Source organism: Triticum urartu, chromosome 1A (assembly GCF_056163025.1).
Source record: "Triticum urartu cultivar PI428250 chromosome 1A, HENAU_Tu73, whole genome shotgun sequence".
NCBI lineage: Eukaryota > Viridiplantae > Streptophyta > Magnoliopsida > Poales > Poaceae > Triticum > Triticum urartu.
This window is the reverse complement of record NC_141873.1, coordinates 22,115,158-22,236,003: the sequence shown is the minus strand read 5'-3', so window position 1 is coordinate 22,236,003 and position 120,846 is coordinate 22,115,158. Positions and strand designations below refer to the sequence as shown.

General features: G+C 42.6%; 15 protein-coding genes, 6 long non-coding RNA genes and 3 pseudogenes across 26 annotated transcripts in view; 14 read left to right on the top strand and 10 right to left on the bottom strand.

Moving 5' to 3' along the window:
• Window positions 1-9,486: 9,486 nt before the first annotated feature.
• On the bottom strand, window positions 9,487-11,776 carry LOC125541921 (uncharacterized). Its single transcript, XM_087535266.1, has 6 exons — window positions 10,912-11,776; window positions 10,586-10,838; window positions 10,390-10,497; window positions 9,990-10,296; window positions 9,722-9,914; window positions 9,487-9,615 (listed from the first exon to the last, which is right to left on the bottom strand). The coding sequence occupies exons 2-6, from the start codon at window positions 10,647-10,649 to the stop codon at window positions 9,487-9,489; spliced, it is 801 nt and encodes a 266-aa protein (XP_087391392.1). The 5' UTR covers window positions 10,650-10,838; window positions 10,912-11,776.
• Window positions 11,777-16,312: 4,536 nt separating this feature from the next.
• On the top strand, window positions 16,313-17,032 carry LOC147988610 (uncharacterized). Its single transcript, XM_087535264.1, has 2 exons — window positions 16,313-16,579; window positions 16,733-17,032. The coding sequence occupies exons 1-2, from the start codon at window positions 16,313-16,315 to the stop codon at window positions 17,030-17,032; spliced, it is 567 nt and encodes a 188-aa protein (XP_087391390.1).
• A 2,178-nt stretch (window positions 17,033-19,210) lies between these two features.
• Window positions 19,211-22,307, bottom strand: LOC125543556 (PGR5-like A protein). Of its 2 annotated transcripts, XM_048706940.2 has the most exons (8): window positions 21,590-22,307; window positions 20,863-20,925; window positions 20,643-20,729; window positions 20,294-20,528; window positions 20,100-20,173; window positions 19,884-19,982; window positions 19,627-19,690; window positions 19,211-19,540 (listed from the first exon to the last, which is right to left on the bottom strand). In XM_048706940.2, exons 1-8 carry the CDS (start codon window positions 21,773-21,775, stop codon window positions 19,521-19,523), a joined length of 828 nt encoding a protein of 275 aa, XP_048562897.1. In that variant the 5' UTR covers window positions 21,776-22,307; the 3' UTR covers window positions 19,211-19,520. The 2 variants fall into 2 exon arrangements, with proteins under 2 accessions (XP_048562897.1, XP_048562891.1); XM_048706934.2 differs by lacking the exon at window positions 19,627-19,690 and having other exon boundaries at window positions 21,590-22,301.
• A 15,281-nt stretch (window positions 22,308-37,588) lies between these two features.
• LOC125543530 (kinetochore protein SPC25 homolog) lies at window positions 37,589-40,906 on the top strand. Of its 3 annotated transcripts, none has more exons than XM_048706908.2 (8): window positions 37,589-37,921; window positions 38,098-38,163; window positions 38,277-38,423; window positions 38,586-38,702; window positions 38,792-38,881; window positions 38,978-39,103; window positions 39,541-39,755; window positions 40,477-40,906. In XM_048706908.2, exons 1-8 carry the CDS (start codon window positions 37,756-37,758, stop codon window positions 40,498-40,500), a joined length of 951 nt encoding a protein of 316 aa, XP_048562865.2. In that variant the 5' UTR covers window positions 37,589-37,755; the 3' UTR covers window positions 40,501-40,906. The 3 variants fall into 3 exon arrangements, with proteins under 3 accessions (XP_048562865.2, XP_087401004.1, XP_087401009.1); XM_087544878.1 differs by having other exon boundaries at window positions 37,590-37,921; window positions 38,981-39,103; XM_087544883.1 differs by lacking the exon at window positions 38,792-38,881 and having other exon boundaries at window positions 37,590-37,921; window positions 38,981-39,103.
• Window positions 40,907-41,504: 598 nt separating this feature from the next.
• On the top strand, window positions 41,505-43,863 carry LOC125543541 (uncharacterized). Its single transcript, XM_048706918.2, has 3 exons — window positions 41,505-41,848; window positions 43,138-43,267; window positions 43,561-43,863. The coding sequence occupies exons 1-3, from the start codon at window positions 41,607-41,609 to the stop codon at window positions 43,597-43,599; spliced, it is 411 nt and encodes a 136-aa protein (XP_048562875.2). The 5' UTR covers window positions 41,505-41,606; the 3' UTR covers window positions 43,600-43,863.
• A 78-nt stretch (window positions 43,864-43,941) lies between these two features.
• Window positions 43,942-47,751, bottom strand: LOC125543523 (P-loop containing nucleoside triphosphate hydrolases superfamily protein). Its single transcript, XM_048706897.2, has 10 exons — window positions 47,545-47,751; window positions 47,091-47,163; window positions 46,883-46,992; window positions 46,360-46,503; window positions 46,155-46,263; window positions 45,696-46,057; window positions 45,537-45,610; window positions 45,094-45,398; window positions 44,542-44,788; window positions 43,942-44,398 (listed from the first exon to the last, which is right to left on the bottom strand). Exons 1-10 carry the CDS (start codon window positions 47,702-47,704, stop codon window positions 44,144-44,146), a joined length of 1,839 nt encoding a protein of 612 aa, XP_048562854.1. The 5' UTR covers window positions 47,705-47,751; the 3' UTR covers window positions 43,942-44,143.
• A 1,398-nt stretch (window positions 47,752-49,149) lies between these two features.
• On the bottom strand, window positions 49,150-53,256 carry LOC125543551 (uncharacterized). Its single transcript, XR_007298560.2, has 2 exons — window positions 53,080-53,256; window positions 49,150-49,642 (listed from the first exon to the last, which is right to left on the bottom strand). It is a non-coding gene; the product is annotated as an uncharacterized LOC125543551 (long non-coding RNA).
• On the top strand, window positions 49,655-53,065 carry LOC125543506 (scarecrow-like protein 33). The gene has a single exon (XM_048706879.2). It carries the CDS (start codon window positions 50,039-50,041, stop codon window positions 52,226-52,228), a length of 2,190 nt encoding a protein of 729 aa, XP_048562836.2. The 5' UTR covers window positions 49,655-50,038; the 3' UTR covers window positions 52,229-53,065.
• Window positions 53,257-53,262: 6 nt separating the features above from the next.
• Window positions 53,263-58,056, top strand: LOC125543513 (scarecrow-like protein 34). The gene has a single exon (XM_048706886.2). The coding sequence runs from the start codon at window positions 55,056-55,058 to the stop codon at window positions 57,222-57,224; it is 2,169 nt and encodes a 722-aa protein (XP_048562843.2). The 5' UTR covers window positions 53,263-55,055; the 3' UTR covers window positions 57,225-58,056.
• A 1,281-nt stretch (window positions 58,057-59,337) lies between these two features.
• On the top strand, window positions 59,338-62,418 carry LOC125541778 (S-adenosyl-methionine 4-1-methyl-2-pyrrolidinyl-3-oxobutanic acid methyltransferase-like; annotated as a pseudogene). The gene is made up of 4 exons (XR_015617362.1): window positions 59,338-59,548; window positions 60,470-60,862; window positions 60,932-61,198; window positions 61,281-62,418. The product of XR_015617362.1 is annotated as an S-adenosyl-methionine 4-1-methyl-2-pyrrolidinyl-3-oxobutanic acid methyltransferase-like (transcript).
• A 7,083-nt stretch (window positions 62,419-69,501) lies between these two features.
• On the top strand, window positions 69,502-71,923 carry LOC125543497 (S-adenosyl-methionine 4-1-methyl-2-pyrrolidinyl-3-oxobutanic acid methyltransferase-like). Its single transcript, XM_048706870.2, has 4 exons — window positions 69,502-69,660; window positions 70,587-70,979; window positions 71,051-71,317; window positions 71,400-71,923. The coding sequence occupies exons 1-4, from the start codon at window positions 69,586-69,588 to the stop codon at window positions 71,739-71,741; spliced, it is 1,077 nt and encodes a 358-aa protein (XP_048562827.2). The 5' UTR covers window positions 69,502-69,585; the 3' UTR covers window positions 71,742-71,923.
• Window positions 71,924-73,125: 1,202 nt separating this feature from the next.
• On the top strand, window positions 73,126-74,220 carry LOC125532577 (scarecrow-like protein 9; annotated as a pseudogene).
• An 8,068-nt stretch (window positions 74,221-82,288) lies between these two features.
• LOC147988609 (uncharacterized) lies at window positions 82,289-86,262 on the bottom strand. Of its 2 annotated transcripts, none has more exons than XM_087544859.1 (3): window positions 86,056-86,262; window positions 85,611-85,720; window positions 82,289-82,808 (listed from the first exon to the last, which is right to left on the bottom strand). In XM_087544859.1, exons 1-3 carry the CDS (start codon window positions 86,177-86,179, stop codon window positions 82,788-82,790), a joined length of 255 nt encoding a protein of 84 aa, XP_087400985.1. In that variant the 5' UTR covers window positions 86,180-86,262; the 3' UTR covers window positions 82,289-82,787. The 2 variants fall into 2 exon arrangements, with proteins under 2 accessions (XP_087400985.1, XP_087400974.1); XM_087544848.1 differs by having other exon boundaries at window positions 82,319-82,808; window positions 85,611-85,760; window positions 86,056-86,252.
• Window positions 82,815-85,425, top strand: LOC125532576 (scarecrow-like protein 9). The gene has a single exon (XM_048696587.2). The coding sequence runs from the start codon at window positions 83,245-83,247 to the stop codon at window positions 85,423-85,425; it is 2,181 nt and encodes a 726-aa protein (XP_048552544.2). The 5' UTR covers window positions 82,815-83,244.
• Window positions 86,263-90,489: 4,227 nt separating the features above from the next.
• On the bottom strand, window positions 90,490-94,358 carry LOC125543496 (uncharacterized). Its single transcript, XR_007298520.2, has 2 exons — window positions 94,124-94,358; window positions 90,490-90,881 (listed from the first exon to the last, which is right to left on the bottom strand). It is a non-coding gene; the product is annotated as an uncharacterized LOC125543496 (long non-coding RNA).
• LOC125543462 (scarecrow-like protein 34 pseudogene) lies at window positions 90,890-94,067 on the top strand (annotated as a pseudogene).
• Window positions 94,359-96,713: 2,355 nt separating the features above from the next.
• Window positions 96,714-100,506, bottom strand: LOC147988608 (uncharacterized). The gene is made up of 2 exons (XR_015617330.1): window positions 100,249-100,506; window positions 96,714-97,108 (listed from the first exon to the last, which is right to left on the bottom strand). It is a non-coding gene; the product is annotated as an uncharacterized LOC147988608 (long non-coding RNA).
• On the top strand, window positions 97,119-100,240 carry LOC125543474 (scarecrow-like protein 9). Its single transcript, XM_048706840.2, has one exon. It carries the CDS (start codon window positions 97,480-97,482, stop codon window positions 99,547-99,549), a length of 2,070 nt encoding a protein of 689 aa, XP_048562797.2. The 5' UTR covers window positions 97,119-97,479; the 3' UTR covers window positions 99,550-100,240.
• Window positions 100,507-100,838: 332 nt separating the features above from the next.
• Window positions 100,839-106,786, bottom strand: LOC147988607 (uncharacterized). Its single transcript, XR_015617331.1, has 2 exons — window positions 106,587-106,786; window positions 100,839-101,090 (listed from the first exon to the last, which is right to left on the bottom strand). It is a non-coding gene; the product is annotated as an uncharacterized LOC147988607 (long non-coding RNA).
• Window positions 103,579-105,826, top strand: LOC125532575 (scarecrow-like protein 9). Its single transcript, XM_087544826.1, has one exon. The coding sequence runs from the start codon at window positions 103,579-103,581 to the stop codon at window positions 105,754-105,756; it is 2,178 nt and encodes a 725-aa protein (XP_087400952.1). The 3' UTR covers window positions 105,757-105,826.
• Window positions 106,787-110,176: 3,390 nt separating the features above from the next.
• On the bottom strand, window positions 110,177-114,576 carry LOC147988606 (uncharacterized). The gene is made up of 2 exons (XR_015617305.1): window positions 114,259-114,576; window positions 110,177-110,348 (listed from the first exon to the last, which is right to left on the bottom strand). It is a non-coding gene; the product is annotated as an uncharacterized LOC147988606 (long non-coding RNA).
• Window positions 110,562-114,249, top strand: LOC125543458 (scarecrow-like protein 30). Its single transcript, XM_048706823.2, has one exon. It carries the CDS (start codon window positions 110,729-110,731, stop codon window positions 112,892-112,894), a length of 2,166 nt encoding a protein of 721 aa, XP_048562780.2. The 5' UTR covers window positions 110,562-110,728; the 3' UTR covers window positions 112,895-114,249.
• A 3,717-nt stretch (window positions 114,577-118,293) lies between the features above and the next one.
• Window positions 118,294-120,846, bottom strand: part of LOC147988605 (uncharacterized) — a 3,717-nt gene continuing 1,164 nt past the window's right edge. Inside the window, exon 2 of the long non-coding RNA XR_015616380.1 lies at window positions 118,294-118,495. This is a non-coding gene — a long non-coding RNA (uncharacterized LOC147988605). The remainder of the gene's footprint in view (window positions 118,496-120,846) is intronic.
• LOC125543483 (scarecrow-like protein 34) overlaps window positions 118,528-120,846 on the top strand; it is a 2,711-nt gene continuing 392 nt past the window's right edge. Inside the window, exon 1 of the mRNA XM_048706849.2 lies at window positions 118,528-120,846. This exon is cut by the window's right edge and continues 392 nt beyond it. Coding sequence (XP_048562806.2) covers window positions 118,925-120,846 — 1,922 coding nt within the window. The 5' untranslated portion in view covers window positions 118,528-118,924.

The window sequence follows — 120,846 nt, the reverse complement described above, 5'->3', positions numbered from 1 at the left end:
ATGTATCTTGCAAATCTCTATGTCTCCCACCTGGACTAGATCCCGGATGGAATTGAAGCGTCTCTTGATGTGCTTGGTTCTCTTGTGAAATCTGGATTCCTTTGCCAAGGCAATTGCACCAGTATTGTCACAAAAGATTTTCATTGGACCCGATGCACTAGGTATGACACCTAGATCGGATATGAACTCCTTCATCTAGACTCCTTCGTTTGCTGCTTCCGAAGCAGCTATGTACTCTGCTTCACATGTAGATCCCGCCACAACGCTTTGTTTAGAACTGCACCAACTGACAGCTCCACTGTTTAATGTAACACGTATCCGGTTTGCGATTTAGAATCGTCCGGATCAGTGTCAAAGCTTGCATCAATGTAACCATTTGCGATGAGCTCTTTGTCACCTCCATATACGAGAAACATATCCTTAGTCCTTTTCAGGTATTTCAGGATGTTCTTGACCGTTGTCCAGTGATCCACTCCTGGATTACTTTGGTACCTCCCTGCTATACTTATAGCAAGACATACATCAGGTCCGGTACACAGCATTGCATACATGATAGAGCCTATGGCTGAAGCATAGGGAACATCTTTCATTTTCTCTCTATCTTTTGCAGTGGTCGGGCATTGAGTCTTACTCAATTTCACACCTTGTAACACAGGCAAGAATCCTTTATTTGCTTGATCCATTTTGAACTTCTTCAAAACTTTGTCAAGATATGTGCCTTGTGAAAGTCCAATTAAGCGTCTTGATCTATCTCTATAGATCTTAATGCCCAATATGTAAGCAGCTTCAGCAAGGTCTTTCATTGAAAAACTCTTATTCAAGTATCCCTTTATGCTATCCAGAAATTCTATATCATTTCCGATTAGTAATATGTCATCTACATATAATATCAGAAATGCTACAGAGCTCCCACTCACTTTCTTGTAAATACAGGCCTCTCCAAAAGTCTGTACAAAACCAAATGCTGTGATCACATTATCAAAGCGTTTATTCCAACTCCGAGAGGCTTGCACCAGTCCATAAATGGATCGCTGGAGCTTGCACACTTTGTTAGCTCCCTTTGGATCGACAAAACCTTCTGGTTGCATCATATACAACTCTTCTTCCAGAAATCCATTCAGGAATGCAGTTTTGACATCCATCTGCCAAATTTCATAATCATAAAATGCGGCAATTGCTAACATGATTCGGACAGACTTAAGCATCGCTACAGGTGAGAAGGTCTCATCGTATTCAATCCCTTGAACTTGTCGAAAACCTTTTGCGACAAGTCGAGCTTTGTAGACAGTAACATTACCGTCAGCGTCAGTCTTCTTCTTGAAGATCCATTTATTCTCAATTGCTTGCCGATCATTGGGCAAGTCAACCAAAGTCCACACTTTGTTCTCATACATGGATCCCATCTCAGATTTCATGGTTTCAAGCCATTTTGTGGAATCTGGGCTCACCATCGCTTCTCCATAGTTCGTAGGTTCATCATGATCTAGTAGCATGACTTCCAGAACAGGATTACCGTACCCACTCTGGTGCGGATCTTACTCTGGTTGATCTACGAGGTTCAGTAGTATCTTGTTCTGAAGTTTCACGATCATCATCATTAGTTTCCTCACTGACTGGTGTAGGTGTCGCAGAAACAGTTTTCTGTGATGTACTACTTTCCAATAAGGGAGTAGGTACAGTTACCTCGTCAAGTTCTACTTTCCTCCCACTCACTTCTTTCGAGAGAAACTCCTTCTCCAGAAAGTTTCCGAATTTAGCAACAAAAGTCTTGCCTTCGAATCTGTGATAGTAGGTGTATCCAATAGTTTCCTTTGGATATCCTATGAAGACACATTTCTCCGATTTGGGTTCGAGCTTATCAGGTTGAAGCTTTTTCACATAAGCATCGCAGCCCCAAACTTTTAGAAACGACAACTTTGGTTTCTTGCCAAACCATAGTTCATAAGGCGTCGTCTCAACGGATTTTGATGGTGCCCTATTTAACGTGAATGCGGCCGTCTCTAAATCATAACCCCAAAATGATAGCGGTAAATTAGTAAGAGACATCATAGATCGCACCATATCTAGTAAAGTACGATTACGACGTTCGAACACACCATTACGCTGTGGTGTTCCGGGTGGCGTGAGTTGCGAAACTATCCCGCATTGTTTCAAATGTACACCAAACTCGTAACTCAAATATTCTCCTCCACGATCAGATCGTAGGAATTTTATTTTCTTGTTACGATGATTTTCAACTTCACTCTGAAATTCTTTGAACTTTTCAAATGTTTCAGATTTATGTTTCATTAAGTAGATATACCCATATCTGCTTAAGTCATCTGTGAAGGTGAGAAAATAACGATATCTGCCACGAGCCTCAACATTCATCAGGCCACATACATCTGTATGTATGATTTCCAACAAATCTATTGCTCTCTCCATAGTACTGGAGAACGGTGTTTTGGTCATCTTGCCCATAAGGCACGGTTCGCAAGTACCAAGTGATTCATAATCAAGTGGTTCCAAAAGTCCATCAGTATGGAGTTTCTTCATGCGCTTTACACCGATATGACCTAAATGGCAGTGCCACAAATAAGTTGCACTATCATTATCAACTCTGCATATTTTGGCTTCAACATTATGAATATGTGTGTCACTACTATCGAGATTTAATAAGAATAGACCACTCTTCAAGGGTGCATGACCATAAAAGATATTACTCATATAAATAGAACAACCATTATTCTCTGATTTAAATGAATAACCATCTCGCATCAAATAAGATCCAGATATAATGTTCATGCTTAACGCTGGCACCAAATAACAATTATTTAGGTCTAATACTAATCCCGAAGGTAGATGTAGAGGTAGTGTGCCGACCGCGATCACATCGACTTTGGAACCATTTCCCACGTGCATCGTCACCTCGTCCTTAGCCAATCTTCGCTTAATCCGTAGTCCATGTTTCGAGTTGCAAATATTAGCAACAGAACCAGTATCAAATACTCAGGTGCTACTGCGAGCATTAGTAAGGTACACATTAATAACATGTATATCACATATACCTTTGTTCACCTTGCCATCCTTCTTATCCGCCAAATACTTGGGGCAGTTCCGCTTCCAGTGACCAGTCTGCTTGCAGTAGAAGCACTCAGTTTCAGGCTTAGGTCCAGATTTGGCTTTCTTCTCCTGAGCAGCAACTTGCTTGTTGCTCTTTTTGAAGTTCCCCTTCTTCTTCCCTTTGCCCTTTTTCTTGAAACTAGTGGTCGTTGACCATCAACACTTGATGCTCCTTTTTGATTTCTATCTCCGCAGCTTTCAGCATTGCGAAGAGCTCGGGAATTGTCTTATGCATCCCTTGCATATTATAGTTCATCACGAAGCTCTTGTAGCTAGGTGGAAGTGATTGGAGAATTCTATCAATGATGCAATCATGTGGAAGATTAACTCCCAATTGAATCAAGTGATTATTATACCCAGACATTTTGAGTATATGCTCACTTACAAAACTGTTCTCCTCCATCTTGCAGCTATAGAACTTATTGGAGACTTCATATCTCTCAATCCGGGCATTTGCTTGAAATATTAACTTCAACTCCTGGAACATCTCATATGCTCCATGACGTTCAAAATGTCGTTGAAGTCCCGATTCTAAGCCGTAAAGCATGGCACACTGAACTATCGAGTAGTCATCAGCTTTGCTCTGCCAGACGTTCATAACATCTGGTGTTGCTCCAGCAGCAGGCCTGGCACCCAGCGGTGCTTCCAGGACGTAATTCTTCTGTGCAGCAATGAGGATAATCCGCAAGTTACGGACCCACTCCGTGTAATTGCTACCATCATCTTTCAACTTTGCTTTCTCAAGGAACGCATTAAAATTCAACGGAACAACAGCACGGGCCATCTATCTACAATCAAACATAAATAAGCAAGATACTATCAGGTACTAAGTTCATGATAAATTTAAGTTCAATTATTCATATTACTAAAGAACTCCCACTTAGATAGAAATCCCTCTAATCCTCTAAGTAATCACGTGATCCAAATCAACTAAACCATGTCCGATCATCACGTGAGATGGAGTAGTTTCATTGGTGAACATCACTATGTTGATCATATCTACTATATGATTCACGCTCGACCTTTCGGTCTCCGTGTTTCGAGGCCATATCTGTATATGTTTGGCTTGTCAAGTATAACCTGAGTATTCCGCGTGTGCAACTGTTTTGCACCCGTTGTATTTGAACGTAGAGCCTATCACACTCGATCATCACGTGGTGTCTCAGCACGAAGAACTTTCGCAACGGTGCATACTCAGGGAGAACACTTCTTGATAATTAGTGAGAGATCATCTTAAAATGCTACCGTCAATCAAAGCAAGATAAGATGCATAAAAGATAAACATCACATGCAATCAATATAAGTGATATGATATGGCCATCATCATCTTGTGCTTGTGATCTCCATCTTCGAAGCACCGTCATGATCACCATCGTCACCGGCGCGACACTTTGATCACCATCGTAGCATCGTTGTCGTCTCGCCAATCTTATGCTTCCACGACTATCACTACCGCTTAGTGATAAAGTAAAGCATTACGATGCAATTGCATTGCATACAATAAAGCGACAACCATATGGCTCCTGTCAGTTGCCGATAACTCGGTTACAAAACATGATCATCTCATACAATAAAATTTAGCATCATGTCTTGACCATATCACATCACAACATGCCCTGCAAAAACAAGTTAGACGTCCTCTACTTTGTTGTTGCAAGTTTTACGTGGCTGCTACGGGCTTAAGCAAGAACCAGTCTTACCTACGCATCAAAACCACAATGATATTTTGTCAAGTTGGTGCTGTTTTAACCTTCGCAAGGACTGGGCGTAGCCACACTTGGTTCAACTAAAGTTGGAGAAACTGACACCCGCCAGCCACCTGTGTGCAAAGCACGTCGGTAGAACCAGTCTCGCGTAAGCGTACGCGTAATGTCAGTCCGGGCCGCTTCATCCAACAATACCGCCGAACCAAAGTATGACATGCTGGTAAGCAGTATGACTTATATCACCCACAACTCACTTGTGTTCTACTCGTGCATATAACGTCAACACATAAAACCTAGGCACGGATGCCACTGTTTGGAACGTAGTAATTTCAAAAAAATTCCTACGCACACGCAAGATCATGGTGATGTATAGCAACGGGAGGGGAGAGTGTTGTCTATGTACCCTCGTAGACCGACAGCGGAAGTGTTATGACAACGCGGTTGATGTAGTTGTACGTTTTCACGGGCCGACCGATCAAGCATCGAAACTACAGCACCTCCGAGTTCTAGCACACGTTCAGCTCGATGATGATCCCCGAACTCCGACCCAGCAAAGTGTCGGGGAAGAGTTCCGTCAGCACGACGGCGTGGTGACGATCTTGATGTTCTATTGGCGTAGGGCTTCGCCTAAGCACCACTACAATATTATCGAGGACTATGGTGGAGGGGGGCACCGCACATGGCTAAGAGAACGATCTTGAAGATCAACTTGTGTGTCTAGAGGTGCCCCCTGCCCCCGTATATAAAGGAGCAAGGGGGGTGCGGCTGGCCCTAGGAGGAGGGGCGCAGGAGGAGTCCTACTCCCACCGGGAGTAGGACTCCCCCCTTTCCCTAGTTGGATTAGGACTTGGGGGGAAGGAGGAGAGGGAAGAAAGGAAAGGGGGGCGCCGCCCCCCCCCCCCTCCTTGTCCAATTCGGACTTGGGGGGGAAGGGGCACGTGGCAGCCCCTAGGCCTCCTCTCCTCTTTCTCCACTAGGCCCATTAAGGCCCATTAGGTTACCGGGGGGTTCCGATAACCTCCCGGTACTCCGGTAAAATGCCGATTTCACCCGGAACACTTCCGATGTCCAAACATAGGCTTCCAATATATCAATCTTTATGTCTCGACCATTTCGAGACTCCTCGTCATGTCCGTGATCACATCCGGGACTCCGAACAAACTTCGGTACATCAAAATATATAAACTCATAATGAAACTATCATCGTAACGTTAAGCGTGCGGACCCTACGGGTTCGAGAACAATGTAGACATGACCGAGACATGTCTCCGGTCAATAACCACTAGCGGAACCTGGATGCTCATATTGGCTCCTACATATTCTACGAAGATCTTTATCGGTCAGACCGCATAACAACATACGTTGTTCCCTTTGTCATCGGTATGTTACTTGCCCGAGATTCGATCGTCGGTATCTCAATACCTAGTTCAATCTCGTTACCGGCAAGTCTCTTTACTCGTTTCGTAATACATCATCTCGCAACTAACTCATTAGTTGCAATGCTTGCAAGGCTTATGTGATGTGCATTACCGAGAGGGCCCAGAGATACCTCTCCGACAATCGAAGTGACAAATCCTAATCTCGAAATACGCCAACCCAACATGTACCTTTGAAGACACCTGTAGAGCTCCTTTATAATCACCCATTACGTTGTGACGTTTGGTAGCACACAAAGTGTTCCTCCGGCAAGCGGGAGTTGCATAATCTCATAGTCATAGGAACATGTATAAGTCATGAAGAAAGCAATAGCAACATACTAAACGATCGGGTGCTAAGCTAATGGAATGGGTCATGTCAATCACATCATTCTCCCAATGATGTGATCCCGTTAATCAAATGACAACACATGTCTATGGTTAGGAAACATAACCATCTTTGATTAACGAGCTAGTCAATTAGAGGCACACTAGTGACGTTTAGTTTGTCTATGTATTCACACAAGTATTATGTTTCCGGATAATACAATTCTAGCATGAATAATAAACATTTATCATGATATAAGGAAATAAATAATAACTTTATTATTGCCTCTAGGGCATATTTCCTTCATGTATATAGTAATTTTGATATTTGTAGCAACTATTTTAGGATCATTTTTTTGAAATAATTAAATTTGTTTTCTATATATACTTAGAAAATTTAATTAAGAATGATGTACTGCTTGAAGGAAAATATAATATTGAAATGGGTGGTGTTTCAGTAGTAAGATACATTCCTGGTACACATGTGGTGCTTGGTTTGCGGTGTATAGATTTATTAACAATTAAAGTATTAAAAAATTACTATGTTATTATGATGCAGGTGTGGAATATGCTTAAGTGGCAGAATCAAAATCAATTATAGTATCATAATGTGTGTAGTCCATATTTTTTTTGTACTAAAGTAAAACAATTAAATATGTTATTGCAGATGAGTAAGCTGTCAGGTGTAGTTGAAAAAGATATCTATAGAATGTGTGTACTTGTAAAAAAAAGTGTATGAGCAGCAGTATGGTGGATTAGTAGCATTCAGGAATTGTGTGTTTAATTTTGTTATATGAGTGCAATACTTGGTCATGTTTTATACAATAAAATGTTAGGGAATTTCAGGACTTATTTGAATTACTAATATGATTTGAATATAAGGTGGCGTAGCACCCAAATGATCGTATGCATTTTCTGTTCAATCCCCTTAAATTCAATAATAATTTAATAATTGAAAAAATCAAGAAAAATGTGTATATATTTTTTTAATATAATATGACTAGGTATCGTACTCATATAAATATTTTGGAAAATGAAAAAATCACGTAAACTTCAGGGTTAGGAAAACCTGGATATATTGTTGAACGAAAATTAAGGTATGAAATATGACGACATATTAGCATGAATAGTACTTGAATCTAGCCTTTTTGGGGAACATCATTTACCCCTAATACAATAAATTCCCGTAGTAATGTTTGGTTCATTTAAAAATTACGTGATTTTTTGAAAAAAAATTGAATTACTAAATTATTTGTGAATAGGGGTGGGGTAGCAACCGAGAGCTCCAATGCATTTTCTGTTAATTTACTATAAAAAATTATTAAGTATATATAAATAATTTAGGAATGTGGATGTGTGTGTGCGTAAGTCTCCTACGTATGTCAATAATAATAAAGTTGTGTCATTTTGTTACGTTCCATAAAGAGACCTACATTACTGAACATGCCATAAAATGCATAAATATATTAACTAATACATCTGTTTTATAGATTTTGGATGAAGGGACATGAAGTAAACAAAGCTTAATAATAATACAATTTTGTGGAAATGGAATGTATGTAGTTTTTACACTGTATAACATGAAAATATTTACAAAGTTGACGATATGTATAAATTAAAGATTGTAAAGCTGTGTAGTAGTAAAACTGTCGGGATATAATTATTCAAAATAAATTACATAATAGCTTACCTTATGTGAAAAGTAAATATTGAAAAAAGTTGATGTTGAATTATAATTTATTCTTTTTTGAAATTAATTATAAGAAAATGGATGAAAAGGGCATTGTGTTTTTCATCATGTACAGAAGATAAACAACTATTGCATCGTAAGGATGAAGAAATCACATTCGGTACATTGGTTTGGACGTCAAATTGCAATGAACGATAAATATAGTTGAAATGGTAAACATCCATTCTAGTAAGGTTGGTAATGTAAAAAATAGAAGTTTCTAAAAGGATTGTTCACACACTAATAAACAAAGTAAGTAAATATAAAAATGTATCAAATGTGCGGAATAAGAGTGACTTATGAATTGAAGAGGGACATTAAGTACGTCGAATTCAGAACATTAATGTTTCAATATAACTTGGCAAACAGAGTAAGTAAATATTACATTCCAAAGACATGACTTATTGAATGCAATATAAAATAAATAGTATATGATGAGAACACATGGAACAATCCATATGACAAATGTTCTAGCTGACTATGGCGTGAAGCTCGACAGGCGGTTCTCCGGCGTTGTGAATGAGTTTGGCAACGTCTGCAACCAAATTAATTTTCTGGATCCTCACATTTACCTGAAAGTAAAAACAAGTAGATTTAATGCTGGATATTGCTGCTAAAGATAATAATTAAAATCCGGTGGAATTAAATAGTATTTTGGAAAAATAGTTAAAAATGCTTTATAGGAATCTAACAATCATATTATAAAAAAGAAGACTGAATTATATATTCTATTACCTTGTTAAGCACTTCAGACACACCAACGCCGTTGAAAGAACAGGGCATTTGAATCATAGCCAAGCCAGATTCATCCCTGTGATGCAAAGTAGAAAAATTAAAAAGATCATGTTTGTTTGATTCGGGGTTGAAGTAGTAGGAAAACATGGCATGGTTTAGAAATACTCACTTGGTGAAAACTTCGGAGGCAAGTATATCATATACTTTCTTCCAATTCAAACAGTCGACGTGCCAGGTATTAAAAAATTTGAATAGACAGGAGTAAAGGCCAACATGAAGTTTGCCGGCGATGCAATCGTGTGTGGTCTTTAGAGAGCTATATTGGGTTGAGTCGGCACAAGGGTTTAGTATGTGTATAAGTTTGCGTTCCATGTCCCATGCGTAAGCACACCAGCCAGTCTGAAGCGTTGCCGGCATGATGAACTGTGTAGGTGGGCAACCTAATGTTAAATTTATATTTAAATATAATATGTTATAAATTGAAATGGTAAATGTTGATTACCATTTTACAATTCAATAGATGAGTTGACGCTCGTTGGCTAAGGAATTGGTTTTGTATGGAGCGTACTTCCCATGGATTCTCGCCAGCAAGAATACATGTCTGCATAGAAGGTAATTAAATAAATACGTAAAGTGTATAGGGAACCGTAGTGTCGGTAATAAAATAACAATAAGTTAACAGGAAATTAATGGTTAATTGAACTGACCGGTAAATCTGGTTCAAAGAAAATACGCCAAAAGCCGTCTGAGGGATATAGGAAAATGTTGTCATTAATAAGAATAGTCCGGACAATTAAAGAGCATACTTCATGGTCTAGTGGTGTATCACCAACTAACTGGTCTCTAATGGAAGATCCATTGATTGAAATGAATCTTGGATAATCATGTCTGACCCAAGGCCTACAAATTTAATGGTGTTAGAGTTGTGTATTATGTAGTGCAAAAAGTTTAAACAGTATGTAATGAGTGGCATACCTCCTAGCAACATCTTCAGATAGTTTGTTCATGAATTGTTCAACAGAAGCAAGGCTGTCAATACTCAGTTTAGGCTGATAAGCACGTGCAGTCCAATGGTCAGTAGCGTACTTTAGATGGCGAGACGCTGATTTAGTAGGCAGCTGATCAGATAATTGGGCAAAAGTAACGGCTCCATCAGGTATGTTTTGGTCATCATTGAACATCAAAACACCACAAGCGATTGTGTCGGCCCATGTCTTAGCTAGCTGTAGTGTTGAAGGCTTATTTGAAGTGGTGGCAAATGACGGAGGTGTCGCAGAATTTGCTGGTGATATACATGCGAAATGAATAGGTTAGTGAATTGAAGGTAAGAAAGAATGAAATTAATCGAACTCTTGCCGAGGATAAAACACCAAACCTTGAAGAGAGTTAATCCTAGGTCGTTTCTTGGAGTGTGTGGTTGGGACACTATCTTGTGTAGTGCGGTTGAAAAAAGGAACCTTGCTTGTGGACGAGGAAGTCTCACCTGAACAATGAATGAATTACACGTTAGGAATGGAACGTGTAGAAGAAAGGAGTTATTTGTACGACATAACAATGAATGTAATAATAACCTTCATAATCTGACATGTCCAATTTACGACCACTTAAAGCTAAATTTTGATGAGTTGTGCTCATAGGAGGCGAACTCTACATTATACATGGAAGAGACCGAATGCTACAACAAATACAACTTGAAGATAGAAGGGACATTAGTTTGTCAAGAAATGTTGTGTTCTCGCGTAGAATGGAACTCCGCAATGATGTGGCTTCTCTAGTTACAATGGCATTGTTGCGTCTTAGAAGTATACCAATATCAGATGACACCTATAGTAAGAATAAAGTTTAATAAGTGGTTCAATAATAGAATGATCGTTAATATTAGACATATTGCACTAACCATATGAGGATAATTGGACTTCATGTAGTTAGCAAAGTCGTGGACGGTGGTATGTGGAACGGCTGGTGTGGTTGGAGTTCGTGGTGTCTTCAAAGATAATGATGTAGATGTAGGTATGGTAGGACGTAAAGTAGGAGTAGGTGATTGATTACGTTGCAGCATTGTCCGAGAAAGATTTTCAGCGGCTAAGTCAAATGTACTCCTTGTGTAACAATTATCGTGGGGTGATCGTATCTGCAGACAGTCAGATAAACAATTATCGTGGGTTAGCGCCCGAGAAGTACTATGAATTTTTCGGAAATAAAACCATCTTTTTGTGGGAAATCTATAATATTGAATACAATAAAGGTCAAAAGCTATTTAAATGTTGTATATTAGTGCAATAAGTCGTCATGTTTGGTTAGGTAAATATTTCTGAGTATTACTGACAGATTTCAAATTAGTAATTTGTTTGGACTAAGACGGTGACGTCGGACGCGATAGCTGTTTAGCATTAGTAACATAATTGAAATTTAAAACTTGTGAAGGGTTTGTCAGTTTGTCATGACGTTATTGTAAAATGTAAAAAAAATGGTAATGTGTGATTATTGATAAAGGTTAGGTTAGGAAGTGATAAATGTTAGGAATGCAAATATTGATGTACATGAAAGTGCTTCAAAAAACAGGTTGTAGAAAATGTGAGGAAATGTTGATTATTGGGTTAGTCAATGTGTAATGTATGCATGCTTTAAAAATAATATTTAAGTAATGTGAGGAAAGAAGGAATTGTTTTAATAAAGTATAAACGGTGCACTTAGATAATTAAGTATAGATTATGAAAATTAATACGGTTATTGTTGCATCTAAAAAAAGTTTTATTTGTTTCTTTGGGAAAATTATTTATTATAATTGAATCTAAAAAAATAAACATGGAAAAATAATTATGTTATTTGTGTATCGAAAATGACTTAGGTTGTTTTGCAATGGAAAATAATAATCATTGGAAAATGATCGTGTTAATGTGCCTAAAAAATGTACAGGTTTTATATTCGATTGAAAGGATAATATATTAAATATTGAAGGAAAAGAAACATTTTATTTTGCATTGAAAAGGGATCAAATTGTATTTTGAGGGAAAAATATGTAAATGAAAATGTGATGAAGTATAATAATTTTACCGGTGGAATAAAAAAACATGAGCACTATTGGCAGTTGATGCCCATTAGTAATTCATGTTGAAAAGCATAGAAATCATATGTAGGGAACATTAATAAATGATATGAAGTAATGATTTACTCCCTCCATTCCGAATTACTTGTCTTGGATTTGTCTAGATACGGAGGTATCTAGCACTAAAATGAGTCTACATCCATATCTAGACAAATCCAAGACAACTAATTCGGAACGGAGGGAGTACATGAAAGTGGAGATGAAAAAAGGGATGTATAAAATGAATGTGATAAAATGTTGATTATTGACTAATTCAATGTGAAATGTGTGAATGGTTTTAAAATATGGTTGAAGAAACTCTTATTGTTCAATTGATAAGTACATTAGTTTTTTTGCATGTGAAAAGTTTTTATGTTAGTGTGCAATGAAAAAAAACATTAATGGGCAAAGTTTTTTGTCATTTGTGGTTAGAAAAATACTTTTTTTATTTTGCATTGGAAAAGGACAACATGTGAAAGAAAGCATGTTATTTTTTGATGAGAAATGTACAGGTTAATTATTGGATTAAAAGTGCAATATACTAAAATTCATTGGAAAAGACGTATGTTATTTGGCATTGGAAAATGATTACATTGTGTAAAAATTGGAAAATGTGTACAAATATATGTATATAAGTAAGATAATTAGAACGCGTGAATAAAAAAACATGAGCATGATTGGCGGTTGATGGCCATGTTGCATTATAAATTGAATTGAACGATGCCCCAGTTCTGAAAGGGAATAAAATATAGTAGAATATATTAAGTGAATTTGCATGAATAACAATTTGTATATAGTAATAATAAACCGGAGGTTTGGTGGATATATATAATTCAATGGCATTGTTGTGAGATTGAAAAAAAGGACGCGAATTGTTGTACCAGAGCACAAGAGTAGTCCCACGTCAATTTGTCGGTACTTGTGGTAGCCAATATCATGCGTCGTAATTTGTTATCGTCGAAGGAGGCAACTCTTGGATAAGTATCGTGAGGGATGTTGTTAATTCCGAGGTTTAGGTTGTCAAGAACAAATACCTGGATAGTGTGAAGTATAATTATAATTGTAGCGCATGGAATCGGTTAAAAACAACAAGTAATAATAACATATGTAGATCTACGGGTCGTAGCTGGAGGAATACGTGACATCCTTGAAGATGGGTCTTTAACTTGTTATTGCGCATGTCTGATTGAACTTGTTGTGATGCAGAAATCAAACCGGATAGAATGTAGTTGCACCAATCAAAGTCAGCTATCCTATCAGTGTTTGCTATTGCTCCCCAATAGTCAATTATTGATGTGTCGTGCTTGTTAGAAGGAGCAAGAAGGTGGCCGATAACGAAAATAACGAATGCCATCTTGAAACAATCTTTCTCTAAATTACTAGAACAATGCTCAGACAAAGGACGAGTGAGGTTGGATTCAGCAGCTTTTAGAACTTGATTTCCCTTCTCTAGCATTCCAAGAACAAAACGTAGGAACTGTATAGTCGTTTCTGAGCATTGGTCATCCGGCCCAAGAATATTTTTGGGCCCACATGGCACACCAAATACTTTGTGAACATCTCCAGGCTAGAAACGAAGCCTTTTAGTGGCATTTAGGTGTACAGACATGGAAGGCCCATCAAGACGACTCATGCACCACTTGCTAAAACGTAGATTAAGTCGGGCGAGTGCTGGGAGTTTAAGAATCCCTCCCCAACCAATTTCATTAACAAGAAATCTTTTGTACTCGTCGAAAGACGAAACAATAGAAACAACCTTTGTTATGGACGTGCGTGAAGTTGGTGCTAAACCTCCCGGATGAGAATCTGAGCTGTCATCGAGTTGGTCAGCTGCATCTAGCACCTCTTCGATCAAGCGTGATGAACTAGGGCGTGAATATGACATCCTGGAACATGGAAAAATTGATAAAGTAGTTAGTTTTCTCCTTTTAGGGATGAAATAAGATGCAACCGATGGGAAAGCATGTACGCTTGTTTGAGACATACCTTGGTTAAATGATGAAGATATGAAATCTTTAGATAAAAGCAGGTCTTGCTATGCGTGGTGAAGCCTATGGCGTGGGTGGACGGATTGGGTGTCTGGTTGGGATGGAATACATTTGTGCAGATATGTGTAGGGGGGTTTATAATTGGAGGAAGCAAGCGTGTTGGGACAGCTGGTGGACGATATTGATGGTTGCATAGGAGCATTTATGCCTGTTGAAGCAGCCTTTTGGGTAAGGAATGTTGACTTTGGGGGGAGAGGCTATTTATTGAGATATGGTACAATGTGGTGTGGGATGGACGTAAATAATGAACAATAATGACAGAGGTAATGGAGAAGGTGGATAATTAAAAATTCATACATCATACATCTGATTACGAATGCGTGAAAGGGGTACTAGTTCTGATACATGATTACAACATCTAATCATAAGGTGGATTAAAATAAAAAATAGAATTTTCAAGTGGATGGCAACTGGTTACAGACAATACAGATAAACAAATTTATTCAATAAAGAGCGGCTTGAACTTGATGGACATGCATTAGTCGGGAGAGCTCCCGGCGGCTTCATGCGACCTTGCAGCATACAAAGAGCAGAGCAAGCAGATTGACCAGAAGGAGAACGATGATGATGCAGTGGAATTTCCTGTCTTCGCGGGAAGGGGCGGTGAATAGCCTCGGCCACTTGGCTCGTATGATGTTGATGTAGTTCTCTTCCCATTTCCAAAAGTTGCATTTGTGAGTTTGGCAAAATCGGAAGAAAAAAGGAAGATGGTTACAGGATAGAACAGGATAGTACAGAGATAGTGGAAAAAGAATTAGGACATACCCACTCGTGCTCGCACTTGTAAAAGTGCTTGCCTGGATTGTTTGACGTGCGAGAGACCCACCACTGAACCATACCATTGTTGCAGAAAGGGCAGATGATGAGTGGAAGTGGTGGCTGCTCCTCAAGAGAAACAAGGGGGGAGCTGGAGCTTGACATGGGATGGGTTGAGCTAGACATGGCAATGAGAACCATGTACAAGGGAGGAAGCTGTTCTGAATGGGTGGTATGAAATGTTCTTGACGGTATGATATGGAGTAGTGAGGAAGCTGCTAGCTGCAAGCATTTTATATCTGACGAGAGGAGGAAGATGACCGTTGTAGCTTTGGATTGAGCCGATGACCGTTGTAGCTTTGGATTGAGCCATTGCAGGAGATTGTGAAGCGTGAGCATTAAATCCAGATGGGTGGTTGGGAGTTGGCGGGCGAGTGGGGAGAAGGACAGGATGATGTGAAATTGCCTGGACGAAGGAGAAAGCGTGTTGCACTGTTCAGTTTATATACCGTACTGTAGAAATGAATACTACACGTTAAATGTTGTGAATACGGCGGAGCTAATATAGTGAGTGCGAATCCCAATGCTGGTGGATGGGATGGATTACAGTGGGGCGAGTCGTCGAGAGCTCCTAGGCATTTTCGTCGTTCACATGGCCTTTTGCGGACCCATTCGTTGAGTTTTGCAAACAAAACTTCTTTACAAGTACCGGCGACTTCATCCTAAGGGCATCTTCAAGATGGACCTGCAACCGTCTGCACTGCGCTGTTTGGACTGCGGGAGTCATTCAACGCGGGCTTGTATCGACCCGCGGGACGTTCCGGACTCAATTTCTCCGTCAAAACAAAGACAAAAATGGAGAAGGTTTGTGGGAATCCGGATGTGGAACATAGAAATCCGACACCCCGGGCTCACCCAAAACCCTTTCCAGACCTCACGAGTCCATCCTCCTTATTTTCTCTCTTCCTTCACCGCCGCTCCACCATCTCGGCCACCACGCCACACCCCTACCGAAACTCTGTGTGTCCGTCACCTCCGGCGCTCCAGCAGGCCTCCACCCTTCTTCTCCTCCGTCTCCAATCAACCCCTGTCGTCCGACCACCCCGCCAGGTACCATTCGCTACTGCTATTCTCATCATGCCAGGCAACTGTTCGATGAATCGCTGGAGCTAAAAACAGTTGTCCCTTGTTCTTTCTAGCAATGGATTTCGATTTGGAGTACATATATGAACATCATATTGAGCCGTCCAACGGCTCGTTGGACGAGTACTCCGATGAGACGGCGATGATGCACACGGTCCTTAAAGACACGGAGCGTGCGGAAGAGCATGTTCTCAATTTCAAGGGCTCGATCAAGGGTCATCGATTTCCCAACCGCAACAGCTAGCATGCGGGGGCATTTGACACCGATGACCGACTACTTTGCCCCCAATGAACCCTTCGCTGACCATTTTCGCCGGCATTTTTGGATGGGCAATACTATCTTCGATCATTTGTACCATGTCGTCCGGTCCTACGATGACTACTTCATTCTGAAGAAGGACGCCATGAGAACGATCGGCTTCTCTGGTTACCAGAAGTACATGGCCGCTCTTCGGATGGTTGCATATGGAACGACCGCTGATTCGTGGGATGAGTACCTACAGATGTCTGAGAGCACATGCGGAGATGCCATGGTCAGGTTTGCAACTGTCGTGGTCAAGTTGTTCGGACCTTAGTACTTGAGAGAACCAACTGTGGCAGACACCGAGAGGCTCCTGGCAATCTCAGAAGCAAGAGGGTTGCCAGGCTTGCTTAGATCTCTTGACTACATGCATTGGAAATGGAAGAACTTCCCGAAGGCTTTACAAGGGCAATATCAGGGTCATGTTAAGAAGTCCACCATCATTCTTGAAGCAGTTGCATCACACGATTTTTGGATTTGGCACATTTTCTTTGGCATGCCCGGGTTTCATAATGACATCAATGTGCTGCAACGATCCTCGTTGTTTGTGAGGCTGACTGAAGGAAAAGCTTCTCCTTGCCACTATACTGTCAATGGACATGAGTACAACATGAGCTACTATCTGGTTGATGGTATCCAGTGGCGGAGCTACACACGCTTCATTGAGCGGGCCATAACCAGCTAGCTTAGGAAATATGTCTGAAATTTTGCTCCGAGAGCCTCAATTCAGCACCACTCGACACTGTAATCTTATCTGACTGGGCGGGCCATGGCATGGTTTTGCCCAGCCGTAGCTCCGCCAGTGATGGTATCTATCCTCCTTGGGCTACCTTTGTCAGCACCATCTCAAACCCAGTTGGCCAGAAAAAAGGCTCACTTTACTCAAAGACAAGAAGCAGGTAGAAAGGATGTCGAGAGAGCATTTGGAGTTCTGCAGGCCCGTTTTGCAGTTGTTCATGGACCTGCTAAACAATGGGATCCAGAAACCTTATGAGGGTGATGACATGTTGCGTGATCATGCACAACATGACTATCGAGGATGAGAGTGACGATGCTGCCGCAGCTCTGAAATTTGAGAACATGGTGATCCTATCCAACTTCCAGACCAGAATCTGGCCACATTTGAGGAATTTATTCAAATGCATCAACAAATTCGGCATCGACCAACTCACAAGCAGCTGAAGAAAGATCTGATTGAGCATCAGTGGACGGTGAAAAGGGGACAACATGTTAGAATGTAATATTTAAACATTTTTAAATTTAAAATAGTGTTGCGTGCGGCTATTTGATCGTGCGAACTTGGAAAAAATGAGGAAGGCCAAATATATCCGACTACGGTTGGATGGCATCCTTCCGCATTCGTGTTCACCGATCGGTCCTCATGTCCGCAAATGAATGCGGGAGGATTTTTACGCGTTGAGTTGGAGATGCCTAATGAGATAACGCCAAATAGCGGCAAGACTAGGCCGGAACCTCCTACAGCTCAAATGCTTAAAAAAACTCAAACGTACAATGTAGCACGCCATCAAAATTTGTTATTTTGACATAGTACAAAAACAATAAAGCCCGTCGAGGCCATCGGACAACATCTTTGGCCATCCGCCACGAGTGATTTGGTTACATTTGCCACAAGCACGGACCGTCCCTCTTGTGATCCGTGTCTAGTACACATATCATTTTATACAATAGGTCTGATTTGCGCATATTTCACTCAAACACATAACCCTCTTCAATTACATGGTCAATAATAGTTTAACACGTAAACATACTTTGACAAACCCAATAAGCTCCACCTTGGAGAATATGTTTTTGTCATCTTGAAGCCATTATGCACATCTCTAGGTGCATTGGACTTGAGCCATTAATTATGAGCAACGGATATTTCTTTGATTTCACATTACTCACTACTGCAAAATGATCTTTCCAGACCGGCAATCAATGACAAACGAGCAATCATTGATAAGCTCTCTTGATAAGTGAGTGGAATTAGTGAGCACAAAATAGCTGGGAATATCCCGAAAACTGTTGATAATGTGACGGTGGTGTGTTTCGTGACTAATAACATAATAATAAAGTTAATTAAATTTAAAAGTGGACCAGTTCTTAATTGTGACAAACTGTTGGTGATTCTTACAAAGACTAGATTGTTCTCGGGGACGGAGTGTAACAAACGGAGACGGAGGGGTAGCTAGTACTCCCTCCGTTCCGAATTACTTGTCTTAGGTTTGTCTAGATACGGAGGTATCTAGCACTAAAATGAGTCTAGAAACATCCGTATCTAGACAAATCCAAGACAAGTAATTCGGAACAGAGAGAGTAGTTGTCAAGTTAAATAATTGTGCTTTTTGCTGTTCGATCGTTGTCAGTATATAGAGCCTAAGCTAACATACTACTCCCTTCGTTCCTAAATGTAAGTCCTTTTAGACATTTCAAATCGAATATAACATAAGGATGTATGTAGACATATTTTAAAGTGTAGATTCACTCATTTTGCTTCGTATGTAGTCATTTGGTGGAATTTCTAGAAAGACTTATATTTGTTATTTCGTATGTTTTCACGATTATATGTCCCCAACAGGCAGTCCGTCTATTTATCAGAAGTATAATTAAAACAAATGCTAACCATATCTTTAAGTTCTAGGTCCTATTAATTCCTTGTACTATAAATCCAAGACTTAGGGGAGCCGTTTTTTGTCATTCCGGTCTCTCCTAATAAATTCATAATAACATAATGCTTTCCTTTAGGCCCATAAATGACGAAACAATATGCACTTGACAACATTCCCAGCGATTGCATAGCATAATTAAGCATCTTTCAAGCACTTACATCAATTAGGCAAATCAAATTTTAGTTGAGCAAATATTTGACAAGCAAACCACTATAATATTCGCCAATAATTTTATCATCTGTTCATGTGCAGAGTTTGGATATCTCGGGAAAGAATGGACTGCTTTACAAAATGCTTGGTTTGATCAATGGACAATGGAAATATGCACTACAGAGCAACAAGACTACTATCTTCAAAAAGTAGTTTCCGGCTTTCAGCCAATAAGAACGCACTAGATGTGGATCTCTTCAACAGCTATCACTGGATTTCTAGTCTTTGATCCATCTCCTTTTCCTAAGATGTCCTTGCTTCACCATATAAACCCGGCCATAAACCCAACTTCTTCTAGGTCCAGAAAGAGATCTCTGCAGAGCAATGTCAAAAAGTGAAGCCATGGTAGGTGTTGTTTTACACTGTCACGATATCTACATGTAGAACTGCAAATTCTCACCAAGACTTCCAAATCTGAATTTTGTCTCAGTTATAAATTTGAAATTTTCATTCAAGTATGTGTCCTGCAACAGTGTGTTGATCTTGTGTGTCAAATGTGGTATAGGGGCCTGAACGTGCTTATCTATCATCTTATCAGTGAAGGGATTGCAGAGTATGTCACTGTGCAAGAACTTGATGTAGATTTAGCAAGATCATAATCTGACAAAAAACACAACAGCTGTAAAGGCTGTAAAAAACTACAGGTATTCCACATACCTCGACTTTAGTACGGTACTCCAATGGACACTCGCAGACATGGCATTCTGCCTTGTGGGGTGCTTTAATGGATTTATCCGTCTTCACAAATGCAAACACCTAGCAAGAACATGCTTTGCTTACTCAGATGACCAAAATGTTGTACTCAAAGAAATATGGATCAATTTTCAACACTAAAAGGAGCCATGATGGGCAACTACTAGAAGCAAAACTAACCTGCTCACCGCAATTGGGGCAAGAGCCTTTTAGTGCAACCACATTGTTTGTCAACAGGCCTTGCAATGCACCAACTTAAAAAACAAAAAGATGATTTAAGATGCGTGGAGAACACAATTTCGCAAACTGAACACGAAAATCATGATACTACTGATATAACATAGAAACAATATCTACTGAAGAACTTTCCTTACCTGACGCGGATGCAACCGGATAGCCAATCAGATAGCCTAGTCCGATCAAAACCATGTGGTTCACCCTTGTTATCCCGTCAAGCGACTTAGCAGCAGAGAAGAGAGACCTTGCTCCGAATGCGTCCCCGAACGCCAGGCTCAGAGTGTAGAAGCTTGGAACCAGGAACGCCGAGGTACCAAGCAGGAGCAGCAGTGTCCAGATGCTCGACAGTGCCATAAACATCGAGTGGTCCTCCTGCCCTATACCCAAATGTCAACCAAAACACTGAATTGTGAGTCTGTAAGTAAATGGAACACTGGGTAGATTTGGCTAGAAGAAACAGGGGTGAATTTTCACAGAAAGGTTTACCTCGGCGTCCGCGTACGCCGACTGTCGCTTGAGGCTGCAGCGGGGGTATTTTATGACCGACGGGGAGCCGTAGACCCGGAGCTTCAACTAGCAAGGTCAAGGACACATGTACTGTTAGGATGCGGATGCAAATACGCGACAGCGAATGGGGTTTGGATCAGGTGGTGTGTGCTAATGTGGATATACGTAAGTTAGCTGATTGTAGGCCTGTTTTGTTCACCTCAACTTTGTCGAACATGTCGTCGACAATCAGAGGCTGGCCACTGTAGTAGGAATCCCTGGCCTGCCATGAAAGATGGTACTAGATTATATACAAGTAGACATGGTGATGAGCTTGGCTCGCCTAATAATGTACAGCAGGCAACATGAATTGTACAACATCAAAAGGTACAGTATGAAACACAAAAAGATTGCAACTTTCAGTTAGTTATACTGGTATTAAGGTTAATCTTTAAAAAGAAAAGAAAACTGCAACTTTTAGTTAATTTCAGGTTCATGATGAACTGTAGCTGAAGCTGCTAACAAGCCGGTGTGTAATCTGATGGAATGGGACATGGGCAATAGCGAACTCGATCGAACCTGCAGGCGGCAGTATAAAAAAGACCGTGCAGCAGGCAACATTGTTTACAGGTTACAGCATCAAAAGGTGCAGTATGGAATAGTACAAAGAGATTGCAGGCTTTCAGTTAATTTCAGGTTCATGTTGAACTGTGGCTGAGGCTACTAATAACAAGCCGGTGTGTAATCTGATGGGATGGCGAACTCGATCGAACCTGCAGGCGGTAGTATCAAAAAGATTGCGCGGCAGACAACATTGCTTACAGCACCAAAGGGCACAGTATGAGATACAGAAAGATTGCAGACTTTGAGTTAATTTCTTCAGGTTCATGATTAACTGTGTGCAATCTGATGGCATGGAAGGTGAGCAAGAGTGGGACTGGAATTACCTGGCGGTAGAGCGCCTCGAGCATCTCCTGGCTGGCGGTCTCGATGGGCCCGACGTAGAGGCACGACGGCCCCTCCCCCGCCCCCGCCGCCGCCGCCGCACAGATGCGCAGCCCCACCCGGGGCGCCCGCGGCCGGCCGAGGCGCCCGTTCCCGGGGGCCACCGGGGCCGCGGCGGCGGCGGCCATGGACGGTGCACACTGTCTGCGCGTATCCAGCCGGCGCGTGCTCTCCCCCTCGTCCTCCTCCCGTACGGACCTCTGCTGGTGGTGGTGGTGGTAGATAGCGCGAGGTGGGGAGGGAGGCTGGGCGTGCAAGGAAAAGAATCCGGCGAGGGGGGAGCGGGGGATTCGTGGAGGCCTCACGCACGGCGGGAAGCGGACAAAAATGGGAAGAGATTTCCGGTGGTGGTTGCTTGGGGGCAAGAAACGCCGGAGGAGGAAGAGTGTGTGGCTGCGGTGACCGGAGACTGGTGGATGCTAGCTGCTCATTTGCCGGTCAGCCATCTCATCTCATCTCATCTCATTCTCTGTCCGTATCTGGATGGGCTTTGGCACAAAATATCAGCATTTTTTCCCCAAAGAGAGCAAGATCAGATCCAAGTAACCCAAATAAAAAAGCAACCAACAGAGAGCATTGACAAACTCTTGAAAAATCAACCCCAACAAATGGAGTCTTGCAATTTCCTGGTCGCGACCTGATCTTCTTCCATGCACCTGGTAAATAATCCGCATAGAAATCAAACTTGTATTCTTTTTTTTCTTCGGGTGAAATCAAACTTGTACAGCTTGGCTAACCGCGAAGGTCATGAATAGCCGCCCGAGTCACCCGCCACAATCAGGGCAAGGAGCCTTTTGACCGCACACGTGGAGGGGGGCACGACCCTTGCAACTGGGCTATGATATTGTGGCTTCATTACCGTACCACGAAAGAGAATATCATGATGAAGATGTGACCAAATAGAAACCAACATCATAAGACACCAAAGCTAAGCAGAGATTGAGCCGGGTGACAACACGCCACTAGCTCCACCGGCGAGACTCCGCCATAAATGACACATAAACCTAATACAAAAGACCATTCCCTCATCTCGGAGCGGCTAGAGTGTCGCCGCAAATGAGGGGAACCCGTGTATATGAAGTTTTACGGAATCGATTCTATGGAATAAGAAATGGTTAAGTCCAAAACAACTACGAAGAATTTACATAACCCTTTTGGCTATAAAACAAAGTATCTACCCACTTAAATTTAGAAAGCAAGAGAAATAACCCCTAAAATGGTTTTTTTGGGGTGGGGGGGTGGTTTTGCCACTATGGCTCATGGCATGGTCGATACCTCAGCAAATAAAAGAAGGATAACCACTCAGTAGCCATTACTTCCATGGTCCCGTTCTCCTGTCCCTCGAGTCCCGTTGAGACTCACCTTGGCGAAGCCATTCCTCTTTTCCCTTCTCATCCACCAGTGAGGCAAACCGAAGTGGGGATGGTGCTACAGATGGCAACCGTAGGTTTAGTTTAGGATGCATTTGATCAGTTTTTGGCTTTATGTTGGTTTTGAACTTACTTTTGGTGCCTTCAAGCAGTGCCTAGATATGTCTCCTTTGTCTCCAAGCTGTTTTGATGGCAGAGGAAGGCTTTCCGATATGGACATGGCTAAAGCTCAACAAATAAGCTCGACAAAGAAACGCCGGAGGAGGAAGAGTGTGTGGCTGAAACGACCAGTGGATGCTAGCTGCTGATTTCCGGTCAGCCGCAGAGAGGAGAGATCCAAGAGCAGAGATTTCATTTGCTTCCCTGTCTGTACCCATGCGTTGGGCTAGGCCTAACAAAGCCTGAAGTAGAAACCCCAGGCCTGGGCCCAACTTGGCCTGGTCATCGGGCCTAGATTCCAGACCCAGCCTCAGCCCATCAGAGGAAAAGTCCGCCGGGTCGGGCTTTTGACGGCTAGGCCGGGCCGGGTATCCCATGGCCAGGTTTATCTGTGATCCTATCCAGTGCAGGGAAATTCCGCCCAAAATTCCCACATGTTTGCATGTTTTTCACCTACTTTTAGGGAGCTGCTACGCGTCGGCCGGTGGCTCTTTTAAAAAGATCCGCCGCCTCGCGAACCATTCGATTGCGTGACACGCGCCATTCAATCCTCCTCTCTAATTTCCTGCAGTAATGTTCTTATTGCAAGATCTGGTCTTCTTTGATTTCCTGCAACAAGACCTTTGTTGCGAAACCTCATCTTCTACAATTTTCTGCAACAAGACCCATGTTGCAAAACCTCTTCTTCTTTAGTTTTCTACAACAAGACCCTTAGAAAAATTGCAATAACATCTCCCACCGCATCTAATTTTCTGCAACAACATTTTCACGCGTCTAATTTTTTGCAAAAATATCTTTCATGCGTATAATTTTCCGCAACATCTTTCACGCGTCTAATTTTCTGCAACAAGATCCTTGTTGCAAAAATTAAAACAACATCTTCGCCGCATCTAATTTTCTGCAACAGGGCCCATGTTGCAAAATTTGCAACAGCATCCCCGGCCGCTCGCGTACTTGCGCGGTCTGCCACTATTCTGCAACAACGCTGTTGTTGCGGAGATAACATGGCGCCACAAACACCAGGAGGGCTCGCGCCTGAAGCTTCTGCGCTGCCTAGCGACCCCGCTGCCCGCCGGCGAGCCCTTTCTCCGGCGCCGCGCCTTTCCCCTCCCATGACTTCCCCTCTCTCTCACCTCCATCTCCTTCTCTTCACAGGAACCATGCTAGCGGCAGTCGAGTCCTTCGCCTCCGACTGCTTTCTCGGCGAGCTCGAGCCAAATTCACGCCCGGGGAAGGAAAGATGTGAGTGGCACGGGGAACCGCTTCGCTTGGCAGCGCTGATTCATGAGGAAGGAGATTCGGGAGAAGAGGATAAGGTACGAGGCGAGGCGTGGCTGTTGCAAATAATGTGGTGGTGGGGTCCAGAATGGACGCATGGCATGCAACCGAGACGACGGATGCGAGCGTGATTATCTTTACCGGAAAAAATCCCCACCAGCCGGCTGATTACACGGCCGCCGCTCCGTGCGCTTGACACGTGGCCCACTAGACCACTCATGTTTTCTCCCTCGTCTTATCTCTTCGTCTCTCTCCCTCATCTTATCTCTTCGTCTCTCTCCCTCATCTGATCTCTTTCCCAACCTCTCTGTCCCGTATAAAAGTGCATGACAATGGCGTACATCTCGCCGATGAGTAGGATGGTGAGTGGTCAGAGCTCTAGCGCTCGCCGATGGCATCGCGATGGCGGGAATTGGTGGTGCCACTCGCCCTCATCATCGTCCGGTGGGAGCTCGTGACGAACGACAATGGTCTTTTTTTTTGCAGCGCCCGGTCTGTTGCAAGGAAGATTTCTGCAACATAAGTCATATTGTAAATATTTCTTCTATAACATCGTGTATAAAGGAGAAGACAAAGAAAACAAATCTCATCACCTCAGTTGCACAGTTTTTCTGCAACAATACCTCTGTTACAAAAAAAGTGAAGACAGAAAAATAAATTTCGCAACATGACCAATGTTGCGAAAAAATCTGCAACACAAGACAATCTTTATTACAAGTGTTTCCGCAACAAAATCTCTGTTGCGAAGTAGTGGAAGACGTTTAGCCACTTGATTTTCCCAGATTCTCTAGCTCGCGAGGCGGTGGATCAATTAAAAAGATCCGCCAACCGACGCTTAGCAGCCTGATACGTCTCCAACGTATCTATAATTTTTAATTGTTCCATGCTATATTATATCCTGTTTTGGACATTATTGGGCTTTATTATACACTTTTATATTATTTTTGGGACTAACCTACTAACCGGGGGGCCAGCCCAAAATTGCTGTTTTTTGCCTATTTCAGAGTTTCGCAGAAAAAGAATATCAAACAGAGTCCAAACAGAATGAAACCTTCGGGACGTGATTTTCGGAACAAACGTGATCCAGAGGACTTGGACCCTACGTCAAGAAAGCAACCAGGAAGGCACGAGGTAGGGGGAGCGCCTACCCCCCTCCCCCCAGGCGCGCCCTCCACCCTCGTGGGGCCCACGTTGCTCCACCGACGTACTCCTTCCTCCTATATATACCTACGTACCCCCAAACTACCAGATACGGAGCCAAAAACCTAATTCCACCGCCGCAACCTTTTGTACCCGTGAGATCCCATCTTGGGGCCTTTTCCGGTGCTCTGCTGGAGGGGCATCGATCACGGAGGGCTTCTACATCAACACCATAGCCTCTCCGATGATGTGTGAGTAGTTTACTTCAGACCTTCGGGTCCATAGTTATTAGCTAGATGGCTTCTTCTCTCTTTTTGGATCTCAATACAATGTTCTCCCCCTCTCTTGTGGAGATCTATTCGATGTAATCTTCTTTTGTGGTGTGTTTGTTGAGACCGATGAATTGTGGGTTTATGATCAAGTTTATCTATGAACAATATTTGAATCTTCTCTGAATTCTTTTATGTATGATTGGTTATCTTTGCAAGTCTCTTCGAGTTATCAGTTTGGTTTGGCCTACTAGATTGATCTTTCTTGCAATGGGAGAAGTGCTTAGCTTTGGGTTCAATCTTGCGGTGTCCTTTCCCAGTGACAGTAGAGGCAGCAAGGCACGTATTGTATTGTTGCCATCGAGGATAACAAGATGGGGTTTATATCATATTGCATGAGTTTATTCCTCTACATCACGTAATCTTATTTAAGGCGTTACTCTGTTCTTTTGAACTTAATACTTTAGATGCATGCTGGATAGCGGTCGATGTGTGGAGTAATAGTAGTAGATGCAGGCAGGAGTCGGTCTACTTGTCTCGGATGTGATTCCTATATACATGATCATACCTAGATATTCTCATAACTATGCTCAATTCTGTCAATTGCTCAACAGTAATTTGTTTACCCACCGTAATACTTATGCTCTCGGGAGAAGCCACTAGTGAAACCTATGGCCCCCGGGTCTATTTTCCATCATATTAATCTTCCGTCAACAAGCTATTTCTTTTGCCGTTTTATTTTGCTTTATTTACTTTGCATCTTTATCATAAAAATACCAAAAATATTATCTTATCATATCTATCAGATCTCACTTTCGTAAGTGACCGTGAAGGGATTGACAACCCCTTTATTGCGTTGGTTGCGAGGATTTTATTTGTTTGTGTAGGTGCGAGGGACTCGCGTGTGGCCTCCTACTGGATTGATACCTTGGTTCTCAAAAACTGAGGGAAATACTTACGCTACTTTGCTACATCATCCTTTTTTCTTCAAGGGAAAACCAACGCAGTGCTCAAGAGGTAGCAAGAAGGATTTCTGGCGCCGTTGCCGGGGAGTGTACGCAAAAGTCAACATACCAAGTACCCATCACAAACCCTTATCTCCCGCATTACATTATTTGCCATTTGTCTCTCGTTTTCCTCTCCCCCACTTCACCCTTGCCGTTTTATTTGCCCTCTCTCTCTCCGTCCTCCTTCTCTTTCCCTATTTGCCTCGTTTTGCCCATTTCTTGTTTGCTTGTGTGTTGGATTGCTTGCCTGTCACGATGGCTCAAGATAATACTAAATTGTGTGACTTTACCAATACCAACAACAATGATTTTATTAGCACTCCGATTGCTCCTCTTACCGATGCTGAATCTTGTGAAATTAATGCTGCTTTGTTGAATCTTGTCATGAAAGATCCGTTTTCCGGCCTTCCTAGTGAAGATGTTGCTACCCATCTAAACAACTTTGTTGATTTGTGTGATATGCAAAAGAAGAAAGATGTGGATAATTATATTGTTAAATTGAGGCTATTTCCGTTTTCGCTTAGAGATCGTGCTAAAGCTTGGTTTTCGTCTTTGCCTAAAAATAGTATTGATTCATGGAATAAGTGCAAAGATGCTTTTATCTCTAAGTATTTTCCTCCCGCTAAGATCATCTCTCTTAGAAACGATATTATGAATTTTAAGCAACTTGATCATGAACATGTTGCACAATCTTGGGAGAGGATGAAATTAATGATACGTAATTGCCCTACACATGGTTTGAATCTTTGGATGATTATACAAAACTTTTATGCTGGATTGAATTTTGCTTCTAGAAATCTTTTAGATTCGGCCGCGGGAGGAACTTTTATGGAAATCACTTTAGGAGAAGCTACAAAACTCCTAGATAATATTATGGTTAATTATTCTCAATGGCACACCGAAAGATCTACTCATAAAAAAGTGCATGCAATTGAAGAGATTAATGTTTTGAGTGGAAAGATGGATGAACTTATGAAATTGTTTGCTAACAAGAGTGCTCCTACTGATCCTAATGATATGCCTTTGTCTACCTTGATTGAGAATAATAATGAATCTATGGATGTGAATTTTGTTGGTAGGAACAATTTTGGTAATAACGCGCATGGAAGTAATTTTAGTTCTAGGCCGTTCCCTAGTAATTCCTCTAATAATTATGGTAATTCCTACAACAATTCCTATGGAAATTATAATAAGATTCCCTCTGATTTTGAATCTAATATTAAAGAATTTATTACCTCGCAAAAGAGTTTCAATGCTTTGGTTGAAGAAAAATTGCTTAAGATTGCTGAGTTGCCTAGGAACGTTGATAGAATTTCTCTTGATGTTGATTCTTTGAAACTTAGATCTATTCCACCTAAGCATGATATCAATGAGTCTCTCAAAGCCATGAGAATTTCCATTGATGAGTGCAAAGAAAGAACTGCTAGGATGCCTGCTAAGAAAGATTGCTTTATAAAAGCGTGTTCTTCTAGTTTCCATGAAAATAAAGATGAAGATCTAAAAGTTATTGATGTGTCCCCTATTAAATCTTTGTTTTGCAATATGAATCTTGATAATGATGGGACTGAATATGATCCACCTTTACCTAGAAGGCGTTCCAAAAATTCGGAGTCTTTAGATCTTGATGCTAAAATTGTTAAAAGTGGGATTGAAGAGGTCAAAACTTTAAATATCAATGAACCCACTATTTTGGATTCCAAGGAATTTAATTATGATAATTGCTCTTTGATAGATTGTATTTCCTTATTGCAATCCGTGTTAAATTCTCCTCATGCTTATAGTCAAAATAAAGCTTTTACTAAACATATCGTTGATGCTTTGATGCAATCTTATGAAGAAAAACTTGAGTTGGAAGTTTCTATCCCTAGAAAACTTTATGATGAGTGGGAACCTACAATAAAAATTAAAATTAAAGATCATGAGTGCTATCCTTTGTGTGATTTGGGTGCTAGTGTTTCCACGATTCCAAAGACTTTGTGTGATTTGCTAGGTTTCCGTGAATTTTGATGATTGCTCTTTAAATTTGCACTTTGCTGATTCCACTATTAAGAAACCTATGGGAAGAATTAATGATGTTCTTATTGTTGCAAATAGGAATTATGTACCCGTAGATTTTATTGTTCTTGATATAGATTGCAACCCTTCATGTCCTATTATTGTTGGTATACCTTTCCTTAGAACGATTGGTGCAATTATTGATATGAATGAAGGGAATATTAGATTCCAATTTCCGTTAAGGAAAGGCATGGAACACTTCCCTAGAAAGAAAATAAAATTCGGAAATGTTAACGCCCACACGTGTGGGCGTTTGCATCTCGCCCACACGCGTGGATCCGTGTCCGTTCGTGAGCGCACGAATCTTGGCATGTTTCTAGTGCCACGTAGGACTGGCCTGGTGTGTGGGCGTTCAGCCGGTCGCCCACACGGCCGTTTCACCACACAGGAGGGGCTGGTGTGTGTGGGCGTTCAGCAGTTCGCCCACACGCCACTTTGCACGCACACACAAGGGCTAGTGTGTGGGCATTTGGCATCTTGCCTGCACGCCCTTCTCCTCTCCCACACCCAAGCTGCTAGTTGCCATGTGTTTTTGCACTGCACATGGCAACTGCCCCTAGTGTGCTTTTATAAGCAGGTGGCAACTCTCTTTTTTTACCCAAATTTGCCATGTGTTTTGCAGGGTACATGGCAACTGCCTAGTGTGCACGTAAGCAGATGGCAACTCTCTTTTACCGGGTTGCCATATGTTTTTGCATGGTACATGGCAACTGCCCTAACGTGCATGTACATGGCAACTGCCCTAACGTGCACGTAAGCAGATGGCAACTCTTCCTTTTTACATGGCAACTGCCCTAGCATGCTTGTGAGCACATGGCAACTCTCTCAACTGCCTAGTGTTAGTATGTGGCAACTCCTAAAGTTATGAAATCATGACAACTACATTAGATCAGACCATACATGGCAACTGCAGTTGAGCAACCATGGCAACTGCAGTTGTCCGACATGGCAACCATAGTTCAGCGACATGGCAACTGCAATTAAACGAACATGGACGAGGGTCTGGACCATGGCAACTGCGGGCGCGCGGTGACCGTGACGCGTGGCGTGCGGGACCAGGAGGTACGAGGCCTGACATATGGGCGCGTGGGCGTTATCAACTTCGCCCACACGCACGCGTGTGAGAGGGATCGGGAGGGAAAAAAGAGACGTGTGGGCGCTAATTGTTTTGCCCACACGTAGGTGTGTGGGCTGTTCCTCTTATACACGACACAAAATGTGTGGGCGGACTCCCTAACACCCACACGTGTGGCACTTATCGGCGTCCATAAAATTACCTTATGAATCTATTATGAGAGCCACTTATGGATTGCCTACCAAAGATGGCAATACCTAGATCTATCTTCGCTTTTATGCCTAGCTAGGGGCGTTAAACGATAGCGCTTGTTGGGAGGCAACCCAATTTTATTTTTATTCCTTGCTTTTTGCTCCTGTTTAGTAATAAATAATTTATCTATCCTCTGTTCTGGTTGTGTTTTTTGTGTTTAATTAGTGTTTGTGCCAAGTAGAACCGTTGGGAAGACTTGGGGAAAGTCTTTTTGATCTTGCTGTAAAAAACAGAAACTTTAGCGCTTACGAGAACTGCTGCCATTTTTATTTAGAAGGTGCTATTTAGTTAATTATTTTTGAATATGATTAATAGATAAATTCCTCACATCCAGCAATTTATTTTATAATTTTATGAGTTCCATAAGTATACTTCTGATCCACATTACTACAGACTGTTCTATTTTTGACAGATTCTGTTTTCTATGTGTTGTTTGCTTATTTTGATGAATCTATGAGTAGTATCGGAGGGTATGAACCATAGATAAGTTATAATACAGTAGATATTACACAAATATGAATTTAGAATGAGTTCATTACAGTACCTTGAAGTGATGTTTCATTTTCTTTCGCTAACGGAGCTCACGAAATTTTCTACTTTAAGTTTTGCATTGTGAAGTTTTCAAGTTTTGGGTAAAAGATTTGATGGATTATGGAACAAGGAGTGGCAAGAGCCTAAGCTTGGGGATGCCCATGGCACCCCAAGATAATCTATGGACACGTAAAAGCCAAAGCTTGGGGATGCCCCGGAAGGCATCCCCTCTTTCGTCTACTTCCATTGGTAACTTTACTTGGAGCTATATTTTTATTCACCACATGATATGTGTTTTGCTTGGAGCATCTTGTATTATTTGAGTCTTTATTTGTTAGTTTACCACAATCATCCTTGCTGTACACATCTTTTGAGAGAGACTCACATGATTTGAAAATTATTAGAATACTCTATGTGCTTCACTTATATCTTTCGAGCTATATAGTTTTTGCTCTAGTGCTTCACTTATATCTTTTAGAGCACGGTGGTGGATTTGTTTTATAGAAACAATTGTTCTCTCATGCTTCACTTAGATTATTTTGAGAGTCCTACAAAACAGCGTGGTAATTTGCTTTAATCATGATAGGCATTCAAGATTAGTAATTTTTTTCTTATGAGTGTGTTGAATACTATGAGAAGTTTGATACTTGATAATTATTTTGAGATATGGAGATGGTGATATTAGAGTCATGCTAGTTGAGTAGTTGTGAATTTGAGGAATACTTGTGTTGAAGTTTGTGATTCCCGTGGCATGCACGTATGGTGAACCGTTATGTGATGCAGTCAGAGCATGATTTATTTATTGATTGTCTTCCTTATGAGTGGCGGTCGGGGACGAGCTATGGTCTTTTCCTACCAATCTACCCCCCTAGGAGCATGCGCATAATACTTTGCTTCGATATCTTGTAGATTTTTTCAATAAGTATATGAGTTCTTTAGGACTAATGTTGAGTTCATGTATTATATGCACTTTCTTCCTTCCACCATTGCTAGCCTCTCTAATACCGCGCACTTTTTTTCGCCGGTATCATAAACCCACCAAATACCTTCCTCAAAAGAGCCACCATACCTACCTATCATGGCATTTTCATAGCCATTCCGAGATATATTGCCATGCAACTTATCACTGTTCCGTTTATTATGACACGCTCCATCATTGTCATATTGCTTTGCATGATCATGTAGTTGACATTGTATTTGTGGCAAAGCCACCGTTCATAATTCTTTCATACATGTCACTCTTGATTCATTGCATATCCCGGTACACCTCCAGAGGCATTCACATAGAGTCATATTTTGTTCTAAGTATCGAGTTGTAATTGTTGAGTTGTAAGTAAATAAAAGTGTGATGATCATCATTTTTAGAGCATTGTCCCAAGTGAGGAAAGGATGATGGAGACTATGATTCCCGCACAAGTCGGGATGAGACTCCAGACTAAAAAAAGAGGCCATAAAAAAGGCCCAAATAAAAAAATGAGAGAAAAAGAGAGAAGGGACAATGCTACTATCCTTTTACCACACTTGTGCTTCAAAGTAGCACCATGATCTTCATGATAGAGAGTCTCCTATGATATCACTTTCATATACTAGTGGGAATTTTTCATTATAGAACTTGGCTTGTATATTCCAATGATGGGCTTCCTCAAAATGCCCCAGGTCTTTGTGAGCAAGCGAGTTGGATGCACACCCACTTAGTTGTTGAGCTTTCATATACTTATAGCTCTAGTGCATCCGTTGCATGGCAATCCCTACTCACTCACATTGATATCTATTAATGGGTATCTTCATAACCCATTGATACGCCTAGTTGATGTGAGACTATCTTCTCCTCTTTTGTCTTCTCCACAACCACCATTCTATTCCACATATAGTGCTATATCTATGGCTCACACTCATGTATTGCGTGAAGATTGAAAAAGTTTGAGAACACCAAAAGTATGAAACAATTGCTTGGCTTGTCATCGGGGTTGTGCATGATTTAAATACTTTGTGTGATGAATATAGAGCATAGCCAGACTATATGTTTTGTAGCGATAACTTTCTTTGGCCATGTTATTTTGAGAAGACATAATTGCTTAGTTAGTATGCTTGAAGTATTATTATTTTTATGTCAATATTAAACTTTAGTCTTGAAACTTTCGGATCTGAATATTCATACCACAATTAAGAGAATTACATTGAAATTATGCCAAGTAACATTCCACATTAAAAATTCTGTTTTTATCATTTACCTACTCGAGGACGAGCAGGAATTAAAGCTTGGGGATGCTTGATACGTCTCCAACGTATCTATAATTTTTTATTGTTCCATGCTATATTATATTCTGTTTTGGACATTATTGGGCTTTATTATAAACTTTTATATTATTTTTGGGACTAACCTACTAACCGGGGGCCCAACCCAGAATTGCTGTTTTTTTTGCCTATTTCAGAGTTTCGCAGAAAAAGAATATCAAACAGAGTCCAAACGGAATGAAACCTTCGGGAACGTGATTTTCGGAACGAACGTGATCCAGAGGACTTGGACCCTATGTCAAGAAAGCAACCAGGAAGGCACGAGGTAGGGAGGCGCGCCCTCCACCCTCGTGGGGCCCAAGTTGCTTCACCGACGTACTCCTTCCTCCTATATATACCTACGTACCCCCAAACTATCAGATACAGAGCCAAAAACCTAATTCCACCGCCACAACCTTCTGTACCTGTGAGATCCCATCTTGGGGCCTTTTCCGGAGCTCCACCAGAGGGGGCATCGATCACGGAGGGCTTCTACATCAACACCATAGCCTCTCCGATGATGTGTGAGTAGTTTACTTCAGACCTTCGGGTCCATAGTTATTAGCTAGATGGCTTCTTCTCTCTTTTTGGATCTCAATACAATGTTCTCCCCCTCTCTTGTGGAGATCTATTCGATGTAATCTTCTTTTGTGGTGTGTTTGTTGAGACCGATGAATTGTGGGTTTATGATCAAGTTTATCTATGAACAATATTTGAATCTTCTCTGAATTCTTTTATGTATGATTGGTTATCTTTGCAAGTCTCTTCGAGTTATCAGTTTGGTTTGGCCTACTAGATTGATCTTTCTTGCAATGGGAGAAGTGCTTAGCTTTGGGTTCAATCTTGCGGTGTCCTTTCCCAGTGACAGTAGAGGCAGCAAGGCACGTATTGTATTGTTGCCATCGAGGATAACAAGATGGGGTTTATATCATATTGCATGAGTTTATTCCTCTACATCACGTAATCTTACTTAAGGCGTTACTCTGTTCTTTTGAACTTAATACTTTAGATGCATGCTGGATAGCGGTCGATGTGTGGAGTAATAGTAGTAGATGCAGGCAGGAGTCGGTCTACTTGTCTCGGACGTGATGTCTATATACATGATCATACCTAGATATTCTCATAACTATGCTCAATTCTGTCAATTGCTCAACAGTAATTTGTTTACCCACCGTAACACTTATGCTCTCGGGAGAAGCCACTAGTGAAACCTATGGCCCCCGGGTCTATTTTCCATCATATTAATCTTCCGTCAACAAGCTATTTCTTTTGTTGTTTTATTTTGCTTTATTTACTTTGCATCTTTATCATAAAAATACCAAAAATATTATCTTATCATATCTATCAGATCTCACTTTCATAAGTGACCGTGAAGGGATTGACAACCCCTTTATTACGTTGGTTGCGAGGATTTTATTTGTTTGTGTAGGTGCGAGGGACTCGTGCGTGGCCTCCTACTGGATTGATAACTTAGTTCTCAAAAACTGAGGGGAATACTTGCGCTACTTTGCTACATCACCCTTTTTTCTTCAAGGGAAAACCAACGCAGTGCTCAAGAGGTAGCACAACCTTTATTTACTCATCTATCAACGAATAGTACTCTCCATTTTTATTTACTCTGCGTATTAGGTTTAACCGAAGTCAAATTTCGTAAAGTTTGACCAGGTTTATAAAAAAAAATTAAACATTTACCATAACAAATCTATATGATCTGAATCTAAAAGTACATTCAATAATGAATCGAATGGTATTGATTTATTATTGTATATGTCGATATTTTTGTTTATAAACTTTGTCAAAGTTTAGAAATCTTGACTTTGACCAAAGCGGAGGGAGTATAAAATATAAGATGCCTTAGAGACTTGAGTAGATCATATCAAATTCAAGTAGCCCAAATATAAGAGTTAATTACATAAACTTGCTTTGCGGGTATATTTTCATACACAAACTTTCAGATAACCGAACACTTTCCGAAAAAATTATTTTAGATAAGCATAACACTTTCAGATAATCAAAACCGAAACTGCCGACGGTGCCCATAACACATATAGCTTAACTGAAGCTTTTAAACTACCATTGATTAACTCACAATAAGAGAAGCAGACCATAAACACTTTAGGAACAGAACATGGATGAGCATAACAGAGCACGACGACCCACTCGTCGTCTTTTGGAGTCTGATCAACGACATCTCGTGCATCGCTCCCGCTTGCCTCAATGTCATGCGCACTCGACGACCACGACAACGGAGACGATATGCTGACTGTGTCACCCTCTTTTCTTCCTCTGCTGCCACAAATAGGTACATGGTTCGACCTGAGTGCGCAATTGGTCTGCCATGAAGACGCACCCTAGTTTCTACACTCGGGAGCGGCGTTGTTGTTTTTTTGGCCACATGACGTCATGCTTCTGTGGTCGCGCGCATTGTTTTCTCGCAAGCGGTGTCGTCAAAGACCATTTGTATCGCATTAGATAGGACACATGCCGATCTCGCGGCCCATTTGGCTTGTTATGACGGTGTGAAATGATGTCTACATCATTGTGGCATACTGCAGCTCACCCTGTCGATACATCAGCAGCTCGGCGGTGGCTCCTCCATGTCATCATAGTCGGCATTTCTACCACCCATCACCACACACATCATCGTGCACGAACAACTGAACCTGCTCATCGTGGGTGAGCTTGGGAGCCGTCGGCATAAGTGCAACTGGTGTATCTGGCGCTCTATCGCCAGCGTAAGTGTGGTTGGCGCACTTGCTCCTTCAGGTGATCAATGTCCCATAAACGCTGCCATAACTGGTAGCTTCTAGCAAATCATGCAGGTGTGGATAGGAAAAATTTATGAATTAGGGCAAAATCAAATAAATTTTTTTATACCAAACTTTTATACTTATTTTTTTATCATACAACAATATTAAAGAGTATACATTTTATTATTTAGTTGGTAATAACCAATGTTTTTCTTATCGGTTGTAACATATGTCACAGATCACTTTATTTATGCTAAATTTAAATTAGTGATATAACATAAGTTATATTTTAAAAAAATTGTGTGACAATTCCACAAATTATATATTGCATATTTACATATTTGTATGCATGTGCATATGTTCATTTATAATTTAGTTTAATTAAATATTATGTTATAAGTTTTAAAATAATAATATCCAACTAATATCTTATAGTGGTTTGTAGTGTATTATTAGATGTTCATATTTCTAGAACCTTATAGAGTATAAATTGCACCATTTGTAAATGTATTGCAAGTTAGATTCGATAATATGTTCAACATATGTGATGCCGTTAAGGCTTGTGCGGGAACCTAGGCGCACATTCACCCTTGATGGGACGTGACATAAGTGGGTCTCTAGCCTACCCCCTCACAACACTTTTACCATAATATCAGAGGCGACACATGGTCTTGTGAGGCCATCTAATGAGACTGGTTTGACTTGTCAGAGCTAGCCGGACGACCTTTTACTACACGACGTGGAAACTTAGCCTGCTAAGCAGTTGGCTGAACGGAAAGCCCTTCTTGTGCGTAGGTTGGCAAATACCTTCAACATTTCCAAGACTAAGGTGATTTACGTCACCTCAGAGGTGGCCCGGCTGTGAGATGACTCGAGGGAAGTTTTGTTGAACCAACTTCAAGGATGCGATCAAAGACAGCGTGCAACTGATATGACCTAGGTGCGACCAAGCTTGAAGATTAGTTCAGGGGCTACTGTTGATTTCCCGGTTGAGGGGGTCTGTGCCACGTCAGTCCCCGGCCTGATGGGCCAGGCTGTGGACCCCTAAGTCTTCAGTCCCGGGCCATATCAGGCGGCCCATGATGAATTCTATAGAGACGTTGGCGGACTTGACATACAAGACTATAAGACGGGGCCATGAAGAAATCTACCGCCACCTACATAGCCGACTAGAATATGTAACCCTACAACCATCAGTGCACTATATAAGCTAAGGGTTGGCTAGTAGATAGACAAAGTACAATCTCTTGGTATTTTACATGTATTTTGTGCACACTCCCACACAAATAAGTACACGCAGGATGCTAGGTATTATCTCCTCCGGAGAGTCCGAACCTAGGTAAAACCATGCTTCTGTTACCAACGTGCCAAACCGCCTAGTTAAGGTACCCTGTCGAAGGATCTGCTAGATTTAGCTCAGAGGCACGAGAAGAAGAAATCATGACATGATACTCACCTCAACAAATAAAAGAACAACCACTCGGTAGCCAATACTTTAATGGTCCTTTCTCTCACTCGAGTCCCCTTGAGACTCGCCTCAATAAAGTCCTTCCGCTTTCATTCTCATCCACCAGCCGAGGCAAAATGGAGTGGGGAGTGGTTTCATCCTCAGCGACAGTGAGACGGTATAAAGGATACTCCTGGGCCTGAACTCATGTTAAAAAACAAATATGAAAGAAAAGTGAATTTTGCAATTAGGTTCTCTCTCACTGCATGGCGGGCCCACGAAGAGATTGGCAAAGAGAACTGCTTAAACCCTGGGAGGGGCAAAACCGGGAATACCCCCAAAACAGAGAGAAGCGAGGCGGGGTTGGTTGGTGTGTCCCACTTCAACAACCTTCAGCAGAGAGCAGCGGGCGGGGTTGGTTGGTGTGTCTCACCGTCGGCGCCTTGCTCTCCTCGCCGGCGGCCCAAGGCCCTCTGCCGCCGCGAGGATACGGCGGCAGGTATGGACCAGCCGCGGTCGAGGATGGCGGAGGACCTGGCGGCGCAGCGGGCGGCGTGCGAGCGGCGGATCTCCGCCGGCCGAGACCGCTTCGCCTCCGCCTCGGCGGCCGTCCGCACCGCCGCCCTCTCCGCCCGATCCGGCGCCCGCCAGTTCCACTCCCGCCGAGGCACGCCCCCCTCCCTCCCCCCTCGTCTCAGTCCAAACTGAAAACCCCAATCTTTCTCCAAGGGGCCCTCTTTCCAGCCGGCGAAACGAAATGCGCCAAATGCGGGCGAAATCCTTCAGATTTCGGACTCGATTAGGCGGTTTTCCCTCCGATTGATGAGATTCTCCGTGTTGCAGAGGACCTCGATGGATTCAAGAAGCGGCTGCGGGACCTGGGAGCTGACCTAGGGCAAGCCCTGTCCGGTAAGTGCAGACTGCAGGCCCTGGAATCTGCACCTTTGCTTTAATGTTGCAATCTGTGCAGTTCTTTGATTGGTTCGTGCTGTGCCTGAAATCTGCGTGTCAAACTTTTGCAGACAAACTACGCGCTGAGTCGAAATGCGAGCGCGTCAGGGAGTCGATTTCAGCCTCGGCTGGTACGAGTGAGCAGCTCAGTAGCCTGATTACCGAGCAAAGGAACAGGAGAGAGTGGCTTGCCACGGTCATATCGAATGTGCTCGAGGGTAACTAAAAAGACTGTTAGTTTGGCATTTGGGGGAGTTATGGTGTTGCCGTATCTTGTCGATACAGCGTGGCTTTATATCTCTTGTCACGCTTGTTTCCTTCATTGAACTGCGCCGACGTAGTTTATATGACACTGATGTAATTCTCACATGCCATGGCAGCTGTCGAGGCTCTTGAAGCAACGAGCGATGAAGATGATACATGGAGGAAAGACATAGAAAAATCTCTATGCTGGTATCAAAACTTGCTTGGCTTCCAGGCTGTCGATGGAGGAGAAGGTAATTGATAATTTGCTGCTATGCTTAAGTGAATTACGTTAACATCATGATTCCTCCTGATTTCCCTACTTTTTTCTTTTCTTCTTAAGGCGTGAAATTTGTATTTGACAAGGTTGACTTGCAAAGTCCTGAGAAGGAGTTTTCATTTTCGTTAAAGTTTGACAGTGATAGATATACCTGTGAGTTGGAATTTCACATGGATTTCGTCTTAAATTTATACCTTATATATTTCGTTTCACATGGTTGGTCGTAAAACACACTCTTTTTATTCGTAGCAGTACTTCGATGTAGTCCACCCGTGGAAGATTCTGAGGAACTGATGAAGGATTTGAACCTCACTAACGATCTAGTCAAGTTTGTAAGAGTAATCCGACAGAGGTTCCAGGCTGCTGCTTTGAATGGTACCAAATATATTTTTCTTTTTTTTTTGTACGAACAAGCATCAAGTTTATAAGCATCTTATATTAGTACAATAAACAATCTGTATTTCCTTACTTTACTTCTGCGTGCTAGTAAGGCGCAATAAGCCTATAAGCTTCATCAGGTCTGTTTTCCCCCAGTAACCATATGAGGCTTATTTCCTGGAACTCCAAACTGTATCTGATGTCAACATTACAGAGATTCTATAAGTTGATGACTTTTTGGTTCTGGCGTTTGAGAATTGCCCAAACCATATGTCAAATGTTCCAAATAATCCAGTGTATGATCTTCACATACAAGACTGGGTCTTCTATTTTCTTTTCATGGAACTGAACCTTCCTTTGCTTGTTTATTCACATAAGCTTTTGTCCTTTGTCATGTAATCTTTAATTTTTTTTTATTTCTTTTTCTTTCACAGGGGATCTTCCTGTAAGCCCATCTGTTTGTTCAGATGCTTCCGCTATACCCATCTCAACTCCGGTGATAAAGTCAGTTGACTCCAGAAGCAAAAATGATAGAGATAGAAGTAATTCTCAAAGTAAGAACAGGAAGCCGGCTCTTCCTGCTAAGAGAAAAGCTTCTGTCCTATCGGCAGCATCTCCTGGTTCTGTGCGTCGCTCCACGCGTTTTGTGGTAACCGTCTGAACACCCCTATTTTCAGTTTAGCATTATCTAGAGGAACATGAAACCTGGAATTCTTAAACTGCCACCCCGTACTTATGATAGCTTTCTATAAATCGGGACCGTCTGGCCTTTGGTCTAGAAAATACTCTGGAGGAAAACAGCTTGTACACCAAAATATCAATTCTGATTATTATTCCCATGTTGCAGATAATACACTAGCAAGTCGGATGTACCTACTTTTTGTTCGATATTGCTTCTTTGCGCATGTGGTTTCCGTGGAGCAAGTAATAAATGTTTCAGAGGGCTAGATCAGTTTCTGCGTATAATGAATCACTGCCAGACTACTCCCTTCATAGGCCTTCCGGAACTTAGAGATTTACCACTAATTGATCTAGCAATGATTTCTCGCTAAATTTTAGAACACCACAAAATTTGGTATGACATAGGGCTAGTATCCTGTCAGTAAGAACGACAAATCTGTGGCCTTCCAGTTTTTGTTGCACTGTTGGATAGCCAGTGTCAGGCAACCAATATTTTCTTTGCAGTGTGCACATTTACTTGGTATTAAGAATAAGGCAATGAAAACTGAGGTGTGGTTTTTCTTGAGAGAAAAAGTGCCATGAAAAACTGGGCTTTATGTACTAATTTCTGTCCAGTTTTGCGCTCTGCTTATGCAAACCTCATACGCAGTTATGCAAATAACACGATTTGCCCCCATTGTTTTGCGCAGGGGAACGAGGGAGTCACCAGCTGATGCGTACCCTGACCTGGCCAAACTAATTCTTAACCGATGATTTGGCCTTGGCCATCCCGCTCTTCCCCCTGTAAACGTCGTTGCGCAGCAGACTCGGCTATTGTTCAATCCCCATTAACTCCCCAAATGCTATTCTTCAGTCCCCTTTAACTAGCACCGATGGCTTGGCTCGCAGAAAGCCTGCGGAATCGTTTGTCGATCGTTTAGAACAGAGTTTGGTGTGGCCTCCGAAGCGTTGGTGTGATTTTGGACATGGTTTTTGTTGCGGGGAGGCTTGGTGCCGAAGGTGGATGTAATTTTGGGTGTGGTTTGCTCTGTCTGCAATGTAGGATCTATTGTTGAGCCTATGTAGTGCCGTGCAATGTTGTTCCCTACCGGTCGAGATCTTCGGCGTATGTTCAGTTCATAGCCATTTCGCCCGCTTGCATCTGTTTATGGCTAATGCCACCATACTTGTGTCGTGCCACACTTTTGTAGTAGCATATAAATTTGTGTTATGCTTTGCCAAAATGGTGACCAGCCTTTTGTTGTTCATATATGTTGATCGTTTGATCTGCAAGAACGGAATCTCTAGGGAAATCGTTCTGCCACTCTGTTTGGAGGGAAAATTTCATCGGCACGGACATCTTGGTAAAAATTAATTTTTGTTTTTGTTCTTGTGTTGTCAAGCACTCTCTGGTTCAAAATTCATGTGGTTTTCTAAATCGTATTGAGATCCACTTGGATCATGTGTTCTTTATATTCACGCGTGTTAAAAATCCCGCGAAACAAAATGGCCATTATCGAAAAACAAGATTTCCTTTTTTTCCATTTTTTTTGTCGTTGTTGCAAAATCCGGCTCTGAACCGAACAATGCCAATCAAGGCCACTAATGATTTCTCTAAAAAAAAGTTCACTCATGATGGGTCAATGATTTGCCTTTCGCTTTTCTAGGGGCATACACGCGATATTTGACATCATTCGAGGGGCTGCGCGCAAAACTCCCAACCACCAACTATACACGCACGAGATCTTCTTTTCAGTCCAAAGGAGGGAAAGACGACTATTTTCCTCCGCCTCGATCCCATCGCTGCCCCCTCCTCCCTCGATCTCGCCGCCGTCGCGCCATGGCGAAGGCGAAGCCGTCGTCGGCGGCGAAGAAGCAGGCGGCGAAGAGCCAGGGGGCTCAGCAGGGCGGCGGGGCCGGGCACGCGGCGCCGTCCGGGCTCGCGCGGTACCTCGACCCGGAGGCGCCGTGGGACAAGGACCAGCTGCTGGACACCGTGCACTGGATCCGCCAGGCCGTGGCGCTCGCCTGCGGCCTCCTCTGGGGCGCCGTCCCGCTCGTCGGCGCCCCCTGGATCGTCCTGTAAGCGCCCCGAATCTCCAGCCCCCCTTTTTCTTTCTTTGTCTGGCTTTCTCTCTTGCCCGTGGAGTCGTGCCCGGCTGCGGCTCCCCTCTCGCCTCACCGGCTATCCGCTCTCCTCGAGCTCCTCCTCCGACCCCTTCCCGGTCCGTGCAACGAATTCGGCCGGAGGGAGGCGTGGTGGAGCGGGAGAGGTGGTCACCGCCGTCCGCGCAGGTGATCCGTGGCGCGGCCGCGGCGCTGACCGGGGAGTAGAGGCCGGGCAGCGGGCGCGGCGGATGCTGGAGGTCGCAGTGGATGTGGTGGATGCGATGGGCTGGCGGACGCGGGAGGTTGTAGCGGATGCGGCGGCGACAGAGGAGCAGAGACTTGCCGGCACAGAACTGTCATGGAGTGGTGGGGCATCCAGCCGCTCTTGCTCTTCTTGCGCTATGATTGCGGCCATGTAGAGTAGCTCCTCTTCGTCGGACGAGGAATCCAGGAAGTATTGCCAGGCCAAGCTGCGACGGCGGCGGCTCATCTCGTTGCGGGGAGACAACGGAGAGATGGGGAATGGGATGTGGAATAGAGACAGAGCCAGGGGTGTGTGAGTGTGTGTGTGAGAGAGAGAGACATAAGGGAGATGAACTTGTGTATATGGACGCAAAAACTAGCCGTTGGAGCACTATAAAAAAAGGACAGACCGGTGCACATAGCTCCCGCTCACGCAGGGTCCGGGGAAGGGCCCGACCACTTTGGGTGGTCTTTGGTACGGAGGTGGCTCCCGTGACGTGCTCACATGTCAGTGGCCCAACTGCAGGGTGCAGTACAAGTGGCTGTTTCTAGGACTCGAACCCGTGACCTCATGGTCAACAGTTTTACCGCTGCCCCAAGGCGCCCCTTCATTGGAGAACTAGCTGTTACAAATGTTGTTTAGGGGGTGCCATTTGGGGGTGCTGCTGGAGTTGAACAAAGTTTAGGGGGAATATGTTTGTTCAGGGAGTTGCTGGATTTGCAAGGCCTGAGCACAGCACACATGTTCTTGTAGTACCTCAATTGGGATCTCCTTTTTTTTGGGCCTCGATGGAGTGTATGGCTCTTGCCGTTTCAGTTATTTTTGGTATTGTAAGTAATAATAGCTGTTTTCAAATTTGGAATGCGGGCAACGTTTTCGTACAAAATTGAGACCCAGTGTTGCTGCCATGAGCCCATTGAGATGTATTTTTTGTTGGAATATGTTTTCGGTTATTAGGACCCTGTTTTGGCTACCTGTATGCGAGCTCTTGATGGTTATAATGCCTGATTTCTCACAGGTTCGTGGCCATTTCTTCTGGCATAATTTACTGGTACTATGCGCACCTATTGAAGGTCGACGAGGAAGAATTCGGAGGCCATGGCGCGCTGCTTCAGGAGGGGATGTTCGCATCTTTCACCCTTTTCCTGGTAAGTGATTCATTCAACAGTTTTTGTTTCATCAGTTCCAATCTAGTTGCATCCCAAGCAAATCTGAAATCATTCTTAAACCCAGACTGTGTCTATTGGTTCTTTCTACCATGCTGATGTTGCTGATCTCTGTAACCATTCTGAAATCCAGACTGCCATGTGCATCTGCAGTAGCAAGTACATAAAAGCTTTAAGTAGTGGTAGCACGTAGCAATCACATTACTTATTTGGCAATGCATATTCAATCAGCAGATGATGGTTACTGACAAGATGATTGTTGTTGCTTGTTGCAGCTTTCATGGATCCTTGTGTACAGTTTGGTTCACTTTTGATGAGAAGCTCCTTTGTTGAACATACCGTGATTTGGGATCGGATTGGCGGAAAAAAATTCACCAGAACTCTGTAGATTATCAAAGAGCCCTAGAACAGCATTGTATCAAATCGGTTCAGGCAGTAATGTTGTTTCTGAATCCCAGTGTAATTTTGATAGAACATCTTAGCATATCAGTTGTTGGCAGAACATGTTCAGTATGCTTGACATGGAACTATTGGATATCATTCTCTTGCATCGATTCAATAAAACGTTTTAACATGTAGATCATCGTGAGATTTTGTTATTTTGTGATTTCGAGCGAGCACTTGCTTCCAAACGTATGAACAGACAAGCATGAGGATTTGACAAACAAGAGTTATGATCAAAGATAATCAAACATTTTACATCCAAGGAAACGTAACAAAATCCTGTGGTTGCACAGTAAATTAGTTGTCTAGCTCTGGTGAGTTTCTTGCAAAATCGCTGCTGCTGTTAGTTTCATGATCCACCATCCATCAGGTCCTGTCTCACTGTGTGACGATCTTCTATTGCCATATGGGGATTCACTTCTTGGTGGGGAATTTTCTCCGTTTGGTTGGTCCTTGCCCTTCGCGTTTCTGTTCTTTCTTCCTCTTCTTGAGTTGCACCTGGTGCGACCTCCCGACCAGCGAGGGCTGCTCCTTCAGCCCAAAGCTTCTCGCCACATGCCCCAGGTGGAGCTTCTTCACCATGAAGATCTTCTTCAGCTCGCCTCGGTGGGCGGTGTAAGCGCGAAGCCAGGAACAGAAGGCATCCCTGGCAAGCTTATTTGTTGTGGCCTGGATAAGAAAGAGTATATGATAGCGCATTTGTTGAGATGGGCAAAAGCACAATATTTACAATAAACAAGCAATCGGAGCTGTTCTTCTAGCTACTCAAGACGGCAAGAGTCCACCGAAGGAAGAAAAAAAAAGTGTGTTACCTCGGATGCGACGTAATTTTCCAGCGTTCTCTGTACAGAGAGTATCCATGGGTGCATATCTAAAGATATTGGCTTCCTCTTGAGAGGCTTCTCCCCATTCACAGGGAAACCGTCTAAAACCTTTTGGAAGGGGTATTCTGTCAGAGATACACCATGTAGCTCTAGGTCTTTCAAGTAGTCAAGTTCAACAGGTTGGAGAAACAGGAGGGCCTCCCCCTTTTCACCAATCCTTGCAGTTCTTCCAACCCTATAACAAACAACTAATGTTATTGAAACTGAAGCATGCCCAGAAGAAGATGCTAGTGCAGACGAAGTACGAGGTAAACTGTCTTTATTAGCTTATAATATCAAATCTTCCTAAAAGAAAAACTACAAAAGGCATAGCATTCACAAGAAAGAGCTAAACAGTGTACAAAATTGACAGTAATGAAGAGAAAGAACTATGCGTGTTTGCTTCATTCAGTTGCATATGAACAAAGAATCTGGCAACAGTTATGGAGAAAGTATGAGACCAGTAACCTAAAAATGCATGACATGAGATGTTTAAGGTACCTGTGAACATATTCAGAAGCTTCCCCAGGTGAATCATACTGTATGATGCACCTAACTTTCGGAATGTCTAAGCCTCTGGCAGCAACATCAGTACACACAAGAATTGCAGATTTATCAGAACTGAATCCCAAGTATGACTTTTTGCGGTCTTCCTGGTCCATGTTACCATGTAAACGGAACACTTTGCAGCCAAGAAATTTTTGCTTCTTATCTGTATCTAATGCGAGGCCACGGCTCCACTCAAGCTGGCTGAGTACAGTGTGGTGGAAATCTACAGCGTCACATGTTGACATGAAAACAACAACCTGCAGAAGGAAGATGAAAACTAACTCAAAATAGTTCAATTCTCAGGACGAACAGAGCATACAGGATGACAAGCAAAATTTGCAGTGGAAAAAATTAGTGTAGTGAAAGTTAAGCAGCTTCATGGTGTATCAAGTTACCTTCTGGGACACTTGTCTTTCGAATTGAGATTTCAGAATGGTCAGAAGAACTGCAAGCCTCGAACCACATGAAACTGCATAAAACAGAAAACATTGCAGTAACTACCAAAGCAACACATGGCAAGCATGCAAAGTTCCAAGCGAGCAGATTTCCGCTACCTTTAACATATCTTTGAACCAATTGTGCAGGAAGCTTAAAATCATCAACCGCGGGTTCCGCTATATTGTTGTGCTTGTCAGGTATTTCCTCCTCATCGTCGGATAATAAGGAAGTGTGCTTCTTCCCTAGGGCACTGGACCTCTCAGAAGGCTTCTTTTGTTCATCAAGTCCAATCATCACTGGGTTCTTCAAACTAATGTTGGCTAAGCGGTTCACCTTTTCGTTGAGAGTTGCTGATAAGAGAAGGTTTTGCCTTTGCATAGGGTCGGTTTTGCTTTTATTCTCATCAGAAGCATCGGTCCTGGAACCCAAGAGCCCTAGTATATCCTCGACTGCTTTTCCAAAACCAAGCTCAAGAATGCTGCATGAATACAAGTAAACACCATTGCAGTAAGAGCTGTGTCCATAGGATAAGATATCTTGTATGGAAGAAAATGATGAGTTTATGACTAGCAGACCTGTCAGCTTCATCGAAAACTATCCAGCGCAAATTTGAATAAACAAATGATGAAGTATGCTGTAAGTGGTCCAGAAGGCGCCCAGGAGTGGCAATTAGGATCGATATTCCTATATAGAAAATATGTGGAGTCAAAATACAAGATTGTATAAAGGCAAGATTCTATATGAGAAGTTGCATCAACATCTTGATGGGACAAGATATACCTTTCCGCAGTCTTGCTTTCTCTTTTGATCTACTCTCACCACCCATTACATACCCAGGGACAAGCCAGTGAAAACGATGCACCAACTGCTGTGCAATCCCATAAACCTGCAAGCACAGCTCTCGCGTCGGAACAATTACCAACGCTGCAGTCAAATAATTAGCAACATCATTCAGAATATTGAGGGTTCTTCACAAGATAACTAGAGTGATTTACAATTTCGCAGTTCCATAGAAATTTGATAGACGAGTTTAATCGGGGACCCTTCATATAGCAACTGATAAGAGTTCAGTTATATAGTTATATGATATGGTTTCTTTTGGACCTTTCGGTTATGTTTCAGCCGACATATCAATCAGCTTATCCGCAATTTTCCTTATGAAAACTGGTAACATAGCTGAATCCCATCAGATATAACCACCAACCAGATTTAATGACAAAAAAAAACCCATGATAAATAGAGCATATCCACCACGTATATGCAGCAAAAAAAGGAACAAGAGCAGAGCGCAACGAGTCATTACCAAAAGTTCCATGAGTTCTCTCGACACGAGGCTCCCTCATCTGGAGAAGGTGGACGATCGGCGCGAGATACGCGAGTGTCTTTCCAGTGCCGGTCGCCGCCTTCACAAGCCTGCAGTTGGCGGACGCAAAAACAACGAAACTTTTGAACACAGAAGCAGCACTGTAGTTTCTGCAGTTGAGCAAAATAAGATTCTGATGGGTGCATACAGGTGCTGTCCTGACATGGCGACGGGAATCGCCTGGGCCTGGATCCGCGTCGGCCCCTGGAAACCCATCTTATCTGCACCAGAGAAACGAAACCACAGAACTATCAGCAAGCAAGCTGAAGGGAGTAAGAAGTAGTACATTAGTTTCTTGCAGAATGTATTGGCAGCCCATCCCTATGCTTGCAGGCTGTGCTCGGCAGGATACAGAGACATACATCCTACCGCGGCATCCCATACACAAAATCTCACCGAAATATCTGAGTTCTTCTGCTAGATTTGACCCGGCAACCAAGAATCTACGCCCCACTCGTCCCAGCTTAGGACAGAAAGGCATGAAATTTTGTTCTTTCCACACTAATTTGATGGGTTACAGACTAAGAGTCTCAATTAGTCACTAGATGGAGGCGGCTGCCGAACCAATAGGGCCACAGAGACATGGGGAGGGAGGGAGGGACCTTGGAGGTGGGCGCAGAGGGTGGGGTGGAGCCCGAGGTCGGCGAAGGAGCGCGAGGAGAAGAGCCCCTCCGCGTCGTCTTCATTTGCCTTCGCCTTGGCCTTCGGCGCCGCTGGAGCCGCCGCCGCCGGCGGCTTGCCGAGCCTCCTCTTGGCGGCCATGGAGAGAGGTCGCGGAGGGGTTTAGGGCGAACCGAAGAGGAAACAGGGGAGACCTTTTTCCGCCTTCCGAGAGCGTTTACGTACTCGATTAGTCGTGGTTTAGCTGGGCCTGGGCTGTGTCACGATGGGCCCGCCTTGTCAAGCCCAGAATTCACCCAAGAAAAATAAAACCCTCCCCCCATCACCAAAAAATAAAATCAACCCCTAAGAAAAACCGGACCAACTTTTCGAGAATGACCAACATGTGAGTTATATAGTAGCCTTAAAAAAAGATGTGAGCTATATATTGGGTGAACAAGTTACAATGACATAGGCATCAATGACAGGGCGCTGTGTCGCGGCCCTTAGTCGGGAACCAAAGCATAACCGAGGTGGTTGCCGAAGGTGGTGACACTGTGCTCCCAACTCACAAAAACGATTTCAAATGTGATTTACACGCATATCGATTTGTCTTTTTTTTGCCCCTATGTGTAGATCGATTTCTGATTTGGAGCTTTTAGAGATTGTACAAACATGTGTTGCAAACATCCACAAATGTTCTTGGATTTTGTTTTAACTTTTGAATTTGGCTTTCATGAGTTGGGAACACGGTATCACCTAACCGTTGGGAGCACCGGATCCCATCAGGGATCAAATTTAAGGTTCAGTGACCCGCGTATCTCATCAACCTAGATTCATTTTCACAGTATAACAAAAGATCATATTTTTCTCCCTTATTCATACAAGCACACATGGTGCTTTTCTCTATGGAGATCAAAGAAAATACACCATTGCCTGCCCTTTTCTGTCATTTTCGTCAGGGTAACACAGTATTTATCTTCTATATCTAAATAGCTAGCCTCCACTAACTATTTCTCTCAACATGCAAGCATGCCACATCATCACACAACATACATGAGAAATGGCCCACCTCCACTACCATATGCCTCTCAACATGCAAGCAAGCCATTTCATCATGAAACATGTGTGAAAAAAATGACTCATCTCAATATGCAAACATACATGGGAATTTTCATTCTATTATCTTATTTATATTTAATAAATATTTTACAACTATATAATAATCTAACATAATAAAATATATGTATTTTCAATTTTAGTTTTTTATATTATTACTTCGAATATTCATGTTTCATACACCGAATCACATTAAAATATATTGCAAAATATTCCTGCAACAACGTGCGGGGTATCATCTAGTTTTGTTAAGAGCACAAACTCAGATTACTTTATCATATACGGCGCCGAGAGAATATCTATACACTATAGTGATACCACACTTTACATGATACCATGAAACCAATATCAAAATATAGTAAAAAAAATCATAGAAAAGGGATTTTATTTTAATGGGATAAAGTACAAGAAACAACCCTAAAACAAATTCAACCAAAAGCGTTATATATACTATATCAACTATCAAGTGTAAGGAAAAAAGAAAAAAAAAACTTTGAATAGTGCGTCCCCTTTATTTTTTTAGTGACCTCAGAATTTTTATAGATTTTGTCTCTTTCCTTTCTAGCAGTATTACAGTAGTGTTAACCATCATGTCATGAAAATGCACATCCAGATGCAATCTATACACTACTGTCGATGTTGTAAACAAAATTCAGAGGTGTTTACACTCCTTAAAACATTGGTACAACTGTATCGCTCAATTAGGAACCTTGATAATGACTAAAACCTTGATGCGCAGCCGGGCCTAGGGCTAATCGACAGGATAACGGCTGTAATCTGGACCATCCTCTGTCACAATCACCATGGCTGTGTTTGGTGAACAAAACACTTTGTTTACATCGACACCACAGCTCAGTACTCAGTTAAATAACAACACCCCTTCCTCTCCCTCCTTCTCCAAGCTTCTGATCTGATCCTGCTGCTGCTGCTGCTTAATAACCAAAAGCTTTTGCTACTTGCTCAGATCAGATGACGAGCCTCCTGCACATAAAAAAGGAACAATGCTATTAGGGGCGTCGTAATTTCAGAATTGCCTTAACAAGTACCACAGGTGAGTCCTTTTTCTGTTATATTGATGCTAAACATTCTAGGTTTATAACCAGGTAAACTAGTCATGCTCGTTTCCGCATGCCCTCGAAAATTCCTTTTTCATCAGTATGGCATGCCAAAAAAATCATAAGCTGAAGATGATGGAAAATAATAAGTGCTCGCCGAGCAGAATTCCGTTTTGGAGTCTGGGTCACTCCAGACTAGCAGATGAGCAATGTGAAGTAAAAAAATTGTCTCACATAAATAAGCTTAAATTTCCCTCTCTTTTTTTTTGTGTGTGTGCAGGCAACAACCTGATTCATTTACTGTGGTGCAAAGAATAATCGCATGCGTCTTGCTCAGTTCTGCCAGGAAAATCCTCCATTTGAAGTGGAAATAGGAGGAGGTTTTCCAGAATGGAAATTGAACCTCTCCTTGACGATCTATGGCCTGAGTAGTCCGCTGTTCCTGGCCCAGCCAACAACCACTGGAGCAAGCACATATCTGCATGCTGCAGCCACCAGCCCCGGGTTGTGCAATTTTAATAGCAGCCTTGGACAAAACCAATTTCAGATTGCCGCAGGGGGTAGTAGCCCTGAGCACCGCCAGATCAGATCAAACGATGCTCTTCACTACATAAGCCAGATGCTAATGGAGGACGTTGATGAGACCCCGGTCGGCGTGTGCCAAGAGGAGGCTGCTCTCCAGGCTGCCGAGAAACCATTCCGTGACATCCTTGGGCCTGTATGCCCGCCGGCTACTAACTGGCCGCCATTGCATAGCAACAACGAAACAGGTGACTTTCATAATAGTTGGACCAGCCGTTACAAGAGGCTCTGGAGCGCTAGCTTCAGTAATGACAACTACAGTTACAGCATGTTACAGCCCTTAACAAACCCGTTGAGTCCATATACTGGCTCTGTACAAAAACGTCCATTTATAAGTGTTGGACTGACTTCTAGATCTGGTTTCCCTGCCTTGCATCGTCAGAGAGGTGTCAAGGAGGCAACAATGGCTGCTCCAAGTATTGATAAGCTGGTGATATATTTAGAGAATGGCATACTTTCTATTACCAAACTGACTACAAATGCGAAAGTAGGAGAGAGGAGCGAAAATGCAATCTTTGAGGTGGCAGACCCAAGTGACCCAAGCGAAAACTGGGATACCTTGGAAGGAAGGAGCAATAAACATCTTGCCTTCACTACTTGTGCAATAATCCGGAATGAAAATTTCGACCGAATTCTGCTATGCTATGGTCGGAAGAGTTTCGAACAAATAACAAGATCACGAAGAGGGATGGCAGAGGAAGGCAACAAGAGCTCGATGAAAGGCCGGAGCAAAGGACATCAGAAGTTATGGCAGAGGAAGCAACCGAGGAGAGAGTTGGTTGATCTCAGGACTCTCCTCGTCAATTGCGCACAAGCTGTGGCAGAACACGACCACCTGGTGGCCAGTGAACTCCTAAAGAAGATAAGACAGCACTCCTCAGCAGATGGTGGTTGTACTCAGAGACTGGCATTTTACTTGGCGGATGGCCTCGAGGCACGCTTGGCTGGGATTGGGAGTCAGGTTTATCGCAACCTCATGGAGAGGCGAACAAGTACCACAGATTGGTTAGACGCTTGCAGCCATTTTCATGCATCCTGCCCTTTCGACAGGACGTCACACTACTTTGCCAGCCAAGCAATTCTTGGTGTTTCACAAGGGCAACCAAGGGTGCACATCGTTGATTTCGGTATCGGCTTCGGCCTTCAGTGGCCATTAATGATTCAGAGGTTTTCACAGCAAGAAGAGGGAGCCCCTAAGCTTCGGATCACAGGTATAGACATTCCCCAGCCAGGTTTACACCCCTGCGAAATGATTGAGGAGACAGGGAAGCGGTTGGCTGATTATGCAAACATGTTCAAGGTACCTTTTCAGTATCAGGGCATTGCAGCTTCAAGATGGGAGACCATCAAAATTGAGGATCTTAACATTGATGAGGATGAGGTTCTGATAATCAACTGCATGTTCCGGATGAAGAATCTCGGTCATGAAACCGAAGCCGTAAATAGTAGGGATAAGGTGCTCAAAACTATGAGGAGGATGAAGCCAAAGATTTTTATTTTGGGCACCGTGAATGGGTTAAGCTGTTCACCCTTCTTCATACAACGCTTCAAAGAGGTTATGTTCCATTACTCTTCACTGTTTGACATGCTAGATGCAAATTTTCCTCCATGGGATAACAAAGCAAGAAAGATGATTGAGAAGATCCTATTTGGGCAGGATGCACTTAACATCATAGCATGTGAAGGTGCAGAAAGAACTGAGAGGCCAGAAAGTTACAGGCAGTGGCAGGCAAGGTGCCTCAAGGCTGGGTTCCAGCAGCTTCCTGTCGATCAAGCCATCTTAAAGAACATAGTACACAGGAAGAACTTACATTATCATGAAGAATTCTTTGCTGTTGAAGATTGTGGCTGGCTGCTACAAGGATGGAAAGGGAGGGTACTTTATGCTATATCTAAATGGAAACCTAATGAAACATATGATGATAAGTAAGATTCAAACAGTTTTACCTTTCCAGAGATTATATATGATGATAAGTACTTTATGCTGTTGAAGACATCTTCAACTTTCCGGCAAAGGCTACAGTGGCTAACCACTCTGTTTTACCTTATCTTTCGTTCTTACCCCGTTTGTAAGGCTATAAACCCAAGGTTCGAGAGACTTCCAGACTATTCTGCTTGTATTGGGGTAAACCCTAGCCGCCAGTGTTCCTGATTGGTCCTGAAGGTGTTATCTGAGCTTCGCCCAAGTTCCTCGCAATCAAGCCCCGAATTCGCCATGTTCCACTGTCGTGGGTGAGTGCTTCCGAATTAGTTCTTCAGCCCCTAGCTGGGTCTGCTGGTCATTGTTTTGTATAGTGAACAAAAAGGTGACTGTAAAATACTTTGCTTCTGTCGTTCTTTTTAATTCCTGGTGAACAAACTGTATTGGGTCCACCAGACATGAGATTAGTGGAAACACTGGATTTGCTGCAAAGTGCAGATTATTGCACTGCCTACCGCTCAAAACTGGTGACAAGGACTGTCATTTCTAGGTTCTGATTTGAAGACGGCAATTGGACTTAATCTAAACTGGAATCCAATATATAGAATGCACCAATGTTCACGTACTCATTACTCTCTCCATATCACAACTAGGTAGGTGGGTGACGTTTTGAACATGTCTTGTGTCAAACTTCTACTAGTACTTCTTAAACTAAGAATGAAAATCAGAAAACCATATTTACAGATTTTTTTCAAAAAATACGTTGGGGAGAATCATATGTACTCTTCCTTGGCCTACGCCTTTGGAGGGGACTACCAAATCACTAAGGAAACATAGACAGGGAGCCGAGGGGGGACGACCTTGGAGGCGGGCGAAGGAGCGCGCAGAGAAGAGCCCCACCGTGTCTTCTTCCTTCGCCTATGCCTTCGCATTCGCCGGCGGCGGCGGTGACCTGCGGAGCTTCCTCTTGGCGGCCATGGAGAGGAGGGAGAATCCAAGAGGAGAGAGGGGGCGCTTTCCGCCTTCCCAGAGCATTTACGCACCTGCCGAACTGCTGGGTCGTGCTTTAACTGGGCCTGGGCCCTGGGCTGTGTCAGGTTAGGCCCACCTGATCATGCCAGCTCATCACCCTATATACCTGAGAGTGATCTTATTCCTCAAAAAAAAAAAAACTGAGAGTGATCTTCTCGGTGTGCTTCCTTGTCATCAATATTGTTATAACCGTTAAATTTACTAGCTTGATCCACTAGCATCTGTTCGACCAAAGGCATGAGAACCCTTTATCATATACTCCTACATTTAATTGTGACATACACAACTTTTTATGTTAAGAATTTTTGCTGATGTAGAAATTTCTCACATAGTTCAAATCCGAAGGACTAAATTAATATTCTACACATCTTTTACAAATTATTAGGACAATGCTCATGCGTTGCTACAAGCAACACTTAGCAATTTCACCGACGAATCGGTGAAGGATTACTTAATATCATAGTCGAATGTCAGTGCATTGCGACAAAATATATATTACCGTGATGACCAAAGGCATAAACAAGGATGTGAATGATGTGTATGTGTGTAAAATTTTAGGATGAAATACCTTGAACTACGATCTGTGCCAAGAAAAAGAAATAAATTCATGGACTTTGAGGATGAATAGTGCATCTACTAAAAAGCCTCAGATTTGTTTTTTAGTATCACTCATTTTCACCTATTTCATTCTGAAAATTTACATACTTGTGCATTATGTCTTTAAGTATATCTGTATTTTAAAAAAACTGAAACATGCAAATTTGAATTTTGATCATTTCAAATTTGGCCTCCATGGAGGCCGAGCTCCATTGAGCATTTTCATCACCCAGAGTGCAGAATAAATTATTCTTCACCTGAGGTAATCTTACGATCTTTCAAAAATAAATTACATTTGGAATACAAATATTTATATTCATATTGATTCACTACGTAAAATTTGACATATGAAAACAAAAATATAGGTCATAAGACTAGAAAAATTGCATTTTATGTATATTTTACACTATGTTTTTACGTTTGTAATTTTACTTAACATAAAATATTTTTTACAACAATTATATATTTTCTTACATTCTCTTTTTACATATGAAATAAGACAAAATTTACAGAATATAAAATTACGGTGCATTAATGTTAAAATAGAGGGGGTGGAGAATAACTATTTCTCGCCCAGGGTGACGAATAGTCAATCCCTTCTTTGGATTACCTCGGATTTTTCAACAATTCAATTAGGGAACCTTAATAATGTTGAAACCCATGCAAGCGCTCCTAATAAACCCTTTTTTATAGGTCTGGTGGCGGCCAGGCCTAGAACTAATCGACAGGATAACTGCTGTATTCTGGACTCATTCTCTGTCACAATAACCATGCCTGACGTTGGGAACGAAGCAACAAAGGTAGAGGAACAACAAAAATACAGTATAAATCTACACCACAGTCACACTAGTCTTCTTTCATAGCCCACATCCTCACTACTCCTCTCAAAGCATTGGATCTGGTGCTGCTGTTCAATAACCAAGGTTTGTGCTTCCCTGCTTTTGCTAACCTTGTCAAGCTCCGCCACTGATGGCATGGCAAAACAATCATAAGCTGAATATCTAGTAAACAGCAAGAAGCAGAGGGCGAGGGAAGCAGGATTCCGTCTTACGGACATTCTAGATTGTAGCACATAAGCAAGGTGGACTGTTGTCTCATATAATTTACTAATTTAGCTTCCATCTTCCAGGAAACAAGCTGATGCATTTGCTGCGGGCCAAAGAAGAATCATATATCTCATATTGAGGTGGAAAACAGACTTTCCAGAATGGCGATTGAACCTCTCCGTGACAATCTGGACGGTATCGCAGCAACCGACCAACCAAACGATAGTGATTCCTCTTCCCAGCAGCAACTCACCGTGTACAACTACGACCCGAGTGGTCCACACTCCACAGTTCTTAACCCAGCCAACCAACCAAGCACATATCTGCTTGGTGGAGTCACTAGCCCTGGGTTCTGCAGCGTCAACAGCAGCCTTGGACAAAACCAAGTTCAGATTGCTGCAGGGGGTAGCCCGGAGCACCGCCAGATCAGATCAAACGATGCTCTTCACTACATAAGCCAGATGATCATGGAAGACGTCGACGAGAGGGTCGACATATGCCAAGGGGAGGCTGCTCTCCAGGCTGCTGAGAAGCCATTTCGTGACATTCTTGGGGAGGTATACGTGCCGGCTACTAACTGGTCGCCATTGCATGGCAACAACAAACCAGAAAACTCTGATAAGAGTGGGACCACTGGCTTCAGTAATGACTATTCCAGTTACAATGTGTTACAGCCCTTAGCAACCCCATTGAGTCCATATACCTGCAACAGGAGTCTTTTTCTACCAGACCATCCATTGGTAAGTGTTGGACCGACTTCTAGATCTGGTTTTTTCCCTGCCTTGCATTGTCAGAGAGATGTCGAGGAGGAAAAGATGTTTGCTCCAAGTATTGATAAGCTGGTGATATATTTAAAGAATGGCGTACTTTATATTTCCCAACTGACTACGAAGGTAAAAGTAGTAGAGAGGAGCGAAAATGCAATCTTTGAGGTGGCAGACCAAAGGGGCTGGGATATCTTTCAAGGAAGGAGCAACAAACATCATGCCATCACAACTTGTGCTATAATTCGAAACGAAAATTTCGACCAAGTTCTGCTATGCTATGGTCGGAAGAGTTTCGACCGAAGAACAAGACTGCGAGAAAAGATGGCGGGGGAAGGAACCAATAACTCACTGAAAGGCCGGAGCAAAGGGCGTCTGAAGCTATGGCAGAGGAAGCAACCGAGGAGAGAGTTGGTTGATCTCAAGAATCTCCTCATCAATTGCGCAAAAGCTGTGGCAGAAGACAACCACCTGTTGACCAGTGAAATCCTAAAGAAGATAAGGCAACACTCCTCACCAGATGGTAATTGTACCCAGAGACTGGCATTTTACTTGGTGGATGGCCTCGAGGCACGCTTGGCTGGGACCGGGAGTCAGGTTTATCAAAATCTCATGGAAAGGCGAACAAGTACCACAGACTGGTTAGAGGCTTACAGCCTTTTTATTGCATCTTGCCCTTTCGACAGGGCGTCATACCACTTTGCCAACCAAGCTATTCTTGATGTCTCACAAGGGCGTCCAAGAGTGCACATCATTGATTTCGGCATCGGCTTCGGCTTTCAGTGGCCATTAATGATTCAGAGGTTTGCAAAGCAAGAAGAGGGAGCCCCTAAGCTTCGGATCACAGGTATAGACATTCCTCAGCCAGGTTTACGCCCCTGTGAAATGATCGAGGAGACAGGGAAGCGGTTGGCTGATTATGCAAACATGTTCAAGGTACCTTTTCAGTATCAGGGCATTGCCGCTTCAAGATGGGAGACCATTAAAATTGAGGATCTTAACATTGAGGAGGGTGAAGTCCTCATCATCAACTGCATGTTCCGGATGAAGAATCTTGGTCATGAAACCATAGCCATAAATAGCACAAGGGACGAGGTAATCAAAACTATGAGGAGGATGAACCCAAAGATTTTTATTTCTGGCACCGTGAATGGGTTACGCAGTTCTCCCTTCTTCATACAACGTTTCAAAGAGGTTATGTTCCATTACTCTTCAATGTTTGACATGCTTGATGCAAATATTCCACGGGATAATGAAGCAAGAAAGACAATTGAGAGGGTCCTATTTGGGCGGGATGCACTTAAGAGCATAGCATGTGAGGATGCAGAATGGACCAAGAGGCGGGAAAGTTACAGGCAGTGGCAAGCAAGGTTCCTCAAGGCTGGGTTCCAGCAGCTTCCTGTTGATCCAGCCATTTTAAAGAAAATAGTACAAAAGAAGAACTCACTTTATCATGAGGAATTCTTTGCTGTTGAAGATTGCGGTTGGCTACTGCAAGGATGGAAAGGGAGAGTAATTTATGCAATATCTAAATGGAAACCTGATGAAACATACGATGGTCAGTAAGATTCAAACAGTTTTTCAAGTGAATCTGGTGTTGTTTCAAACGAATATTAATTATGTGTACCTGGTCATTGTTTTGTATAGTGAACAAAAAGGCGACTGAAACACTTTGCTTGTATCGTTCTTTTTTTTATTTCGGATGAATAAACTGCATTGGGCCTTCAAGACATGAGTATAAGTGGAAACACCATACCTTGAGACTGATTTGCTGTAAAGTAGATCATTGCGCTGAATCTCTCTCAAAACTGGCGATGTGGAAGAACAGAGGATTGTAATTTCTGATTTGAAGACGGCGATTGTACTTAATCCAAACAAGGTTCCTATGCAGGAATCCAACAGGATGCGCCAATGTTCACATATCACAACTTGGTGGGTGACGTTTTGGACATGTCTTCTGTAAAACCTGTACTACTTCTTAAACTACGAACGCGATTTTGGACATTCAGATTGGAAATTTGGAAATCATATGTACAGATTGTTTCTCAAAAAAAAAAAAAAAAACGTGGACGACATTAGGGGGTGAGCTCCTGGATTTTGAGTAGATTATTATTGCACTGCCTATCTCTCAAATTCATCTGTATAGATTTTTTTCTCAAAACTTACGTGGATGAGATTATGGGGCGAGCTCCTAGTTCCCCCAGGGGGCTACCAAATCATCAGAGAGGGAGAGTGGGGTGGAGGCGGGCGCGCGGAGGCCGATGTCGGCGAAGGATGGCAAGGAGAAGAGGCCCTACGCGTCGTCTTCCTTCGCATTCGACCTGCCGGGCTTCCTCTTGGCGGCCATGGAGAGGTCACGGAAAAGAGAAGAGAGAGGGACGAACTCCGCCTTCGTAAAGCGCTTACGGACTCGCTGATTTTTTTAGGGACTCGGCACTGCTTTTTTTTTTTAGCAACAAACTAGGCTTTATTCATAAGTTGATGTCATGTTTTAACTGGACCTGGGCCCTAAGCTGTGTCAGCCTAGGCCCACCTTATCAGGCCTCCCCTCGCAGAAAACAAAAGAATCGTCTAAAAAAAACCTCACTTCCGTCCTACTATGTCCATTTTAAAATATAGTGCGTATTCAAGTAAAATAAATAAAATATATAGACCATATTAATTTGTAAGGTTACTCCGCATAAGCACTGAAGAAAACTTAACGGCTGTCACCGTAAATAAATAAATAAATACGATACCTCTCTGAAAGAAAAGATTATATACATGGATATGCAACTCTTAAATTTTTTGAAAAGTCATTGCCAGATGTAGGTGCAACAACGTTGTTGTCAGCGCCGTACCAGCAGCTATCATGAATGGTCCCAGAAAAACGAAAATTTTAAATGCTATACTTCCAAAACTGAACATCAACGGTTGCTAGCCACGTTGCCTAACAAGGCATTGTCGGGCGACCGAGACACACGGGGTCTCATGTTCGAACCTCAGCCATGTCTTTCTTTTTTTCCGTTTGTATTTCTCTCTTCCCTACTGACAGGTGGGACCCATCATCTGCCGAGCTGAGAGCAACCAGAAGAAACCAAACCGTAAGTGTGCTTAAATGGGGGTATAAACTGAGAATTTTCATCTGTTGTAAACCAAAAACTTAAGGGTAAAAAGTGGAATTAAATCTAGATTTTATCACATGGCAGATGTGGTTAGCAATCTTCGGATTATTCAAAAAGTAGATTTAATTGAGTTAAAAAAAGTAGATTTAATCTTCGGATTATCTTTCCTTGGAAGGTGAAGTTGTCATTGTGCGTCTTTGCACAATAGCAATTCTTAAGGTTGCTCTGCATAAGCACTAAAGAAAACTTAATGACTGTCACTGTAAATAAATAAATAAAAACAATACCCCTCTGAAAGAAAAGGATTGTATCTATGGATATGCTACTCTAGAATTTCTGAAAAGTCATTGCCACATTTAGGTGCAACGACGTTGTCAGCACCATACCAATGGCTACAGTGAATGGTCCAGAGAAAAACAAAAATATTTAAGTGCTACTTCATTGTTAGTGTTGACGTATAATGTACTGCCTAGAGGTCTTGAGTTCAAGACCCGGCTGGCACAATTAAATTGCAGCCCACTTTCGGTCCATGTTTAGGCCTGAGGGAGCCACACGTGAGGGGGAGTGTTGACGTATAATGTGTTGCCTAGTCTCTTACATAAGATCGGTCTTTTGGTTGCATTGGCTAGAGCATGCACTTCTATAGTTAGTACCTACGTGTTTGCAGATTCCATCAAACTTGTATCAGCCTAGCTTCCTCCAAGCAAAGCCATGGCCTTCATACATGCTATTCATATGAATCCAGGGCACGACGAAACAAGCTATGCACGCAACTCCAGTTTTCAGGTGGTATCTTATCTTTTCTCTCGATTAATTGGGTGATCCTGAATTTCCGATGACATTTTCTTTGACATTTCGCTTCCAAATTTGAACTTGTTCTTGAGATATACAGCTTATATCACTTAGAATTCAAAGGAGAAGAGCAACCCTAGATAAGAAATCCATGCAAAGAAGAAGAAGAAAAAAAACCTAGATAAGAAATCGGGATGGATATGATTGGGTAAACTATTTGTTGTATGTGGTACGTGGATCTTTGGGTCTCGGGTGCCAATGCAACCGAATTGTTTTTTCTTTTCCCGCAAAATTAGTCAAAAATTGCTGAAACTTCAATGCTATAGTGTTATACTTGTGTGAAAAGTTTTGCGAACAAATGACTTTCATGGTATTCTAGGTGAATTATTTTTGACACTGTATAAAGATTACTATTCACACTTTTTTGAACTCGGGATTTGTTTGTTTTTTTGTCCCAGAGTCCATGGAAGTCACTCCTTTACGGAACGTTTATATGAGTATAACACTAGATAAAGTTTGTTTCCAAAATGATTCAGGATGTTTTGACATTTATTACAATTTCTAAATGATTATTTTCAAATCAGGTGCAATGGGACCCGAGCCGGGTATTTCCGCTGTATGTGTCATTTTGCAGCTCATTGCATTTGTTACTGGATACTAGACTCTTTCCCTCTCTGCATCGTGAGTGAATTAAACAACATGAAAGGAGAAAAGAAATGTCTTCAAGACGAAACAAATTCGTTTCTTGATAGTACTTATGTGCTGATGAAGAGTAAGTCATTAGAAACTACTATGGAGAATTTGGAAATTGCAGATAAAAGGAATATGCAACCTACTGAGCGAAGGAGCTAATTAGCACACCATTTAACAGAAATGTTAGACTAGGTTTTCTAAAGGACCACAGCCTGATTGCAGAATGCTGAGAAGAAGAGGATGAAGCCTCTGATAGACGCGGCCATCACTGACTTATGCAACAACACCAACACCTTGTTGCATGGAAAGATGATGATGGTGGATGTGGGCTACTCCTCTGGCCCCAATGCAGTTGCACTGAGATCAACTGCCATTGACGCCATCCACAGCCACTGCCTTCAGATAAACCAACCACCACCGGAAGTGTGTGTGCTACTAAACGACTTGCCTGACAACGACTTCAACACGGTGGTGAAGAGCTTGGTCACGCTCCGTCAAAGCAAGAAGGCTATTGTTGTGACTGGTGTCGCACCGGGGTTGTTTTACGAGCGGCTGCTCACTAGTAACTCCTTGCATCTTGTCTGCTCGTCCAACAGGTTGTTTTGGCTCTCAAAGGTGTGGGCTCGATAAACTGATCCAATTGAATTAGTTGTGGGTATAGTAAGCAAAATCTTACCTTTACAGGCTCCCGAAGATCTAACAAGGAACCACATCCCAGTATCCGACATTGATGAACATGCTAGGCGTGAAAGGCTCCCTATGGTCCGCGAGGCCTATGCACAACAATTCAGGAAAGATCTCTCACTTTTCTTGGAGCTGAGAGCCAAGGAATTGGTCTCAGGAGGCCAAATGGTTATTTCCCTGGTAGGGACGCGTTCTAACGCAATTGCCTCCAAATTCATTCTTTTCCCGGGAATTGTAGTTTAGATCCTAAGTGTCCTGGTCATAGAGGTACATTTCTAGCATAACACCTTTTTCTCTTGCGATCCAGCGTGCCATTATCTCACCGCATGGTCTATGATATGATTGGCAGGGTGTGATCGACAAAGCAAAGTTTGATTCTTTCTATGTGCCGTTGTATGGACCTTCCAACGAAGAGCTAAGGGAGATCATCGAGGCAGGAGGCTCTTTTGCGATTAGGGAGATGCGGGTGCATGACCCTAGAACAGACATGACCGCCACAATGAGCACCCCAACCAGGTTTGTGAACAATCTAAGAGCCTTATTTGAGACAATAATAGTCTAGCATTTCGGAAAGGTTATGGATGAATTTGCGATGGCTGCGGAGCTGTATTGGAGCCTAGATGAGAGCTTGCAAGAGGAGCGTGCCAGAACATCTCGAACTATGCTGGCTGTATCCCTCGCAAAGGCATGATGATGAGGCATAGGTGCCTGAAATACATTTGGTGAGATCGTACTATTGCTTACTTTGAGGCCCACTTAGTTGTAGCAGGCCATACATCACACAATGATATATAGTTCACACAACTAAGTGGACCACCATGCAAAAGTCAGGTCTGTTCGCACTGGACCATCATCGTTCTCGTCTCTTCAGCTCCGTGACTGCTTCACTTCCCCAAATCCCGACTCCTGAACAGCGCCACCCCTCGCATGCCTGATGCCTCTCCGATTACAAGGACACGGCCGTGATACCCAGGCGCGAATTCACTCCCCAATGGTCCTCTCCTTCCTTTCTCAACGATCTGGTCACTCCCCATCAACTGGAGTTGGAGAGATCAAGATGGTATGTGTTCTTGCTTCCCGTAACCTCGTTCCTCCATTCAAAGATTCACTGGTAATTAGCCCTGCCCTCCATCAGTCACGATTCCACATTGCACATTGTTCTGCTCTTCATTGGATCCAGATGTGAGAGATTACTCATGCAAGAGATTAGAAGAGAAAGGGTAAATTTTATTCACTTCATGGTGGTGTCGTCTTATTCGTGTTAATTCTGGCTGCTGCGGCCTGTTGATCAAGCCACCTACATCCGCACTAATCCGTTTCCAAGTTCTTCTGCTCCTGTATTAACGATTTTTATGCAGCTTATTTAGTGACATGTCTCCAAGAAAGTACTCCCTCCGTAAACTAAAGTGATCTAAACGCTCTTATATTAATTTATAGAGTGAGTATTTCTCTTGGTAGTGATTAAAGGAAGGGAGAAAAATGGATAGATGAACTTGTAGAATCCCAGAAAGGATCAATTGCTTAGTTTTCCTTTTTTTGGCAGGTAATGGCTAAGTTTTCCAAAAGTAGTAATTCTTTGCACTTGACTGTAATAAATATTGAAGAACAAAAACTGACAATATTTATGCTACTGCTGCTGATGATACCAACGAGGGTGATAATAGTTGTAGTAAACAATTAAAAAAACCTAGCTCATTCACCAAACTCATAAATACTGCGTGTCAATGAACAACAATCATTCATTGTTTGTTTTGTTTTGCAGAAAAAATATATCTCCATTGTAACAAATTAGAAAATTGAGCTGTTCTGGAGCTATATTGTTCCATCAATCTACACTATGTACGGGATATTTACTTTGCTTCTAATTTTAAAAATAAATAAAAAAAATGAGCTTTTGTGTGTCAAGAAGGGCCCCATGTTCTTGTCTTGCCCCTGGGCCCCGTTTATATGTGGACTGGCCCTGGATTAAAGTAATTATGTCCCTAATGACCCTAAGTAAAGGTAGTTTTATTGTAAAAGTTAATCATGCATTAGAGACAGTGACAATTCGAAGAGCTCGTTATGTTTTGGAACAAAAGGGAGTGCTAGTTTTTTTCTTAACGGTTATTTCGTGTCTTCTTCGTCAATTCTTAACCCTAGTTCCTTCAACACTATGTTCATGAACATGGTAAAGGCACACAGAAATCCTTGGTTAACAAAATGCTAGCTGTAGATTAATCATAGAAAATTATGCAGCAAATAGGTACCTATATATGCATGACTTTGATCAACATTCGCCCTTGCGCTTCTTCCGTATAGTACTCCCTCCGTCCTAAAATAAGTGTCTCAATCTTAATACAACTTTATATTAATGTTAGTACAAAGTTAAGACACTTATTTTGGGATGGAGGGAGTAGCTGGCAAGCCAGTAGAGTGGGAGTGATTTTGCTTTGTGATCCAGAAGAAACGAAGGCATGATCATCTACCTCTTCTTCAGTAACCCAATTGATAGCTTAAAATCACCCTCTGGTTGGGAAACCCAGTTACAGATGTGCGCAAGCTAGAACCGGAGCCTTGAACAAAATGAATGTCCAGTTTATTGCATTAGCCGTAATACCCCTGTGAAATGATCGAGGAGACAGGGAAGCGGTTGGCCGATTATGCACACGTGTTCAAGGTACCTTTTCAGTACCAGGGGGCATTGCCGCTTCAATATGGGAGATCATTAAAATTGAGGATCTGAACATTAACGAGGACAAAATTCAGATAATCAACTACATGTTTCGGATGAAGAATCACAGTCATGAAACCGAAGCCGTAAATAGTGCAAGGGATAAGGTGCTGAAAACTAGGAGGAGAATGAACCCAAGAATTTTTATTTCTGGCAGGCTACGCAGTCCTCCTTTCTTCATACAACAGTTCAAGGAGGTTATGTTCCATTACACTTCAATGTTTGACATGCTTGATGCAAATGTTCCACGGGATAATAACGATACAAAGATGATTGAGAGGATCCTATTCGGGCAGGAGGCACTTAACATCATAGCATGTGAGAGTGCGGAAAGAACTGAGAGGCCAGGAAGTTAAAGGCAGTGGCAAGCAAGGTGCCTCAAGGCTGTGTTCCAGCCGCTTCCTGTCAATCCAGCCATCTTAAAGAACATAGTATAAATGAAGAACTCACTTTCTCACAAGGAATTCTTTGCTGTTGAAGATTGCGATTGGCTGCTATAAGGATGGAAGGGGGGGGGTACTTTATGCTATATCTAAATGGAAAGCTAATGAAACATATGATGATAAGTAAGACTCAAACAGTTTTACAAATGAATTTGGTGTTCTTTTAAACGAATATTAACTATGTGTACTTGGTCATTGTTTTGTGTAGTGTACAAAAATGTGACTGTAAATACTCTGCTTCTGTAGTTCTTTTTAATTTCTGATGAACAAACTGTATTGGGCCTTCAAGACTCAAAGATGGGAATGGGGACGAAACTCGTCGGGCTTTGCTTGCCCGTCCCAGTAACAAAAATCCAAGCCCGTTCCCGTCCCATCCCCATACAAGGGAATAGATTTTTGCCATCCCCGTCACCGACATTTTTTTTGTACCCAGGAACCCGTCCCCATGAGCGATAAGCAAAACTAGCAGCAACATTCCAGCAAAAAAGCATTTTTCGGGGTCTTTTTGGGCTAGGCCTAGGGTTTAGATGAGGCAGGTGGGCAATTAGAAGTGTAATTTTCGAGGGAGAGAGGCGGGATAATAGGGTTTTGGCTAGCCCATGTCTATTTTTTTAGCCCATATGTCATATGTTTCACGGGTTTGGCGGGTTTCAGGTATGGAGTACTCGAACGGGTTTGCACCCGCAAAACCTGATGGGTTTTAAGGTTTACCCAACAGCAGCCCCATGGGAATAGAAAGTAGCCCATCCCCATACCCTAATAATAAGGTAAAAACCCACGGGTATGCGGGTTTCAGGCCCTGGCCATCTTGATTGAAGACATGAGATTGGTGGAAATACAATGCCTAGACACTGGTTTTGCTGTAAAGTGGATTATCGCGCTGAATATATCTCAAAACTGGCCATATGTAAGATCAGAGGATTGTCATTTCTGATTTGAAGACGGCAATTGGACTTAATCTAAACAGGAATCCAATAAAATGCATTAATGTTCACATACTCCCTCCATTTTTGTATACAAGGCCTCTTCATTTTTCGTGTCAAACTTTGACTTATAATTTTGGTCAACAAAATATGAGTTATATGCCATCAAAAATATATCATCAAAAAGTTTTTTGAGAAGTGCATCCAATGGCATACTTTTCATGGCATATAACTCACATTTGGTTGATAAAATTAATGATCAAAGTTAGACATAAAAATATGAAGTGGTCTTGTGTACAGAAATGGAGGGAGTATTATTACTCTCTCCATATCACAACTAGGTGGGTGACGTCTCGTCCATGTCTCCATATAATTTTGATCATTCCGACTGAAAATTTAAAAATCATATGCACATATTCTTCTCAAAAATGATGTGGACAACATTATGAGGTGAGCTCCTAGTTCCCCGAGGGGACAACCAAATCACTAGGGTCTAGGGTCACAGAGACACGGGGAACAAGAGACGGGGGAGGGAGGGACCTTGGAGGCGGGCGCATATGGTGGGGTGGAGGCCGAGGTCGGCGAAGGAGCAGGAGGAGGAGTGCCCCTCCTCGTCGTCTTCCTTGGCATACACCTTCGCATTCACCACCGCCGCCGACCTGCCGAGCTTTCTCTCGGCCGCCATGGAGAGGTCGCGGGCGAGAGGAAGGAAGAGAAGGAGAGGGGTCTGTTTCCGCCTTCATAGAGCGTTTACGTACTTGATGAAGTGTTGAGTTGTGTTTTAACTGGGCCCTGGGCTATGTCATGTTGGGCCCACCTGTTCAAAACTCTATCCCTAATAAAACTCCACGAAAAGAGAGTACCACCCCTAAAAAAGGAAAGTACCACAACATTTTAATGAACAAAAGTGTGTGGGCCTCCAAGAGTCAAGGGTTCAAATATAGTTCCTGAATGATGAGGCGGAAAGAGGGTGGTCTTTGTAAACTTAAATGATTCCTAAACTCAGAGACATAAACATGGATTAAATAAGGCAAAAGCTTACTGTTAAGGGAAGATATGAGATTGTGTGTGTGTGTGCGTGTGTGTGTGTGTGTGAGAGAGAGAGAGAGAGAGATGTCGATGTGGACGATTCTTCATTTCCATTTTGGTCTGATATAGATGTTCCTGTCTAGAGGATGTTGCTTCATCGATGCGAAGAAGCAGATTATGAAATGGATGTCAATACACATCGTAAGGAAGAAAAAGTATTTGATGGAACACCTAAGTTTGATTGAGGAGCGGAATCAACTATTGATGGACGACATACCTTTTTTGTTTAATCATCCCGAATGAGGGTTGAAATGCAATGGTACATATTCAATCAAGCAAAATTAAATTCTGATTTAGATGAAGCAAACAAAAATCCATAATAGGAAAGAAAAAAGAGAAATGCAAGGCTATGTATTGAATCAAGCAAAATGAAATCTACATATGAATAAAAAATCCAGAATAGAGAAAGAATCAAATTGAAGGCTATGTATTCAATGAAGCAAAATTAATCTATATACAGGGGAGAAGGAGGAGCTGTATCTTGCTGTCGATCTTGGGATTAGAAAGAGTTTGCGCGTATGCAAATTTGGAGACGTCGCTTGTTCGTTCGACCACGTCGGTCACGTTAGGACGCGTTCTGTTTTATCCCTAAAATTAGAATGACTGTCAGATATGACCGTTGTTTCTTACATGTCTGGCGCGTAGCCAGGCCTAGGATTAATCGAGAGGGTGACTGTTGCAATCTGGAGCATCCTCTGTCACGATCATCATGGCTATTGTTGGGAACAAAAGACTTACGTAGTTTACATCAACACCACAGTCCACAGACAACCGTCCTCTCCCTCCCTCCTCAAAGATTCTAATCTGATCGTGCTGCTACTTAATATAATTTGAGCGGGGAGTAGTAACCGTCTTAGACTCGAGACGAAAAGATCCCCAAAACTAAGCGGACATGACCCAAATGCTCCAGAAGTAAGTTCAATCCATCATTATCGCACCATATCGGCAATTTTGTTTATTTCCTGATATCAAGTAATTATTTTTTTTGTCTGGCAGCATTTGGAAAGAGTTCACCGTAATTACTCCGGGACTACCGAGCGAGCTGCGATTTGTACACCCGAAAGTAAGTACTACTACCTAGTTCTACGCATCTACCATTGATTCTAGCTAGTTTCATCAATACCATTTAGCATGCTTGCTTAATTATCAGTTTGATTGACCTCTATTTTTCATAAAGTGTTCGTGGCAGGAATCCGGGAATGATTTTTGTGGATACTACATTTGCGAGTTCATCTACAACACGACGTCCTCTAAGCGGGGCTACTCTGAAAAACAATTTGAAGTGCGTAAAGCAAAAATATTCACAATTTTATTTTATTACCATCATTTGTGTTGAGTTTCATTCATATACATGTATTGACTCTCTTCTTCAATTTAGATGTGGCTGATGCGGGATGAACTCCTACCACAAGATCACATACGGGCAATTCAAGAGGAATTGGCGGGATTCTTTCTTGACCACGTCATCAGTAAAGCCGGAGAATACCATGTGGAATTTGACATTAGATGTTAGGGATTGTAAGAGATCTTATATATTGTATATATGTAGCTAGTAGCGTCGGATAGATATACGAAAACTTGTTGTTCGACCAATCTCTCGGAGAAAGAAAAGCCAATCACTTCTCTCTGTATATGTTCATGACGATCTTGTGTACTTAATGGTTCCTTCATTTGCTTACTAGCTAGCGTGTCGAGTTCTCTTTATACGTATAGTAGCTAGCGTCGACCAAGCACGGAGAAAGAGAGGACACTTCTCTCTATTAGGTAGCAAACACAATATGAAACCCCTAAATTAATCCTCCAGAACCCCCTAACCCCCCCCCCCCCCCCTAAAAAAACAAAACCCCCAGCTCCAGAGCTGCTGACACGTGGATGTCTTTTGATCCCGGTTGGTGCTATCAACCGGGACTAAAGGCCCTCCTGCCTGGACTCGCCGCAGCGGCCACGTGGAGCACCTTCTGTCCTGATTCGTAAGCTAACCGGGACTAAAAGTTTTGGGCTTTAGTCCCGACCCTTTAGTCCCGGTTCCAGAACCGGGACTCATGGACCTCTGGAACCGGGACAAATGAGCCGTTTTCCACTAGTGGTATTCATGTCAAACAAATAAAATATATAATTGTGTGTATTCATGTCAAACAGATAAAATATAGTGCCTATTCATGTCAAAATCATGGGATGCAACCGTATGGTCGTTAATTCCAACAATATGGAAGTAATTGACATAATGAAGAATGGAGGACATTCAACAGGAGCAACGACGGCGGTGTTTGATGATTGTTATTTTATGGCGTGCGATTTTCCACTTATTAGATTTGAACATTGTAATAGGGAAGTGGGTGATTCTTTTGTTTTTTTAAACAAAACATCCCCTTTATTTATTAGAAATAATGATTACATCGTCAGTAAGGAGATTTACAATATCATTCATAGGCTCCTCAGACCAATCCCTAGTCTCAGAAAATTTCAAAATATAGTGCGTATTCATGTCAAACAAATAAAATATATAATTGTTAAGGTTACTCTGCATAAGCACTGAAGAAAACTTAACGACTGTCACTGTAAAACAATAAAATAAATAAGAAACGATACCTCTCTGGAAGAAAAGATTACATGTATGGATATGCAACTCTAAAATTTCTGAAAAGTCATTGCCAGATGTAGGTGCAGCAACGTTGTGAGCACCATACAAGCAGCTATCGTGAATGGTCCCAGAAAAACGAAATATTTAAATGCTATACTTCCAAAACTGAACATCAATCTCTAACAAGGCATAGTCAGCCGACGGAGACACACGGTGTCTCATGTTTGACCCTCAGCCAGCCATGTCTTTCTTTTTTCCGTTCGTATTTCTCTCTTCCTTACTGACAGGTGGGACCCATTATCTGACAAGGTGAGAGCAACCAGAAGAAACCAAACAGTAAAAGTGTGCTTAAATGGAGGTATAAACTGAGAGTTTTCCTCCATCGTAAACCAAAAACTTAAGGGTAAAAAGTGGAATTAAATCTAGATTTTATCACATAGCAGACGTGCGTGGTTAATTAGCAATCTCTGGATTATTCAAAAAGTAGATTTAATTGAGTTAATAAAAAGTAGACTTAATTCCCACATATGTACTCTAGCTAGGCATGGCTTATTATATTTCCTTGGAAGGTGTAGCAATTCTTAAGGTCACTCTGCATATGCACTGAAGAAAACTTGACAACTGTCACTGTAAGCAAACAAATAAATAAATAAATAAAAACAATACCTCTCTGAAAGAAAAGATTGTATCTATGGATATGCTGCTACTCTAGAATTTCTGATAGCCATTGCCAGATTTAGGTGCAATGACGTCGACAACACCATACCAGTGGCTACTGTGAATGGTCCCAGAAAAACAAAATTATTGACCCGCAAAAAAAATTTATTTAAGTGCTACTTCATTGTTAGTACACACGTGTTGCAGATTCCGTCAAACTTGTATCAGCCTAGCTTCGTCCAAGCAAAGCCATGGCCTTCATACAGGCTATTCATATGAATCCAGGACAAGGCGAAACAAGCTATGCATGCAACTCCAGTTTTCAGGTGGCATCTTACCTTCTCTATCGATTAATTGGGTGATTCCGATGACATTTTCTTTGACATTTTGCTTCCAAAACTGAACTTGTTCATGATATATACAGCTTATATTACTTAGAATTCAAAGGAGAAGAGCACCCCTAGATAAGAAATCCATGCAAAAAAGAACAAGAAAAAGAAACCTAGATAAGAAATCAGGATGGATATGATTGGGTAAACTATTGGTTGTATGTGGCACGTGGATCTTTGGGTCTCAGGTGCCAATGCAACCAAATTGTTTTTTCTTTTCTGACAAAATTAGTCAAAAATTGCTGAAACTTCTTGGAAACAAGAAGGCTATAGTGTTATACTCGTGTGAAAAGTTTTGCGAACAAATGACTTCCATGGTATTCTAGGTGAATTATTTCTTGCCACTGTATAGAGATTACTATTCACACTTCTTTGAACTCGCGATTTGTTTTTTTATGTCCTAGAGTCCACCGTAGTCACTCCTTCATGGAACTTTTATACGAGTATAACACTAGATCAAGTTTGTTTCCAAAATGTTTCAGGATGTTTTGACATTTATTACAATTTCTAAATGATTGTTTTCAAATCAGTTTCAATGGGACCGGAGACCCATTCGGTATTTCCGCTGTATGTCCTTTTGCAGCTCGTTGCATTTGTTATTGGATAGTAAACTCTTTCCCTCTCTGCATCATGAGTGAATTAAACAACATGAAAGGAGAAAAGAAATGTCTTCACGACAAAACAAATTTGTTTCTTGATAGTACTTGTGTGCTGATGAAAAGTCATTGGAAACTAGTACTATGGAGAATTTTGAAATTGCAGATAAAAGGAATATGCAATCTACTGAGCGAAGGAGCTAATTAGCACACCATTTAACAAAAATGTTAGACTAGGTTTTCTAAAGGACCACAGCCTGATTGCAGAATGCTGGGCAGAAGAGGATGAAGCCTCTAATAGAGGCGGCCATCACTGACTTATGCAGCAACACCAACACCTTGTTGCATGGAAAGATGATGATCATGGACGCGGGCTGCTCCTCTGGCCCAAATGTGCTAGCACTCATATCACCTGCCATCGACGCCATCCACAACCACTGCCTTCAGATAAACCAGCCACCGCCAGAAGTGTGTGTGCTATTAAACGACTTGCCTGACAACGACTTCAACACGGTGGTGAAGAGCTTGGTCACGCTCCGTCAAAGCAAGAAGACTATTGTTGTGACTGGTGTTGCGCCGGGGTCGTTTTACGAGCGACTGTTCACTAGTGACTCCTTGCATCTTGTCTGCTCGTCCAACAGCTTGCATTGGCTCTCAAAGGTGTGAGCTCGATAAATTGATCCAATTGAATTAATTGTGGGTATCGTAAGCAAAATCTTACCTTTACACAGGCTCCTGAAGATCTAATAAGGAACCACATCCCAGCATTCGACATTGATGAACATGCTAGGCGTGAAAGGCTCCCTATGGTCCGCGAGGCCTATGCACAACAATTCAGGAAAGATTTCTCACTTTTCTTGGAGCTGAGAGCCAAGGAATTGGTCTCAGGAGGCCGAATGGTTATTTCCCTGGTAGGGACGCGTTCTAACGCAATTGCCTCCAAATTCATTCTTTTCCCGGGAATTGTAGCTCAGATCCTAAGTGTCCTGGTCGCAGAGGTACATTTCTAGCATAACACCTTTTTCTCTTGCGATCCAGCATGCCATTATCTCAACGCATGGTCTATGATATGATTGGCAGGGTGTGATCGACAAAGCAAAGTTTGATTCTTTCTATGTGCCGTTGTATGGACCTTCCAGCGAAGAGCTGAGGGAGATCATCGAGGCAGAAGGCTCTTTTTCGATCAGGGAGATGCGGGTGCACGACCCTAGAACAGACATGACCACCACCCTGAGCACCCCAGCCAGGTTTGTGAACAATCTAAGAGCCTTATTTGAGCCGATAATAGTCCAGCATTTCGGAAAGGTTATGGATGAATTTGCGATGGCCGCGGAGCTGTATTGGAGCCTAGATGCGAGCTTGCAAGAGGAGCGTGCCAGAACATCTCGAACTATGCTGGCTGTATCCCTCGCAAAGGCATGATGATGGGGCATAAGTGCCTGAACATACATTTGGTGAGATCGTACTATTGCTTACTTTGAGGCAACACCATGTGCCCACTTAGTTGTGTGAACTATATATCATTGTGTGATGTATGGCCTGCAAAAATCCGCCTGGCATTTGTGTTACATATTTGTTTTGGTGCAGCCGGAAGATCAAAGTAATTATGTCTCTAATGACCCTAGGTAAAAGTAGTTTTATTGTAAAAAGTTAATCATGCATTAGAGACAGTGAAAATTCAAAGAGATCATTATGTTTTGGAACAAAAGGGATTGCCAGTTTTTTTTCTTAACGGGTATTTTGTGTCTTTCTTCATCAATTCTTAACCCTAGTTCCTTCGACACTATATTCATGAACATGGTAAAGGCACACAGAAATCCTTGGTTAACACAATGCTAGCTGTAGATTAATCACACAAAATTATGCAGTAAATAGGTTACCTATATATGCATGACTTTGATCAACACTCGCCCTTGCGCTTCTTCTTATAGTAGCTGGCAAGCCAGTAGAGTGGGAGTGATTTGGCTGTGTGATCCAGAAGAAACTTAGGCATGATCATCTACCTCTTCTTCAGTAACCCAGTTGATGGCTTAAAATCACCCTCTGGTTGGGAAACCCAGTTACAGATGTGCGCAAGCTAGAGCCGGAGAACAAAATGAATGCCCCGCTTGAGAGAATCTGCTTTCCACCAATTGTTACGGAGAAGAAAGGAGCCAGAGAACCAAGCTTCTTGATCAGATGGCTGACAGTTGGGAGTGTGAACATTTCAATATCTAACCAGATGTGATGGATACAAGGAGAAGGACGAATTGAAACAGAGCGTTTTGCTGGGACTTCGTGATTTAACAGCCAGTGCTCCAAGCTCTTCCGAAAATCAGGTTCAACTTGCTAGGATACTGGGATCTGATTCCATTGTCAGCCAGAACAAAACATAGAAACAGGGAACCAAAGTATACTGGCTACATATTTAGTATGAAGAAGATCACCAGGTAATCTAAGAAAAAAGAACTTGATAAAGGGACAAGTCAATTCTTCAGTTCATTCAGCACAGAAGGATATTCAAACAAGTACTAGTAGACATTTCATGCAACCATGAAACAAGCTTCTTGATCATAACTTGTATACATCAAAAAGAAAATATAGCCGGATCATAGTGGACCCAGCCGGTCACAGCAAAGAGAAAACATGGCTGGCAGTCTAAAGGGGAACACAATCTGGACCTGAGCCTAACCATGGTAAATCTTTCTTCTGCTCGTCACTACAAGTTCCATTTCCCATCATATATTAAGGTCGACCATCACATGAAGCTTTGATTCATTAACATAGTTAGCAGTTAAAGTGAAATGATTTATTTAATTCCAAATGATGCAACTGGTGGTCAGAAGAAAACCACCTGTTGGCCAGTGAACTCCTAAAGAATATAAGACAACACTCCTCTGCAGATGGTGATTGTACTCATAGACTGGCATTTTACTTGGCGGATGGTCTCAAGGCATGCTTGGCTGGTATGGAGAGGCGAACAAGTACTGCATACTGGTTAGGGGGTTACAGCCTTTTTCTTGCATCTTGCCCTTTCAACATGGCGTCATACTACTTTGCCAACCAAATTATTCTTGATGTCTCACAAAGGCAACCAAGGGTGCACACCGTCGATTTTGGCATTGGCTTCGGCATCCAGTGGCCATTAATGATTCAGAGGTTTGGATAGAAACAAGAGGGAGCCCCTAAGCTTCGGATCACAGGTATAGACGTTCCCCAGCCAGGTTTACACCCCTGTGGAATGATCGAGGAGACAGGGAAGTGGTTGGCTGATTATGCACACATGTTGAAGGTGCCTTTTCAGTACCAGGGGGCATTGCCGCTTCAAGATGGGAGATCATTAAATTGAGGATCTGAACATTGACGAGGACGAAATTCAGATAATCAACTGCATGTTCCGGATGAAGAATCAGAGTCACGAAACCGAAGCCGTAAATAGTGCAAGGGATAAGGTGCTGAAAATTATGAGGAGGATGAACCCAAGAATTTTTATCTCTGGCACCGTGAATTGGCTACGCGGTTCTCCCTTCTTCATACAACGGTTCAAGGAGGTTATGTTCCATTACACTTCAATGTTTGACATGCTTGATGCAAATGTTCCACGGGACAATAAAGAAACAAAGATGATTGAGAGGATCCTATTCGGGCAGGAGCCACTTAACATCATAGCATGTGAGAGTGCGGAAAGAACCGAGAGGCCAGGAAGTTAAAGGCAGTGGCAAGCAAGGTGCCTCAAGGCTGTGTTCCAGCCGCTTCCTGTCGATCCAGCCATCTTAAAGAACATAGTATAAATGAAGAACTCACTTTCTATAAGGAATTCTTTGCTGTTGAAGATTGCGATTGGCTGCTATAAGGATGGAAAGGGGGAGTACTTTATGCTATATCTAAATGGAAACCTAATGAAACATATGATGATAAGTAAGATTCGAACAGTTTTACAAGTGAATCTGGTGTTCTTCTAAACGAATATTAACTATGTGTACTTGGTCATTGTTTTGTGTAGTGTACAAAAAGGTGACTATAAAATACTTTGCTTCTGTAGTTCCTTTTAATTTGTGATGAACAAACTGTATTGGGCCTTCAACACTCAAATATGACAACGGGGACGAAACCCGTCGGGCTTTGCTTGCCTGTCCCCGTAACAAAAATCCAAGTCCGTCCCTGTCCCATCCCCGTACAAGGGGATAGTTTTTTGCCATCACCGGCCCCGTCGGGTTTTTTGTACCCGGGCGGAACCCGTCCCCGTGAGCGATAAGCAAAACTAGCAGCAACATTCCAGCAAAAAAACATTTTTCGGGGTCTTTTTGGGCTAGGCCTAGGGCACAGATGGTGGGGTGGAGGCCGAGGTCGGCGAAGGAGCGCGAGGAGAAGTGCCCCTCCTCATCGTCTTCCTTGGCCTACGCCTTCGCATTCGCCGCCGCTGCCGCCGGCGACCTGCCGAGCTTCCTCTCGGCCGCCATGGAGAGGTCGCGGAGGACAGGAGGGAAGAGAAGGAGAGGGATCTGTTTCCACCTTCGTAAAGCGTTTATGTTTTTTTAGGGATTCGTAGAGCGTTTTAACTGGGCCTGGGCCTTGGGCTATGTCATGCTGGGCCCACCTGTTCAAAACTCTATCCCTAAAAAATTAAAACTCCACCAAAAGAGAGTACCACCCCTAAAAAAAGAAAAGTACCACAACGTTTTAATAAAAAAAAAGAGGGTGTGAGCCTCCAAGAGTGAAGGGTTCAAATATAGTTCGTGAATGATGAGGCGGAAAGAGGGTGGTTTTTGTAAACTTAAATGATTCCTAAACTCAGAGACATAAACATGGATTAATCAAGGGAAAGGCTTACTGTTAAGGGAAGATATTGTTAAGATTAAGATTAATTACAAATGTAATTAGAGGAAATCTCCCCTTGCCCAACCGTCGTGCGGTTGCCTCCCGCACAGACGCATCTGGAACCGATATCTTGTCCGAACCGTCGTATCCCTCCAGACCATATAAATGGCATCCTGTAACCATCGATGAGATCAATCAATCACTTAGATTCAAAACACGTTATCACCACACTCGTAACCGAGAGCACCAGGCCTCAAAACTTGCCGCACGACCGCGCATCGTGCCCTCGTCTCCGGCCGCCCGCGCCGTGGCCGTTCGGGGCCGCGTAGGTGCTGCGCCCCGCCCGAGCCAGGCCGTGGCCGGCTCCGCCTGGCCATGCCGCGCGTCGCGCCATCGCCTTCTGGCCGCGCCGGCCGCCGCCCTCCGCGCCGCGCCCCAGACCACGGCCTCCGCGCTGCAACGCGCCCCCGCGCCCGGCCGCCCGGCTGCGCGCCCTCCTGCCCGTGGCCGCTGCCTGGCCGCGCCGCGCTCCCGCGCTCTGTCGTGCCCTCGCGCGCACCTGTCCCGCCAACGCGGGCTGGAGCACTCTCGCGGAGAGGCTTTACGGCCGCACCATGGCCGCCATCGACCGCCGTGCCGGGACTTGAGCATTGGCCAGCCGGACGAGGTCGTCATAATCGACGACGACGACGAGGCCGCGGCGCTGCCGTCTCCAACCCCTGCGGTTGTTGAAGCCGAAGCCAGCGATGTGGTTCTCGACGCGGACACTGTCGGGCCGTCGCGCCTGCCACTCCTCCGCCTTTGCCTCGCACGGGCGCTCGCCGTCGCCTCATGGCTCTCGGCGTCACGCTTCCCAGCCCGCCGGACGCCTCGCCATCAAGCAGCCGGGGCCGCCGTGCCGGCTCATGGAGCCCGGCGGCGCTGGGACTGACGAACGGCGTCGCGCCCGAGACGCAGCTCCCTGGCGGATCCTCGGATGAGGACGAGCGCGACGGGAACACATCTCGTCGCCGGTGAACGCTGCTCCGGCGGCATGCGTGGAGGTGGTGCCGGCCATGGGCTCTCCGGCTCTCCGCCTTTTTGAGTCCCAGGAAGATTGGGGATTTATTCTCTAGTCTGTCTCCTCATCTGTTCGGCGGTGGACCAGGAAATCAAGGCACTACCGAACGTGGCCATGTGCGCTCTGCCTTACGTGGCCAGGCCATGTACATGCTGCAGGGAATCACCAGCAGCCCGTGTATTTGTTTATTGTCTACTAGTTGCTTGATCGTTTCACTGGTACTAATACTAGTTCACTTATTAGCAACAGTGGTTCTAGCAGTGATCCATTCCTGTTTTAGACTAAATTCTCTAGAATATGTTTTTCGCGATTGAGATTAAGTTTTCTCGCACAACAATATAAATTTGCGATTGAGAATTATTATTTTCTCGCAAAACAATCTCATTGCGATTGAGATCAATTTTCTCTCGCAAATTATTAATTCACCTCGCTGAATTATCTTGCAACTTGATACAAGATCATCTCATTTTAATTTGAGGTCTATACAATTCAAGTTTTTCACTTGAACATCAAGTATTATTATTCACTACATCAGTAGTGTTTTTCTGTTGAGTACTGAGATGTATTCCAGATCTTAAGTTGATGTAATACATTTCCACGTTTATCACGTGTTGAGATTAATTACGTCCATGTCCATTTGCAATAGAGATTTTTAATCTCTTGCAAAGATAAATTCAGTACCTCTGCAGTACTATTTCTCCGTTGAGTACGATGTATTTCGGAATATATCTATGATGTATTTATTTCCATGTTAAACCCATGTCGAGATTAATACGTCTATTTGCAATTGAAATTTTCAATTTCTTGCAAATACAGATGCAACAATCAAAGTGATTTCGTCAAATTGATGCTTGAGATCACAAGGTAGTCATATGGATCTACTGCCTACACAGATTATTGATGACTACTGATAAAGCATACATTTTATCGTTTTCGACATTATGATTGCTTTACAAAGTGCTCTCCCACACATTTTACTAAGTCATGACATAAGGCACTACGAGTGAGTATCTACTGATTTCATCAGATTATACTCCCTAGTGCTATGAGATCTACTTCATTTTGAAGATTATCTTCAAGATGTCATACTTGGCAATTTGAGATTCACACTAATGGTTTCAAGATAACTTCTTGAAATACCTATTGATTTTGCTAAGTTCATTACAACATCAACCATGATGGTCCTCAATTTACCGACCATAAATTGATTATCTCTGGTTCACCCATAGCGGTAACATATGGCTATAGAATTTAAGGCATTCGCCCTCAATGGCCACCACTGCCTATCTGGGCCATGGACATCATGATCGCTCTTGTGTCTCGTGGGATAATTTGTGCAATCCAGGAATCACTTTTGGTTAGCATCACACTGCTAACAGAAAAATGTTGTCTTATACATTATAAGGCATTAGATTCAGATCTCAGCATCTGATTATTCTGTATCAGCAATTCCTGGGATACAATGAACTCAAGGGCAAAGGTTTGAATCTCACTTCAACCTTCAACCCGACATCACCAGTGATGACGGGATCCTATGGGCACGGAGAATGTGATGGTTGAATATGCCTCAACCGACATGTTTGGAGACTATGAATAGTCTTTCAATCTCCTGAGTGGTCAATATTATTACTACCCATTTTATGATGTTGTAACAACAACATATTGTTGTCATCATATATTGTATATCATAATATATTGTATCAGCACTTTGGTACAAATACATTTGTATGTATTCTATATATCTGACAGTGATTTTCATATTGAGAATCTTCATGTCTGTATATAGATTTCCACGGGAGTCAATTTGATGAAAAATGATGTGCCTTGTGGACATATGAACCACAAACTCTATACTTAGGGAAGTCCAATGTTTCCACTCTCATTGAGAGAAAGGGGATGTTTTAAAATCGCTATACGCGATGAGGTATTTGTTGGCTCAACTCAAGTCATATTTACTATCCCTGTGGGTACTCGAGTAACATCGGGATGCTTTATTGCTTCCCAGGTTTAACACGTACCCTACTAAACTATGGAGGTATCCGTCAAAATAGTTTCCATAGCGAAACTTATGATGACAACAAAGAGAAATAACTTCTCTTTACCATATGCAACGGATATGGCAAGCACATTCTCTATGTATCATCCGGGTTGTACTACACATACTACAAAACCCGTAGCACATGTTGCGTGCGAGATAGCTTTCCAGAGTGTCTTTTGCATGACAAACTTGGCATTCTAGCTTTGGTCATCATTGACATTGGGTTGAAATCGAAACTATCAGCAATTCCAATGGTTTATGATTATTATGATGCTAAATTCTAATAATATTTGGATTTTGTGTGCACTACATGTGACACAGGGAGGCAAATTTTAAGGCTCGCACACCTTAAAGTGTATGCTGAACCACTCAGACTCCTTGAATGCATCAAGTCGAGGTAAGTGGCTCTTCCCAACCATTGAGTAGACTGTTCAGGTATTCCATGGTTCTAAAAGACATATCTACATGATCGTCTTAAGTGTGTGCTTTATTCACACGAAACCATTGGCTCATTATCCTGACATCAATTTCAAGCAAATCGAATGGATATCATTGCAAAATTCTCCTTGAGTGCCTTCTCTATGGCCCTCGGATTGAAGTTTAGCAATTTGTCCTGATGTTTAGACTCAAAATGGTTTGGTAGAATCCCATCCGAAGAATTGAGCTCATTACATGATCTTTACTTTGAAATTGCAACTTACCAACTTTATGTTGGAGTCATGCAGTCTTACACGCTCATGACCAAACTGCATAATGTTATTCCCCTCTATCTTTGATACGTGGAAATCTACCAAGTATTTCCCATCTGTAGTAATTCGATTGCATACCGATATCACCGCCCGGCATACATCATTGGCCCTCAACATATAGTTGGGATCTATGTGAGGAATAACTGTATCTCTGTCAATACTTCAAGCCCCTCCATGGGGAGTTATTCAATGCCAGTATGCTGATTCAATGAGGAACATTTCCAGGCATTAGGGGGAGATTTCAAGTGCCATAAAGAATGCCAAGAAATAGTGGAATGTTCAACACATTTCTGCCTCAAATCCACGTACTCAAAGATCTGAACCATGCGTTCAGAAGATTTGCAACACAATGCAAATAACCTGCCAGATTCATTTACTGACTATAAAGGTGTCACACAATCCTACTATCCTGCAAAAGTACGCCTGAAAGAGTGGAGGTACCAACAAAATCCACTCCACTCCCCGTTTAAAGCAACAGGGGGAGATGTATGGCAGAAGTACACATCAGGATTCAGCTTCTCACAAGTAAGGATATCAAAGCCTGTGAATCAGTAAATGCAAGTCAACTTCACGTTGACAGACACCTAATGGGTAGTATACACCCACTGGACGGGAAACCGCCACCAACCCAGGTCATAGTGCACACAATGACCGGGACATCAGAATACCCGACTCAATCGCATTGGGAAATCGCGAGCAGTCACCATGGGTAACGATATTTTCATCAACTATATATTGATATATAGATTCTGGAGAAACATATAATCGGAAGTCTACAAATGTCGACATACATTTCTTAACTAGATTGCAAAAACCTTTCAAGTGATTCAGATTCAAAGACCATGGCCATGGCAAAGTGTGAACAACACTCAGACTGAACTCAAGCAAAGGGTATAATCTAGGTAGAAATGATCTTACTCAATAATGGAAAGGTATTCATAAGCAATACCTACACCAGTTTTCTTCTAGAAACAGAATTGAGAACAACAAGGTGGTGAAATATAGAGCAAGTATTGTAGCACAAGGGTTCACGCAGATACCCAACTATTCTCCAGAGGTGGAATCTTTTTCTGATAACTTATATCATTGGCAGCACAAAATCATCTATCTTTGCAGTTGATAGATGTAGTGATTATAAATCCATGTGGATCACTAGATTCAGACATATATGATTGATTCCCGATGGAATCTCAATTCTGAATCGAAATACAAAATGCAACATGCATTGTGTAAAGTCAGTAAGTCACCATACGATTTATTGTTGTCGGTACATATGGTACAACCAACGTAGTGAGTTCCTTATGCACAAGGCTTACTCCTATAATGATGATTATCCATGTTTGTGTGTCTACAATGACAACACATATAATCATCTAAATGACGGAGTTTAAAATGAAGGATTTGGGTAAACCAAAACACCGCTCGTTACTGCAACTTAAGCACCTTCATTCAGACATTATGGTACACCATGTTGTCTATATCCATATTATATTGGAGAAACTCATTATGGACAAATTTTATCCATCCATAACTCTCATGGTAGTTCATTCTCTAGACGTAAGAGAAAGATCTATTTAGACCAAGAGATGATGGAAATGAGATATTGGGACTAAACGTTCCATAATGCCATTGGATCCACCAAACACAATTGGTTGGTACTCAAGAATATCTTTCGATATCTCCAAGGCATCAAACATCTTGTCCTGGTTTTCCAGTTTCACAGAAATGTGAACACCGATATCATTGGATACATCGATTAGATCCCTAATATGACAGATCGTAGACAAGCTTAGTGTTCCTACTAGGTGTGGTAGCCCCTCATGAAGAGTCTTTGAAACAGACCTCATGGCTACATCCACCAACCATTATCTCAACGATAATGTTTCTTGTGTTATCCGGATGCAAACAGGTTACATAATAAGCAATATCGCTATATTGCATATCTTGCAAGTCAAACCATATGACTGATTTGTTCACGAAGTCTCTACCAACTTCTACATTCCAGATATATGTTCTTGGAATTGGTGTGTGACGGCTTCGAAATTTGCAAGAATCAGGGGGAGTATCTTCCTGAATTGTTCCTGTTCAATGCATCATATTATACTCTTTTTCCCTTCATGAGTTTATTATACATGTTCTCATAAAGTTTTTTAATGAGGTAATATCAACACAAGATCATGTGCCCTACTTTCTCTTTTCCCCATAGGTTTTTTTTAGGAAAGTATATGCGGCATATTATTGTCCTCTAAACTCTATGAGTTTTCTCGTATTGAGTTAAAAGAGACAATAACCATTATATGTTGCATCCTTTTCTTCTTCTTTTCCATTGGGTTTGAAGAAGTTTTAACAACATATCCTACACTACTCCTCATATTTTTCCCACGGGGTTTTTGGAGGAGACTTAATCAAGATGATGGATTCTTATGACAAGCGGTGATTAGGAGGAGTCCCTTCTTGAGATATCCTTATTTTATGACATCATGTTATGCTATCTCTTTGTGAGTTTATGTTCCAAGTTCTCATCAAGTTTTCATGAAAAACTTTTTGGAGAAGAATCTTTTAAGATGATAGCCCTACCTGGAAGATTGTGAGACAATTCTACATGGTCAAGCGTAGATTAGGGGGAGTGTTAAGATTAATTACAAATGTAATTAGGGGAAATCTCCCCTTGCCCAACCGTCGTGCGGTTGCCTCCCGCACAGACGCATCTGGTCTGGAACCGATATCTTGTCCGAACCGTCGTATCCCTCCAGACCATATAAATGGCATCCTGTAACCATCGATGAGATCAATCAATCACTTAGATTCAAAACAGATGAGATTGTGTGTGTGTGTGAGTGATGTCGATGTGGACGATTCTTCATTTCCATTTTGGTCTGACATAGATGTTCCTGTCTAGAGGATGTTGCTTCATCGATGCCAAGAAGCAGATTATGAAATGGATGTCAAGACACATCGTAAGGAAGAAAAAGTATTTGATGGAACACCTAAGTTTGATTGAAGAGCGGAATCAACTATTGATGGACGACATGCCTGTCCATGTTCACGTCCACGTGGAAATCCTCATGGATGCCTACCAGACCCATGAGTATGGAAATAGAGGGGGGGGGGGGGGGGGGGGGGGGGGGGGGGGGATGCAAGCCTTTTCTGTTTAATCATCCCGAATGAGGGTTGAAATCCAATGGTACACATTCAATCAAGCAAAATTAAATTCTGATTTAGATGACGCAAACAAAAATCCATAATAGGAAAGAAAAAAGAGAAATGCAAGGCTATGTATTGAATCAAGCAAAATGAAATTTACATATGAATCAAAAATCCAGAATAGAGAAAGAACCAAATTGAAGGCTATGTATTGAACCAAGCAAAATTAATCTATATATACTAGGGAAGAAGTAGGAGCTGTATCTTGCTGCCGATCTTGGGATTAGAAAGAGTTTGCGTGTATGCAAATTTGGAGACGTACGCATGCAGACTCACAGGAAATAAATAGTTTTCCTCGCTTGTTCGTTCGACCACGTCGGTCACGTTAGGAAGCGTTCTGTTTTATCCCTAAAATTAGAACGACTGTCAGATATGACAGTTGTTTCTTACATGTCTGGAGCGTAGCCAGGCCTAGGATTAATCGAGAGGGTGACTGTTGCAATCTGGAGCATCCTCTGTCACAATCACCATGGCTATTGTTGGGAACAAAAGACTTACGTAGTTTACATCAATACCACAGTCCACAGAGGCACAGACACCCCTCCTCTCCCTCCTTCTCAAAGATTCTGATCTGATCGTGCTGCTACTTAATATAACAACCAAGGTGTATGCTTCCCTGCTCAGATCAGATGAGGAGCCACCTGCACATAAAAAGGAACAATGCTATTAGGCGCGTCGTAATTTCAAGATCACCTTAACAAGTAACAGAGGTGAGTCCTTTTTCTGTTATCGATGCTAAACATTTGAGGTTTAACCGGGTAAAATAGTAATGCTCGTTTCTGCAAGCCCCCTTTGGAAATTCAATTTTCATCAGTATGGCACATGCCAAAACAATCATAGGTTGAGGATGAGGCACAAAAAAAAGTGCTCGCTGAGTAGAATTCCGTTTTGTCATTCCAAACTGTAGTTCATGAGCAATGTGAACCAAAATTTATCTCACATAAATAAGCTTCAATTTCCCCTTTTTTTTGCAGGCAACAAGCTGATTCATTTGCGGTGCTAGAAAGAAGAATCAAATGCGTCTTGTTCAGTTTTGCCAGGATTTGAAGTGGAAATAGGAACAAGAGATTTTCCAGAATGTCGGTTGAATCTTACCTTGACGATCTGGACACCGCCGCAGCAACCTACCAACCATACAACAGAGCTTCCTCTTTCCAGCAGCAACTCACCGTGGACAGCTACGACCTGAGTGATCCACTGTTCTTGGCCGAGCCAACAACCACTGGAGCAAGCACATATCTGCATGCTGCAGTCACCAGCCCTGGGTTGTGCAAGATGAAGGGCAGCCTACAGACTGCTGCAGGGGGTAGCCCTGAGCACCGCCGGAGTAGATCAAATGATGCTCTTCACTATATAAGCCAGATGCTGATGCAAGACATCGACGAGAGGGTCGAAATATGCCAAGGGGAGGCTGCTCTCCAGGCTGCTGAGAAACCATTCCGTGACCTTCTTGGGCAGGTACACCCGTTGGCTACTAACCTTCCGCTGTTGAATAACAACAACGAACCAGACAGTCCTCCTGATAAGGGTAGGACCAGCCGTTACAAGAGGCTCTGGAGCACTAGCTTCAGTAATGACTGTTCCAGTTACAGCATGTTACAGCCCTTAACAACCTCGTTGAGTCCATATATCTGCAATAGGAGTCTTTCTCTACAAAGCTGTCCGTTCACAAGTGTTGGATCAACTTCTAGATCTGGTTTCCCCGGCTTGCATTGTCAGAGAGAAGTCGAGGAGGCAACGATGTTTGCTCCAAGTATCGATAAGCTGGTGATATATTTAGAGAATGGCATACTTTCTATTTCCAAACTGACTACAAAGGCAAAAGTAGGAGAGAGGAGCGAAAACACAATTTTTGAGGTGGCACACCAAAGGGACTGGGATATCTTAGAAGGAAGGAGCAATAAACATCTTGCCTTCACCAGTTGTGCAATAATTCGAAATGAAAATTTCGACCAAGTTCTGCTATGCTATGGTCTGGAGAGTTTCAAAAAAACAACAAGACTGCGAAGAGGGTTGGCAGAGGAAGGAAACAATAACTCACTGAAAGGCCGGAGCGAAGGACGTCAGAAGCTATGGCAGAGGAAGCAACCTAGGACAGAGTTGGTTGATCTCAAGACTCTCCTCATCAATTGTTCACAAGCTGTGGCAGAAGACAACCATCTGTTGGCCAGTAAACTCCTAAAGAAGATAAGACAACATTCCTCAGCAGATGGTGATTGTTCTCAGAGACTGGCATTTTACTTGGCGGATGGCCTCGAGGCACGCTTGGCTGGGACCGGGGGTCAGGTTTATCGCAACCTAATGGAGAGGCGAACAAGTACAACAGATTGGTTAGATGCTCACAGCCTTTTTGTTGCATCCTGCCCTTTTGACAGGACGTCATACTACTTTGCCAGCCAAGCTATTCTTGATGTCTCACAAGGGAAACCAAGGGTGCACATCGTTGACTTTGGCATCGGCTTCGGCTTTCAGTGGCCATTAATGATTCAGAAGTTTGCACAGCAAGAAGAGGGAGCCCCTAAGCTTCGGATCACAGGTATAGATGTTCCCCAGCCAGGTTTCCGCCCCTGCGAAATGATCGAGGAGACAGGGAAGCGGTTGGCTGATTATGCAAACCTTTTCAAGGTACCTTTTCAGTATCAGGGCATTGCCACTTCAAGATGGGAGACCATTAAAATTGAGGATCTTAACATTGACGAGGATGAAGTTCTGATAATCAACTGCATGTTCCGGATGAAGAATCTCGGTCATGAAACCGAAGCCATTAATAGTGCAAGGGACAAGGTGCTCAAAATTATGAGGATGATGAACCCAAAGATTTTCATTTCAGGCACTGTGAATGGGTTACGCAGTTCTCCCTTCTTCATAAAACGTTTCAAAGAGGTTATATTCCATTACTCTTCAATGTTTGACATGCTTGATGCAAATGTTGTTCCACGGGATAATAAAGCAAGAAAGATGATTGAGAGGATGATATTTGGTAAGGATGCACTTAACATCATAGCATGTGAGGGTGCAGAAAGAACAGAGAGACCAGAAAGTTACCGACAGTGGCACGCAAGGTGCGTCAAGGCCGGGTTCCAGCAGCTTCCTGTCGATCCAGCCGTCTTAAGGATAATAGTATACATGAAGAACACGGTTTGGCATGAGGAATTCTTTGCTGTTGAAGATCGTGGTTGGCTGCTACAAGGATGGAAAGGGAGAGTAATTTATGCAATATCTAAATGGAAACCTGATGAAACATACGATGGTCAGTAAGATTCAAGTTTTTCATGTGAATCTGGTGTTCTTTTACATGAATATTAACTATGTGTACCTGGTCATTGTTTTATATAGTGAACAAAAAGGCATCTGTAAAGTACTTTGCTTGTATAGTTCTCTTTTATTTCTGATGATAAACTGTATTGGGCCTTCAAGACATGAGATTAGTGGAAATCCCATACCCAGACACAATCTTCGAATTTTCGATAGGCGCCCTGTTTTACTGGGGGAGAAAACTCGAAGAGCTTCCCCGAAGTCTTCGGAGTATCTTTTTGATAGGCGCCCTGTTTTGCTGTAAAGTAGTAGATCATTGCTCTGAATATCTCTCAAAGCTGGTGATATGGAAGATGAGAAGATTATAATTTCTGATTTGAAGATGGCAACTGTAATTAACATAACAGGAATCCAATAGAATGCACTAATATTCACAAAAAAGTGGAGTTTGAACATGTTCTTCTAGTATAAAACTTGTACTTCAATCCATGTCTTTTGATCATTCAGATTGGAAATTTGAAAATCATCTGTACAGATTTTTCTCAAAACATACATGGACGAGATTAGGGGTGAGCTCCAGATCAGCAGGGCCACAGAGACACGGGGAATCAGAGAGGGTGAGGGCGGAAGGACCTTGGAGGCCGAGGTAGGCGGAGGAGCGCGAGGAGAAGAGGCCCCCCGCGTCGTCTTCCTTCGCCTGCGCCGTCGCATTCGCCGCCGCCGCCGGCGACCTGCCGGGCTTCCTCTTGGCGGACATGGAGATGTCACGGAGGAGAGGAGGGAGAACCCAAGAGAAGAGAAAGAGAGAGGGGCGAATTCCGCCTTCGTACAGCGTTTACGCACTCGCGGAAGTGCCGAGTCGTGTTTTAACTGGGCCTGGGCCCTAAGTTGTGTCAGATTAGGCCCACCTTATCAGGCCTCCCCTCGCAGAAAACAAAAGAATTACCCACTTCCGTCCTTGCCTCAAAAAAAAAACCCACTTCCGTCCTTTGTTTAAAAAAAAACCCCACTTCCGTCCTTTGTTAAAAATAAAAACCCCACTTCCGCCCTACGCTCCCTACTATCTCCATTTTAAAAACCTCCCTCAGAAAAAAAGGAAGCTCTCAACAAAAATCTACATTATCAAATATAAAGTGCGTATTCATGTCGACTAAATAAAATATATAGAGCGTATTGATTTTTTAAGTCAAAAGATATAAATTTGACCAAAATTTAGGAAAAATTATAAATATGTTGAATAATAAATCAACACCACTAGATTCATCACGAAATATATTTTGATATTGTGTATATTTGGTATTAAAGATATAGATAAATTTTTCTATAGACTTGGTCAAAACTGTGACACCTGGCTACTGTAGAAAGCAATGCGCGCTGTATTATGGGACGGAGGGAGTATGAACGAAGATGTCCCTGTCGTTGTGTGTTCCTTAAATGGGTTAGATTTTTGTGAGACAGGTGCATTAAATCTTGTGCCTCGGCCGAATAAAATTCCGGAATTTCAAAGACCCATTCGAATTGCATGACAAATGTGTAAGTTTACTACTCCCTACATCCAAATGTATAAGGCCTAGTTGTTCAGGGCTGTTTTTGACTATTGGTAAACTTAATAATATATGAGATGTATGTATGTTGTAAAAATTATATCATTATAAACTCTTTTCACATACAAAATTTTATGGTATAATTATTTGTAGCATCATATATTATTGCTCTACCTGGTAGTCAAAGACAACCTCAAAAACCATACTGCTAGTTGAGAAAGAGTAGCACCAATATAAAAACTTCGGTTGTTCAACCACTCCTTGTAGGGAGAGAAGAGAGTAACAACGCACATGTTCACTCACTCACTTCATGCAAAAGCGAGTGGGTCACGTCATGTGAATTGAGTTCGAGCTTGAGCTGCATTATATGCCTTGTTCGAAGAACACAAATTTTGTATGGCAGTGCACGGCTTAGCTCTGGGTGTACTTCCTCCGTTCCGAATTACTTGTCTTGGATTTGTCTAGATACGGATGTATCTAGACTCATTTTAGTGCTAGATACCTCCGTATCTAGACAAATCTAAGACAAGTAATTCGAAACAGAGGGAGTACATGTCAATACTCGAGCTAGTTGTGGAGACACTTTCTACTTTCAAAGAGCTCTTCCGCCATGTGTTAGTTGCATCGCTTCACTCTCCTAGGCATCATCTCTGTGTAGAGGAAATGCAAAGGAGACACTGTAGAAAAATACACACAGCGGTAGACATCACCTGGTGCACACTTGTACCTGCTTCTCTGGCGACCACATGTACAATAATCCAGGAGAGCAGGCCTATTCAAAACCGAGTCCCTTGAGAACATGCACCGGGTGAGGGGCAATAAGGTTTTTGAGACCGTCTCTGCGCGACTGCTCGTTCAAATTCGACTACATCCACGGCGATATTTCGTCTGCTTCCTTGCGAGTTGGCAACCACCTCATCTTCACCACTTTGGCTAATGATGTTGTTGCACTAAAGTTTCCGGTGAATTCATATGTTCTGAATCTCTCTTCGTTGACATGTGCCTCTGGCCCATATGAATGTTCCTAGCCTGTATTATGCGATTTGCCATGTTAGTAATCTTTTGATAATGCTAATCTAGATTGAGCTTAACCAAAAACTGCCTAATATCTTAACAAAATGAAATCTCCTTTTGTGTGTGCGTGCGCGCGTGAATGCTCCCTAAATGTAATCAGATAAACAAGATGTGAATTCCGTACGTTAGGTGAACAACTTACAATTGTTGGTGACAGACATCAATACAAGGTCGCATTGGCATAGCCTAGGCAAAAAACAAGCACAAACTTGGTACAACAAACTACCCTCTAAAAGTTGAACCATTATACATATCAACAACCAAATGAAAAGAAAATTTACAAGTTAGTTGAATAGTGCCTTCTCTTTTTTTAAATTACATCAGAATTTTTTAAAAGATTTTATTTTAGTTTCTTCTTCTAGTTTTTTTACATGTTCTTCTATAGTACTCCTTCGATCCATATTACTTGTCACTGTTTTGGTACAGTTTTAAACTAAAAAGTTGTACTAAAGCAGCCACAAGTCATTTGGATGTGCATTTTCATGATCTGATAACTAACATTGTTGTCGATGTTGTAAATAAAATTAAAAGGCAGTTACACTAATTAAACATTTGGTACAAAATATTCAGATATGGCAGAACATAAATCAAATCTCATCAGACTAGCTAGGCACTGTTAGAAATATAATTGGGTTTAAGTTAGAGATAAGGAGATAGAGATAGAATTAGTCTAAATCACATATAACTTGTCTTGTACTCCAAGTCTCTACCCCTCTTGTACTCCTATATATACCCTACACAAGGGTAGGGTTTCATCTTTTCCACATGATATTAGAGCGGTTAGTCTCACGACGCCGATCTTAGGACCTTCCACCACTTCCGCAGCAGGCCGTCCCCGGGGAGATTAATCTCCTCTCCCCGGGGGCGCGGCACCCAATTGATCAAAAGATCACATTGGTTCCATAGATTAGATCACTTTCATAGATTAGGTCAATTCCAATTTTCGGTATTCAGTTAGATTGATTTTTTTCAGTAGCCAGTAAATTTGTATTAGATTGATCCCGTCCGACGAAGAAAATCCCGCAGATCCGTGCGGCTGCGACCAGATGCAATCCTTGAACTCGCTGCACCTCCAACCGGCCTCCTGCGCACACAGACGACGCAAGAGTTTGTGTAGGATCACGGGAGGGCACTATGCCAGCATCAGCTGCGGGCGCCCCAAGCACCCTACATCGACACGGCATCTGCACAGTTATTCTTTGTCGAGCCCAACATCAACACCGAGTTGTACGACCGCATCGTCATATAGAACTTCGTCGAGTACATATACGGGAAGCGACATCAGCATGCTTCATCCACATGCCAGGCCGGTGTGGAAAGCGACGCAATTCTTCATCGACTTCTTCGGCACGAACACTTGGTCGCCGCGAGGGACGCCTTCAAGCGACACATTATCGTCGACACACCGCTGCAACGCCATCGCCGACACTTCATCGCCAATGTCTTTATCAACGTGATCTTCATCACCATCATTGTCAACACATCGCCGCCACCTCGTCCACAAGATGGACACCTAGCGTCCTCTGACAGATTTTTCTGCAAGACGCGACCTTGACGACGGCAATGACCGCGTCACGACGACGGCATCGACCGCATCATCCACGACTGCATCGACACGGCGTCACTACATTGGCGACCCTACACGGCCACACGGTTCTGGCAAAACCGATGTGTGCTCGATGGGCTTCCTCCGGTCTTGGTAAAACCGGCGGACTCATCGCCGACGGCACCCTTTGACATCCGCAAGGTGTATCGTCCACGTCTGCAGCCCCGTCATAGCACATTTTTTTGCGCCTCCAGCTTTGTGCGGCTTCATCATCCACGACGATCACACCATCGACCACGGCTACATCACCCTGACCGGCTACCTCGACATCGACCACACAGCTACGTCTACACCAACTCATCGGCAACAACTCCAGTCAACAGCGTCCGCATCGTCACTAGCGTCCAAGCCACTTCTGCTGTGACTGCGGGAGGGGATAGAGGAGAAGGCATGAAGGCACCAGAAGGGGACGCAGTCACCGCCCTAGGTGCCAACCCATCAGAGACGCAGCTGATGATGGTGCAGCAGAGAAGACGACGAAAGTGCAAGACTTCAAGTCCAGTCGTACTCGTCCACTTCACTCCCGCTACGACAGAAATATAATTGGGTTTAAGTTAGAGATAAGGAGATAGAGATAGAATTAGTTTAAATCACATATAACTTGTCTTGTACTCCTCTTGTACTCCTATATATACCCTACACAAGGGTCAGATCAATACAACACATAATTCTAGGGTTTCATCTTTTCCACAGGCACCAACAATTCAATTTTGAACTAAGATCATCACGAAAAAAATCTAATTATTTTAATAAGATAAAGTACAACAAATTATCCTCGAAAAAGACTCAACCAATACCATTATATATATCAATTATCAAGTGGAAAAGAAAAGAAAGAAAAAATATTTAAATAGTGCATCTCCTTTTTTTGATTACCTTGGATTCTTTAACAATTTAATTAGGAACCTTAATAATGATTGAAAACCCATGCCAGCGCTCCTAATAAACCCTTTTTTATAGGTCTGATGCGCGGCCGGGCCTAGGACTAATCGACAGGGTAATTGCTTGTAATCTGGACCATTCTCTGTCACAATCTTATGACGTTGGGAACAAAGCTATAAGGTAGAGGAACGACAAATTTACTTCACATCAACACCGCAACCTCGCTACTCATCTTTCATAGTCCACACCCTCACTACTCCTCTCTCAAAGCATTGGATCTGCTGCTGCTGCTTAATAACCAAGGTGTGTGCTTCCCTACTTTGCCTCTTTGCTCAGATCAGATGAGGAGCCTCCTGCAAATAAAAAGGAACAGTGGTATTAGGCGCATCATAGATTCTACGTTTAACCGGCTCATTCTCGTGTCTGCAAGCCTTTGGAATTTGTTTTTGATCAGAAAGGCATGCCAAAACAATAATAAGCTGAATCTCAAATAAAAAGGAAGAAGCAGAACTCTGTTTTACGGGCATTCTAGATGGTAGCACATGAGCAAGGTGAACCAAAATTCATCTCACATAATTTAGCTTCTATTTCCCTTTTTTCTTCTTCCAGGAAACAAGCCGGTTCATTTGCTGTTGGACAACAATAACCATATATCTCATATTGACGTGGAAATCAGACTTTCCAGAATGGCGATTGAACCTCTCCGTGACAATCTGGATGGCATCGCAGTAACCGACCAACCATACGATGGTGATTCCTCTTCCCAGCAGCAACTCACCGTGCACAACTACGACCTGAGTGGTCCACACTCAACAGTTCTCTCCCCAGCCAACCAAGTAAGTGTCAACAGCAGCCATGGACAAAACAAATTTCAGATTGCTGCAGGGGGTAGCCCTGAGCGCCACCGAATCAGATCAAACGATGCTCTTCACTACATAAGCCAGATGCTGATGGAAGACGTTGACGAGGGGGTCGGCATATGCCAAGGGGCTGCTCTTCAGGCTGCTGAGAAGCCATTCCGTGACATTCTTGGGGAGGGATACACGCCGCCTACTAACTGGCCGCCATTGCATAGCAAAAACATACCAGACAACCCTGATAAGAGTGGGACCAATCGTTACAAGAGGCTCTGGAACACTAGCTTCAGTAATGACTATTCCAGTTACAACATGTTACAGCCTTTAGCAACCCCGTTGAGTCCATATATCTGCAACAGGAGTCCTTTTATACCAAACCAGTCATCGATAAGTGTCGGATTGACTTCCGGATCTGGCCTCCCTGCCTTGCATGGCCAGAGAGGTGTCAGGGAGGAAAGAATGTTTGCTCCAAGTATTGATAAGCTGGTGATATATTCAAAGAATAACATACTTTATATTTCCCAACTGACTACGAAGGAAAAAGTAAGAGAGAGGACCGAAAACACAATTTTTGAGGTGGCAGACCCAAGGGGTTGGGCTATCTTTCAAGGAAGGAACAATGAACATCATGCCATCACCACTTGTGCAATAATTCGAAATGAAAGTTTTGACCAAGTTGTGCTATGCTATGGTCATTCTGACCGAATAACAAGACTGCAAGAAAGGATGGCGGGGGAAGGAAACAAGACCTCACTGAAAGGCCAGAGCAGAAGTAGGAAGCAACCGAGGAAAGAGTTGGTTGATCTCAGGACTCTCCTCATCCATTGCGCACAAGCTGTGGCAGAAGACAGCTACCTGTTGGCCAGTGAACTGCTATTGAAGATAAGACAACACTCTTCAGCAGATGGTGATTGTACTCAGAGACTGGCATTTTACTTGGCGGATGGCCTCAAGGCACGCTTGGCTGGGATCGGGGGTCAGGTTTATCGCAATCTCGTGGAAAGGCGAACAAGTACAGCAGATTGGTTAGAGGCTTATAGCCTTTTTCTTGCAGCTTTCCCTTTTGGGAGGGCGTTATACTACTTTGCCACCCAAGCTATTCTTGATGTCTCACAAGGGAAACCAAGGGTACACATCGTTGATTTCGGCATCGGCTTCGGCTTTCAGTGGCCATTAATGATTCAGAGACTTGCACAGCAAGAAGAGGGAGCCCCTAAGCTTCGGATCACAGGTATAGACGTTCCCCAGCCAGGTTTCTACCCCTGCGAAATGATCGAGGAGACAGGGAAGCGGTTGGCTGATTACGCAAATAGGTTCAAGGTACCTTTCCAGTATCAGGGCATTGCCGCTTCAAGATGGGAGACTATCAAAATTGAGGATCTTAACATTGACGAGGATGAAGTTCTCATAGTGAACTGCATGTTCCGGATGAAGAATCTCGGTCATGAAACCGATGCCGTAAATGGTGCAAGGGATAAGGTGCTCAAAACTATGAGGAGGATGAACCCGAAGATTTTTATTTCTGGCACCGTGAATGGGTTACTCAGTTCTCCCTTCTTCATACAACGTTTCAAAGAGGTTATGCTCCATTACTCTTCACTGTTTGACATGCTTGACGCAAATGTTCCACGGGATAACGAAGCAAGAAAGATGGTTGAGAGGATCCTATTTGGGCAGGATGCTCTTAACATCATAGCATGTGAGGGTGCAGAAAGAACTCAGAGGCCAGAAATTTACAGGCAGTGGCAAGCAAGGTGCCTCAAGGCTGGGTTCCAGCAGCTTCCTGTCGATCAAGCCATCTTAAAGAACATAGTACACAGGAAGAACTTACATTATCATGAAGAATTCTTTGCTGTTGAAGATTGTGGCTGGCTGCTACAAGGATGGAAAGGGAGAGTACTTTATGCTATATCTAAATGGAAACCTAATGAAACATATGGGGACCAGTAAGATTCGAACAGTTTTTCAAGTGCACAAACATCTCGGCAACTTACCGCCTCTTCAGCTACTGGCGTGATTCTCAACGCAATCGGTCTAAATTGCTGAACAGCGTAAGATATTCTTTTGTCTGATGAGCATTGGGAAGTGCCATCTTGGAAGAAGGTGGGATGGTGATTTGAATGTTGACATGCAGCACCTTGGTAACTACGCGACCATATGCAGCAAAAGGCAACTGTACAATACTTTGCCTCTGTCGTTCTATTTAATTCTTGAACACACTAGACATGATGAGATTAGTGGAAATACCACACCTAGACACTGGATTTTGCTGTAAAGTACATAGTAGATTATTATTGTACTGCCTCTCTCTCAAAACTGGCGATACTGATTGTCATTTCTGATTTGAGACGGCAATTGCAATTACTCCCTCCGTGTCGCTGCTCTAGTACAAAATCAAGCAGCGACAATTAATATGGATCGGAGGGAGTAACATAAACAAGGTTCCTATGCACGAATCCAACAGAATGCAGTAATGTTCACATATTATTACTGTCTCCATATCACAGCTATGTGGGTGACGTTTTGGACATTTCTTCTGGCAAAGTTCTGCTACTAAAACTACGAATGCCATTCTGATAATTCAGATTGGAAATTTGAAAATCATACACATCGTTTTTTTCTCGAAAAAGATGGGGACGACATTAGGGGGCGAGTTCCGTTCAGAGAGCGAAACCACCAGGGCCATAGACACGGGGAATAGGAGAGGGAGGGGGGGGGGGGGGGGGTGTCGGAGGGACCTCGCAGAGTGTGGGGTCGGCGAAGGAGCGCGAGGAGAATAGGCCCTCCGCGTCGCCGCCGCCGCCGCCGCCGACGACCTGCCGGGCTTCCTCTTGGTGGCATGGAGAGGTCGTGGAGGATAGAAGAGAGCGTTTACGCACCCTGGGTCTTGTTTTAACTGGGCCTGGGGCCTGGGTCCTGGGCCGTGTCACGTTAGGCCCACCTGATCACGCCAGAACTCATCTATATCTATATCTATATCTATATATCAATATAAAAAGATCCAAAGGGGCAGATCCAACTGATCTCGGCCATCAAACGCCAGAACTCATCTATATCTATATCTATATCTATATACCAATATAAAAAGATCCAAAGGGGCAGATCCAACTGATCTAGGCCATCGAACTAAGTCAATCCAACGATCTAGACTGCTCCAATGGTGAGCGTTAAACGTGTAATTAATATCATACCAAATATTGCACTAATCACATGATTAACACACAAATATTGCACTAGTTCCAGAAAAATAAGACCCTTCTCCCGGAATGTATCTTCTGCACCGGTGCACTCGGACGCCGTAGCGCATATTAAAATATCTTTAAAAATCTGAAAACAATCTACATTGACACAATATTAATATATGTTGTCATAAAATATCATATGAAGATTCGAAACGTTGCATGAGATACAAAAATGATAAATTTGACATCAATGTGATAATGGGCCAAATCTAAAGCCCAACTTATGGCATCTACTATTCAGTGTTGAATTTGTTATTTTTACCTTTACCAATGTTTTGAATTTTGATTTAAAATCCACCCTTTACCGAAGAAAGATCAATTTCTCTATAAATTTTGTCAAAATTTATGACCTTTGACTTTCATGAAAACCAATATGCGTTGCGCACTATATTATGGGACAGAGCGAGTATGAATGAAGATGTCCCTACTGATCTATCCCTTAATCGGGTTAGATTTTATGGGCCTCCATCCATTAAATCTTGTGCCTCAACCCAGTAAAATTCTAAAATCTCAAAGGCACATTTGAATTGCATGGCAAGTGTTTAAGTTTAGACTCTCATCCATCCAAGTATATAGCACCTACTACGTTGTTCGAGGTTGGCTTTGCTAATTGATAAAATTAATAATACTCCATGAACAAAAAAGTCAATTTGTAAGGCTCATTGTCTTTGGAACATGCAAATATAATTGTATCCACATTAATTTTTGTCAAATTTTTATTCCCAATTTAGAATAAACCAATGCATGAAGGAGTGAGAGGGCCATGCATATCTCTACTACTATAGTACAATAAATTTTGAATTTGGGATTAGCCATCCATCCTGATGAGAGGCACTTCTTAGCCGTTGATTTCTTCTATGGAGTGGATCCCTATCGTTTATCATAGCAAACTCGAGTGATCCAACGACTGTAGTCACTGGGATTCGCTCCATCCAGTCGCCCGCCAAAACGAGGTGGACGGGATTTTTCTGGACCAATAGGAGACACTGCACGGCTACTGCGCACACCTTGCATCCTCACGTGATGGTGACTAGAAGTTTTCTCATTCAAGATCGTATGTGGCTGACTTTGTAGTACCTATCGTGTAAACAGAGATTTTTTTTATGAAGCAACAGATATCTTACCTGCAGTTCGACCAGGACACCACGTGCAGTGCACGTGCCTCCTACTAGTAGTGTTAATATGTTGTTTGGCACCTAAGTAGGTCTAAGATGAGCCCAATAAACTGGAAGAGAGGGAGTATATGAGATGTTGGTAGCTATAAAAATATATATCATTAGAAACTATTTTCACATACGAATTTAACTCAATTCAAAATGTAGACAACTTCTATTATTCGTCATCCACCTTAGAAAACTTTCAATACCATTTCCACCTACTATTTCTTTTCACCCTAATATTTCGTTTTTCTAGGCAGGTACCTTTCGTCCCTAATCCTGTAAGGAAACATTCTCAAATTTCAACCAAAATTTATACAATTCTCATTTTTTGACTTCCAACTAAGACAACTTTCAACAAAAAATTCACCCAGTATTTCTTTTCTCCCCAACATTTCATTCCCAATGTTTAGTTTTTTTAGGGGCAAGTACCTTTCATCCCTATTTGGAAATATTCTCAAATTTCAAAGAATATAGTCAACTTGTATTTTTGTAGACCCATCTGAGAAAACTTTCAACACATTTTCCACCTAGTAATTTTCAAATCAGTATTTTTTTTTCATTTCGTGCAGGTGCATTTCCTCCCCAATGTTTCATTTCTGCAAATATTCTAACATTTCAACTAAAATAAGCAACTTCCATTTTCTGACCTCCAACTAAAATAACTCTCAACACGTTAATAATGACTGGGACCTGGGCCCTGGGACGTGTCACGTTAGGCCCACCTGGTCACGCCAGAACTCACTCATGAAAAATTAGACCTGCCTCCCCCTCAAAGAAAACAAAAGAACCACACCCACTTCCGTGATGCTCCCTCCGTCCCAAAACACAGTGTGTATAAGACTTTTTTTTATGTCAAATTTCTTTGAATAGTGCCTTCTTTTTTCCTTGAATACCAGCTAAGTGCTATTTTCATTATACACATCAAGTGCAAAAGAAAGACAAATTTCTTTAAACAGCGCATCTCCTTTTTTTAACAATACAATTAGGAACCTTAATAATGACTGAAACCCAGGCCAGCTCCTAATAAACCCTTTTTATAGGTCTGGTGCACGGCCGGACCTAGAACTAATCGACAGAATAATTGCTTGTAATCTGAACCATTCTCCGTCACAATCTCATGACATTGGGAACTAAGCCATAAGGTAGGGGAACGACAAATTTAGCTCACATCAACACCACAACCTCACTACTCTTCTCTCATAGTCCACATCCTCGCTACTCTTCTCTCTAAGCATTGGATCTGATGCTGCTGCTGCTGCTGCTTAATAACCAAGGTGTGTGCTTCCCTACTTTTGCTACTTGCTCAGATCACATGAGCATCCTGCAAATAAAAAGGAACACTGGTATTAGGCGCGTCGTAGACTGAAAATTGCTTTAGCTATGGATGCTTAAACACTCTATGTTTAACCGGCTAAAACAGCTGTTCTCGTGTCTGCAAGCCTACGGATTTTTTTTCCAATCACTATGGCATGCAAAAACAATCATAAGCTGAATCTCTAATAAAAATGAAGAAGAAGAACTCCGTTTTGCGCTGCGGGATTATAGGACATGAGCAAGGTGAACAGAAATTCGTCTCACATAATTTAGTTTCCATTTCCCTGTTTCTTCATCCAGGAAAGAAGCTGATTCATTTGCTGTGGGAGAAAGAAGCATCATATATCTCATATTGAGGTGGAAATCAGACTTTCCACAATGGCAACTGAACCTCCCTGTGACAATCTGGAGACTGTCGTAGCAACCAACCAATCATACAGGGGTGATTTCTCTTCCCAGCAGCAACTTACCGTGTACAACCACGACCTGAGTGGTCCACACTCCGCAGTTCTCCCCCCAGCCAACCAAGCAAGTGTCAACAGCAGCCATGGACAAGACCAATTTCAGATTGCTGCAGGCGGTAGCCCTGAGCACCGCCGGATCAGATCAAATGATGCCCTTCACTACATAAGACAGATGCTGATGGAAGAGGTCGACGAGAGGGTCGACATATGCCAAGGGGAGGCTGCTCTCCAGGCTGCTGAGAAGCCATTCCGTGACATTCTTGGGGAGCTATACGCGCCGGCTACTAACTGTCCGTCAATGCATAGCAACAACAAACCAGACAACCCTGATAAGAGTGGTACCAGCTGTTACAAGAGGCTCTGGAGCACAAGCTTCAGTAATAACTGTTCCAGTTACAGCGTGTTACAGCCCTTGACAAACCTGTTGATAAGTGTTGGACCGACTTCTAGATCTGGTTTCCCTGCCTTCCATTGTCAGAGAGATGTCGAGGAGGCAACGATGTTTGCTCCACGTATTGGTAAGCTGGTGATATATTTAGAGAATGACATACTTTCTATTTCCAAACTGACTATAAAGGAGACGGTCGGACAGAGGAGCGAAAACTGGGATATCTTGGAAGCAAGGAGCAATAAACATCTTGTCTTCACCACTTGTGCAATAACTCGAAATGAAAATTTCGACCGATTTCTGCTATGCTATGGTCGGAAGAGTTTTGATCAAATAACAAGACTGCGAGAAAGGATGGCAGAGACAGGAAACAAGAACCCACTGAAAGGCCGGAGCAAAGGCCGTCAGAAGCTAAGGGCTAGGATGCAACCGAGGAAAGAGTTGGTTGATCTCAGGACTCTCCTCATCCATTGCGCACAAGCTGTGGCAGAAGGCAGCTACTTGTTGGCCAGTGAACTGCTATTAAAGATAAGACAACACTCTTCAGCAGATGGTGATTGCACTCAGAGACTGGCATTTTACTTGGCGGACGGCCTTGAGGCACGCTTGGCTGGGAGCGGGAATCAGGTTTATCGCACCCTCATCGAGAGGCGAACAAGTCCCACGGATTGGTTAGAGGCTTACAGCCTTTTTGTTGCAGCTTGCCCTTTTGTCAGGACGTCATACTACTTTGCGAGCCAAGCTATTCTTGATGTCTCCAAAGGGCAACCAAGGGTGCACATCATTGATTTTGGCATCGGCTATGGCTTTCAGTGGCCATTAATGATTCAGAAGTTTGCACAGCAACAAGAGAGAGCCCCTACGCTTCGGATCACAGGTATAGACGTTGCTCAGCCAGGTTTTCGCCCCTGCGAAATGATCGAGGAGACAGGGAAGCGGTTGGCTGATTATGCAAACATGTTTAGGGTACCTTTTCAGTATCAGGGCATTGCCGCTTCAAGATGGGACAGCGTTAAAATTGAGGATCTTAACATTGACGAGGATGAAGTTCTCATAATCAACTGCATATTCCGGATGAAGAATCTTGGTCATGAAACCGATGGCATAAATAGTGCAAGGGACGAGGTGCTGAAAACTATGAGGAGGATGAACCCAAAGGTTTTCATTTCTGGCACTGTGAACGTGTTACATAGTTCTCCCTTCTTCATACAACGATTCAAAGAAGTTATGCTCCATTACTCTTCAGTGTTTGACATGCTTGATGCAAATATTCCACGGGATAGTGAAGCAAGAAAGATGCTTGAGAGGATCCCATTTGGGCGGGATGCACTTAACATAATAGCATGTGAGGATGCAGAAAGGACTCAGAGGCCAGAAAGTTACAGGCAGTGGCAAGGAAGGTTCCTCAAGGCTGGGTTCCAGCAGCTTCCCGTGGATCAGGCCATCTTAAAGAACATAGTACACATGAAGAACTTACATTATCATGAAGAATTCTTTGCTGTTGAAGATTGTGGCTGGCTGCTACAAGGATGGAAAGGGAGAGTGATGTATGCTATATCTAAATGGAAACCTGATGAAACATATGATGATCAGTAAGATTCAAACAGTTTTTCAAGTGCACAAACATATCGGCAACTTAGCGCCTCTGTCGCTACTTGCATGATTCTCAACGCAACGCTACTTTATGCTAGTATATCTTGGAACAAGATGGGATGGTGATTTGAGTGTTGATATTCAACATGCTTTGATTTGGTCCAACTGCGCAACTACGCGACCATATATGCAGCAAAAGGCAACTGTGCAACACTTTGCTTCTGTCGCTCCATTTAATTTCTGAACAAAGGGTTCCGTAAGTGAATCTGGCGTTCTTTTAGCTATGTGTACTTGGTTATTGTATTGGGCCTACAAGACATGCGATTAGTGGAAATACCATACCTGGGCACTGGATTCGCTGTAAATTACAGTAGAATATTGCACTGCCCATCCCTCAAAACTGGCGATATGGAAGATCAGAGGATTCTCATTTCTTATTTGAAGCAATTGTACTTAATATAAACAAGGTTCCTATGCACGAATCCAAACTCTCTCCATATCACAAAAAAGTGGAGTTTTGGACATGCCTCGAGTCAAACTTTTAAAATTTTAACTACGAACATCATTTTAACCATCCAGATTAGAAGTTTGAAAATCATATGTACGTATTTTTCTCAGAAAAGACGTGAGATCCTGGTTCCCGAGGGGACTACCAAATCACTAGGGCCACAGAGATACGGGGAATCGGAGAGGGCGAGGGACCTTGGAGAAGGGCGCAGAGGGTGGGGTGGAGGCCGAGGTCGGCGAAGGAGCGCGAGGAGAAGAGCCCCTCCTCGTCGTCTTCCTTCGCCTACGCCTTCCCATTCGCCGCCGCCGCCGGCGGCGAGCTGCCGAGCTTCCTCGTGGCGGCCATGGACAGAGAGGTCACGGAGGAGAGGAGTGAGAACCGTAGAGGAGGAGGCGTCTCCGCCTTCGGAGAGCGTTTACGCACCTGCTGAACTGCTGGGTCGTGTTTTAACTGGGCCTGGGCCCTGGGCTGTGTCATGTTAGGCTTCACCTATGACGCCAGCTAGTCCTAAAAAAACCTATGACGCCAGCTCATCATCCTATTTTTTTTGAGCTGCCAGCTCATCATCCTATTTTTTTTGAGCTGCCAGCTCATCATCCTAATATACATGAGAGTGGTTTGCTAAAAAAAAGTTGCTTAAAAAAATGAGAGTGATAAAACAAACTTCTAAGTGAGTTACTAGCTTGATCCAGTACCACTAGCATCCGTTCGATCTATGCATGAGAATCATTTATCATGCAACAAGCATGAGCGCCATTCTAAGTGAGTTTTAAATGCATCTATATTTAACTGTGACATGCACAACTTTTCATGTTAAGAATTTCTTTCCGATGTAGAAAATTTTCACATAGTTTAAATCGGAAGGACTAAATTAACATTCTACACATTATTTACAATTTGTATATTCAATTCCACAGCAACACAAGATATCGTCTCGTTCAAAAAACTCCTTGCCACACGAGGTACTAAGGTGGCCAATCCAACCCGAGGGTCCTCCTCCATCACTCGGTCAAGGCCTCCATATCTAGACCAGGAGCTGTCATCGCCAGAACCATGACAACACTATGTCAGTAATCTTGTGATGATGCTAATCTAGTTAAACTTAACCAAAAATTGCCTAATTTCTTAACAAAATAAAAAAATGTCAATGTCCACTAAACGGAATATGATGAACAAGATGAGAGTTTTATATATTATTAGGTGAGCAAGTTACAATGGTTGGTGACATAGGCATCAATACAAGGTCACATTCAACAGCCTAGGTGAAAACCAAGCACAAACTATGTAGTTTGTGGTTTCTAAAAAAGTAGGTAGTTAGTGAAGATGGTGGCAGCACACTATGAAAATACATCACACACTATGAAAAAAATAGGTAGTTAGTGAAGATGGTGATTGCACTCAAATAATATTATCTTTCCTTTCTCACACACAAAAAATAATAATGATGCTTATCTCTCTTTGAAATAAAAGAAAGTACAAACACTGCCTGTTCATTTCTGTAATTTTCTTCAGGGTAAACAACATTTGTTCTTTTGCTGTGTGATACATATATATTTTTTAAATGGGGGCAAAAGATTTGTCTGAGAATAGAGTTTTACAATCATCCCTTACAACACTGCATGACAATTACTCGCGCAATACAATTTTACCAAGCTTCTTTGCACCCGTGGCGACCCATAGCTGGGCCTCCTCCATGATGATGTTTAGGACTATTGTGGGCAGCACACTTTTGTGCCGGAAGACGCGGGCGAGGCCATAGCTTTTCTATATGGAATGTTCATGCTGGTTCTACTAGCCCACCAATGTTTGACGGAGCCCTTTAAATGCCAAGATGTAATTTATCAAACTAATTAATGTTGTTGATGTTGACGGAGCCCTCCAAATGACAAGAAGGTGAAATCTATTAGTTACTAATGGCCGCGAACACGTCTAATATATCACAGTGACCAATCTCAAAGCCTTTATATGATACCACTATACCAATCTCGAAACACAAAGAAAATAATTACAGAAAAAACTGATGGTTTAATGAGATACTAAAGTACAACAAACTACACTCCAAAAATTCAACCATTATATATATCAACTACCAAATGAAAAAAATACAAGTTTTTTGAATAGTGCCTCCTTTTTTCTTTCAATTACGTCCAAAATTTTAACAGATTTTTGTTTTATTTTCTTCTAGTATTTATTTTGGCCTGTTCTTCTAGTATTACAGATTGAATCTGGATGTGCATTTTCATGACATAATAATTAACAATCCTGTCGATGTTGTAAATAAAATTCAGAGGCATTTACACTCCTTAAACATTTGGTACAACTGTATCACTCAAGCCTTGGTAAAATACTCCAGGTACGGCAGAACAGAAGTGTCAGACTAGCTAAGCACCAACAATTCAACTTTCAACTAATAAGATAATAAAAAATCTGATTATTTTACTGAGATGAAGTGCAACAAACTATCCTCGAAAAATTCGACCAAGACCATTATATATATCAGCTAGTGCATCTTAAAATAATCAACTAGTACAACTGTATCACTCAAGCCTTGGTAAAATACTCCAGGTACGGCAGAACATAAGTCTCAGACTAGCTAGGCACCAACAATTCAACTTTGAACTAATAAGATAACCAAAAAAAATCTGATTATTTTACTGAGATGAAGTACAACAAACTATCCTCGAAAAATTCAACCAAGACCATTATATATATCAACTAGTGCATCTCAGAATATATCAACTATCAAGTGGGAAAGAAAGAAAATTTTCTTCAAATAGTGCATCTCCTTTCGATTACCTCAGAATTTTTTAACGACTCAATTAGGGACCCTAATAATGTTGATACCCAGGAAAGCATTCCTAATAAACACTTTTTTATACCTCTGATGCGCAGCCGGGCCTAGAACTAATCGACAGGATAGTTGCATGTACTCTGGACCATTCTCTGTCACAATCTTATGACGTTGGGAACAAAGGCATAAGGTAGAGGAACGACAAATTTAGTTCACATCAACACCACAAGCTCACTACTATTCTTTCATAGCCCACATCCCCACTACTCTTCTCAGAGCACTGGATCTGCTGCTGCTGCTGCTGCTAAATAACCAAGGTGTGTGATTCCCTACTTTTGCTACTTGCGAAGCCTCCTGCAGATAAAACTGAGCAGTGGTATTAAGCGTGTCATAGATTCTATATTTAACCGGGTAAAGTAGTTATTCTCGTGTCTGCATCTCTAAACTGAATTAGTTTTCAATCAGTATGGCATGCCAAAACAATCATAAACTGAATCTCTAATAAAAAGGAAGAAGCATAAGGTGAAGGAAAAAAAAAGGAGCTCGCTGGGCAGAAATCCGTTTCACAGACATTGTAGATTGTAGCACATGAGCAAGGTGAACCGAAATTCGTCTCACATAATTTAGCTTCCATTTCCCCACTTCCTTCTTCCAGGAAAGAAGCTGATTCATTTGCTGTGGGACGAAGAAGATTCACTTATCTCGAATTGAGGTGGAAAAGAGACTTTCCACAATGGCGATTGAATCTCTCCGTGACAATCTGGGCACTGTCGAAGCAACCGACAAACCATACGATGGTGATTCCTCTTTCCAGAAGCAACGCACCATGTACAATTACAAGCAGAGAGGTCCGCACTTCTTTCCCCAGCCAACCACTGGAGCAAGAACATATCTGCATCGTACAGACACTGGCCCTGGGTTGTGCAATGTCAACAGCAGCCATGGACAGAACCAAATTCAAATCGCTGCGGAACATCATCGGATGAGATCAAACGATGCTCTTCACTACATAAGCCAGATGCTGATGGAAGATGTCGACGAGAGGGTCGACATATGCCAAGGGGAGGCTGCTCTCCAGGCTGCTGAGAAGCCGTTCCGTGACATTCTTGGGCAGGGATACACGCCGGCCACTTACTGGCTGCCATTGCATGGCAACAACGAAACAGGTATCTCTGATAAGAGTGGCAGCAGCTGTCACAAGAGGCTCTGGAGCAATAGCTTCAGTAATTACTGTTCCGGTTACAGCGTGTTACGGCCCTTAACCACCCCCTTGAGTCCATACATCTGCAATACGAGCCTTTCTCTACCAAACCATCCGTTGACAAGTGTTGGACAGGCTTCTGGATCTGGTTTCCCCACCTTGGATTGTCAGAGAAGAGGCATCGAGGAGGCAACGATGTTTGCTCCAAGCATTCATAAACTGGTGATATATTTAGAGAATGGCATACTTTCTATTTCGCAACTAACTACAAAGGCAAAAACAGGAGAGAGAAGCGAAAACGCAATCTTTGCGCTGGCAGACCAAAGGGAGTGGGATATCTTGCAAGGAAGGGGCCATAAACACCATGCCATCACCACTTGTGCAATAATTCGAAATGAAAATTTTGACGGAGTTCTGCTAGACCATGTTTGTCAGACTTCCGACCAGACAACAAGACTACGAGAAACGACGGCGGAGAAAGGAAACAATAACTCACTGAAAGGCCGGAGCAAAGGACGTCAGAAGCTATGGCAGAGGAAGCAACCAAAGAAAGAGTTGGTTGATCTCAGGGCTCTCCTCGTCCATTGCGCACAAGCTATAGCATTAGAAAACCACCTGTTGGCCAGTGAAGTCCTACAGAAGATAAGACAACACTCCTCAGCAGATGGTGATTGTACTCAGAGACTGGCATTTTACTTGGCGGATGGCCTTGAGGCACGTTTGGCTGGGATCGGGAGCCAGGTTTATCGCAACCTCATGGAGAGGCGAACAAGTACCACAGAATGGTTAGAGGCTTACAGTGTTTTTATTGCATCTTGCCCTTTTGTCAAGACGTCATACTACTTTGCCAGCCAAGCTATTCTTGATGTCTCAAAAGGGCAACCAAGGGTGCACATTGTTGATTTTGGCATCGACTTTGGCTTTCAGTGGCCACTAATGATTCAGAGGTTTGCACAGCAAGAAGAGGGAGCCCCTAAGCTTCGGATCACAGGTATAGACGTTTGCCAGCCAGGTTTCCGCCCCTGCGAAATGATCGAGGAGACAGGGAAGCGGTTGGCTGATTATGCAAACATGTTCAAGGTACCTTTTCAGTATCAGGGCATTGCCGCTTCAAGATGGGACAACATTAAAATTGAGGATCTTAACATTGACGAGGATGAAGTTCTCATAATTAACTGCATATTCCGGATGAAGAATCTTGGTCTTGAAACCGATGGCATATATAGTGCAAGGGATGAGGTGCTGAAAACTATGAGGAGGATGAACCCAAAGGTTTTCATTTCTGGCACTGTGAATGGGTTAAATAGTTCTCCCTTCTTCATACAACGATTCAAAGAGGTTATGCTCCATTACTCTTCATTGTTTGACATGCTTGATGCAAATGTTCCACTGGATAATGAAGCAAGAAAGATGATTGAGAGGACCCCATTTGGGCGGGATGCACTTAACATAATAGCATGTGAGGATGCAGAAAGGACTCAGAGGCCACAAAGTTACAGGCAGTGGCAAGCAAGGTGCCTCAAGGCTGGGTTCCAGCAGCTTCCTGTTGATCAAGCCATCTTAAAGAACATAGTACACATGAAGAACTTACACTATCATGACGAATTCTTTGCTATTGAAGACTGCGGCTGGCTGCTACAAGGATGGAAAGGGAGAGTAATCTATGCTATATCCAAATGGAAACCTGATGAAACGCATGGTGACCAGTAAGATCCGTACAGTTTTGCAGGCTGCGGAGACAACTTCCTTGCATGCTTCTCAACACGGTGGATCTAAAATTCTGAAGACGGCAAGACATTCTTTCGTCAGAGATGAGCATCGGAAACCTATCTTGGAAGGAGATGTGATGGAGATTCGAATGTTTATACTCAACATGTTTTTATTTGGTCCAACTGCGCAACATGCAGTACCATATGTTGGAAATAAATAGAAGGCGACTGTAAAATAGTACCTTGTGTGTTCTTTTTAATTTCTGAACAAACTATTATAGAAATTTGCTCTATAAGTGAATCTGGTGTTTTTAAACGAATATTAACTATGTGTACTTGGTTATCATTTTGATCCATCTATTGGGCCTGTTGGACATGAGAATGATGGAACTACCATACCTAGACACTGATTTTACTGTAAATAAGGAGATTACTGCACTGTCTACTTCTCAAAATTGGTGACATGGAAGGCCAGAGAAATAGTGATTTCTGAAATGAAGACGGCAAACAAGGTTCCTATGCACGAATCCAATAGAATGCATATGCGACGCTCTGGACATGTTACTCGCTCCATATCACATTCACAACTAGGTCTAGGCGGGTGGCGTTTAGGACATGTCTTTGATCAAACTTCTGCTTCAAACTACGAGTATCATTTCAATCGTTCAGATTGGAAATTTGAAAGCCATATGCACAGATTTTTCTTTAAAAAAACGTGGGCTACATTAGGAGGTGAGTTCAAAAATAATCATATGTTCACCGAGGGGGCTGCCATACCACCAGGGCGTCGGGAAACACGGGGAGTCGGATAGGGTTAGAGGAGGGAGGGACCTTGGAGGCGGGCGCAGAGGGTGGGGTGGTGGAGGCCGATGTCGGCGAAGGAGCGCGAGGAGAAGTGCCCCTCCGCGTCGTCTTCCTTCGGCGCCGCCGCCGCCGCCGACCTGCCGAGGTTCCTCTTGGCGGCCAGGCCATGGACTCATGGAGGGGGAGAGAGAGAGAGAGGAGGCGTTTTCCGCCTTCGGAGAGCGATTACGCAGCGCACCTGCTGAACTGCTGAGTCGTGTTTTAACTGGGCCTGGGCCCTGTGCTGTGTCGTGTTTTAACTGTGCCGAGTTTAGGGTAAATAACATTTTTTTTCTGCTGTGTATATCAATCTCAAATCGAGAGTGGTGTTTTGGCACATGGGAGCACGCGCTCCTGGTTTTAAAATGTGTTTTAAACATATTTTAAAATGTTAAAAAAAAATCCAAACAAAAACTTGACACGCACATCTCGATATTGTACATACTTGAAAAATCGTTTTGCGACTGAAAACTTATGTGTCGTCTGTGAAAAAGACAAAATCCGGTGTCAAAAAATGCTTTTCACAAGACATCCTTTTGTCTCTTTTACACAAGCCACAAAAAATGTCGGCTTTCTCTGAAACTTGACGTGCACTCATATAATATCGAGATGTATGCGCCAAATTTTTGTTTGGAATTTTTTCACACTTTGGAATGTTTTTTCCCGTGTGCGTGTGCAGGGGCGCGCGCTCTCGGGAGCACCAACCGGATTTCGGTCTCAAATCTTTATAATATGAAGACATGTCAAAAAACGTTTTATCTCAAAATAAAGAAAATAATTACTCTCTCCATCACGCACTAAGTTAGTGCTAAATACATCAATTTGGGAGACAAGTAATTCGGGAGAGAGACACGACCTAGCCAACCGCCGCCTCCCCAAAAAAGCTAGGGTTCCTTTGCCTCCCGCAGGCACCGTTGCCGGTCCACCCCGTCTCGGGTGGCCTTAGGGCCATGGCGGCGGAGTGGCTCCCGGCCCTTGCCGGTGGAAGGGCTCCATTTTTAGTTTTTTTTTTTAAGTTTTGTTAGGGTTTGTGTCTTGCCCAGGAAGGCAAGACGCCGACGGCTCTCTGAAGATGGAATAATTGTCTTCTCGCCTAGTCCCCGTTCCGTTGATGCGTCTACCATTGTCAGTGGGCATGTGGAGGTTCCGTTGATGCGTCTACCATTGTCAGTGGGCATGTGGAGGTGTGTCTCCGACAGATCTGTCTTTGATGGATTTGCTCGAATCTATTCACTGTTCATCTATGTTTCTGTGTGTTTAGATTGGATCCTTCTTATCTACACTCTTCATCGGCAGCGCTTGCTATTTTGGTATGTTAGTTCTACGGGGCCATAGCACGACGACTTCTCGACTGTCTAGTACAACAAAGTTTGCCCGACTCTAGTGAGGGAGGGGTGATGATAGTGGCGCGCCTTCGGCTCGCTTCAGTGCTTGTAGTCGTCGCTAGGTGGTCTATAGATCTAGATGTAATTTTTATTAGAGAAAAGTATACTTTTCGTCCCTCAATTCTTGGCGAAATCTAGATTTGATCCCTCAACTTTAAAACTGGACAACTTGCATCATTTTTTTTTACTGCAAATAGACTTTATTTCTCAAATAATAGACATGTCATTTACAAGCAGATGAGAAATAAAATCAAGGATCTCATCATCCCAAGAACTAGAAGATCTAGTAGTAAAAGAGTTCTTTGCTAATTCATCTGCCACCTGATTGGCCTCTCTATAGCAATGTCTGAAGGATATGGATGCAAAGTCCATCATAAGTTGTTCACCATTAACTATTGAAACTGGACAAGGTTCATCCTTGGTCACAGTTTTGACCGGTTTTGGTGTTGTCTCACCCTGGTTTTGACCGTGTCGACTCAAATTCACGTACTTCTTCCCAAGTTCGCTTAATGTTTTCAAATTTGGTTACTTTTTTGAAATACATGAACTTTTTTAAAATTTGTCTAATTTTTTCAAATCTGCGTACTTTTTTCAAATCCACTTACTTTTTAGAAGTTCATGTAGTTTTTCAAATTCATCTATTTTTAAAAAAAATGACATACCCTTTCATATTTGCGTACATTTTTTTGGAAATAGTTCATGAATTTGAAAACTTTATGCGAACTTGAAAAAGTACGCGGATTTGGATTTCTTTTATGCAAATTAGAAAAAAAATATGTGAACTTGAAAAATTATGTCAACTTGAAACAAGTACGTGAATTTCAAACAAAGCTCATGGATTGGAAAAGGAACACGGATTTGAAAAAAATGCACTAACTTTAAAAAGTATGCGCATTTGAAACAAGCATGCAAATTTCAAAAACACTTCATGGATTTGATAAAATTACACGAGCTTGAAAACATACGCTGATTTGAAAAAGTACGCAAATTAAAAAAACATGGATTCAGAAAAAGTACACAAATTTCAAAATAGTTCACGGATTTGAAAAAAGTATGTTTATTTTTGGGAAAAATACGCGACCTCAAAAAAACTACGTGGATTTGAAAAGATTGTGTGAATTTCAAAAATTTATGGATATGAAAAAATTACGCCAATTTGAGTTAGCACCGGTCAAAACTGGGGTCTATCAGCACCAAAACCAGTCAAAATCGAGACCAGGGACGAATCTTGTCCGGTTTCGGTAGTTGGGGGTACAAGTTGTCCGGTTTCGGAGTTGAGGGACCAAATCTAGATTTCACCAAGAGTTGAGGGACAAAAAATATACTTTTCTCTTTTTATTATTTCTAGTGTTCGTTGTACTACCATTATTGAAAATGAATAGATTTGAAGTTTTTCCCACAAAAAAACAGTAATTCGGGAGAGAGGGAGTACAACAACAAAAAATCTGATGGTTTAATGAGATAAAGTACAACAAACTACCCTCCAAAAATTCAACCATTATACATATCAACTAACAAATGAAGAAAAAAAATTCCTTTATATAGTGCCTCCTTTTTCTATTACAACAGAATTTTTAACAGATTTTGTTTTATATTCTTCTACATTAGTTTTCTCTTGTTTTTTACCTGTTCTTCTAGCAGTATAAATAGAATTTGGATGTGCATTTTCATGACCTGATAACTAACACTGTTGTCGAAGTTGTAAATAAAATTCAAAGGCAGTTACAGTAATTAAACATTTGGTACAAATACTTCAGGACAGAACTACACAAGTGAAAATCTCATCAGACTAGCTAGACACCAACAATTCAATTGTGAACTATAATAATCACGGAAAAAAAATCAGATTTTTTTTTATTGAGATAAAGCACAACAAACTATCCTCGAAAAATTCAACCAAAACCATTATATATATATCAACAATCAAGTGGAAAAGAAAGAAATTTTTCTTTGACTAGTGCATCTCCTTTTTTTTGATTACCTCAGATTTGTTTTAACTATTCAATTAGGAACTTTAATAATGTTGAAGCCCAGGCAAGCGTTCCTAATAAACACTTTTTTATGCCTCTGATACACCGCCGGGCCTAGAACTAATCGACAGGATAATTGCTTGTAATCTGGACTCATTCTCTGTCACAATCACCATGGCTGACGTTGGGAACAAAGCCACAAGGAACAAGAGGAACAACAAACTTACTTCACACCACCACAACCATTGGATCTGATGAGGAACAACCATTCTCTCAAAGCACTGAATCTGATGGAACAACCATTCTCTCAAAGCATTGGATCTGATGCTGCTGCTCAATAACCAAGGTGTGTGCTTCCCTACCTTTGCTACTTGCTCAGATCAGATGGGAGCCTCCTGCAAAGAAAAATGAACAGTGGTATTAGGCGCGTCATATATACAAAATCGCTTTAGGTGTTCTGTTTCTATTGTTGATGCTTAAACATTCTGTGTTTAACCGGCTAAAATAGTTGTTCTCATGTGTGCAAGCCTTCAGAATTTAGTTTTTCAAGCTGAACCTCCAGTAAAAAGGAAGAAGCAGAAATGAAGGGAAAAAAGGCGCTCGCTGACCAGAATTCCGTTTTATGGCCATTCTAGATTGTAGCACATTTGCTAGGTGAACCAAATAATTTAGCTTCCATTTCCCCTTTTTCTTCTTCCAGGAAAGAAGCTGATTCATTTGCTGTGGGACAAAGAACCATATATCTCATATTGAGGTGGAAAGCAGACTTTCCACAATGGCGACTGAACCTCTCCATGACAATCTGGACAATATCGCAGCAACCGATGAAAGTGATTCCTCTTCCCAGCAGCAACCCACCGTGTACAACTACGACCTGAGTGATCCACAGTCCAAAGTTCTTTCCCCAGCAAACCAAGAAAGCACAGATCTGCTTGGTGGAGTCACTGACCCTGGGTTGTGCAGTAACAAAAGCAGCCTTGGACAAAACCAGTTTCAGATTTCTCCAGGGGGTAGCCATGAGCACCGCCAGATAAGATCAAATGAAGCTCTTCACTACATAAGCCAGATGCTGATGGAAGACGTCGACGAGAGGGTCAACATATGCCAAGGGGAGGCTGCTCTCCAGGATGCTGAGAAGCCATTTCGTGACATTCTTGGGGAGGTATGCGCATCGGCTACTAACTGGCCGCCATTGCATACCAACAACAAACCAGACGACTCTGATAAGAGTGGGACCAGCCGTTACAAGAGGCTCTGGAGCACTAGCTTCAGTAATGACTATTCCAGTTACAATGTGTTACAGCCCTTAGCAACCCCGTTGAGTCCATATATCTACAATAGGAGTCTTTTTCTACCAAACCAGCCGTTGACAAGTGTTGGATGGACTTCCGGATCTGGCTTCCCTGCCTTGCATTGTCAAAGAGGTGTCGAGGAGGAAAAGATGTTTGCTGCAAGTATTGTTAAGCTGGTGATACATTTAAAGAACGACATACTTTATATTTCCCAACTGACTACAAAGGCAAAAGTAGGAGAAATGAGCGAAAACACAATCTTTGAGGTGACGGACCAAAGGGGCTGGGATACCTTTCAAGGAAGGAGCAATAAACATCATGCCATCACCACTTGTGCAATAATTCGAAATGAAAATTTTGACCGAGTTCTGCTATGCTATGGTCAGAAGAGTTTCGATGGAATAACAAGACTGCGAGAAAGGATGGCGGGGGAAGGAAACAAAAACTCGCTGAAAAGCCGGAGCAGAGGGCATCAGAAGCTATGGGTTAGGAAGCAACCGAGGAAAGAGTTGGTTGATCTCAGGACTCTCCTCATCCATTGCGCAGAAGCTGTGGCAAAAGACAACCACCTGTTGGCCAATGACCTCCTAAAGAAGATAAAACGACACTCCTCAGCAGATGGTGATTGTACTCAGAGACTGGCATTTTACTTGGTGGATGGCCTTGAGGCACGCTTGGCTGGAATTGGGAGTCAGGTTTATCGCAATCTCATGGAAAGGCGAACAAATACCAGAGATTGGCTAGAGGCTTACAGCCTTCTTCTTGAAGCTTGCCCTTTCAAAAGGGTGTCATACAACTTTGCCAACCAAACTATTCTTGATGTCTCACAAAGGCAACCAAGGGTGCACATCGTCGATTTTGGCATCAGCTTCGGCTTTCAGTGGCCATCAATGATTCAGAGGTTTGCACAGCGAGAAGAGGGAGTCCCTAAGCTTCGGATCACAGGTATAGAAGCTCCCCAGCCAGGTTTTCGCTCCTGCGAAATGATCGAGGAGACAGGGAAGCGGTTAGCTGATTATGCAAACATGTTCAAGGTACCTTTTGAGTATCAGGGCATTGCCGCTTCAAGATGGGAGACCATTAAAATTGAGGATCTTAACATTGATGAGGATGAAGTTCTCATAATCAACTGCATATTCCGGATGAAGAATCTTGGTCATGAAACCGAATCTATAAATAGCGCAAGGGATGAGGTGTTGAAAATTATGAGGAGGATGAACCCAAAGGTTTTTATTTCTTGCACCATGAATGGTTTACACAGTTCTCCCTTCTTCATACAACGATTCAAAGAGGTTATGCTCCATTACTCTTCAATGTTTGATATGCTTGATGCAAATGTTCCACGGGATAATGAAGCGAGAGAGATGATTGAGAGGATCATATTTGGGCGGGATGCACTTAACCTCATAGCATGTGAGGATGCAGAAAGGACTAGGCCAGAAAGTTACAGGCAGTGGCAAGCAAGGTTTCTCAAGGCTGGGTTCCAGCAGATTCCTGTCGATCAAGCTGTCTTAAAGAAAACAGTACACATGAAGAACTCACTTTATCATGAGGAATTTTTTGCTGTTGAAGATCGCGGTTGGCTGCTACAAGGATGGAAAGGGAGAGTATTTTATGCTATATCGAAATGGAAACCTGATGATCAGTAAGACTCGAACAGTTTTTCAAGTGCACAAACATCCATAGGCAACTTTACCACCTCTGTAACCACTTGCATGATTCTCAACACAATGGGTCTAAATTGCTGAACACTGTAAGACATATATTCTTTCGTCAGATGAGCATTGGGAACTAGTCTCTTGGAAGAAGATGGGATGGCGAATAATGTTGACATTCAACATGTTTTGATTTGGTCCAACTGCGCAACTACATAATCATATGTAGCAAAAGGCAACTGTACGTACTTTGCTTCTGTCATCTCTACTCTTATAAAAAACAGAGTTGGTGATGATGGTGTGCCTGCCATCCTGCAATATAGGTCGTTCGATTTATATCTGACGTATAGGAAGGAAACTATGGCAATTTTGCAAAAAAGATACCCACACCCCTCTCCATATTTGCAAATAAGGCCTTCCCGCGTTAATCCTTTTCTCTCACAAAATAAACTACTCATATAAATGCATCTTGATGTTCCGTGCACCACATGGGCATCTTGCTAGTTCTATTTAATTTCTGAACGACTGATCGAGAAAGTTGCTCCATAAGTGAATCTGGTGTCCTTTTAAACGAATATTAACTATGTGTACTTACTTGGTCATTGTTTCGGTCCGTGTATTGGGCCTACAAGACATGAGGTTAGTGGACACTGGATTTGCTGTTTTCTCAAAACTGATGGTATGGAAGATGAGAGGATTGCCATTTCTGATTTGAAGACGGCAATTGTACTCAATGTTCAAGGAAGTGTTTTTGGGCAGCGCTTAATACAGGCGGGAGGAGATAGGGGGGATATAAGGCCTGGGCCAAAATTGGCTTGGCGGCTAGGGTAAAAGGGTGGGGAGAGAAGAGAGGCCGAGGGAGTGTTGCGGTGGCGGCTGTTCTTCTCGGTTTGAGCGGTCCCTTTCCTCTGATTCCAGCAGCGGCTGTGGCGATCGTCCTCCTCCTCGGCAGCCGGCAGGTGAGGATCGATTTATCCTCTCATCTGTGCTCCTCTTCCTCCTCTGCTTGTCTTCCTCCACAGACCCAGTGCCCCTCTTGCTCTCTCTTGCTCCTATGTGCCTATGTGCTGCTTCTGCTGCTGTTACAGTTTGTTGATTCAAATTTTTCTAGGAGTATGGAGTCTTGAAATGATGCCAGTGATGCCGCAGGCAGCAGAAGAGAGAGCAAATTCCTATTTTCCTTGCATATATTATTCAAAAACAGCCTAATTCTGGCCAACTTAGAAAAAAGAGGCCCTAATGTTCACATATTATTATTACTCTCTCCATATCACAATTAGAAGTAGATCCTAGTACCCCGAGGGACTGCCAAATCACTAGGGCCACAGATAAGGGGAAGCGGAGAGGGTTGGAGGGACCTCGGAGGGTGGGGTGGTGGAGGCCGACGTCGGCGACGGAGCGCGAGGAGAAGAGCCCCTCCGCGTCGTCTTCCCTCGCCTACTCCGTCGCATTCGCCGCCGCCGGCGGCGACCTGCCGGGCTTCCTCTTGGCGGCCATGGAGGGAGAGGTCGCGGAGATCAGAAGAGAAGGAGAGAGGTCATTTTCCGCCTTCTGAGAGCGTTTACGCACCTGCTCAGTGTCGTGTCGTGTTTTTACTGGGCCCGGGCCCTGGGCCGTGTCACGAAGATGTCCAGGTTCAAAAAAGAAAAAAAAACAGATGCCCCTCCTGTCCAATAAGAAACATATGTCCTCGTATGTTTTTCGAAAAGAAGGATAAACCCAGTCTCTGCATCAGGGCGATGAAACATACGTCCTCATATGTTTTTCGAAAAGAAGGATAAACCCCAGTCTCTGCATCAGGGCGATGCATGCAAATGTTCTTCATATGTACTCTGTAAGGAAAAGTGATCCAAATGCTCTTATATTTCTTTACGGAGGGAGTACCCTGGATCTTATGCCTCAACCTAGTAAAATTGTGAAATCTCGATGGCTCATTCGAATAACATGACGAGCGTGTAAGTGTAACATCATAATGCTAGATGATGAAAAGTAGCACCAGGGGTGAAATGCCACTCGAGCCCAGAGCTAGCTAGTTCTTCACGAAATGCGTTGAGGCGCGACACTTGACTGAACATCTAGGGGTAAAGCACATTGTCTCGATGTGGGTTGCACGACCTGTATCAAATTGAGGAAAACTATTGTTTTTATTTTTAGCCTAGTTGAATAGTGTTGATTAAGGTTTATTAGTTTAATTATAAAAAGGTGAGTTGTTATACTACTCTTTGTAAGATGAGCAAAAAGAGCAACAACATGCATGCTCGCTCACTCCTTTCATGCAATGCACGGTTTCACGCACTCACTTCATGCAATGCGCGTGAATTGGGTTCGCGCGCTTGAGATAATATTATGCGCCTTGTTTGGAAGAACTAAATTTTTGCATGGCAGTGCACTATCTAGCTTTGAGTGTATGTGTCAATACTCAAGATCATTATGGACAAACTTTCTATTTTCAGAGAGGTCTTCCATCCACGTGTGAGTTGCATTTCTTTAGTTTTCCACACGTCCTCTCTATGCAAAGGAAATAGAGAGAAGAGATGCTATGCAGAATACGTTCGCAAAAAAAGGCTATACATAATACACATAGTCGTAGATAGAACACACACTCTCTGGCCGAGTTCTTTGTGTCGGGCTACTTCTTCAGCAATCCCATCCCAGTGTCTGCGTGCACAACCAACCATCTGGGAGAGAAGACACCTCCGAAACCGTGTCCCTTGACAAGTTGCACCGAAAGAGGGGCAGTAAGGTTTTTGGGGAGTGTCTTCAGTGCGACTGTTCGCTCAAGTTCGACTACATCCATGACAACCATCTGTCTGCTTCCTCTACAACGGATGGACACTTTATCTTCACCATCATGGCCAATGACGTTGTTGCACCCTAATTTTTGGTGAACTCATATGTTCCGAATCTCTCTCATTGACATGCGCCTCTAGCCCATATGCCTATATGCTAGATGTTCCTAGTTTGTTGTGTGTGCTTTGCCATGTCAGTAATCTCATGACGATGCTAACCTGGGCTCAGCTTAAGCAAAAAAATGTCTAATTTCCTAACAATCCAAAAACCTCATATGTTCAGGCAATTTCTGTTGGCTGATTTGTTGCTACTCTAAAATCGCTAATGTTGATGGGTGCTCACTTCAAGAGGTGGCAGACCAAAACCATCAAGTGGATCACCGCTATCAACATGTACAATGTTTCAGCCGGTGCTTCGAGGTGCCCGCTTACTTGTGAACAAAACAAAGTGTCCTTAGAGATGACTGTAATCTTTGTGGGGTGTCGTCATAAGTGTGTTGGGTGACAAGTTGGTTGATGCATATTTGCATACGCGTGATGCCAAAAGAGCCGTGGGGTGCACTTGAATCCAAGTTTGGATGCACCAATGTCAGATGGGGAGTTGTATGCTATAGTGCAGTTCAATGACCACGAAATGGTTGAGCACCATTTTGTGGTCGAACACGCATGAGCTACAATGGATGGCAAAGGAATTCAATCTCTTTAAGGGTTTGTTGCTCAATAAATTTGTTGCCAAGAGCATTGTTGCTAAGATTCCTCCTTCATTGAGGAACTTTGCCACATCTTTGAAACACCACATGAGATCTTTGTTGGGAGTCCCACTGGATCCTTGGATGATGTAGAGAAGGTGAGGGCTAAGGATACACGAGCTCAATGATCAAGGGACATTCAGCTGTCAATGTTGTGCAGAAAAATGTCCATAAGTTCAAGGGACATTCTTTTAGTACTCCCTTCATTATATACAAGGCCACTTCATATTTCTGTGTCTTACTTTGATCATTAATTTTACCAATAAAAGTGAGTTATATGCCACAAAAAGTTTATCATTGAATGCACATTTCAAAGAACTTTCCTATGATATATTTTTTGATGGCATATAAGCCATACTAGAAGGGTTGGACGCGCTTTGTTGCGCCGTTGGTGTTGTTGGGTTTCTTGACATTACTCTTTCTGTTTCAAATGTAAGGTTACATTTTTTTAAGTCAAATCTTTTTAAGTTTGATCAAATTTGTAGAGAATATATCAAAATCCATAATACCAAATCGGTATAATTAGATTCATCATGAAATGAATTTCCATATTTTTTGGTTTATTATTGTGGATGTTGACTTTTTTTGGCTCTAAACTTGGTCAAAGTTAAAGGAATTTGACTTTCCAAAAAACTAATACACCTTATATTTTGGAACTGATGAAATATTTAGTTTGGCGGGGCGAGGAGATGATGGAGTGTGCTTTATTTTATTTTTATAAATTCGATGATTTGGTGAGCCTTTCTCAATGTGATTTCGTGTTATTCGCTAAGAAACCCATATTTATATGAGGAATTTTCTGCTTCGATAGTTGCATGTACTATGTTTCTACATCGGTAATTTATTGGCGTTTTTTTCTAGGTGGTGGGAGGGTGCGCGGGATTGATATGTTTTATAGGCCGGTTGTTGCTGATTGATTTAAAAAATGATTGACCTGATCAAAATCGTAAACCAAATCCATAATTGAATACCTCAATGGCTCAACTGAATTGAAGAGCTTCAAAATTAGGAGCAATAGTGACTTATGATAATTGAATGGAAGGTCTCCTTGAGAAATTGTTGACCAAATCAAAATTGAGTGACTCAATTTTACATTGAAGACCTCAATTAAGTGTGAGGCCTTGAAAATTAGGAAGCATAGTGTATGTATAATATAAAAGAATTGAATGAGAGCTTTGAGAAATTGTTGACCCGGTCAAAATCGAGTGACCAATTTCAATTGGAGACTTCAATTGATTGCGAGCCTTTAAAATTAAGGAGTTTTGCTGACAAAATATAAGTCAATGTTTGACAAAAAAACAAAGTGGCCTTGTATGCAGAAATGGAGGGAGTAGTATAAATTTAATTTGGACATGACTTTCATGACCCGATAACAAAAATTCAAAGGCATTTACACTCCTTAAACATTTGGTACAACTGTGTCACTCAAGCCTTGGTAAAATACTTCAGATACGGCAGAACATAAGTGCATATCTCGTCAGACTAGCTAGGCACCCTTTCGCCCAAAAAAAAAAAGAGACTAGCTAGGCACCGACAATTCGATTCTGAATTCAGATAATCATGAAAAACAATCTCATTATTTTATAATAAGATAAAGTACAACAACTATCCTAAAAAAATCAACCAAGACTATTGTATACGCTCTTATATTATAGGACGGAGGGAGTATATCAATATCAAGTGTCAAAGAAAGAATAATTTCTTCAAAGAGTACATATTTTTTTATTACCTTGGATTTTTTTTAACAATTCAATTAGGAACCTTAATAATGTTGAAACCAAGGCAAGCATCCCTAATAAACACTTTTTTATACCTCTGATGAGCAGCCGGGCCTGGAACTAATCGACAAGGATAATTAGTTGTAATCTGGACCATTATCTGCCACAATCACCATGGCTGACGTTGGGAACAATGCCAACAAGAAAATACAGTTTACATCAACACCGCAGCGTCACTACTCTTCTCCGAAAGCACTGGATCTGATACCGCTGCTCAGCAATAACCAAGGTGTGTGCTTCCCTACTTTTGCTCCTTGCTCAGATCAGATGAGGAGCCTCCTGCAAATAAAAATGAGCAGTCGTATTAGACGCGTCGTAGATTCAATATCACTTTATAGGCGTGCTGTTTCTGTTATTGATGCTTAAACATTCTATGTTTACCCGGCTAAAATAGTTGTTCTTGTGTCTCCAAGCCTTCGGAATTTATTTTTTTCAATCAGTGTGCCGTGCCAAAACAAATCATAAGCTGTGTTTCTAATGAAAAGGAAGAAGCAGAGGGTGAGAGGAAAAACAGGAGCTCGCTGAGCAGAAGTCTGTTTTACAGACATTCTAGATTGTAGCACATGAGCAAGCTGAACCGAAATTCCTCTCACATAATTTAGCTTCCATTTCCCTTTTTCCTTCTTCCAGGAAGCAAGCTGGTTCATTTGCTGTAGGACAAAGAAGAATCATATATCTCATATTGAGGTGGAAATCAGACTTTCCACAATGGCGATTGAGCCTCTCCGTGACAATCTGGACACCGTCACAGCAACCGACCAACCAAACGATGGTGATTCCTCTTCCCAGCAGCAACTCACCATGTACAACTATGACCTGAGTGATCCACACTCTACAGTTCTTTCCCCAGCCAACCAAGCAAGCACATATCTGCTCGGTGGAGTCACTGGCCCTGGGTTGTGCAGTGTCAACAGCAGCCTTGGACAAAACCAATTTCAGATCGGCGCAGGGTGTAGCCCTGAGCACCACCAGAGCAGATCAAACGATGCTCTTCACTCCATAAGCCAGATGCTGATGGAAGACGTCGACGAGAGGGTCGACATATGCCAAGGGGAGGCAGCTATCCAGGCCGCTGAGCAGCCATTCCGTGACATTCTTGGGCAGGTATACACGCCAGCTTTGCATAGCAACAACAAACAAGACAACCCTGATAAGAGTGGGACTAGCTGTTACAAGAGGCTCTGGAGCACTAGCTTCAGTAATGACTGTTCCAGTTACAGCTTGGTACAGCCCTTGACAACCCCGTTGAGTCCATATATTTGCAATAGGAGTCTTTTTGTACCAGACCAGCCATTGATGAGTATTGGATGGACTTCCAGATCTGGCTTCCCTGACTTGCATCGTCAGAGAAGTGCCGAGGAGGAAAATATATTTGCTCCAAGTATTGATAAGCTGGTGATATATTTAGAGAATGGCATACTTTGTATTACCAAACTGACTACAAACGCAAAAGTAGGAGAGAGGAGCGAAAATGCAATCTTTGAGGTGGCAGACCCAAGTAACTGGGATATCTTGGAAGGAAGGAGCAATAAACATCTTGCCTTCACCACTTGTGCAATAATTCGAAATGAAAATTTCGACCGAGTTCTGCTATATGGTCGGAGGAGTTTCGACCAAATAACAAGACTGCGAGAAAGGATGGCAGAGACAGGAAACAATAACACACTGAAAGGCCGAAGCAATGGGCGTCCAAAGCTATGGGCTAGGAAGCAACAGAGGAAAGAGTTGGTTGATGTAAGGGCTCTCCTCTTCCATTGCGCACAAGCTGTGGCAGAAGACAACCACATGTTCGCCAATGAACTTCTAAGGAAGATAAGAGAACACTCCTCAGCAGATGGTGATTGCACTCAGAGACTGGCATTTTACTTGGCGGATGGCCTCGAGGCACGCTTGGCTGGGATCGGGGGTCAGGTTTATCGCAACCTCATGGAGAGGCAAACAAGTACAACAGATTGGTTAGATGCTTACAGCCTTTTTCTTGCATCCTGCCCTTTCGACAGGACATCATACTACTTTGCCAACCAAGCTATTCTTGATGTCTCACAAGGGAAACCAAGGGTGCACATTCTTGATTTCGGCATCGGCTTCGGCTTTCAGTGGCCATTAATGATTCAGTGGTTTGCACAGCAAGAAGAGGGAGCCCCTAAGCTTCGGATCACAGGTATAGAAGCTCCCCAGCCAGGTTTCCGCCCCTGCGAAATGATCGAGGAGACAGGGAAGCGGTTGGCTGATTATGCAAACCTTTTCAAGGTACCTTTTCAGTATCAGGGCATTGTCGCTTCAAGATGGGAGACCATTAAAATTGAGGATCTTAACATTGCCGAGGATGAAGTTCTCATAATCAACTGCATATTCCGGATGAAGAATCTTGGTCATGAAACCGCAGGAGTAAATAGCGCAAGGGATGAGGTAATGAAAACTATGAGGAGGATGAACCCAAAGATTTTTATTTCTGGCACGATGAATGGGTTACACAGTTCTCCCTTCTTCATACAACGATTCAAAGAGGTTATGCTCCATTACTCTCCAATGTTTGATGTGCTTGATGCAAATGTTCCACGGGATAATAAGGCAAGAAAGATGATTGAGAGGATCCGATTTGGGACGGATGCACTTAATATCATAGCATG

Coding starts and splice junctions, on each gene's coding strand:
- LOC125543523 (XM_048706897.2), bottom strand. CDS start 47,704: ATGGCCGCCAAGAGGAGGCTCGGCAAGCCGCCGGCGGCGGCGGCTCCA. Junction 46,058..46,154: donor GTTTTCGATGAAGCTGACAG/GTCTGCTAGTCA, acceptor GTATTCATGCAG/CATTCTTGAGCTTGGTTTTG. Junction 44,789..45,093: donor GCTTCTGAATATGTTCACAG/GTACCTTAAACA, acceptor TGTTTGTTATAG/GGTTGGAAGAACTGCAAGGA.
- LOC125543513 (XM_048706886.2), top strand. CDS start 55,056: ATGGCGATTGAACCTCTCCGTGACAATCTGGACGGTATCGCAGCAACC.
- LOC147988609 (XM_087544848.1), bottom strand. CDS start 86,179: ATGTCCGCCAAGAGGAAGCCCGGCAGGTCGCCGGCGGCGGCGGCGAAT. Junction 85,761..86,055: donor CGCCTACCTCGGCCTCCAAG/GTCCTTCCGCCC, acceptor CCATATCACCAG/CTTTGAGAGATATTCAGAGC. Junction 82,809..85,610: donor AATTCGAAGATTGTGTCTGG/GTATGGGATTTC, acceptor TTTTATGTGCAG/GTGGCTCCTCATCTGATCTG.
- LOC125541921 (XM_087535266.1), bottom strand. CDS start 10,649: ATGAGCACAACTCATCAAAATTTAGCTTTAAGTGGTCGTAAATTGGAC. Junction 10,498..10,585: donor GGACATGTCAGATTATGAAG/GTTATTATTACA, acceptor TTCATTGTTCAG/GTGAGACTTCCTCGTCCACA. Junction 9,616..9,721: donor TCTTTGAACCAGATTTACCG/GTCAGTTCAATT, acceptor CCTTCTATGCAG/ACATGTATTCTTGCTGGCGA.
- LOC125543556 (XM_048706934.2), bottom strand. CDS start 21,775: ATGGCCGCCGCCGCCGCGGCCCCGGTGGCCCCCGGGAACGGGCGCCTC. Junction 20,926..21,589: donor TCGAGGCGCTCTACCGCCAG/GTAATTCCAGTC, acceptor CTTTCATGGCAG/GCCAGGGATTCCTACTACAG. Junction 20,730..20,862: donor ACATGTTCGACAAAGTTGAG/GTGAACAAAACA, acceptor TGACCTTGCTAG/TTGAAGCTCCGGGTCTACGG.
- LOC125532576 (XM_048696587.2), top strand. CDS start 83,245: ATGTCGGTTGAATCTTACCTTGACGATCTGGACACCGCCGCAGCAACC.
- LOC125543541 (XM_048706918.2), top strand. CDS start 41,607: ATGGCGAAGGCGAAGCCGTCGTCGGCGGCGAAGAAGCAGGCGGCGAAG. Junction 41,849..43,137: donor GGCGCCCCCTGGATCGTCCT/GTAAGCGCCCCG, acceptor GATTTCTCACAG/GTTCGTGGCCATTTCTTCTG. Junction 43,268..43,560: donor CATCTTTCACCCTTTTCCTG/GTAAGTGATTCA, acceptor TGCTTGTTGCAG/CTTTCATGGATCCTTGTGTA.
- LOC125543506 (XM_048706879.2), top strand. CDS start 50,039: ATGCGTCTTGCTCAGTTCTGCCAGGAAAATCCTCCATTTGAAGTGGAA.
- LOC125532575 (XM_087544826.1), top strand. CDS start 103,579: ATGGCGATTGAATCTCTCCGTGACAATCTGGGCACTGTCGAAGCAACC.
- LOC125543497 (XM_048706870.2), top strand. CDS start 69,586: ATGGCCTTCATACAGGCTATTCATATGAATCCAGGACAAGGCGAAACA. Junction 69,661..70,586: donor CATGCAACTCCAGTTTTCAG/GTGGCATCTTAC, acceptor GCCTGATTGCAG/AATGCTGGGCAGAAGAGGAT. Junction 71,318..71,399: donor TAAGTGTCCTGGTCGCAGAG/GTACATTTCTAG, acceptor TATGATTGGCAG/GGTGTGATCGACAAAGCAAA.
- LOC125543458 (XM_048706823.2), top strand. CDS start 110,729: ATGGCGACTGAACCTCTCCATGACAATCTGGACAATATCGCAGCAACC.
- LOC125543530 (XM_048706908.2), top strand. CDS start 37,756: ATGGACCAGCCGCGGTCGAGGATGGCGGAGGACCTGGCGGCGCAGCGG. Junction 38,164..38,276: donor CCTAGGGCAAGCCCTGTCCG/GTAAGTGCAGAC, acceptor AAACTTTTGCAG/ACAAACTACGCGCTGAGTCG. Junction 39,756..40,476: donor GTCGCTCCACGCGTTTTGTG/GTAACCGTCTGA, acceptor TGTTTTGCGCAG/GGGAACGAGGGAGTCACCAG.
- LOC147988610 (XM_087535264.1), top strand. CDS start 16,313: ATGACCGACTACTTTGCCCCCAATGAACCCTTCGCTGACCATTTTCGC. Junction 16,580..16,732: donor GCACATGCGGAGATGCCATG/GTCAGGTTTGCA, acceptor TGGAAATGGAAG/AACTTCCCGAAGGCTTTACA.
- LOC125543474 (XM_048706840.2), top strand. CDS start 97,480: ATGGCAACTGAACCTCCCTGTGACAATCTGGAGACTGTCGTAGCAACC.